The sequence below is a fragment of the Lutjanus erythropterus genome, chromosome 7 (genome assembly GCF_056507025.1).
Source record: "Lutjanus erythropterus isolate fLutEry1 chromosome 7, fLutEry1.hap2, whole genome shotgun sequence".
Taxonomy (NCBI): Eukaryota; Metazoa; Chordata; class Actinopteri; order Lutjaniformes; family Lutjanidae; genus Lutjanus; species Lutjanus erythropterus.
This window is the reverse complement of record NC_139323.1, coordinates 23,317,606-23,461,784: the sequence shown is the minus strand read 5'-3', so window position 1 is coordinate 23,461,784 and position 144,179 is coordinate 23,317,606. Positions and strand designations below refer to the sequence as shown.

The 144,179-nt window shown below is 38.6% G+C and overlaps 4 protein-coding genes across 6 annotated transcripts; 2 read left to right on the top strand and 2 right to left on the bottom strand.

Moving 5' to 3' along the window:
- Positions 1 to 64,721: 64,721 nt before the first annotated feature.
- Positions 64,722 to 74,539, bottom strand: mfsd8l1 (major facilitator superfamily domain containing 8-like 1). Of its 3 annotated transcripts, XM_084723245.1 has the most exons (12): positions 74,134 to 74,534; positions 70,894 to 71,079; positions 70,697 to 70,759; positions 69,672 to 69,791; positions 69,358 to 69,437; positions 68,924 to 69,278; positions 68,544 to 68,617; positions 68,163 to 68,376; positions 67,746 to 67,868; positions 67,462 to 67,592; positions 65,776 to 65,889; positions 64,722 to 65,031 (listed from the first exon to the last, which is right to left on the bottom strand). In XM_084723245.1, the coding sequence occupies exons 1-11, from the start codon at positions 74,207 to 74,209 to the stop codon at positions 65,809 to 65,811; spliced, it is 1,503 nt and encodes a 500-aa protein (XP_084579371.1). In that variant the 5' UTR covers positions 74,210 to 74,534; the 3' UTR covers positions 64,722 to 65,031; positions 65,776 to 65,808. The 3 variants fall into 3 exon arrangements, with proteins under 3 accessions (XP_084579371.1, XP_084579372.1, XP_084579373.1); XM_084723246.1 differs by lacking the exon at positions 69,672 to 69,791; XM_084723247.1 differs by lacking the exons at positions 64,722 to 65,031; positions 65,776 to 65,889 and having other exon boundaries at positions 67,746 to 67,818; positions 74,134 to 74,539.
- Positions 74,540 to 77,724: 3,185 nt separating this feature from the next.
- Positions 77,725 to 81,439, bottom strand: polr2h (RNA polymerase II, I and III subunit H). The gene is made up of 6 exons (XM_084722241.1): positions 81,236 to 81,439; positions 80,217 to 80,309; positions 79,788 to 79,871; positions 79,368 to 79,461; positions 79,140 to 79,223; positions 77,725 to 77,872 (listed from the first exon to the last, which is right to left on the bottom strand). Exons 2-6 carry the CDS (start codon positions 80,287 to 80,289, stop codon positions 77,755 to 77,757), a joined length of 453 nt encoding a protein of 150 aa, XP_084578367.1. The 5' UTR covers positions 80,290 to 80,309; positions 81,236 to 81,439; the 3' UTR covers positions 77,725 to 77,754.
- Positions 81,440 to 82,224: 785 nt separating this feature from the next.
- On the top strand, positions 82,225 to 121,149 carry armc9 (armadillo repeat containing 9). Its single transcript, XM_084723243.1, has 25 exons — positions 82,225 to 82,404; positions 83,266 to 83,391; positions 83,893 to 84,063; positions 84,871 to 85,026; positions 85,157 to 85,249; positions 86,591 to 86,615; positions 87,992 to 88,149; positions 88,488 to 88,586; positions 90,352 to 90,387; positions 94,316 to 94,350; positions 94,450 to 94,561; positions 95,233 to 95,325; positions 98,333 to 98,423; positions 99,099 to 99,222; positions 99,418 to 99,557; positions 100,897 to 100,973; positions 102,374 to 102,448; positions 102,863 to 102,953; positions 103,297 to 103,349; positions 105,797 to 105,895; positions 108,265 to 108,377; positions 109,225 to 109,394; positions 110,799 to 110,904; positions 114,938 to 115,128; positions 119,902 to 121,149. The coding sequence occupies exons 1-25, from the start codon at positions 82,330 to 82,332 to the stop codon at positions 119,922 to 119,924; spliced, it is 2,532 nt and encodes an 843-aa protein (XP_084579369.1). The 5' UTR covers positions 82,225 to 82,329; the 3' UTR covers positions 119,925 to 121,149.
- Positions 121,150 to 133,906: 12,757 nt separating this feature from the next.
- On the top strand, positions 133,907 to 137,921 carry b3gnt7 (UDP-GlcNAc:betaGal beta-1,3-N-acetylglucosaminyltransferase 7). The gene has a single exon (XM_084723242.1). It carries the CDS (start codon positions 134,050 to 134,052, stop codon positions 135,298 to 135,300), a length of 1,251 nt encoding a protein of 416 aa, XP_084579368.1. The 5' UTR covers positions 133,907 to 134,049; the 3' UTR covers positions 135,301 to 137,921.
- The last annotated feature ends 6,258 nt before the right edge of the window (positions 137,922 to 144,179 follow it).

Below are 144,179 nucleotides of genomic sequence, written 5' to 3'. Positions count from 1 at the left end.
CACACATTTCTGTGGTCTGTGGTACCTGTGTAACTCAGTCAGAGGTGGCAAAAGTGAACACATTCTTTACTCAAGTAGAAGTACAGACACTTGTGTAAAAAAAAATAATAATAAAGACTGATAAAAGTAGAAGTACTGATTCATCCTCTTTACTCAAGTAAAAGTGAAAAAAAAAAAAAATACAGGCTCTGAAACACAAAGTATGAACTAAAAATATGAAGTTTAAAAGTCACCTTCTTTGTCTTTGTCTTTTTTTTATCTTGTTACATTGTTTTTCATCTTGTTATGCGTTTTTCATTTTTTACATAACTTTTCATCTTGTTACGTCTTTTTTCCTCATTCTGTTTTTTTTTTTTTTTTTTACATCTTTTATGTCTTACATAACATTACATTTTTTGTCTCATTATGTGTTTTATGTCTTGTTAGGTCTTTTTTTGTCTTGGTACATCTTCTGCATCTTGTTAGTTATTTTACATCTTGCTACCTCTCTTAGATCAAATTTAAACTTTTTACATAATTTTTGTCGTTACATCTTTTTCATCTTGTTTAGCCTTTTAAGACCTTTTTCTTCTTGTTATGTATTTTACATCTTTTATATTTTGTTACATCTTTTATATCTTGTTGCCTCTTTTACATTGATTTTCATCTTCGTTCATCTCTTTTGTCGTTACCTTTGTCATGCGTGATATGCATTGATGGATCCACCAAGTAGCCATCTTTTCTATGTGTTATTTTCCATTCCATTTAGGTTGAAGTCAGTCTTGATTTGGGAAAGCAGCACGCAATGATGTGAAGTACAGTTACCTGAAAAATCTGTTTAATACAGTGAGGAAGTCTTTATACTTTGTTAGTTCCCATCTCGCATGGCGCTATCACATCCAATCCTCCCACTACAGAGCCACAGTTGTAAATTGTCCAATAAAAGTCATGTGTTATTGTCTTTTTCCACATTATCCAAACTCTACCATGCTGTACTGAAACAAAGTGCCTGTGTGCATTTCTAAAATGTCACATGCAGATTGCTAAATTGAGCAAATAAAGTCCTCGATTCAATCTATGCCAACCATATCAAGAGGAAAGATGGATTTGGAAAGTAAACAGGGGCATATGGTATGACTTTAGAGAGATTAAGCTTTCTTATGTGGTGTAGGTGTGGGGAAAGAGAGAGACAGAGTGTCGGAAAATCAAATTAACCAGGATCTGAATTCAGAAAAGGGGGGAAAACATTAATACACACAGCTTTACCAATGAAGTCTTCCAGTACAATTTGTGAGTCTATTTTAAAATCAAATTATTTCTGACAGTCACAAAAATTAATGTAGCGTAACTCTGCATGATATTCTACAAATTGAGTGAAACAGGAGGCAGAGCTGTGCTATAACTCAAACAGGCAGTTTGGCACTGGACAATGATTTGGTCCAGTAGGAAGCAGCAGGCATATGTTAAATTTACCAAGACCTCCCCAAACACACATAAAATATAGCTCTTTTCATTATTACGGCTAGGTGCATGTTTGTAGGATAGATTAATCTGTAGAATAAGTAAGGGATAATGTACAGTGAGCAAATCATAAAACCTGACAGGGTGATGCAGATCTTAAATCACCCTGAAGAGGTTTATTTCGCCATAATGACCTGCTCACTGCACATTATCCTGCCTTTCAAAGGGCTACTTAGTTAAAAAAAAAAAAAAATCTATAACTTGACACAAAATCTTAATTTCAAAATGACTTTATGGATTTAAAAAATGTTTTTTGCTCCTTATGAGTCTATGATCTGAACTGTGTCCACTCTGCAATGGTCCATTCTTCATAGCAGCAGTCTGCTATTCACCAATAACAGACATTAGAATGACCAATCAGAATCGAGTCTTTAAGAAAGCCGTGCAAAAACATATATTATAATAATAATTCAGTAATGTGATACTACAGATACTGAGGGCAAAAACAGTCCTTCATTTTCTGAAATTGTGTTAAAATGTGTTTTCTGTTTTATTCCAAGTAGAGCTAAGGTAATAAAATTTAGTCTAAAGAAATAAAATATGAAGTTCACGTTTTCCTCTGAATTTAGCACACAGTGTTTACCTCACCAAAGAGGGACACATTTATCCAGGTACAAAGCTGGGTCCAGACGTAAAAATGGATGCCAAGAGCAGGAAACCAGAATGAATGCAGGGAATTCACCTCTTCAGTATTGACACACAAAATCATCAGCTGAAATTTTCCTATGGGTCGTTCAGCTTGGCAAACTGATGTAGAAGAAAAAACACACACAAAAAGAAGTTTCCTTTCAAAGGACCGCACAGGGGCTGGTCTTTATTTTTGGATTTCTTTCAGTATCATGACCTTAATAGATGAGAGCAGCGTGAATCATGCTCCCTCAGTTGAAACAGGTTTGGTCCACATTCAGTGAAGTGGAAGCATATGTAAACATCATGGCTGAGGTAAGTGGACTTTAAAAATGAAAGGATTCGTGTTTGTCTTCTCAGGAGAGATGGGAAAAATACTGAAGAACTGAAGAAGCCTGAGAGGCGAAACATCTTCAAGAATCTAAACAAGTCCAGTTGCCTACGATAACCTTTAACGAATACTGTTACCTGGATGACTAAGATCTTCGCAGACGTACTTCCAACAGTTCATCGTTCACTATCTTCACAGTTCACTCTATGAGGGTGTCAGGATTTGAATGGCCTACAACTTTCTAATATCAAACAGTTTGTGTGACACACAGATGAAGAAGTTGACTTCAACTTTTTTTTAAGAAAATGTATTTTTCAGATACATTCTTTGGCTGTTGTACCTGGCGCAGTCAGAGAGCCATTTTTAACACGTGATAAATGTCCTGAAACAACTTTTTAACACACGATTAGTGCAGTGAAACGGCTGTTCTGGCAATAAAACAACTTGGTTAGGTTTAGGCACTAAAACTACCTAACTATTGAGGATAAAGCCATGTTTGCGGTTACCATGACTACAAAAGTCACTCACCTGTGTGAGTCGTAGACAGCAGTTACATTTTGTTGGTATCTGACAAGTTGGGAGTGACGCCAGGCTGGAGGAGGCGTTAGCAATTTGCTAGCTAACTGCCAGATGCCACTAAATAATGGTCATTTAAAAGTGCAGGGAAAACGATGTGACAACATCTGAAATGTTTGTTTATTTATTTGTTTGTTTGTTTATCTATTTATACTTTATTCTTCTTTAGTCTATTCTTTTTTTTGTCGTTGTTTCGAATCAAACCAATCAATCAAATAAATGTTTGATTTATCAGTGTGGTTGGTCAGGTGCAAAGTTTAAAACTCTTGAGGAATTTGTCCAGAACATCTGCCCAGACATGTATTATACATAAAATATAATGGAATGTACTGAAACACCACTCAAACCATCAGTAACTGTCTTCTCTCTGCCATGTTGATTACTTTTATTGAGTTGCACCTGTCAGGTTCTAACTGCATCACTGAATAATAACATTTATTGCACATAAACAAATGTTACACTTACAAATGTATGAATTCATTATTTAATTGTAGCTTTATCTCCAGCTGGAGCTCCTAAAGTAGCCTGCTGTTTGAAGACTGCAGCCAAGCTGGGAAACTGCCACGTAAAGCTCCAGCTTTAAAAAAAAAAAATTAACTTTAGCAGTTCAACAATATCACTTTTTTTGACATTGTTGAAACGAAAGCTAAAATAAAAGCCGCTAAGATTAACTGAGGTTGATTAGAGCTGCTCACTTGTCTTATCAGCTTAAATCACAACGTAGGGCTGAAGAGAGATGAGCTTCTCCTGACCCTCGTTTGATTAGCTCCTCTTTGCTCAAATGAAGTTCTGATATTAAGTACGCTCACAGGTATGAAATCTTCTTTGCAAAATTCAACTTATGCTCTAAAAAGGGCCCCTGGGCTTGTCAACATAGAAAGCTGAATTCATACATAATATTTTGTGGCATTTTGCTGTCCTTTGAAATTTAAGAATCCAGCTAGTCGGTGATGTTTTATATCAGACTGAAGAGTGCAGATCCCTGCCAGGCAACAAATGGTGAAGCACCTACGGCAATGCCAACCCAACAGCCAGATGCAACCATCAGAGATTTGCAAAAATTAATGGCTTGCAGTTGTTTGCCTCCACCATCGAGTCAAATTGCAGTTTAAATCAGTATCTGTGCAAACTCATATATAGTGAAGACTCTGAAGGAATTTAATATGGAACTTGCCACTATTAATTTGTAAGTAACTGTGTGAATGTGATCAGGGCGTTCCTGTAAAACAGAGTTCATTCTCAGTGAATTCTCCCTGAATAAATAAAGGTTTATATAAAGGAAGGAAGTTATGACAAAACACGTATGATTCCAGTGAATAATTTCCAGTGAGAAACATGCTGATTACTTTTACAGACAACTGATAGAGACCCGAACATTGTGATATCACGGTGAAGTTGACCTTTGAGCTTTTGGATAACAAAGATCATCATTTCATCATTGTATACCATAAGACATTTGTGTGAAATTTGTTGTAATGATTGTATGAATTCTTGCGTCATGGCCAAAAATGTGTTTAGTAAGGTCACCAAAACCTTGACCTTTGACCTCTGAAATTAGTCAGTCAATCAAATTTAATCGGTTCATCCTTGAGTCCAAATGAATATTTGTGCCAAGTTTGAAGAAATTCCCTCGACATGTTCTTGAGCTGCACGTGTTCACAAGAAGGGGATGACACGAAAACATAATGCCTCTCACAGGTTTGTCAAGGTTTTTCCAAAACTTTGAATCACAGAGGTCCTTTATACAGTCATGAACGTGCACAAGAAAACTTAGGCTGATCGGTCCAGTATTATACAAGACTAGCTGCAGAAAAGCTTTTGGTCCCATTGATCACGCACACATGCACACATGGAAGTGATTGTATAATTAAGTGAAAGTTACATGTTAATGCAATCAGATCTTCATTAAACTGATATTTTCCTCTTTCATACATAACAAACATTACTGGTACTAATCAAATAAACTGTATGTCTCCAATTGATACAGTATGTGAGGAAACTTCATTCTAAATTAGTGGGTTTCATGTGGCCACTGAAGGACTTAATGTGGTTGTTGAAAGAGAAGCTATTATGATTAACAGTGTTTTATTTGTTTGCCTTTCACTTTAAAACAATAGCTAATATTTTCTGCACCACCACAAACTCCAAACACACATTCAACCCATCCATCCTCTTAAACTCCATCCATCACTGTTGTTTACTGACAGTTCATTTTTGGCTTTTAAAATCGTTTGTTCCAACTTGGCAGTGACAGCTGTACGGCTTGTCGAAGACTGGGAAACAAACGCATGCTGTCATCTGTGTGCCTGTCTGTCTGTCTGTCTGTCTGTCTGCCTGCCTGCCTGCCTGCCTGCCTGGACTGTGAGGTTCCTCACAAGTGACAGGTTTCCATTCAGCAATCTGCCTCATCTGCTGATTTGAATCGGGTTGTTGTGTATGTGTGTGAGACCAAATGTGCAAACACTGCAAGTTTGTGTGTGCGTGCGTGGATGTGCCAATTTGTGTGCATGTTTACGTGGAATGCGTGTGTGTGCGCATATGTCCAGCAGATTGAGTTGTAGTTAAACATTTTCAGATGCTGGCAACAGAAATAAGAACGTGGCTTTTGTAGCCAGAAATAACACAACTTAGCTAGCTTAAAAAAAATGTGAGCGGCAGAGAAGAAACTATTTTACGGGCAGAAAGGAAGACATCACCTCCAATTATTTCATATACCCTAAATCATTTGTCCCCCTCAATTAAATCTACTACAAGTCAATGATACATTCAACTCTCCTTAACTCTTCAACCAGAGAGAGACTCTGCTGTCAGTTCACACATCATGTTTGTTCACACTTTTGACAAACACACAGCAAACAAGTCTGTTCACTGTGGCGACATTTTCACTCAGCTTGTCAGTCATCTCACTTGCTGAGGTCAGCTGATACTCATGATGCGTTGCTACTTAAACAGCTAATGTTAGCTGCAGTAGTGCATTTTGTCAAGTACTGTTCTTAAAGGTCCACTCGCCAAGCCAGGAATTCTATCATATCAGAGACCAAATACCAAGTCAGCAATGCTGTCATGTAAAACAATGATTTTAAGTCTGCAGAAATCATGTAATGAATACTGCGTGTGTAAATTATGTGCAATACAACTCAACATAACTTATATCTTAACAGAATGAGAAACTTTCTCAACACAGTCAATGAATAAAAATGAGACTTGCTCATTATTTTGAGACACTAACTCAAGATAAGTCATTTTGTTGAGATACTAACTCATTATTTGGAGATAATAAGTCATTATTGAGAAAACTAGTCATTATAATGACTTACAGTAATGGAGTTCATAGGTAACGACAGCCCATCCAGCAGTGCAGTTACGAGGAGGCAAGCATCTATAATGTGATCCAGCATGTATTTGTTAGTGATAAAAGCATAATAATAATAATATTCTATAATAATACAACACATTGAAGGAAGTCATTCATTATATCTGATGCTTTAAGTATATTTTTGTGATGATACATCTGTGCTTTTACTCAAGAACCACTTTTATTGTCATGGAATATTTTTAGACTTTTGCATTTGTACTTTTTACGCTTACAGCAAACGTCAATTTCAGTGTGCTAACTTGCTAATGTTTTTGTTCTTCTGTAACAGAACTGATAGTTGACTCTCTACTAATGAGTTTTATTACAATGGACAGGATGAAATGCAAAACATGCCCTTTTTTCAACTGTTCAGGAGCCACAGGGTTATGCGGTGTATTGCACAAAGAAGCTTGTCCCATTAAGAACACTCGGTAAAGACTTGGTGAGGACAATTGTTGTAGTTTGAGGAGTTCAGCCAAAGGTGTAATGAAAATCACATCCTTGTCACAGATATAGGCAAAAACGACGAAAAAAAAAGACACTTTAAAAACACTTTTGCTCTTGTAGGTTAATTAAACACCACCAATTTACTGTGAAGTTTAAATCTTACTTTAGGCAATTTTGGGCGATGGCCCAGAAATAAATGCACTTGCCCACATGATAAAGGAAATCTCTCCTGACTTCACTCCCTGCAGTTTTTTCTTCATTGCATTCACTTAACTGAGTTCCTCAGTGCATACCAGCAGTGAATAATAATAAAAGGTGCAGACACTGGGTAAGTGGGAGGAGGCTCAGGGAGGAGAACTACAGTGATTTTATTGAAAGTCAAAGTCAGTCAAGCACCCATTTTAATATATGAATCAGTATAAATACCAGGAACAATACATTTATGATGTGTATCTAGAAATCTTACGTGTCATAATGTATATCTAGAAACAGCAATGCCAGTTGTGTTGGCCTGAATTCATTGGATTTCATTTGATTTAGCACAAAAATGTGCATTAAATCTGAACAGTATAAACTTGAAAAAGACAGAGACAGATGGTCCATATTGTCCTGTTGTGATGGCTGTGTTTTCTCCACCCTATACTATTCTTCTGTCCTGCTGCTATTACTCTACCACATGACTATGTTGTTAGCCTACAGCTAGACAAAAAAAGCAAGACAATGTCAAGACACATTCTGCATGTTTTTCAGCTTCATAGTTAAAGAGTTTGGGTACTAGACTGGCCTGTGTGCAAAAGGCCAAGACCCATCTCCCATTGAAAATGTGTGGTGCATTATCAAGCAAGCATGAGAAACAATTTCAATCTCAAAACCTCGGTAATTGGTGTCAGTGCTTCTGAGTATTGTTGAAAGAAAAGGTGATGTATCATGGCGGTAAACATGCCTCTGTCCATGCTTGTGAAAGACTGAGCCTTTCGAGGCTACCCAATCATTATTCTGTCACCTGTGACCAATAAAGGTGTTTACCTTTTCTGTGTGTTTTTTGAGCATTCAGCAAATTTCCCAGTCTGTTGTTGCCCCTTTTCCAACTTTTTTGGAACATGTTGCAGGCATCAAATTTTTTTACAGAAAACAATAAAGTTAATCAATTGAACATTAAAGATATAGTCTTTGCACTGTATTCAATTGGATATAAGTTGAAAAGTTTTCGCAAATCATTTGGTTCTGGTTTTATTTCAGGAATGTAAATTATGAAGTAACAATCATTAAAGCCATTAGTAACAACTTTAATTTTATCTAACTGAACATAATGGTCCAGTGAGCAACTCAACAATCATTCCACAGTACTGTAAATGAACTGTAAACATGTTCATTTACATCCTGATGATACAACTGTTAAAAGAGCTTTGACATCTGCTTGTAGTCACAGCCAGAGAATATCTTGCTCTGTGGTTCTGTCCACTGAGGTTTGAGTCAACCTGTGAGATTATTTTGTTCCTTCAGAGCAAAGTGTGTGTGAGGGTGTGTATACATCCATGGGTGTCGAGAGAGAGTCATCCGTAGGAAGTGAAGATGCTGAATAATGATCACAGCTCAGAAATGACAACTGCTGCAAAGAGGAATCCGTGACCTTTCCGACTTTTCTATATCAAAAATGTTTAGGAGGAGAGCAGCTGTCTCTTCCTATCCCACTCCCCAAATATGAATAAAAAACAATATGGATCCCCAGTGTCAGCTTTGCTGGGAATGGTGTGTAGCAGGGCGGTGGCAGTTTGGCGGTGTAGTCCTTCATCATTTTGAGTTTTCTTGTTTTCCTTCTTCCCCAGACAAAACAATTGAAGGGCTGTTTTCATCGCCACATATTCTTTGCATTATGGGTAAGGCGATACACGCTGCAAACGGTTCAAAACCAGGAGGTGCTGCATGGGCGCTGTCATCTGAAACTAAATGAAACATTTAGCCAAGGGACATGGACTCCTATAAGGCAGCAAAAACAGACAGTATATGAAATGCTGCTGAGGGGAAGGAGGGAGGTGGAAAAAAGCACTCAAACATTTTATATAGTAAGTGGTGCCATCTTCTATGGCCAAACAACTCAATCTGCAATCTGTTGGGACATTTAGAAAATGGGATTCTCCTCCAGTGATGACTGCAGGCATTCCCCTCCTCGGTGATGGAGTGATATCAGCCAATCCTCTGCTTTTATTTACCTTCAGCACGCCATTTCAAATTTAATATTACAGCATGTATTTCCACATCTGCCCCGGCTGGTTTTTTATCAGAGGTCAGAGTGCTGTCATTAGAAGTCTATCATGGAAGAAACATTAAATAAAAACATTTTGTCTGTGCTGCGTTGGTGCTGCAGCCTCTGTCGCTGAGGAGCCTATGGACTGTAAATGGGTGCAGTGCACTGTGGGAGCTGCTGCCACACAGATAGATTACTCTTGTCACTGCTGATCTACGTGGAATGGCTGGCCATTACCAGAATGATCTCAGGCCGCATACAAATGCACATTATATAAGCGGAGCACAGGTGGACAATCGGCATGAGATAGATATTTGATGGAGACAAGCAGTGTGTATTGTAGCTGTGTGGCGAAAGACAGATGGCAACATGAACTGCAGTAAAGTGCCTGCGAATACACATGCACACACGCACACTCACGAACTGAGACACATGCAGGACACGCCCATGTGCATCCGCTCACACACACGGTACACACATGGAGTCCCAAAGCAGATAAAGCCATCAGTGGAATTAATATCTGTGTGCTGTAGTGCATTGGGCCAAAGCCTTAACCGTAAACACATCACTCACAGCGTAGCCAACCGGCCAAGGGATCAACTCAAGGGTTGGGAAGGAGGGGAAACGATTTAAGTGTGCGCTGCAGCTGAGCAGCACTAAAACACTAAGACAGAAAGCTTAGAGATACATATGGTGAATGTTCTCCTTTTTTGGTTGTAACAGATTTTTTTTTAATGACTCGATTATTGAACAAGTTTGGTGACATTCTAGATTTGTTTGTACTGACAGAAAAAATCCAATCAAAAGACCAAAACTAACAGTTAATTGATCCTACTAACTATTTGTCCGAGTTAAGAGTGCCATATTCCTTCACAGCATGGCACGGCTGTTTTTTTGTTTTTTTTTCTATTTGAGTCAATCCCACACTGATCATTCTGCTGCCTGGAATACCAAATGTGAACTAATCCACAGCTGAAAATAGTCCCCCCCCAAAGGATGCCATTTACTATTGTAAATGTAGTGTTTTCTTAAAACTACAACCCCAATTCCAAAAAAGATGGGATGCTTTTTAAAAGGTAAATAAAAATACAAATCAATAATATGCAAATCCTTTTCAACCTTTATCCAAGGTATTTGATACTTAAACTAATAAACTTAACAGTTTTTTTTCGTAAATATACACTCATTCCGAATTCGATGGCTGCAACAAGTTCTACTATACAAAGTGAATCACAACATCATCCAAACACTGTCTTCTCCGAGGTTGTGTGCTCTGGACTAAAGGACCATCCAGAGTGTTACCAGTGCACAGCTCAAAACCTAACATGTGTGATGGTGTGGGTTTGTGTTAGGGCCCATGTCATCGTGGATAATTTTCACATCTGTGAAGACACCATTAATGCTGAAAGGTACATACAGGTTTTGGAGCAACATATGCTGCCATCCAGACAGCGAGTTTTCCAAGGATGTCCGTGCTTATTTCAGAAAGACAATGCCAAGACACATTCTGCATGCGTTACAAAGGAGTTTTTTCATTGTAAAAGGAGTTTGGGTAATAGACTGGCCTGCCTGCAATCCAGACATGTCTCCCCTTGAAAATGTGTGGTGCACTATGAAGAACTGCTTAGTACGTGAAATTGTATATCAAGCAAGAATGATAAAGAATCTCGCTTTCAGAAATTTAACTGTCCTCAGTTCCCAAATGCTTACTGAGCATTAACAGAGTGATAAAAGAAAAGGTCACATAACACAGTGGTACACATGCCCCATGCCAAACTTTTTTGGAACATGTTGCAGGCAAATTCAGAATGAGTGTATATATATATACACACAAAAAACAGTACAGTTTACATTTGAATATTAAATATCTTGTCCTTGTGCTGAAATTAATTGAATATAGGTGAAAAAGAATTTGCATGTTACTGCATTCTGTTATTTACATTTACATTTGTTTATCCAGCTTTTTTTTAAGAATTCATGATGCATTTTTAAAGTTTTACATCTTTAGGACATACGAATTAAGACTTATTTGCATACTATATTTGTGATAATTGTGGGCGTCATCCGTGATCTCACTGAATCTCAATCCTGTGTGAATCTGTCATGTCTCCAATTTGTTGAGCAAAAATTCGCAAATTGTACCATATTTCACAGAAGTCGTATGATAATATTATTCCCATGAGAATCAGCCTCTCAGTGATTGGAGGTCGTAATATTTTTTTTTTCACAAAAAGTATGAAATTTGACCATAGCTCATAATATGTTAAACAGCAATCAACAGCTGTTCTGTGAGATGACACTGACTGTATTGATAATTATATGAGTAATGATGATAAAGATGGTTAGTTGCAAATGTCTATTATTGTAACACATGCAGAAAGCTGGCAAAACAACTCTAAACCATATTATTAATGTGGCTGTTAATGAAAGGTGCTCTGCTGTGTTTCACAGAGCCTTAACATCATATCTGGGGTACGATGTCAGTAAATTCATGCAAAACCCCATGTGAAAGCACCATATGAAACACAGACGTAGGCGGTTAAACCACACGAGGTTCCCTGGTAATACTAGTCCTGCTTTAACCACTAAAAGGCCAAAGAGGGCAGAGAGAGTGGTTTCTGTCTGTTCAAAGGATTTCTTGACAATAACAAAAAAAAAACACAGCATATCATCAGCCTTATCCTTGAACACTACAATGAAATGAATAGTTTTCATGCACTGGGCTCTCACATTGTACTACCACAAAGATGTCCGTCTTCAGATCTTTTTACTCTTCTCCATACAATTCAACTTCTTTTAAGTCTTGGTGCAAGATTAAACTGCCTTTGTGCGATGGAAGATTGCTTATTTGATTACAACACATATGAAATATCTGTATCCAGAGAGAGGTTATCATGTTGAGTTGATAAGACAGCAGACATGTTTGATGATACCTCTTCAAAGAAACTAGGCTTTTTTTCCCCCTTATGGTTGAAGAGCCTGTCCCATAACTGCAACTTTAAAGGATTTTTTGAGAAATTTCAATGAGTCGGAAGATATTATTGAGTCGCCATTGATTAATCTTATCAACCTCCTACAGATGGTGGTCAGCTGTTAAAGAAAGGACAGAGGCTGGGAAAGACAGCAAGGTGGATTGTGGGAAGGAAAGGATGCACAGAGGATGCAGGCAGGACCAGAGAGAAGTTGACTGAGGATTGTACACTCCTAAAAATGAAGGTGCTAAGTAGAGTCATATAGTGTTCCTCAGCTTGTCTCCATCAGAGAACCCTTTATGGTTCCTGGTAGATTCTACTACAAACCTTTTCTCTTGGAGTTCTATTCAGAGCTTTTCCATCTTTTAAGGGCGTGAACAGGTTCACGACCAGGGGAACAATTTTGTTTTCCAAGGGTTTCATCACCCAGAAGGTTCTACTGAAAACCTTTTTATATTCCGAGGGTTTCATCTAGAACCCACCCAGGGGGTTCTGCCATCTGTCTTCTGAGAATTCTTCTATATTCCGAGGGTTTCATCAAAGACTTACCCAGGGAGTTCTACTGAGAACCCTTATTCCAAAGGTTTAATCTAGAACCCATCCAGGCAGGTCTACAGAGAACCCTTTTATATTACAAGGGTTTCTTCTAGAACCCAGGCACATCTACAAAAAAGCCTGTTTATAAGGGTTTCACCCATAACCCTCCAGTATTCTGAGGGTTCTACAAAGAACCATATTGTATTCAACAGATGAATTCTTCCTTCCAAAAAGAGTTCTTAATGGAACTCTGAGTCTTACAAAGAACACGTGATGAACTGTTTCTTCAAAATAGGGTTCTTCAGAGGTGACTGGTTGTGGGAGGACCCTCAGCTCTTCAGGGAGAACCATTTTAGAACTCCATATTTCTGCGAGTGTGCGGGAAGTTCGAGCAGTCGGTGTCAATCACACAGGCCTGGGCCGTGGCTGAGTGGGAGGTGGTGATGGACCAGCGCCGGCTCCCGTTATCAAGAAAAAGGGCACAGAGGGGACAAGCTTAGACGGGCGGGTGATGAGTGAACCTCTGCTGGACTGAAATAGATAAATAATTCGGGTGGATTTTTTTTTTAGGGGGAATAAAGAGAGGGACAGAAAAGGAGAGGGGGCTTCACTGTTCGGGGTCCGACATCAAACAGGACCTGGGCTGAGGAGACCTATTGTGTGCGCGAGAGAGAAAGAGCAGGAATGAAAGAGAGGCCGCGAACGTGAGAGAGATTGTGGGTTTAGTGCGGAGAGCAGGGGAGATGGAGGATATCACAAGCGTTTTAGGGGATACACTGAGACAAGACGGGGGTGAAAGATAATTGAATAGAACAGGGACAGCCTTTGTTGTCTCATTCTTCACGGCAGCTTTGTAAGCTTGATTACTCAATCTCTGCAACCAAAGGGAATGAGTTTATCGGGCCCTCTGCAGAGCTAAGTACACACAGGTCTGCCATATGTCTTAAAGTAATATAGAAAGCCAGGATCAAGGCACAATATAAGTGAGACAGAAGACACATTTTACAGCTAATACATGGATCGAATCTAAGTCTCACAGAAAAAAAAAAAAAGATCAATGAAGTGATTTGAGGCTGAACTGTAGCTCAATATCATCCAACTTTTATTAGGAACAAGGAGCAAAGAAAATCAGGAAAGGCATTTCATCCCTTTGAGCGTTCAGGGCTTTAAGCTGCACGTTGAATCAGAGGTGACCCACCTGCAGTCTCCTCTGGCAGCCATTTTGAAACAACAAGAGGGAAAGGGAGGACTTAGTGTAGGTCGATACGAAACGATACCGAAATAAACAAAGAATATAAGCTACTGAAAAAAAATTGTTGAAATATTTTCTGACACCGTATCATGAGTAGGCTTAATTTTGTGGATCTGGTTTCCTTGTTATAATGCTAATTGTTTTTATAGTGTCTTTGGTCCAACTATTGTTTATGGAATATTTTTCTGATTTTTAGTGTTTTTTATTCAATTTGTTGCCCAATACTGTTTTCACATATAAAGGTCCCTTGGAAATGTATCAAAAATTCTAACTGAATTTCTATAAAAATAGCTGCAAATTAATTTGCATTTCCATCCCCTACTGTTATGTGAATATTTAGAGTTTGGCATGTTGAGATAAACAGTTGTTGGTGCTAGATCTCCAGCATGCCAAAATCGTTTGTGGAAGAAGGCATGAGATCAAGAATGAGGTAATTAAAAGACCACAAGTCAACCTGAAACAATGAAGAAAGCTTGTGGAAAACACGACGGAAATATGGCATTTATGTTTGTTTTATGTGTTCAGGAGGAGCATTAAAGCCTTCTCATCAGTCCTCACTGATCTGATCGTCTGCCACAATTTCTCCTCTCTTCAGTCTTGGCACATGCTCTATGTACGTCATGATTTATTCATTGTATCCGTTTTCATCACGTTATATTTGTTTCTATACGTGCTTTATAGCCAAGCGTAAAAAACTTTTTTTGCAGTATTTTCAGAGACAAACAGATATAAACACTTGTTCGTTCCTTCAGTCATCACCCTCTTAGTCCTTGGTAGAATTGTAGAATGATATTCTGTTTTAATGCTGCTGTCAAAGGACGGCTGTTGATGTATTGAAATGCTATGCTGGTCATATTTTATTTAGAGGGATGTGCTCATTGTAGTTGCTCTTTGATGATTATGCTGTTCACTGATGCAGTGCAGAGTGTGTCTGGCCCCCTTCTTTTTACCATTTCATGTGTTAATCTTACTTTTCCTATTGATATCCAGGCGTGTTTCTTATGTGGCAATTCATGCTGCAAGATCAGTTGCCCATCAGAGACAAATAAAGTAGAACCTTAAAGGGACAGTTCACCCCAAAATTAAAAATACGTATTTTTTCCCTGTAGTGTTATTTATCCATTTAGATAGTTTAGGTGTAAGTTGCAGAGTTTTGGAGACATCAGATGTAGAGATGCCTGCCTCCTCTCACTATAATGGAACTAGATGGCACTCACCAGTGTCTCTTTCCAAAAATCCTGACCAAGTTGCTCAAGATAATCCGCAGATCTTGTGAGAAGTTTCACGTAGCAACTGCTTTCTTTCTGCAGTACAAACTGTCAAAATTAAAAAAAAAATTAGAATCTAATGGAACTACTTTCCTTCTACAAGAAATAAAAGTAGTTCCTACATTATCTTGAGTAACCGGGTCATTATTTTAAGGAAGAGACATTGGTTTTGTTTTTTTAAATATTTTTTGGTGCACTTCAAGCTGTGTGCCATTTAGTCACATATATTGGAGAGCAGGCAGACATCTCTGCAGCTGATCTCCAAAAGTTTGCAACTCATGCTAAAAGAATCTAGATGGATAAACAACAAACCACCTTTGGCGTCATCGGTGTACCAACTACTGTACTAGCATTGTTCTTCTCTGTTTCTGCAAGTTTGGAGTGCCACTGCTAAAAGTGAACAAAGCCAACCCAGACAAAATTAAAGCATCTGTACAAGCACCGACATATGGGGAAGTGTCATGTGTGGGCTGACGATTGACTCAGAAATACACAGCGGTGCTTGAGAACTGCAGAGAGAGAGAGGAAACACGAGTTAATTATACACAGGAACAGTTGAAGAAGGAAAAAAAAAAAAGTAGAGTTTGATGGAGAATTGCCTTTGAATCAGCTCCTAGTGAAACCAAAAAACATGGAAGCACAGTATTTTCTTGTCAAACAATAAAAGATCTTCAGCGTGTTAAAGCATGACAAGTTTCTGGCGCTGGCCACCCACTTACTCGCCTCCTGAAAAATGTGTGAACTCCACTGAATCACACAGAAAAAGTATGTGAAAGTCTAAATCACAATCCATGCACGCACACAACCTGCCAGAGTAGCCGAAACAGCGTTGAGCAGCACATACACAATCCATGCACGCACCATCGGCACTGCCAAGACAGCGTCGTGCAGCGCATGCACGTGTCCAGAAACATAAAAAGTGACGCATTTTAATGTCTTTCATATCTAATCTGGGAAATGTTCTACAGAGACGGGCTATCACTTCAACTTTCCTGGCAGTGCTGGATAAAAACTGACGATAGCAGGTCTGCACAGTGTTCCAACTGCTGCCTCCTGACACTCATCTGTAAACACACACACACTTTAGGCTGCCTCACACACACCCACTCATACTAAAACAAACTCACCATACATGTCCACACTTAAAGACTCCAGAGAAATCTGGCTTGAAATGGTGAAAATCAAAGTTAAGTGTCTCATTAAGCATCCGCAAAAATCTGAGTGAAAATAAACATTCTCAAGTGTTACAAAACCTCGTTCAAAAACAGCTCACTTTGCTGTTAAAACCAATTTGAAAGAGACTGTGTAGGCAATTTGATTGACATCTCTCTCAGGAGCACCTTAAAAAAAAAAAATCAATAGTAGTTTAAGAGTATGCTATATTTAGAATATTTTCACTGCTTTATTTCGGCATCAGACAGCCTTCTCTGACAGGGAAGCTGTCATCTCTTCAAAACCACCAGACTTCTTTGACAAAATCAGCAATTTTACCTTACAGAACGCGGGAGTTGCTGGATTACCACTGCATCAATTGGTCAGTTTGTGTCGTGTTGTCTGTGTATGAGCACAGAGTTTTATTTCACTACTGGCAAGTGACTTATTGTGTGACTTTGGTGTCTTAACACATTAGTTTCTGAACTAACATTATTGCTGCGACAAACCAGCAGCTCCTGTGGTCTGCAAGATAAAATTAGTGTTTTCGTCAAAGGAGTTGGCTCAGACTTGAAAAGACAGATAAACAGGAGCACAGAGCTTTTGTTCTGCCCATTTGGATTAGACAACTAACGTTGCTTTTCTGCAGTTGGGTCTTTCAGAATTTTCATAATAAATGTCCGAGCATAAGCACATCAAATCCTAACCCAATATCAGGATAGTGGATTAAAAGTATAATTAATTTCTGGCCTCCTTGTCCCTTCCTCCCAACCAACAACTTGATGTCAAAAATACAATATAATCCAGCATGCAATTTTATTTTTTTCTACTTGTTTCATATCATTTTAAACTACCCTTCAATTGAAGACAATCGAAATAAAAACACCATTATATTTAAAAGAAAAATATTGTATGTATGTATTTCTGAAGGTTTGGATGTTGCAATTCACTGATATTCTATGTACAGAAAAGAAAAGCTTGTTTTACAGTTTTTCCTCGGCAAACAGTGTCAGAGCGGATCGCAAAGTCAAGTGTCATTTTTTATCATTTCCACAACAAAGATTGATTTTTCACCACCTACTCTGAGGCATTAATGAGTGTATTAATGACCAACATGAAGTGACACTGCTGAGTTGCTGTGTCTTACCCACAACTGAATAATGTATATAAAAATGCATAGAAACTGCTGTTTGCATTTTTCAAGTATAGCAAAAATATGTTAGTAATGAAAACTAAAATGAAATTTTCAGAAATATTACACTTTCTTGCAGTGCTTCAATGTTAAAGTGCCCCCATAGCATCAGTGGCCCCAAGCCAATTTGAGGTAGAGGCCCCTGATTTAGATGCTTACTAATATGTATATAGGACCCTAAATTACAGACCATTACAGGCTATTGTGGGTTTGGGTTTCCAGTGGCTTTAAGTAACAAAACCATTCCCATTGAAATGCATACACACTACAAAAACCCCACACTTAACGCACACTCTCCATCCCTCAATCTCTCCCCTGTCTCTCCCTCTTCTTGTCTCACCCTCTTTCTCATGCTTCACCCAGGACGTCCGGATGAGCCTCTCCACTCCTCAATACAGAAATGTCCCCCTCTTGCTTCACTTCTTTTCATGTCTCTGTTTGCCTGCTGCAGTGGGGTGGGAGCTGACAGCCAATAAAAGAGCAGCCTGTTTCTAGTTCCACAAAAATAAAAAAAAAGGGGGAACGATCCATTCTGTGTTGAGTGGTTTGTTTTTCCTCCTCTCTGTGTACTTTTCTCCAGATTTTGGCCTCTTTTAATGTGGTCTTAATAAGAGAGAGGGAATGATTTAATGGAATTCATTAACCCGAGCTGCCAGTTGCAGCTCGGGCCGTCCGGCCAGGACTTTTTTTTTTTTGCGCACACAGCAGCGGGATGTTGAAGTCTATAAAAGTCTATAAAAGCCTAAACAGAGATATAGTGTGGAGGGGTTTTAATGACTATAGTCAAGTCAACATGTTCATTCAATTAGAAAGATTAATTTTCTCCAGCACACAGCCGACAGCCTTGATTTGCAGTGTTGATTCGAACAAGCATGGGCAAAAGATAGCAGCGGTCAGAGATGGGAACGAACGCACCGACATCTAGACCACTGAAAAATCCAGATACTCCCTGAATATTTTATTGGGGAAAAAAAAAAAGCTGTCTTTCTTTTTCTATCTTTTTTGAAAAAGTACATCAAGGATCATTTTTTGGCACCTGTAAACACAAAATACAAAACACACTGAAGTACTTAAATTTATACATGGGGAAAAACGGCCATCTGTGCATCTGTTCTTGGAATCAAAACACTATGGGATAACTCAACCTCCAAATCTGCATGTTGTTACACTGAAGACTCTCCTTCCACCAAACGCTGAACTCCTTAAAGTTCTGTGAATATTTGATAGGCGCAGGAGGCTCTCTTTGAACCACCAGCACGTCATTTCATTGTTAAATCTTTCAATATAGCCTATATAAATATTTATTTTCACTATATTGGGCTCATGAATAATTCAGATAGGATAGCACAAGGCTCTCAGGGGCTGTAGTTGTTGTTATTGTTACTCTTTTGTTTGCCGTTATGGCACTCTTCGTGGCCCCGAGCTATACCCCCCTCTCTTACAGCAGTCCACTTCTTAACTGGCTTGTTTTGTTCAGAGGAAATCACTGTAGGCCCTTTTGTTTTCTAGTGATGCGTTTGTGTTCATTTTGTGTGTATGTGCGTGTGTGCGTGTGTGTGTGTGTGCATGCAGAGACCAGTGGAGACTGCAGAGAAAACAGAACAGCAGCGATAGTTGGTTGCAAACATCCATACATGGAGGTTTCCAAGGTGTGTGATGTTGTTCAGATGTTCAAACAGCCTTTTTTATTGTGCTTTTATTGTCTATTGTGTTGTAGCGCTGTTTTTCTGAATTCAAACTGTGCTATTTCACAAAGGGTTGGTAAGGTCTGGTAAACAAGATTTAAAGTCTACTTGCAGCTCTGTGAGTCTCTATTGATAATAGATATTGCTGCAGGAATGAGACCTAAAACCAGAAAATAAGCTTTTACATTAGCATTTCCGGTTCCTTTGTCTGAAGTCTGTTTTTTTTCTCAATGAATTCTTGGTTGGAAACTTGAGATTTTTATGTTTTGTTCTACCACATTAAATACATCAATAAATACCACACTCGTGAATGTTAATGCTTTGATATGTCTTTAAAAAGGTGGTTGCTAAGAAGTGGCTAAGTGAGACTACAGAGTTTGTCACAGACAGTAAAGGTCACCACGCCAAAGACAAGTCACTTAGTGGGGCTGATGCTGAGTCACGTTACTGTGGTGTAGTTTGCTTGTAGCCTTATATTGTTATCTATTTACTTCAGTTACAATTGCGCTTCAAAAAACATAAAGGTGGTGTTCATTTGTGAAGATTATCTTGATGAGAAAAAAAAAAAACATGTCAGAGTCATGAAGTTTTGTCAGCCACAAAGACTGTTTTCCACACTAATCCAAAATTTAACAGAAAAATCCCATTGGCTATTAGTGGAGGGAACCAGAGCCATGCTGGTTTTGGCCCTCAGAAATACAGTACATCATCCCTGCAGCACTCTACAGGAGCAGTGGTGCTTTGAGTTGAATCCTTACATAAGCAGATGTTCAACAGGTAATATCAACCACATTAGTTTAGCATATTAGCATGCTAACATTTTCTAATTAGCAGTAAACACAAAGTAGAGCAGAGGCAGACATGTCATTATTTTTGCAGGAATTTGACAGTTACAACAGCAATTAAGCCCCCCTACTCATCGCTCTCCATTGTTTAAAGGTGCCTCCCTGTTATTTCCATCTGCTAGCAAACAACAGAAAAATGCCTAAAAGCAGCTGTGTAGTGGGATGCACTACCAACAAGGTAAAGAACCCAGAACTAAGTTTTTAAGCTCCCAAACTGAGGAAGCTGAGCCTCTAAGAAGACAAAAGCATTTGTTTGTTCAGCCCTTGGTTGCATAATTCTGGTGCCAATTGTTTTCCCCTCTGGTGGGCATTGTTTTCAGAGTATGATACACTGAGTTTTGTCTCTATTAAACAAATTCAGATTTTGACCTGACATCTCTGATGAAAGGTTCCTCAGATCTAGAAGTAATTATAATGCATCCTGAGGTGAGCTAGCATGCCAGCACCAACAATCATAACTGTCATGCTCATGGTGGTGTTAGTGATACATAATCTGGGATGTCTATACCAAACCATGTGCCTATACATCAAGAAGATTCATCATTTGTGATCAAATCAAATTTCATGGTAATGCATCCAGTATTTATTAAGCTATTTTAGTCTGAGACAAAGCGGTGGACCGGCCTACCCATAACTTTTCCATACATAGAGCCAGGCCACATGAGAGGCTAATAATGTACTCACAAGGATTTTTTATTTTACTCTACCAGTTTTCATTTAGTGTTTTACAGTGTTTACTAAATCAGGAGGATAAATAAAGGAAAACATACTGGCTCTGCAACGCCATAAAAGGCCTGCTTAACCCAGAGGGAAACACTTCCAAATAAGCCATTTTAAATTCATTACACTCTGCTGATCACAGGTTTCTATTTGCAATTCAGACTGGGCTTATGAGTTTGACCCTCCAGCCTTCCATCACGCCACGAAGGGCTCGAACAATTGGCTAGATAAGCAATGAAACAAATATACAATAGCAGTAAAAAGCTGTCTAAGGAAAACCTCTATCAGATTAAGGTTAAGACGTCAGAGTTTCCCCCTGCCTGCTGTCCTTGGCCTCTCACAGCTCAAATACAGGTGGTGGGGAGACAGCGGGGCTGCTGGGTCAGCAATCGGCACTCGCTGGTAAACAAACTCAGGAGGGGGAGAGGAAAAGAGACAGAGTGCTGATGGTGAGAGGAGAGAGGGGAGGAAGGCAAAAGTACATTTTGAGAATTCAAGAGTGAGTGGTGTGGAGGAGGAGAAGGGCAGGAGAGGTGGGAAACGCAGTGGGAGAGATGGTGAACTCAAGGAAGGGGGAGCAGAGGGGGTGAGCTGAGTGGCTAATGAGTCAGCGTTTATTTATCAATTGTATTAGGGGAGTTTGAGGGCTTTACAGAATATAGACATGTGGATGTGAAACAACTGTTTAATCCCTGAAAAAGTCCTTGCTCGGGAAGTAGTACTTCCAAAAAATACAGGAATTTTGGGGGCTTTTTCATTGGTACTTTTGGCTAGGTGAACTGTGAGAGTGAACTCATGTCTGTGCAGGAGAGCAGAGAGACAGAAGTTTTTGAAAGGCTTTGTGTGTTCAGCTGTAAGTACTTTTGTGGCTTATAACTGAATCTCTCTGGTTCGAAGTTTGGTTTCTATCCTGTGTTGCTGTTTTTACATTCAGGTGTTTGCTTTATTTTACTGTTCCAGGTTTGCTTCCAGCTGTAAAAGAATCAGGTTAAGTTACTGTTGATGAAAACCCAATATTTCCTGATTTTCTTCATAATAAAAGGGTTTGAATAAAAAAATAACAGGATTTTATTGTGAAGAATTAATAGGAAGCAAAGTGTTTATTCACCATTTTACAGCCACTTCACTCACACTTAACTATTTTTCGTTAAAGACACTTAGTTCTAATGGAGATGCAATTCCTGCCATGCTGGGCTGACATGCCAAGTCAAACCGAAACAAACCAGGGCATTAGATGAGTATGGAAAAGTGATATTTGAGCACTGAACATTTCTGAGTGCTTGCAGTGTTTTACTTTGGGACAGCGATGACAGACGGATGCACCAAGCAGCCACAGGGACAGACAGGCAGAAACCAGGAATGCAGGGACAGAACTCATGGTCAGGGACAGGAGGCTGAAGTGAACATCCAGAACCAGGAAAAACAGGAGACTCAGATGGGCAGGGTAGGCAAACAAGAAAACAATGCAGGAAAAAGGGCTGGAGAGTCTTTCAGGGAATTCTGAAGAACAGTCCAGCCAGGAGTGAGAGTGCTGGAGAGGCTTTATACTGGGCTGATTGGGGATGAGCTGCAGCTGAGCTTGCAGGTGGGTAGAGTTGGGCTGATGAGGTGGGAGTGGCTGACAGGTAGAGTGGAGCAGAGGCAGGGGAGAGTGGAAAATTACTGAGGCAGAGTGAAAGGAGGGAAACTGGGAGAATGGGGAACAGGTCAAGGGAAACTGGGCCTGCAGAACTGTGACAAAAAGAGTGAATGATCAAAGCTGATGTATGGATAAATGTAGGATGGGTCATAAAATGCCACTAATGCAACATAACAATGGAGATGTGTGAAGTTGATATCATACTGAGGTTTGAAACTTTTCCATCCCCATTTTTATCCTTAAAATAAAACTTTAACAGTCTACATCAAAAGAAAAGTCTGCGAGCCATAGCCAGAAGAAACAGTCAAGTCCTGCAGCTAAAGGTAAGTATAACCTATTTTCCCTCAGGCCAGAGAAACAGAAAGCAAGCACAGGGTACAAACAAGAACATCTTGACGTCAAACTTGTACCACACAAGGCCAAGCTTTCAGGACTTGGACACGTTTGGAGGCTGTGTTACTTTTTATGATTTCCATCAGCAGCCTAAAGTTTTTCTACACAACATTTTTTTTTAAAAAGCAGAAACATTACATCAAGTCAAGCTTTACAAGTCAGACACACTAACAGGTGATGTGTGTTTGCTTTGTTTTCAGATTTGAGTTTTAGTTATACTAAAATTTCTCATTGAATAAAGAATTGTCCTCAGCTGAGTTGAACTGAAAGGATCCAAAGGAAAAGGATCACTTTTTCTCCATGTAAGTTTTGATGAAATCCAGCTCAGCAAACATGAGACGTCTGCCAGACGTGCAGATCATGTTGCGTTGGTCGGCCCAGGACTATCTGTATGTCTGCACAACATGTAAATCAGGTTCAATATCTGGACATCAGACTACAAACCCTTTTGGACATGGACATGCCATTAAAAATCTCAATGTGTGAATAGGGGATTTTTGTGGACATGTAAGAACAGTGCAGAAAATTGACATGTGATTAATGAATTATTTTCTATTGTGATTAAACAAATAATTAATACATTCATATACATATTATTTCTGTTACCAGATAGAGACAGCGATAGAGAGAGTTATGTGTTAAATTAGCACTGATATTGGATGTCAACACTAGACATTCAGAAAACATAGAAGGATATCATAAAAACTTTAATTTCAGCTCCGCAGGATGTCTTTTCAATGCTCAACGAGACATTCAAAAGATGTCTTTTGGACATATGTTTGCTAAATGTGAGAGAAAAAAACATAGAGGTGCTAAGATTCAAAAGCCTAACACTCATTGTTACCTGGAACAGCACAGTCAAGGTCATCTAATGATACTTAGCGAGGTAGATCATGTTTCTAATGCTCTGTTAAATGTAGTAGCCTCTAGCTGTTCTCTAGCTGTCTGCGTTCAGCGTCGACTAAACACATCAATAATTTGAGTTATCAGTCAGTTAGATCCACACTGAGTCGACCTGCATTTTGTCAGTTGAATCTTCGCTGTGGTTTTAAAAATGATTACTAAAATGACCACGAATCATGAAAATAACTGGTTGATGAAGCAGCTAAAGGTGATGGAAACAGAGGGCAGCGTGAAGCGGGACAGTGCGGCATGGCAGCAGCTGCTCTGAAGCTCTCTGCTCTGATGATAACTGTCAATGAAATCAGCTAAGCAACTTTTTTAACCTAACGGTGATACAGCTACCTCTACTGCAATCCACTGTGATTCACTCTTTGGCTGACAGCGCCGCATCAGTCAGGCAGGAGAAACGCTGGGATTTTATAATTGAACTATGAGGAGGGTGTGCACTTTTACTTTCTCTGTCTGTGTAGAAATCTGACATTTTCACATCACAGATGACGAAGAAAGACATTAAACTGTGCGGCAGGCTAAAACTCAGGGACTCGCATAGACTGATCTAGGGGTTTAGTGTGGGAGTGAATTGAAAAAAAAGAACAAATAATTGAATCCTCATATTGAACAGCCAAATCCGATTAGACTGACTAAATTCTGAGTCGGGTACAGCCCTACTAAATGCCTAACCCTGTCACTGTATTGGCAGTGGAAAATCCAGTTTGTTTCCACTGGCCTGCCCTCTATTGGCCCCTCTGTCTGCACAGAGAGAGTAAAAGCCTCAGGGAAAGGAAGGTGTGTTCACCTGACAGTCAACATCAAAAGTATAGATCCTCATGTCTTAGATTTTCCCACATGCACCAGCAGTGGCAAACATGGCCGGCCATTTCATTCCTCAAACGTCTGTCAGTGAATCCATACAACTTAGTTTCATCCCTCGCTGCTTACTGGCTCTATTCTTTAACTTCACTATCAACTAAAGAAGAAGAATCTACTCTTAGAACAAAACTGATTCATCATGACAGGTGCCAGAAGGAGCTCACCTTAAAAAACTGATTGCAGATGTGCATGCATCAAAGTGATATGATGGCCAGATAAATCACATTAGAAAAGTCTCGTGTCTACATTCAAGTTTCAATCAATCCTTAGGTGAAAATCTGTTAATTCTGGCAAAAAAAAGGTAACCTGAATCCCTATAGATTTGATTGTAGACAGTTTATCTAAAAAAAGAACCTGCACAGACTCCGTGTCAATTCATTTTGTACTGTCAAAGACCCACACTGCTGTGGAATAATCAATAATATGAACAAAGCTCCGACTGTGCAGGCGTTTTTCTACTTGGAAGAAGAGTCAGCGTTCCTCACTGTCTGTGAGGCCAGACCACCTAGAGCTGACCCACCCTGAATGCAGACAACTTTAATCTTTTACTACTACCGACACATAAAGATAAGGAATCTGCAGTCTAAAATGGAGTGTTCAGGATGGAGGATTTAAGGTGTTTTAGCCTCCCTGCCGAGCCTCAGAGTCAAATGTCTGCTTCCTTGATCTCCTTCAACTGGTTTATAGGCCTCTTTTTATTGCTTCCGCAAATTGTTTCCCCATAGGTTTTTCTGGTCAAAGATGTTCATGCATAAAACCATCCCCTCTTCATCTTTATTCATTGGCTGTTTCACTATTTGGTTGCCTTCTGAAGGCAGTAAATGCCTCCTGAAAGAAGTCATATTTTCTTTAAAGAAGATTCCGCCTAAATTTGGGCTTCAAAGAAACAAGGTTTTCACTGAAAGAGATGTCAGATCCTATCCCAGAGAAAATTTGGGAGGGGAATGTAAGACAAAAACTAAACTCTCTGACAAGAAGAACTACCGATGCAGACTCTTTATGCAATGCAGTTAAAGCAAAATGTATCTTAGCCACCTAAAAAAAACAGACCTAAAAGAATCAATATCAGTTTAGGTGTATGCTATATTTAGAATATTTCCACCACTTTACTTTGCCATCAGACTTTGCCTTTTCAGACAGGAAATCTCCATCATATAATCCAAATATTGCCCCTCCCCAAATCAACCAGATACCACTGACAAAATTAGCAGTTTTTCTTCACTGAGTGCAGGAGTTTCTGATCTATCGCTACCTCAGTCTGTTAGTTTGTTTGTGTTATTTTGTGACTTTGGTGTTTTCAAAGGTTACTTTGGATTCACCGAAGTCACACAGTAACACAAATAAACTAACAGATCGAGGGAAGGGTGACCAGCACAGCAGTTTTATCCTTTTATCCCACACACATATTGAGACCATGTCCCACATTTTGACTGACAAAGTCAAACCACTGCAAGACAGACGGTTTTATAAAGTCTGGCCTTTATCCAATAGCTGTAAAGAAAGTAGAGAAAGCTGTCATCACAGGGCTGTGTTTGATGTCAGTCAAACTGCGCACACATGGGTCAAGTGCAGGTTAACCTGTCAACATCTTTGCTGCCCTTCGCCCAACTGGAAAAATTGTGGCTCACAAGTGATACGGATTTCAGGGAATATTATGGAAACAACCAAAAAGACTAAGAAATTCAGCTATAACAAAGACTGGGAAACTACTTATCTACATGTGGTGTCTGCTACTGAATGAGCCAGAGGGCAAAGTATGCAAGATGTTACAAAATAAAGGGCAGAATAGAAATGTTTCTTTTTTTTAATCTCAAAATTTTAGACGACCTCTCAGCATTGGTAGTATGTGAAAAAAAAAAATTCTTCATCCCACATTTGGGTTATTAGGATCTGGTCACTTTAGGCAGTGGTGGAACCAGAAACTCCCATGTTCTGCAGGTAAATGTAATATTTTTGCAAAAGGAGTCTGGTTGAGTGAGAGAGAGCAATATTTTGCTTATGTAACAACAACTTCCCATCAGAGAAAGCTGTCTGACAGCAAAGTAAAGCGGTGAAAATATTCTAAATACAGTGTACACTTAAACCGATATTGATTTTTTTTAGGGGGACCCTTATTTAAGTGGCTAAAACATGTTTTGCTAAACCTGTCCACAGCTGTACATTGCTTGGCGTCCATGTTGGTGCTCCTCTCTGCTTCTTTAAATTGGGTGCATGTCGACTGCCATCTCCTGCAGATAATACACTGACTATTGGTAAAGTACCTTATACAACCTAAATTCAAATAATCTGAACTATCCCTTTAAGCAGATCCTCCCTTACCTAAGCAAATAAACCTATTCATAATCCCTTTATTCTGCCATGTACTTGGCTGTCTGCCCTTTTGCCCCAGAGGTGGAGACCAAAGAGCAAGAAATGGCTCAAAGATTAATCAAAAAATCAAATGTGGTCAACTCACAGACTCTTGTTCTCTCCGTTTCTGTGTCATTTCCGCTTAAACACACACACTCATACACACACAGTGTATACTCACTTACAAAATAGGCTCCATTCATCTAAGTCCCAAATCCCAGCCTGCATAGAGGTCACCACCCAAACAACAAGTCATGTTGAGGAATTAAAGGTCGGAGGCCGGAGCCACTTCCAAGTTGGCCTATAAAAGCTGCGGTCACTTCCTGAGAGGAAAGCTTTGAGCGTTTTCTTGTGTTTTTTTAGCTCACCAGAGACTAACAGGAATACACTCCACATAGATCTCATAGATCTCATTCAGCCGTCAAACTACTGTCTCCTGGCTGTATTTACGCTTGTGTAATTACCACAGCCAGATGACAAGTCGCTGACAGATGGCAGATAGATGTGCTGTGCCCTTGAGTTTGGACTGCGCCCGCATGGTCTGTTCATCAAAACCATAATAATATTGGAGGTGGATAGTGCCGAGTCACACATAAGGATTCCAAACCCAAGGACACAGGAGTGCTGGAGGTCTCCTCAGACACGGGATGACTATTACACACTCCGCACTAAAGAAAAATGCAAGTTTGAATGTTCAAACTATTTCCTTCCCCAGGAGAAATATACTGCCATAAGTGCCATAAATATATTGGCACATAAGTATCTTTGACAGCGAGTTCTCTCTGCTGGGAGCAGTTCAGTTAATGCTTGTTGGGCGAGAAAATGGAGGATTTTTCAGATGTTGCTGCCATCAATCTGCAGCATAGTTTTCATCTGAGAGAAGAGATGGAGGCAGACATAACGTTATGTCATCTGTCAATAAAATACTTTCTTGCTCCCACAGCTACCATGCAGCGCCATCCGGTTTTGAGCAGATTGAAACGTGTATCGTCTTACCCATAATACAATGAGTATGTGGTGATAAATATGCCTCTTCAGCTGTTTTAAGTGAAACAAAAGATAGCATCCAACATCACATGTACGTGTAACAATTTTGCCATATCACACTGTAAAAAAAACTAAATTTCAAAACAACTGTCTTGCCTTTCTTTTGGAAATAACGACAAATTGGGTTCAAAGCTATTGAGTTTATTTAAAAAAAATAAAGTAAATTATATCAACAAATGATTATAGGTGGGCAAAACTTTTTTGAGTTTATTTCAAAAGGAAGTGTTTGATTCAAAACTCAACAAATTTCCATTCATTGTCTCTGGTCATGTGTAAAGCTGCTCAGTGGATGAATTGTGTGTTATTTTTGGTGTTCCAGTAAAGCTGGATACCACGTGTTTCCTTCTTGGTCTAACAGATGGTCATATTGTAAATGTCAAACACAAGAGACTATAATCAGTTTACTGACTTATGCTGCTAGGAAGAATAATTTTCTCTTTTGGATCAAGGACACTGCTCCAAACAAAAAGTCATGGCACAGTCTTATAAAGGATTATATGCTCAATTAATACATTTCAGGTATGCTACAGTCTGTGGTCACTTTCTATAAAGTTTGGGATTCTTAAAACACATCAGACCTACATTATCATCCTCCTTACTACAAGAACTTATCAAACTGGCCGAACTCTGTACCTTCTCTCTACTCCTGTCAACCGTCAGATCTGTGTAATCTTAGTTTCATTATTTCACATATTTATTTATTTCATCACGGTGTCGTTCTGTGGGAGGAGTTGGATTTATTGCGCTTTCATTTTTATTCAGTCTCACCCATTCCATTTTTCTTACTTGTCATGTCATCTCTGAGCTGTTTTGTTCTGTGTTTCAAGTGAAAAATGTAATAAAGATGTTATGCAAAAATAAAAGGTAAGACAGTTGCCTTGGATTTTCCCTTGAGTTTTTATCAACTTCTATGTGCATATACAGTAAATACATGCAGAGATTAGTTATATATCAGATTTTTTCTTCTAGGATGAAAAGCGAATTCAAAACTCTGCCTCCGATTGTCTGATCTTGATATTCTTACCCAAACTCTAACTGGTCAACACTAAACCTAACCTCCTCATCATAGACATGTATACATAGATGTGGCAAGTGCTTTTTTCATGCCTTTAACATCCTATGGGGAAAAAAAAGGCTTGCAGAACACTACAGAATGATCACAACACTGTAAAAAAAATAATCTATTAGAAGAGAATACATAGAGTGTATCTTCACGTGGATAAAACCCATCTGATAATAAAGTAACATTTAAAAAAAAAAAAATCTAGGTAAATACCACATATTAAAAGAAGTGCAGCAGTGCGTAAGTGCAAAGCAAAAAAAGTTTTAACTTAGAAAAGTTAGTGTCGGGCGCCCCTATAGCTCAGTCGGTAGGGCGTGCACACCATGTATTGAGGCTGTTAGTCCTCTGCAGCGGCCGCTGGTTCAAATCCCGCCTGCGGCTCATTTACTGCATGTCATCCCCTGTCTCTTCACCCCCCTTTCCTGTCATACCTTCAGCTGTCACTATCAATAAAGGCAAAAATGCCAAAAAAAAATAACCTTTAAAAAAAAAAAAAAAAGAAAAGTTAGTGTCCAGGCTGCCTTAAATTTTTAAGTTGACCTAAATTAAAAGGACAAGTTGATGTATTTGTAATGATTCAAAACAAATAAACTTTTCTAGTCAGATAAACTTGATTAAATTAATCAGTCATACTCGAGAAAACATGCTCAATAAGCTAGATATTAAGTTAAAAGAACAACACTTGATTTACAACAGTCACCTTAAATAAATATAACCTATGTATTTATGTTAACTTAATGAGAAAAAGATTGGTTGATTCCACTAAATTCCTGTAATATTTTTACAGTGCATGAGCAAATAGTTAATTTTTAGGCACACATTGCAATCATGTAGTCAGATTTGACTCAAATAGCCCTCCTGCCCCATTTCACTGCAGGAACTAGGTCATAAACCCTTCATAATTCTGTCAGTGCAGTATTATTACAGCTGCTACGGCCACTCGCAGCAGAGCCAGGAAGACAGTTGATGTCGGCGTTCAAGAACAACAAAAGAGCGCATCAAAAATTGTGAAGCGCCGTGCCAAAACGCTTCACCATCTCATCACCATCTGTTTTTGCCTCTGCATAACTTTCATTCTCAGAGCCCGGAGAGTGGAGGCTTTCACTCGAGGTTGCTTAGCTGTTGCTGCTTTGTGATGCGACAAGCAAAAAAACAAAGTATCCTCTAAAATATGCCCGTAACTCATCAGCAGCTGCCAACACTTTGTCAACAGCCAGTGCACAAATCGCAACACAGCAACTGGGCAATTTAAAGTATTCAACCACCCAAATCACCTGACAATACTTCTGCCACACTGGCCCTTAGCTTTCAAGCTTTCAAATTGCTTTCTCCACATGTAGCTATAATGCAATTTATAGAAAGAGGCTGGAAAAAATATACAGAAATGGCTTTAATTATTGTCAGTATATCATTAACTGGGGGATAGAAGAGATCCATCAAGCATGGCAACACACAACACTGAGCAACTAATTCATGATTTGTTATATTACACAGATAAAAACTAAATCAGCCATTTGGTTATATTACCCCTGTAGGCCATGGCAATGAAATATTTACGAGCACACATTATTTTGTCCCTCATTATTTGCAGGCAATCACAACAAAATATTTACTGGTGGGCTTTTAATTTCCTGCATGGTTTCAGAAACAGTCGACAAAAAGTTTAAACATTCTAATTTGTTATTCGCTATTAATCAGGGCTGAGAGATGTTAAAGTATTTCTGTTCACAGAGACACACAATGTTGTATATTATGAGCTGAGATGTCGGACTGACAGGTTATTCATCTTATGAGGAAAAGTTGTGTCTTCTTGCAGATCTGTCACAAGATCTCAGCAAAGAACACTGAGTTTCATCATGTAGAGATAGTTAGCATAGGACATGCCGTCATTCATTCTGTGTTTGTGTGAGGAGCTGGGTGTGTGTGTGTGTGCGTGTGTGTTCAGTGCAGGCCTCTATACCCGTCATCCTGTCTCCAGAAGGATTTAATCTAGTCCCTCAGGCCTTGTGCTCAAAGGCAGTGACTGACAACTGGCAGGGGGTGTGAGAGATATGCATGATACGGTGTACTGTAAATGTGTGTGTGTGCGTGTGTGTGTGTGTGTGTGTGCACATGAGTGTGTTGCTGCCTGAATATATCGACTCCACAACTGTGTGGTTTCTGTGTGGTTTTAAACACTACCTGATTTATTATGCCTGTGTACTGTGTCATTGTGTTTGTGGGTTAGTACTTTATGAATGAACTTGAATGTAGGTTACACATACACATGTACAGTGTTGGTGTGTGTGTGTGTGTGTGTGGCATCCAGCAGCAGTGCATTTTCTCTTCACTTATTTTCAGTGTGCCTGCATAGCCATACTATTACTCTTGAGTGCAACTCCTCCCTGGTGTACGCCATGTGTGTTTTACAACTGTGAATGTGTGTGTGTGTGTGTGTGTGTGCAGGAAGAGATGCCTGGAAATTCATCTCACATGGAAGTGCAGTTTCACACAGAGTATTTTTGTTTCATTTAGAGTTATCCATTTGGATTCTTTATACATTTCTATACATTATTCACATTAAACATTTGACGTTGATTTATGCTGAGTGTAAAAGTTCATTCAGCTTGGAAACAGTGACCTGGGAACCAGATGAATCTGCAAGCTCATGTTTCATTTGCTCTGGCAGGGGACAGATTTCCACCTGTCCTTGATCTCTCTGGACCAGTCACAACTGTTAAACTAATATGGGACAGGTTTGATTCAATGACTGTACAAAGTGCCAAATTATTGGCCACTGAAGCATTTTCATAAACAACCAAGATGGCTGCTGCTTGTATGGAAATGTTCCTGTTGAATCTACTGTCCTGTCACTGTTAAACAAACTGAATGGTACATTGAACGACTGGTACTGGTTCATCCAGCAACAACGCTATAGTCAGTACGTTATCCTCTTTAATTTATGTGAATATGAATGTTTGCTGAAATAGCGTGATTTGTAAGATATCGTTAATAATCTTTAAGAAGGCGCAGATGTTTATGATGGTTAAACTTAGCGATATGTTAATATAGTCTGGCAGGAAGTGAGACAGACAGTCACCAAACACAAACTCCAGAGTGCATATTTTCAGAGCAGAGTGCTTTTGTTTTCAGGATAACGGGCTTAACATTACAGCGACAAACAACAGACTGTCATCTGCAAACAGCTGATCAGCTTACAATGTAGGACTCGTTGTTGCCCGTCACTGTCCAATTACAATGTTGCGCTCGTCTTGCACTGCTGCAGCGTTCCTGCAACCTGCCTGAGCTTTGAGTCTGGGGAGGAGGAGCAGGAAGGAAACAGCTCACTTCAACCATAGACTGTATATTAAATAAGTTTCCAACTTATTTAATATATGGTCTATGGCTCTATCTTGACAAATCATGTGTATACTATTTTAAGATAGTAATTTACAGTAATTTGCTGTCTTATGTCAAAACCTCATGTATGATTTCACAAAATGTGCAAATATGTCAATTTAAAGTGTAAGATTTGTAAGATCTTCAAGCATGGCTGCCACACACTGTGCTCAGACAGGTTCTACATAACAAGTTATTCCCTTCATCCAACATATGCCACATCCCAGTTTACATTAGCTGGATATGCTTGTCGCTAAAAGCCTGAATAAAGATTGACATTTCATGTAAAGGCCTCACTGTTAATTATAACAGTGCACAGCTGCAGGTTAGTGTTGGCTAAAAGTGAGTTATCAGGCTCAGAGGCTGTGAATGGTCGCACTGTGTGAACAGCGGTCTCGTATGTCAATCTACAGGGGGGCTACTGTTGCACCGCTAAGCCTTGTCATTGTTACAGTTGCTACTGTTGGATAGAGGGGACACACTTACACTGCTGGGAGCTGCTGTGTGTGTATGTGTGTGAGAGGCTGTGTGTGTGCAGTGTGGCATGTCTCCTAATTTGTTACAGGTTGAGCTATTTGTGTATTTGTGTGTGTATGAGCTCAAGTGCGTCGCACAGCATGCATGTGTCAGCACAGGCACATGGACACAAGCGTGTCTGTCTTTACCTTGTGCATGTGTTGTATCAGTGTCCTCAGTCATCTGTGCGCTCTCTATTGTAAGAGTGTGTCAGTGTGTTTTGGCAGAATTTCAGATCCAGCGCCGACAACAACAGGACCCCCAGTTTCAGTGCCAAGTCACACAGTGCCCCTTAATTCCCCATAATCCACCCTGTCTCCAGGCAGGTGATCCTTGTGTGTCCTTGTGTGTGTGTATGTCTTTGTGCCAAGCCCTGCGCTGGTGACATCAGCAAACTGCAGTGACTCTGACAATGATTTGGAAACTCATTTTCCCATCAGCCTGTCACTCCTTGCAGTAACCAGTAAGCTAAGCCTGTCACAGCCTCAGTTAAGCCTTATCATGTGCTGTGTCTCTCACTGGGGGGTACAAGGCTATTAAATATCAAAACAGAAAGACCACTTTAGTGGTGCCATCGGTCATTGTGTCAGCTACTCATGTATTACTAGTGTAGCATTTTCCAGCGGCACTACAAATCTACTACCAACTGTTGCTGCCTGGTTACCACAGCGTCTAAATTCATAGTATGTTCTTCAAAATGTAGCCCTCTTTGTCCTAGCTGAGTCATAGCTGAACTGACAGGTAGCTTTTAGCATTAGAGATTCATGCATACTGGCTGGCAAAATTTGCAATGCAACAATGTAGTATTGTCAAATGCCAGAAATGTTTGAAGCGATATTCAGACCACTGTGTCCACAAATGCAGCTTCTTCATTTATGTCAGTTAGTCAACTGCATCGCCACAACAGGAGTCCTGATGCAGAGCGCTCTGGCAGAAAAAACAAAAAAACTGAGGGTCATCCAGCATATATATTCAACCTAGCTAAACCTTTTCCTGCATTGCAATAAAATGTCGTCCAAAGAATTATGTTAGCTGTCCAAATAGGTGGACATATTCCTTGTAGATTATTGTGTTATTATAGACATCAGTGCAGTGTTTTGGTATCTGATAAGCCTTCAAATGTATGGATATATTACTCAAACAGTGCTTGGATCACCTTGTACCAACACACCCACACCAACACTTGTGATTTTTTTTTTTTTTTTTTTTTTTTTGACACATTACTATTTTTGCAAAAAGAGGGTCAGCCCTGCAAAGGTGGTTGTCCATGAGTAGCTGACTGAGTAGCTGAGGGATGAAGTTTGGTAAAAGCCAAAAATACTCCTCAAACTGAGATGAGTACAGTTTATCTAGTAAATGTTGACGCCAAATTGAAAAGAAGATTATTGATATATGATGCAGTTTATCTTGTTTTTTAAAGAGTTATGTGTTTTTGCAGCTACACCAAGAATTGTTAAAATGTCACATTTCTTAAAGGGAGGTGATGTAATATTTTCACCAGAGAGAGCAGGGAGCTTTAGTTTAATTCAAACTGCTAATGCTTATATTTCTAAACATTTTGTCATGATTACAGAAACACTAGATAACTGCTGACTGCTGCTAGTCACTGTCTTGATTAAAGATCTTCTAATTCAGTACAGTTTAACCACAAATATTGCAAGGACCACTCCAGATATTCAGGCATTCACATTATAGACAAAACTGCTAACTACATTTGTAACATATTTGCCATGTTTTTGCACATTGACCATACACAGTCCAGCCATATACATTTTTGGTCTGAATGCTACTCAGGCCAGCTTACTATCAAGCTAACAATGGAAAAAACACTGATTAGGCTGAATAAACTAATGTGATATAATGTGATAGCCAGCAAACCATCTCCTTGCTCTAGTTTGATTTTTAGCATACAGACAGCCTCTGAGCAAGTAAGCCGAACAACAAATTTCCCAAAACGTTGCAATTCTGCTAATAAATACACCAAAACCATATCCTATTCTGTTAAGATGGACAGCCAGCATTCAGTTGGGGTATTCTGTCAAGCAAAACTCCAATATGGCTGCCAGAGGATGTGTTACATTACCTGAAAGTTCCTTCTTGCAAAAACAATTCCAGATGTGTATGTGGGGGAAGCTGAACCTCATGGAAGCACACATTCATGAATGCGCCCAGACAAATACATGCACTCAAACATATGTTCATACCCCAGAAAGCCGACATAGACATCTGTTCGGATACACACTCTTACACACACACACAAACGCGGACATCATCACCACCACAGACTTTAACATCCCCACTGCATTTGTCAATCATCCAGTCAGTTATACCAGATGTCAATCATCCTTCTCGCTGACCAGCCATCACGGTGTGCAGTCAGAGCAAACACCAGCCCCCCTGCTGCTCTCCAGCGTGAACTCCTCACCCCGACCATAATGCACTTGGCCTGCCTCCAACCTTCCTTCAGCCTCCCAGCTTTTACCTTTCTCCCTCTATTCACAACACCCGCATTTATGGACTCAAACAGATCCATCACTCAGAGTACTCTGTGTACCCTCCACCCCCCCCCCATCCTTGTTTAGGCTCTTATCCAACTATTCCTGGTATTTAGCCTGAGTGACAGTGTTTAATAATGTGTTCAAGAATAAAAGGGCATTATTAAAAGGGTGGAGGGGGAGGGAGGACACTAAAAGGCCAGCTTTTAGGGCGGCCAGGTGAGGAAGCGTGTTTGCATGGTGGGCGCTCATTCGCAAATGGTTCGTGTTGGTGGTAACGTATGCTGACATGGATATATAATTAAAAAGCGGGGACTACAGGAAGATGTAATAGCTTGTCCAATCATTAGACAACAATTATCTAAACAAATGCCTCCCAGCATAGTCTGACGAGTTCGACACTGATAATGCACAGAGTAATGAGCGTTCTCTGACGGTAATTTGGTGTGTAATTCTATGTGAAGTTAGCATTAACTGAACATCACAAAAGGCATTACCGGCATGTCTAGGAATGTGTGCTGCGCAGCCGATGCTGGCCAATGATAAGGCACCATCTGTTACCCATGAGTGGAACTGGTGGGCTGTCCACGCACACAGATGCATACACACACCAGTCTTGTCACTTATTCCAAAAGCCTCCCTCCGTAGCTGAGATTATGGAGGGGTTTTGGTGTTATAGGTCGGTTGGTTTTCTTTCTGTTATTGTAACGTCTTTGGGCGACAGACGCTGCCCTTTCTTCCTCTCTTCGGTTTCTACCATGGATTACGAGAAGCAAAAGGGGTGAAGGGGCGGTTATAAACTCCCGTCTCCGGTCTCTTTCTTCCAAGGGGACGCACACAGGGCCCCATAACTGCAGTTCCCTCACCCTCCATCCACTTTTAATTTGATTGGATGTGCCAGCAGGGGAGAGAGAGAGCATTACAATGGGAAAGACGAGGGGACAAGTGAAAAAAAAAAGAGTGATCACGTTGTATCAGTTTTTCCTCGTGCTGTGTACAGTCCCTGGTTGTTGTGTTTGGAAGAGGTTCAGAGTGTGAGAGGGCTGCCATGGGGCACAGAGTAAGGATAAGGTGACTCCAGCTTAGTGTAAATGGTCACAGGATTGTGTTTCCACAAAAAGCTTTTAAAAAGTGGCATACCAATCTTTCTGACCTCACTATGGTTTAATTAAAGAGCGGGCAAGATGAATGTCAGTCAAAACAAATGGAAATGATACGTTTTGAAAGTCATTTTTTCCCTTTCCCCAATATCACATGAAAGCGCAGCAGGGAAATTGTCCCCTCCAATCAAAGCTGCTGATTTGTATTGTTGTGTTATCTGATGGAGGGTCAGAATGAAAGGCTGTCTACAAATAGCTCGCCAACACCGGTCTGGGGCAAGTCACTGCTGGAAGTAACCATATGCCTCATATCTGTACTTGCTGGTGCTATTGTAGGCTCTTTGCTTGCCAAATATGAGCATGGAAATGAAATATGAAAACAAATTAGGCTCCTTTTCCTCAGCAAGAGTTTTTCTCTATGCAATCACTTGTAGGAAGTGATATGAAGTGCTGTGCAGATATTTTGCTCTCTTGACTAGTTGATATTCCATCACTGAAAGGCCCGGTTAAACAAGTAAACCAACAGTCCAATCATTTTTGTTCTGTCTTCAACTTTCATACAATAGTAAATGAGTTTTTTCTGAAGGCAGAGCGCTGTACTGATAGATCCCAATAACGTGGGAGAGCAGACAGCGGCAGACTCAGGCTATCTGAGGGGCAGAAGTCAAAAGAATAAAAGGGCATCAGCTGAATGCGGTTGGATACCAGTGATGCACTTTATCACATATTGTCCATTCAAAAGGGCACTTTCTCATGTTTTGTCCACTGAAATGGCACCCTAGAGGACACTTTATCATGTTGTCTTGTACAGTTGACCACACTAGGAACCATTGAGGGCACTTATCTTTTTTTCCAGAACATTTTTCCTTGACTAGTACCAAGGATAAGTAGGCTATGTAATTAAATGGTTTGTTTGCACATGTTTTATTTTGAAAATTGACCAAATTCTCAACGCTGTTCATGTTTTCCGACCTCCTGCCAGGCTCGATCTGCTCTGTGCAACTTGTCACAGTGTCTGTCACTTGCACTTTTCCTCTGCAGAGCAGAGAAGAGAGCTGCATCTGCATCACTTCTGGTAGAATCACAGGTGTTGTCTACTATCTCCACGGTCAGCTCCGGCAATCAAGCAATTAGACTGATTTCAGCCTTTGGTTTGAATCACTGATGTGTGCAACTCTGTTTGTCCAAAAACTTTTCTGCTCATGAGATTTTACATCACCCCAGCTCACCTGAAAGTCACTTCCACGTCTTCTCCCATTATATTGAACTTCACATTCTTCAGCTTCTACTCCCCAAGGTGGTTGCCGCCATCACCTAGTGACAGTGGAACGATAAGTAGGCGGTGCAGGAGCAACAGGAAGCTGTCTGAAAAACGTGTCAGGAGGTTGGTGGAGAAGCAGCAGGAGGGTGACACAGACAGTACCACTGGGGAAACTGAAGTGAAGAGCCAGAGAAGCAGGAAGAAGTCTGCAGGATTGTGGGAAAATTCCAGGAGCGCACCAGCAGGGGGTGTAACGAGAGAAGTGTGAGATGAGTTAGATAGTGGGTTCATAACTGCACAGTTGTCACTTCTACTCATCCAACAACTCGAAAGATCTGCGGAATGAATAAGTAAAGCAGTCTGCTCTCATGAATGAATCTTGAGTTATTCATGATTGTTATAAACCATGAATTGAAACAGTTGTGGAACTTTTCATGACATGCATAGGTCTCTTAGCCTCCCCTTTCACCTTGAATTAGTAGTTTTAGACTGTTATTTCACGGCAACACAGTAGACTCGCAGTTTAACAACAAATTTGAAGAAATATCTGTTAATTAGTATGAGATCAAAGTTACTGCTTATTGTCCCTGAAATGTCTTGTTGCGCTGGTCATGGACCAATGCAGCATCTTTGAGTCACAAATTTGAACACCTGATTAGTAATTCTAAATATTTATCAGTGCTATATCGATTATAAACCATTATAACAAATGCGTGATGGCAGGGGGTGGCCAAACTTTTCTGACAGTGGACCATGTCCTACACAGAAAAACATAAGGAGTCACAGACAAAACAATAATAAATGTGTAGTTTTCAACCAGTTACACTGCAGGAAGCTAAATGTTTCTAGACTAGAAATCCCCATGTGTCTCAATAAATATTACAATTGTTTATTAGCGTGCCCACATATTACAAAAAGTATTTCTGTATCTGATGCTCCTAAATTTAATTTAAAGTAATTAAATGCTGTCAAACTCTAAAGCAGTGCATGGCATAAGTACCCACTTAGTATATGATTTTCCTTCATGTACTTCATACAGTTTTTGTCAGTGTGGACATGAAATAGGTCTCATTTTGTATTCATGATTGTCTTAAGACGGTCTTGAAAAGTCTTAAATTTAACTTGTTCAAACCTGCAGAAATCCTGATCATATATATTCTATCATGTTTTGAATTGTCACCTGGTGCCTGAATTTTCTGCATTACATAAATAAAGACATTTCCACTATACATTGATGCATAAAAGGCACAAATTGATGCATTAAAAAAAAAACAGCAGAATGCTGGAAATTTAGTGTTTGATGTTTAAAATTTCCTCATATAATATATGCTGTATATAGCCTATGCCTCTGGCCATTTTTAATCAAATAAATGTTTTCATGAAATGATTATCATTGTAGGTCAAAGTTGTTCAAGATGACAGCAACATCCAATATTTGAAATAGAGTGTACGATGTAAATACAGTGCATTTTATTAGCAATATGCCCAAACCATATTCTAGTTTATTTTCCGCATTTACCACCATTGCAGTTGTCCCACAGGCCATAGTTTGGCCACCCACATTTTCTGGTCACGGAGGAATCTTGAGCGAAGGGACTGGATCTGCTTGTGCTCAGTGGTCAGGATTTTTTTTTTTTTTAACATTTGGTGGTACTGTGACTCTCAAAGGTAGGACAGTGTAGTCACATATCCAGCTTCCCCCCCAAAGCCCTTGTGGTAAACAAACATGTTCTTACTGATCTTGTCAGGTTAAATAAGGGGTTAAGCAAAAGAGGGGTGATGCTGAAGCTGCCAAGCGTTTGACGTTGGAGAACTGTCGGACTATTGGCAGGAAAGCCCTTGTGGCTGCTGTCTCATATCCAGTGGCAGCCTCCCAAATGTTTGCTGCTGGCAAAGTATGTGTACTGTGGTAGGCATGCTAGCGCTTCACTACCTTAAAACCATCCTTTCACCGCTGACAACCTGCTAGGTACTTGTTTTCTGGGTCAAAGATGTCCCCTGGGAATGGAGGACATGTTATGTGGGTATGCAGGTGTCCCCACACTTTTCTGGTTCTGTATTTGTTTTCCTCCTTTTTTTTCCCGTTTTGTTTCCCTTGTTACTGCCATCATCTGTACACAACACTGCGGTCCACTCAACCCCCACCCACACTCTGCCAACTCATGTCACTGCGATAAAGTCGAAACAAACCGTGATGGCTTGCCAAGACAAATTCAGAGGCATAGCCAATCATAAAATTCCTCCTTCATTAAACAAAAACCCACAGAGAACACGTTGCTCTCACTGGTTGAGTGTATTAGCAGTTACAAGTGTATCTGTATTTTTTTCGGGTTATATTTTTTGCATGAGTCCGTGCATGAGAGTTCCTGTGTGTAGGGGCCACAAAGGCAGAAAATATGGCAGGCAGATCCCATTCCCTAATCCCCTTGTCTGCCCTGCCTTCCTTTAACCTCAGCCTCCTCTCCACGCTGGTCGGTTCTCCGTCTCCGTCACACTGCAGACGTCTCAGCTGTCCAGCTTCTTCACTGTCAAGGTGCTAACAAACCATGAAAGGTGTCAATATGGAGGTCCTCTGATCAGAGTTTGGCTCGCACATGAAAGCTGTCATACATGTGTGTGCTTGGAGCTCGTCTGGCCCCGGAGCGCCGTGCGTGATGGCAGGAGGAGAACCTGATGGTGGGCCAAACAGCTCGACACACTCGGGTTCTCAGCGACCCACTCTCTCTATACAGATGTGAGCAATGCTTTGGCTCCAGCCAGCACGGTGCTGATCCAAACCTGTGAATCTGATACCAATTAGTGGCAGCCTAATCATGTGCCTCCCGGTCCTGGCTTTTGTTAGGAAACGAAATAAAGAGATGGAGAAAAGTGAAGGAGAGAGCCAAAAAAGAGAGAGGGGGGTGGGGGGTTGGGGGTTAAAAAAAAAAAAAGTCCAGAGTGGAGCAAGAAAATAGGGGCCAAGGGATTGTTTAGAGAAGTGATCTGGCAGCAAAAGGCTTAAAACGTCTCAATTCAATCTGTGGGGGAAATGTTTGCTGGGTTTCATTTGTAAGAATGAGCAAAGAATAAGGACCTGTTCAGACCTGATGTTAGCATGCATCCTTGATGATCACAGCTCCGAGTCAGTCAGTTCACACCTGGCATTACAATGTGTCAAGATCTGGCTGTTTATTTGTCCTATTTGTCTATTTATTTTTTTAGATCAGCACCATCTTAAACTCCTCTATCAACCCATAACGAGTCTCATGTTTTACCTGTGCCTCAGCAGCCCAAACGGAGAGCTCTGTGGTGCGCTGGGCTTTTATAAATGAACAGACCATAACCAAGAATTTAGAAATACTGAGGTTATGAGTCCAAGCCCCACTAGGGAGGTCTGGGAAGATTTCCCACCATGAATATTTTTGTCACTGAACATGTCAGAGCAGAAACCCGTGATTGAGTTTGTGCTCAAAACTTCGGACAAGTCACGTTTTGAAAGCATAGAGGTTTGTGCACTTGGAGTTTGAACACAGTTGCTGCTTCTATGCCTGTGGTGTAACTCATAATTATTGACTGTGAGTATGTAGGTCAGGTGAGATACAGTCTATTGAAGGCTATAGCTAGGCCTGTTATTTGAGGCATTGACCAATCAGAGCATCCCTATTTATTATTACTAGCATTCTGTATTGTTCTTAAATTGTGTAAAAAGTTTCAGTAATTTGACATTTTAATTTAACATTTTAAGAAATTATATTAAGATATTAAAAAAAAATTAAATACCCCAGCAAAGATATTGATACTCGGTGCCCTCTATGGGTCTGCTCACTGATGATAAAGAAAGGCGTTAATGCAAGAGTCACGTGTGCATCCCAGCGCACCATGGAGCATCTCCCCTTTTTTTTCTTCTCAGCAACACAATGTGTTTTTTATAAAAAAAAAAAAGAAAAAGAAAAAAGAAACACTTTATGTATTGCATTTAATGCAAAAATTACAAGGAGGCACAACTGACTGAAAATTCACCATAGCTGTTTTACTTTGCCTGTGGGACAAATGGACACAGTGTTTTTTTTCTACAAAAAAAACGGCTGAAAGAAATAAGAATTTCACAAAGTTTGTAACACTCTTTTTCTCAAGTATTTTGCACTGCAGTGAAATAAATGATGTACTTTCAGGACATTAGTGAGCAGGAGGTTTTCGGTGCGGCCCAGGACACACTGCATACAAACCGCTAAAAGAATGACCCAGACCACCTCCGAATGTGGTCTGAGTGATTGGAACTCAAATGCATCCTAAGTACGTTGTTCACTTGTGATCAGATCACCCAGGACGCATGTTAATACCAGGTCTAAACAGGACAGGATGATGCATTGGACAAACCCGAAACATGGGTTGTACAAGACCTTGCTGCACTGCACGCCACATGTTAGCGTGATTAAGCACACCCCAAACTCACCAAATGCTCGCTTACAGACAAATGCAAATACAAACACATAGACAAAGACAAAGCTGCTCACAGATGCATTACTGTCACAGTTCTCCTCTCCAGGTGGAGCGTTGGCATTTAACCAGTCAGCAATGCCCCGCTGAGCTCCCAGCAGATTTGCAGTTCATCACAGGGTCATATCTCTCTCACTCCTTCTCTCTATTCATTCATTACTCTGTTCTTAACAGCAGCATCTCCCCAAAACAAGGTAATATACTGCCCCCTAGTGGAGCATGTCTGTCACATAACTAATAGCCCCAGTCGGCCCTGCAGATCTTTCAGCTAATTTGAACCAATAACCTCTGTGTGAACCCTGTGTCATGCAGAGTTCATGGTGTCTGAGTTAACAGCTAAGCTTCTTTTTATTCTCTAATAATAAAGCTTAAACACATGTCTGATACACTGCATGAGTTGTGAGCTTTTGTTTGTTAGTTTGGAGCATCCTATCCTTTGCTGATGATGTCAGTGAAAAGTGCTTTCAGACTCAGCTGTGAAAGAAACTGTCCATTGTATGGAACACGAGCGTGAGAAAGAAAAGGCTATTATATAAATTCTGGATATTTTTATTTCTCTAATGGCATAATGCTTAGATTTTTCCCCTAAACTCACTCCATATAATTTATAATTGTCTCAAGTAGCACATCTGAATTTTTTTAGTTATTTGTACTCCCTTAAAGGAATTATGAAGTTACATTACAAGGAGACATGCCCTTAAGTTTCACTTCTATTCAGAACCAAAAACTGTTTAATGCCAAGTACATTTTCACATACAGGAATTTTTGCTTTGATATATTGGTGTATATCATACATTTAGGAGTATTTATAAAAGAAATTGAAAATTGAAAATAACATGAAAAAATATTATAAAAACAAAAACTATATACTGTATATTATTCAAATGAAAGAGTTGTACAGTTTTTGCAGGGATGGTGATGATGCTCAGTATTGACCAGGGAATGTGGAACAAATCACAGAATTCAGTTTAAAGTTTATGTGCAAGTTAGAAATGAAGAAATGTGTGATAAAATGCATTGATTAAGGTGTGTATAACCACTAAATGTAGTATTATTAAATGCATTTATGTATGTGGGTATTTATGTATGCAGTATATATATGTAATGCAGAGACTGGAATAGTATATCTTGTACATATCCCTTTTTGTATGAATGGCACAGTGTATTTTGTTTTAGTATTTAGTATATTTTATTTTATCAATGCACATTTTATTATATTACTGCATATATTTATCCTAAATATTATTTTTCTGTCTTTTATCACTTAATTTACTTGTTATTTTTATTACTTACTTACTTTCTGTTATTTTTGTAATGGAGCATCTCAGCCAAAGTTATTCACTTGACTGTATTTGTATAACCGGTGTCACAGTAAACATCTTGAATCTTGAATTTTGATCTGTTTTGTTTGCATCAGTCAGTAAGACAGAGGCATTTTCTAAAGCATCAGTCATTCACAATATAATTATTAACTGCCATTTACAGTTTATTTGGCCTTTTTTCAGCTTGTTACCACTGAATAGGTTGTTTGAGTTATTTATTATGAGTTATTTCCTTTAAAAAAATATTTACTGTAACGTTTAACTGGAACGGTGTAGGTGCACAGAATTTTAAAGTTGCGTATTAGAGATAAAGAAATAAAAAATAAAGAACAGAGAGAAACACCAGTGTGATTAATACAAAACAGACTTTAAATAGACCTTTACAAAAAAATTAAAAATGTTTAATTTAGTTTTGTTTAGTTTTAAAATTTATATTTAGAAGAAGTATGTAGAAAATGTGTCACCACTGCTTTTGAATTCCTCAAAGGCTCATTGTGTCAAAGTGTATTTGTCAGTTCGTACCAGAACAAAGAGTGAACATGCTCCTAAAAGAAACAACATACAATTTCAGACAACACACATTTATACTGAACGCAGGCTGATTTCAAACAAGTGTCTTTAGGGATGTGACATTTGAGGATCTTCGGTCATGTTTATGTACTATAAGTTTTATTTATTTATTTATTTTATTATTACGAAAGATACATGAGCCTAGTACTCTTTTAAACACTAAGAAGGAAACAGTGTTTTTAATAAGAAGATTTTATTTAATATTGATTAATATCTGAAATCTTGAATGTTTAAATAAATAAATAAAATAAATTTCCACGTAAATGTTTTGTGAGGTTTGTCAATGTTTTTTGGATTTTGGTTTTGCTCTTCTATTATTTTTTATTTATTATTTTTGTTAGTTATAATCTCATGTCACTTGTTGCTGTATGCAGTTCAATGCAAACACTTTGCCTGTAATGAAATGTGGTGTATGAATCAAATTTCCTTGGCTTTCCTTAAATGTACTGTGATATATTTGGATTATACATTGACAAGACAATGTCATGATTAAAATGAGTCCCATTCAGCTTTCTGTTTTAGTGATGGCAGTTTATTTTTGTGGAATATAAAATTTGAAATTACATCCTGTACCCTTGAGCTGGTATTCTTGTTTCACCTTAGATAGATTTCTCCAGGTTGCATTAATGCAAACTGTTGATTTGAAAGCAATCAGGTTACTAAGTACATCTGACTTAAAGAAAATATGTTCGAGTAATGGTCATCTGGTCACCTGGTAATGCACATGTAGTAACGTTGTAACTGTGTTCAACATGAATAAATTTCAGAGGGAAATGCAGAAACATCAAATAAAAATAAAACCACTTTTTTATTGTGTTTTACATAAGGTTTGCAGGTGTACATGAATAAATAAACTATTTAGGCACTAAAGAAGAGGGGAACAATACATTGGAAAATTATAAAACAAATTAATACAAAATAATATATAATACAAAAGTACTTTTCCCCTTCTCTTAAAAAATTCATCGAGTTACATTTAATCATATTATAGTCCAACTGATAACAATTCGGGATTCAGTTACAGCGACTCCAAGAACAACATTTTTCCCTGATCATTGTTTTCTTTTTTCATTAAATACTATTGTGTCAGCTTAATTTATGGGCTGAAATATGAATATAATAATAATTCGATTTTAGTGGTTTTATAAATATGTTAGAAAAAGAATCATATGCTTTTAATTTGAAATGAGAAACTGCAGACACTAAAAATAGTAAAATAACAGGAGAACAAAAGTTAGTTTGCTTTGTTGATGTTTACAAGTTAGCCTAATTATGATCTGGAACATTTTGACTGATATTGTTGTCATGGGTGAGCTGACCTGGAAAACAAAAATTGTGTTTTTATTTTTGAATTTGCAGGAAAAAAGTGTTTTTCTGGAATAGTTTGCTACCCAGCTCCTCTGTATTACTTCTGCTCTGCGGCACATTAGCAAAACAGCCGGGCCTATTTGTCAATGTTTATCATTGTTTTTCCACTCCTGACATACACACATGACTGCCAGCAACGTGGACGTGATGGAGGAGAGAGATGCTGACGGGCGTGCTCAGTGCTAGCTAAAACATACGAAGCACTGCTGGAAAGACACACAGCTATTTAGAGAGAGAAAAAAAAAGAAAATGGGCCATTGCCTCTCGGCGGCCTCCCTGACAGCGTAACATAACAACTGGTCTGCTTTTGTGGACACTCTTATCTTAATGAGGCCCAATCCTTTGTTTAGCCCACAGTGGATCCACAGATAGGATTGTTTTTAAATAGGTCCCACCCCCCCTCCCTCAACCCGATCCCCCGCACCCCTCATGCTCCTCGTGCACCTCTGTTGGCTAGCTGCCCGCGCTGCATCAAGCCAAGCCAGACCGCCCTCCATGTCTGAACTACTGAGACATGATACATCAGTGTCAAAGTTGTCATCTATTCTGGGACTAAGAGCCCGTTAGAAGGGATCTCTCTCTACTGTTCTTGAGGGATTGACAAAGAGATTTGGCATAACTGTCCCCCTCAGCCATCCTGATACATATTCAGGAAAAGGAGGCAAGACAGTACGCCGAACATGCCGCGAAACCCCATCGAGACGACTCTTGGGGCCGTTTGTGATGCTACACATAAAGAGGAGTTTGTCAAGTGTCTGTTTTTCTGGGTTGGAAAAAATCAGCGACAGCATGGCTGAGGATCAAGAGCTCAGTGAACAGAGCGCAGAATGGCAGAGGTCAACAAAAGGTCACGGCGGCTCAGTTGACTTTTATTGTAATTCAGAAGGCCTGGAGGACTTCCACAGTGGACGCGCAAAGACACATGTCCAATGTTACTACACTCTGACAAATAAAGAGGCTAACTCGAACCATAAATGGTTCTTCAGGTTGCCCCAGTAAGAGAACACTTTTTCGGTCCTGGTAGAACCTTTTATAAAAATTTCAAGTGGAATCCTTTCAGAGAATTCTAACTAGAACACAGCATGAAGGGTTACACCTAGAACCATCTGTGAAAGGTTACACTCAGAACCCCCTGTAAGAGGTTCTAAAGAGAACCACTGCACCAAAGAACTCAGCCAGGAGGTTCTACCAATAACATTTTTATATTCCAAGTGTTTTATCTAGAGCCCACCTGCAGGGTTCCTCTTGGAACCCTTTCAGAGAGTTCTGCCTTGATCTCATCATAAATTGCTTCCATGGTGTAATGGCTCCACCCAGGGCCTTTTTATGGGTTCTATCAAGAACCTTTCAACTTGTCTCAGGTACTAACAAGAAGTCAGCCTCAGGATTGTACCAAGAACCCTTTTATTTTCCATTTTATTTTATCAAGAACCCATCTAGAGGTTGTACCAAGAGCCATTTTTTTAATATGATACAAAGAACCCCTTGACGAACCCTTTATTCAAAAAAGACTTCTTCAAAAGCAAATGGGTCTGGGTAGAACCTCACCCATTCAGGAAGAACCCTTTTATTTTCCAAGGGTTTTATCAAGAACCCATAGGGGTTGTACCAAAAGCCATTTTTTGGGTCAGGGTAGAACCTCACCCATTCAAGAAGAACCCTTTTGCAGCCTTTATCGCTAAGAGCATAGGGCATCAAGACATCTATTAAAGACAGATCAGGCTCGGTCTCTGTTCCTTTTGCATACAGGGAGTCACCACATTCACTTTGACCCCGCTGCCCAGTGATCCCAGACCGCCGCTGACCGCCTTTGTCTCGGCTCTGATAGCTGGCGGCCATTTGTAGATGACAGTCTATACTGGCGGCAAAAACACAGGGTGAAGAGTTCATTCTGATGTGCGGCACTTGAGGTCTTTTCTCCCCGTGCGTCTACTAACACTTTGTGAAGGCAGGCAGCCCACTCCTCCTTCTGCACTAAGTGAAATGTTAACTCCGAGGCACATCATGTGTAAAAAACCACCATGTAAAAACCCCGACAAACACCTTCCCTCATAGTATCGCGAGTGAACACAGAAATAACTTGACGTGAGAGCATGTAGAGACAGAAATGTGTGAAAAGTCTCTCAAACACTTTTCAGGCGCCCAGTGAGACGATGGTGGAGACAGACTGTCCTGTTCAGGGCTGTTGGACTCCGGGTGGGAACGCTTGACTTTCTGTCTGCAGAAATTAGTTTTCAAAACTTCACAGTTAAATGGTCAGGAGCTACATTATGTCTCAGAATCAGCACGGTACTTTAGTCTGAACTGTTCCTAGTTTGTTTTTAAAATGTTTGAGTCACTCAGAGACAAATTCCGTTACAGTAACGCCACATTATTTAAAGCATGGTGGAGCATTACATCTAATACATTCACTGCCACTGTGGGAGATTGAATTATCTTTAGATTTATAAAACAGTTTATAAATTATAGGCGAGGAGATGTGCTCTTCAGACAGTTTATATAACTTTATTTAACTAAAAATAAAAAGCAAGAGAGAGATGAAAAGTTCAGTAGGACGCTGTGAAAATATATTTCATAATTAATATTATGCCAGTGTTAAGTCATTTTGTTGCATTATGGGTGCAACTATTGCATTGCTAATAATATTAGCATTGTTCTATCATTTGTCTTTGCCCACTTGGTCGTTATATCCACATTACTGAGGATTATTTATCCAAAATGTCTTTGTGTTAATATTTTGTGAAAGCACAAAGTCATGCCTACAATATTGTCCCAGTATTGATAAACATCATTATCGAAGCATCTGGACAAAATTATTTATGTATATTTATATATCCATATGTGATTTTGCCCATATTGCCAAGTAGTAGTGTGGATAACTGGGTAATGCGTCACATTCTATAAGATCATCATATGTTTACACTATATGAGAATTTGCAGTAGTTATTTTAGAGAAAATGTGTATGTCAAGATGTGTTTTGTATACAACAGCATAGCCTTTTCAAGCCATATTGTTCAGCCCCATTATAAATGTTAGAAAATTAAAAGTTTAATTTTGTAGCTATAATGGCAATTATATGTATGTTGATTATTAGTATTATATTTTTACAGTATTATTTCGAACCATGTGTGAGACGATTGCTTTCTGCAGCAATGTTTTTTTTTAAATTAAGATTTTATTTCAATAACAACTGCTAAGAAAATCACAATCAGATCCCAGAGAGAGCAACTTTATGACAAACAGAAAAGTCACAGAACACAACATAAGGTAAACTCAAACTTATCTGCAGAAAATGTGCAATAAATATATTTGCAATTTGTAAATATGTCGAAGCACGAAAAGCAAATACAATAAAGCACTGAAGAAATCACATTAACTGAAATGTTATTTTAAAATAAAAATGCAACAAGCACAGCAAAATTAAATAGTTTTATGCAGGTGCCTCAGAAAGTCAGAAAAAATCCCATTAATAGCCCAAAGGTAGTTACGTTTTTATTGAAAAAAAAAAAAAACCCAGGAAAATATGAAATTAGACCTTTCACTGTCAGTTAACATCCATGAAGAGAAACTAAAACCTTAAGTTTTAAATCATTTTTCTGTGACTCCTATGAGAGAAACATTTCTGCCTGCAGTAATTCAGTCTTAAGGGAAACATAACCAAAGCAGTTCTGCAGGCCATAAAAACTAATTTAACCCAATGATTTTAAAGATATAAAAGCCTCTATAATCGGCATACAGACTCAGAAGGAACCAGTAAATGTCTTCACGAAGTACAGACAAGATGATACAAGAGAGCACACTGTTAAACAGTGACTGTTTAACAGTCTGTGATAAACACACTGCCATACATGAGTAAAACTAAGACATTATAAGGAATACCAAGATCAGAATGCAGATAACAAACCACAGTACACTAAATACGAAAGAAAATAAAGCTAAATTAAAACCATAGAGAGTCCAGATGGCCTGCATTCAAAGTTTACATAATGTACATTTGAAACTTATTATGTAAAACTAATATTGTGTGCAAAATGACTTAGCATATTTGATGCTATATTTGAGGCCTATGCATAATTATATATATGCATGTATAATTAATAAATACATAATTCCATAAACATTATATAAAGTAAACAGTGAAGTGTAAAGGAGTTTTAAAGAATAATGACAAGCTTGATGAGTAAAATGTGCTGCAATAACTGTGTTTGCTTCACAGATAAATGCAGCTTGCTTTGGTTGTGAAACCAGAAACATGTTGACAGTTAATTAAGTGCCTCACCTCACTGAGTCTGTGCTCTCCCTCCGTGTAGTTGACATAAAAAATCTGACAAAATTTGCCATTAAATATTTACAGAAGTGCTCAAGAAGAAAGTGTTATGTGTACGGTCTCAGACAGTAATGGGTTTTTCCAGGAGTGTGTCAGAGTCGTATTAAAAATGCATTCTTAATTAAAGCGGCTCTTCAGAGGAGAAGGTTACCACACAGAACGGCACAACAGAGTCAGAGGTGCTCCTCATGGTTCCACCCATGGCCCTTTGCACTTATGAAAGAGTCAAACTTTAGCTTTGTAAAGATTATAGTCAACATGCTGAAAGCTGACATACTGTATGGTGTCACAACAGGAAATCGTGGACACAATGTAAACCTTGCTATCACTAAATAGTCTACATGCAATAATACAGTTACAAGGGTTAAAGGTCACAGAACAGGGAGGCAGTAAGAAGTGTCACCCAACAAATCATTTGTCCCCCTTAACTACCTCTATCATGGATCCTGGGCAATTTCGATAATCTCCCAGAGAAACAGATATAGAGAAAGAGAGAAACAGAAAGATTCTACACTGTAAAAAAAAAAAAAAAAAAAGTTGAGAAAACTCATCATTTTGTCTTTTTTTGAGTTTTGAATCCATATCAAACTTTTTTTTTTAAGTAAATTTTAAAAAGTTTCCCAAACAATCTTTTGTTATAATGTTAAAATTATTTACTTTTCTTCTTCAAATTCAAAAAAAATTTTGAGCAAATTTATTAAAGTGAAAGTGAACAGTGCTTAATAATATTGTCATATGCAACCATTTAATTGTCAAGCATTCAAATCATGACAAAACAGGAACACAGCTCACTGTGAACAAAGTTTGAAATACAGATTTTTTGGGGTTTCAAAAACTCAAAGATTCAAGTTCATCTGATGGTGATATTTGACAAACAACCAAACAGCAGACTAGTAAATTAATCAGAGAGAGAGAAGTGTAATTTATAGATAGCTAAGTTTAGTAAACTGGAAGTCAGATCACCTCATGAAATGTTACATATTTTAAATGAAAGGGTCAATATAATTATTTCTGAGTTGAATAAGTACATGTAGTGTAGTGTGTTGATTGATTAGCTATTTCAACATTTCAAAAATACAAATATGCACATTTATCTACTTCTTTCTTTATCTACTGTTTTTTGGAAACATTCTACTAAAGATACTGTCCAGAGTATTTTGTTACTCTTAATTTGATCTGATGAACAGTTTATATATTTTCTAGACCGGTGAAACTGAAATTTTGACATTTTTAGTGCAATGAATATTTAGAAATACATAGATAAACTGATAAATTCAGAAACCTTGTATATGTCTAAAAATTACTTTCATGACATGGAAAAAAATGTGTTTCTGAAATAATTTAACGCTGACGTCAAAGTTGGTAGCTCTTTTTAACACTTTACATTGGTTAAATACTTTGAAAAACCCACAGACAGATGTAAAGGGTGACCACTAGCATTGATTTATGAAAAATAAAAAATGACAAGATATGGAGACACGAGGTTTTTTGCCCGATAGTGACGAAATACAACCATTTAAAAAATGTTCCCACAAGAATTTAGCAGGAATGGTTAATACATTTTAAGACCATCGTGTAGAGAAAATATGGGACATATAACAGATTTTACACAGGTTATACAAATCATTTATAGCGGTATAGCTGAATCACTCAAAAGCATTTCTAGATTACTAGAAATGTTTATGTAATTTTTAGGGCTCTTAGAAAATATATTAAAAAATATCTGCTGGACTCACATGGCCTCAGTGTTTTTTTTAATCCTGATTATGGTGCTGGTAAAACCAGATTTTAGCAAATAATCCACATATAGTTAACAGCCAAAATGAATTGTCCAGTCCATTATAATTTATTAATAACCTGATTGTTCCAGCTGCACATTCAGAATAACAAACTTTCCTGAACATGGCAGATGTCGGTTTGAAGTCAAAGGCCTTGTACTTTCTGTAAAACCATGTTACACCAAATTATTTGTTTGCAACAACATATCTTTTTAATACTTGAACAGTTGTTAAATCAGTTATATAAGCAGGCCCACTTACACAGAAAGTATTTTTCATGTTGAGGTTTCATAAATGGGGTAAAATACCTTTGACAAAAGGGCAGAGACTTTAAATTAGAAAGGACAGAAGACACAGAGACATGATGCATGAATCACAGATAAGGGACAAACAGTGGAGCAAGAGTTGGAGGAACAATGTGCGTTAGAGCAGCAGTGTTGTGACAGTCTGGGACTTAAACAAGAATGAACTCACATATCACCGAACCAAATGAGACTTCAAGAGAAGAATGACTAAGTTGTCAAAGTCTCTCGTAATCCGTCCTTGTTTGTTTGCGCCTCGAACCACTTGCAGTCAATTTCTGAGACAACAACGGTATAAACCATGAAAACTGGAGAAAAAGATTAAGTTGGGAAGAAAGTGAAATGGAGAGTCGGGGACATTGTGGATGGATTATTAAATCCAGGAGGGTTAGGGCATTTGTCCATGGTGAATGTTTTTGTGAGAGTGAAGGGAGAGGTTACGGAGAGGCCACAGCGGGGTGGTGTTATGCTGTGTAATTGCGTGGCATTTGTCTTGGCACCGCTCTGGTGTGACTGCAGTGTCTCTGCACCACATGAGAGCAACACTCAGGCCGTAGTTTTCTGTAATTTGATGAGACATTAATTGGCTTGACAGTAGATTTTGCATGTAAGGCCGGTCCCGTTTGATTGCGCTGCTCTTTGACACGTCAGCTGCGTCACAGGATGTCCAGCACCTTCACACCACGCCGTAGCCACACAAAGACGGAGAGGTCGCAGGTGAGAGCTGTGAGTGGGCAGCCGAGAAAGAACAAGGGGAGGAGAAGGGTGCAAAGGAGTGAAAAAGTGGGGAGTCCCATGGCTAGGTCAGGAGTTCAGAGTTGGAGTTTTGTCACCTGCTCGGCTTGGCACGCAATCTTCCTCAGGAGCAGCAAGACTAAAGCTCTGACGCCCCCTACTCACCCGGCGTTCTGTCTCCCTCTGCCTCCCCCTAATTGGATTTAATGAGCGATTTAACAACACAGCTCTGCCCGATCAAATCAAACTGCTACTGTCCACCGCACTTAATCCTGGGTCACTGCTCTGTAATGCTAGTATGTCTCAGGACCCTCCTTTCTGCAAGATTCCTCCTCCAGCCTCCTTGCTGGCTCCTGCCTCACACATTCTCCCCCCTCCTTCTCTCCCTCCGCCACCCTCCTGTCTGTTTCTCTTAATGTCCACCCCGTCTAACCCAGAACAGGCTGAGAAATCCCCTGTCCAAAAACTGCAAAGACAAAGCACTCACAAGACATTTGGAGGAGGATGTCCTTGACTGTTTGTTGTTGAGCACAGGGTGTGATCACACCTACAGGTCAAAAGGAATCTGATCTCTGGGCCTGCAACGTCTGCTAAAAAAAGAACAAATGAAGTTGGAGGAATACCCCAGATTGAGGATTTCATTGTTTAATTGTGCTATTCCAGTCTATCAGAGCAAGATCAACAAACCTTTTCATGTCGAGGACCCTTATAATAGATGAACATTAGACCACAGACCCCAAGTTTGAGAGGTTTTGTCTGAGTTATTTTTAGGTTTGAAGATAATAAAGGCTTCAACCAATGATCAAATTAGGATGACTAAAGTAAGGCTTGATTTTGACTATGAAAGGTTACACAACTTAAAGAGGGTTCAGCTGATTGTTTTGTGTATGGAACTGAGTGGAGACCAATGGCTTCCTAAGGCAAAAATCAGAAACACGGAAAAGTTTGCAAAATGATAAGTCGTCATAAGAGGTATATTTGATCTGAAACAAAAACTCACAAACTCACATTATTCACACTATGGATGGTGTGAAGTTCAAACGTGTCAACACATGGTTACAGTACGTCTTCCCCACACTTTTGTCTGTCTAACTCCAGTTTTAATGACTTTCTGCACAGGCTCCTGACCGTCACTCACACGTGGTCAAAGCTGCAGTTTTTTACTCATTAAAATTTCCCACATTCATGCGACTGAATCAAAGAGGTCAGCTTAGGAAACATGCTCAGCGTTTGGCTGTTTATGATTACTGGCTGAGCAGGATTACTTTCTCAGTGGGATGATAAAAGATTTTGGAGTTTAACGAGCTCAGAAGCACCCACGCACTGTGAGTAAGACAGAGGCGACCTCCACAAAGCAGTGGTTCAGTTGAGAGAGATTTGTCACTGCAGGTTGGTAAAGCTGCTTCTTAACTTAAAATGCCAAAAGCAGCTTAATTATTAGGTCAAAGGAGAAATGACCAGAAGCTGAGGGAGGGAGGGGCCTGTCGGGGTTGTTGGTTCAACATGTTATTATCTCTGCGTTTGTTTCAGGTGTCACTGCGGCTGAAAGGCACAAGGGTATTATTTTCTTAAAGCATCCTAATACATAACAACATCCCCGCCCCTCAGATGTCTGATTCAACAGAGGAATTCTTTACACCCCTGCAAAAAAGGTTTCAGTATATCTAAATAAGAGGATTTTAAAGCAGATTTTTAGTTGTTTTCTTTTTACACCAGTGTTAATTTCTTTGACAAATAACTTTTTCGAGACAAAAACTGAATAAAAAGTATTTCATTACAAAAACTATGATGAAATCAGGACCAGTCTCTTTGTGTGTTAGGGAGGTTAGCTGCACACAGTTTGCACCTGCTGCATGTCTCATAAACTGTATAGAAATTCATCTACTGTAGCTTCAGTCGACTATAATCTTGTATTTTGTCAACTAAAACTGGACTAAAACATTTCAGATGTCTAGAATATGACTACAATTAAATTAATTCATTAAATTAATTCATTAATTAGCCAAACGACTAGGATTAAACTAAATCAAAATTTGCTTTATTATTCATAGAGTTTGTGTAAATATTTTTACTTCTTTTTGCATATTTAAATTTTCTGAAAACAGTACAAATGCAACATGATTCAATCTAATACAGCTTCATGTTGAAACTTTGTGTGCCTATATTGCAAACAAATCAAGGATGAAAAATTCTCATTTGTGTTTAATTGAAAAATATAAACCGCATTCATCAAAATTGGGCATTTAATTTGAAATAAGAAGGGACTAAAAAGAAATCCTTAGCTTTAGGGCCTGAGGGCTGATGCCAATTTTAGGGAGATTTTTATTTATTTTTTTTTTTAACATATTCTTTATACAGAATATAATATAATGATATATACAGTATATAAATACATAACCATTTTTGCAATGATTCCTTACATGTGATTATCAAACACTTGTGAGAAAGATACTATGTAATAGCAGCAGGATATTTTACAGTTTAACAATAATATTAATTGTCCAAAATGACATCAGGGTACTGAAAAAGTAATTTCTATATTTTAATAAACATAAATATTTTAAATTTAAAAAATCACAAATACAACAAAATATTAAACTTGAATCAATAAAAAAAAATAATAATATACATACACTGCTGCCTATAAATAAATAAAACATCTGCATCATGTTCTGGAGCATATCTGACAACATGTGTGCTGATACAGACAGATACCAGTATAGCTGTGAAAGGCCAGTATCAGGCTGGTTATACTGGTCTGCTGATGTATCAGTCAGGCTCTGCTTAGCTTGTTAGCTAATATACTGCCTGAACACAGCTTTTTCACAGTGGCAATATTAATATGAAATATTAGGATAGACACAGGTGTTACAAATGATAAGGTCTAGTTGTATTTAGTGTAAAACCTGTTTCCCTTAATATCTCATGTCAAAATGGCTACAATGAAAAAGGTTTATTCATTGCTGCAGTTCTGTGGTGAGAACAGCAGACATGTCACCCCCAATAATTTTCCATAAAATGTTATTAAATTTGTCGGTTACAATCTAACCCTTTTTTTTCGAGAGGTTAAGGTATAACAACGGATATGGATGGAGAACAAACCGCTGCAGTTTGCGGTCACGTTCGTTCGCGCGTCACGTTCGTGCACACTTTTGACAAACACAGCTGCACAGAGCAGCTGAGGGTTAATCAGGGAGAAAATGTCACTGGGTCACTCAGTCGTCTAACTTCATGTGACTGCGGACATGGCGTACTGAAAGCACGCGGCTGCGTTCGGCACATTTGTATCCATTATATATTTATTATTCTTCCATTTAAATAGAGTGAGCGGTGTGATCGCTCTGCCAAACTTGAAATTAAAACTTCATTCATGTCCTTACACCTTTATGATTTTTAACACATATTAAATAACTAACTACTAACTAATATTCATTAGAAATGCAATTGTTATGCCTACAAAGCCTAAAAATAAAACTGTCAGAAGCCCACCACCACCTTCCCTTTAAGTAGGGGACATTGCAAAATCAGAAACTGAAAAAAAATGTAAATTGAAAGATTTATAAAGATTTAAAGATTTATATGTTTTACATTGTAAACAGAAACTCTACAGTAAGGATTTACAAGTGTATAAAAATATCCTTCATTTGAAAGGAATCATCTTGGTGCATTAAATCAGTGATTGATGAAGGTAGATGCAACCCAGGTCATCTTGGAGCTGACATCTTCTGAATAATAATAAGCAACTTCGGACAGAGAAAATATCTGTTTCCACTGCATTGTATGTGTTTTCCCAAATAACTCAAGAGGATTTGGTTGCATCCCCAATAAAAAAAAAACATTTACTCATTCAAGTGCAACAGAGCTCCTAGATTAAACACCATTATGTTACAACACACTGGCCAATATTCTATTTTCAGCATTTTTACATAAAGCTGGAATTCAAACAGACAAAATGAAATCCTGCCAGGCAACACGCCTGATGGTTTCCTGCCAGCTGGGTCCAGCAATATGTCATAACCAAAATATCAAAGCTGGCATCGCTGTTGACATATGGTCTAACTTGACCTTTAAAACTGAGTCATTGGCAGTGATGCATTTCTACGTACAGAACTGGACTTGTAAATGCATCGTTATGTGCAAACAGTCGTCATTTCACCCTCATCTCTGAGGACTCAGCAATTATTTCATAAAGAGGGTTTAAGTCCATGCTGGTATAAACAGTTCAAATGTCATCTGACAAGGAATTTCATTGTATTTAATTATTTAATGCTGCATATGGAAATATGCCATAATAATTGTGAGATACATCTGTGATACATTGTGACTACATCTGTGTACACATTTCCATATTTCCCATCTTTAAACTACGCTCCAGTTCATGCTTTGCAGCAAACATCTACTCTGTCTTCTGTGTGCAATGATAACCTCACTGTAGTGGTTATAACTGAATCTTTAATGGCCTCTGTTCTTGTACGGCTCTACAGAAGCCCATCACAGTGGCACTGAGAGTCACACCAATTTATGTTTTATTGCTGGAGCCCATATCGTAACTGACACCCTGTTTTCACTGCTCTGAAACAGAATATTTATGTGCCTATATCTGTTCCTCCTGTGCAATCTTCGGTAGAAGCTTCAAGCCGCCTTAATCTCTCTGCCACCACTGTGTCTCTCTTTTTATTCCGTTTCCACTCCTGTCTCTTTTTTTTTCCCTGGCTCCTGTTCTCATCCACCCTCCCCGAGTTTGCCCAATTCCCCCTGGTTCAGCGGCAGGGCACTGGGTCACGGCACTGGCTTGATTTTCACACTGCTCCCTCTACTGAACGCCACATCAAGTTAATCAGGGTTAACAATTGCGGCGGTGCCTTGCTGAGCAGGGCTCCCATCGGCTTAGCGTGGCCTGGCTCTGGTGATACAGATGGGCTTGTAATCTCTGATCTGCGAACAGAGGGGACGGATGAGGGTGGAGGTACATCGCGGGCGGCTGCTTGGGGTGGGTGATGGTGATGCTCAGAACACAATTAAAGCAGTGACACAAGACTAAAGTTTGTGGTAGAAACGGAGAGAAGAGAGTCCTGAAAGTTCTTGAAAGCAGAGCTGCAGGAACAGAGAAATAAACTTAAACTTGAAAAGAAGGTAACCACTGTTTTTCAAGAAAAATGTAAGCTAGATTCCTACATTTGAATGAGAACAAAATGACGCAATTTTTTGGGGGTATTTTTTCTAATGCTCTCGCTTTCTGGTAGCTCCTCTCACCTTTCTTTCTTTTCTACTAACAACTCGCACAGTGTAGTGTGGTGTATATTCATTTTATGAGTAACTTTAACTTTGTAATGTTTTATCCTTTAGATAGGTTTCTTTAGAAAGGTTTCTTATTTTTTTCATAGTTAGCTTAGTAAATATTGTTAGTATTTGCTGTTTGTTTTGTATATAATCACCTCAGTGTCTTAAGTAACTGTTCACAACATTAGCTAGCTAGTTAGCATTGTTATCTTCATTCAAACTCGAGAGAAACAAAATAAAACACACCAAAATATCTGGGCTCGTCTTTCCACTGCTTCAAAAATAACAAACTCTAGTTTTGTCAAAATAAATCCTTAATTTAGTAAGTTAGTAGTTAGTTACTACACTTTCCAGTTAGCTTGGTGCCTACTGTCAATAGTATTTACTGTTTGTTTTGTGTGTGGGGTTTCTGAGCATTTTGACAATCACCTGAGTTTCTTAGATAATCACTAGCAATGTTAGCTAGCTAGCTAGCATCATCATCACCATTCAAACTTGAGAGACACAAAATAATATTTACAAGAACATTTTTTTGCTGTTCTGTTCTGTAAAGAGAGGCTTATTCACTGCAAAAATTAAAAAGCCAAGAAAACTCATTTCAAATTTCAAGTCCACTCACTGCAATAGACTTTTCAAGTTTAGACTCTAAAACTCTAATCTAACTAAAAGTTTTGGAAAAGTTTTACCACCTACTTATCTTTTCTTTACATAAAAGCGACTAATGGTTAACATTTTCAATTTAGTTTTCAGGCACCCAAATGATGACGAATAAGGTTGACTGCACTTTTTTTGGTATCTAAAACTCAAAGATATAAATTTATCTAAAGAAGAAAAGGAAATTATCTCAACTAAAGATTTTAGGTTGGCGAAACTGTTCTTTAGTTAATTTCAAACCTTAAGAGTTTGAGTTGAGCTCAAAACTTGATGATCTATTGCAGTAAGTTGCCTTGAAATTTTGAATTTTCTTAAATAGTGTTAATGTGCCTTCAGAGAAAGACATATTTACAAAACATATGTAAATAAATTTTTATGCATGCATCAGAGAATTGACAAAAGGGAGAATGGTGCTTAATGACAGAAGGCATTTAGTATTTATTTTCACTGAGTTTGAAAACCAGCCAAATGAAAGCATCTGAAAAGGTGTAAAATGTGACAGAAGCATCCTTAACCCTCAAGACTTGGAACAGAACTAGCTGCAATGTCAGAGGTCAAAAAGACCATCAGAATGACAAACCCAGAGTAAGTGTATGATGTTTCAGGATCAAAGAGAGGGGGAAGAACGCTGTTCGAAGAAAACCTCCAGCGCCGAAGATGACTGAAGTGTGACCCATTTGGCCAAAACAGAAGTGTCTGTGCAATAGCATCTGGCTAGCTTGCACAACACAGCCCAGGGAGTCCCAGCTATAGGCTGCCCGGACTTAATTATTCATTCAGTCAGAAGAAGTGTTACACAACCAGAATAGGGCCAATGAAGAAGAAGAAAATCCCTCTGCATGTCACACAGCCTTGGGTGACAAAAATGAAGCTCAGTTTTCCATAGGAGTGCCATTTCTTACAGCAACCAAACAAAACTCTCCAGATGACCTTTTCAACTAAAGAAACTAGGCTAAAGTCTAACTTTGGCATGACCCCGTCTTGTATTTTAGCCTTTATTATGGCAGACTTTTTGTCGCAGTGCATCTTCTCTTATACCACAACTCAAGCACTCTGCTTTTTTCCCCCATAACTTGTCTTGCTTCCCCAGATGTCGCACCTCTTCGGAGTGACACATGTATTATTAACACAACATCCAAGTGCTATTCATGCAGGGACACTCACAGACTTTCACAGGTTCCTGTCGATGCCACCATTTTGATTTGACTGTGGCTCAAGCAGGTTTTCGCAAAAACATTAAGAATCCGTGACACCAGTGCACAAACTAAATATTTCATGTGCTTGGCAGCTCAAAAGCTCCAAAGTTCAGGCCTGAGTGCACTTCTATCCATTTATTACCCATCTCAACTAGCTTCATGAAAGTCTTATAATGACCAAGTTGAGGGTATTATTCTTGAACTTCAAAGTTGTCCCACGGACAGGGAAAGGGTCTTTTAAAGTGTAAGTGAAAGGTCAAGAAAAATGTGGGAAAAGTGGTGCTGATGCGGCAGTGTGGCTTTGTCCAAACTTCCATGTGTAAAATACAGGGGTGGCAAAAATATACAAATTCTGTGGTAAAGGTAGAAGTACTGATTGAATGTCTTTACTCAAGTAAAAGTGATAAGTACAGGCTCTGAAATATACTCTCAATATGAGAGTAAGAAGTATCTCTGTTTCTCTGCATTCTGTTTCTTCTTCTTGTACCTTTTACGTGGTTTTTTATCTTATGTCTTTTTCGTCTTGTATATGAATTTTCTTTTCATGTCTTTTGCTTATCTTTTCATGTCTTTTCGATCACTTTTCATCTTGTTATGTCTTTCAAGTTTTTTTACGTCTTTTTGTCTTTTGCATTGTTTTGGTCGTGTTGTGTCTTTTACGTAATTTTTCTTCTTATTATGTCTTTTATATCAATTTTTGTCTTAGGTCTTTTAGGTCTTGTCATGTCCTATTTGTCTTTTACAGAATTTTTCATCTTGTTATGCCTTTTTTCATCATGTGACTCCTTTTCATTATATCTTTTTTTGCACTTCTTATTATTCTTGTTAAATCTTTGTTTTCTTGTTACATCTATTTCATCTTGTTACATCTTTTTTCATCTTTTTCACCATTTTTCAGTCTTTTTAGTCTCGTCTTTTTTGCGTTTTACGTCATTTTGGTCTTTTACATCGTTTTTCATCTTGTTACGTTGATTTTGTCTTGTTAAGTCTGTCATGTTCAATATGCACTAATAGATACGTCACGGAAATGTGTTATTTTCTCATCCATTTAGGTTGAAATCAGTCTTGATGTTTGAAAGATGGGCAATGATGCAAAGTTTTTAGCTTAACTTAAGAGTTTTAGTTTTTAAAATGTAAGGATTAGAAAGTACAGATATTTGTGTCAAAATGTAGGCAATAAAACATTGTCAGGAAATAAATACTCAAGTACATCAAATATGTATGGGTAAGTTGCAATGTCCCATAAGCCCCAGCATCGCAGTGCATCTCCCAGTTTCAGCCATACAGCGTCTAGTGTAGGGAGATTCACTAGTTTGTGGGTAAACCAGTGATCAAGCCTGAGGAATGAGATTGAAAAAATAAAAAAACAATTAAGTAAGACCCACTGAACTCCACCTGCCCTCGCTGCCCTCTCTAGTTGAGGAAAAACAGAGTTCACCAAAAGTTCACGTCCATTATCATCGTCGAATTTGGCCGATATGCCTCAGAACCAATCCCTGTGATTGGAAGGAGGAGGAGGAGTTACCAAACTTACCCCGACAACCACTGTTAATATGACACACGACGTGTTCTACACTTCTGACCCTGATACGCAGGGTCACTGTTCGGTCAGACTGCCGCTGCAGGCTCTCGATGTGTGTGTGTGTGTGAGAGAGAGATGGGTAGGTGGGGGACGATCAAGTTACAAAAAAAAAATGCATAACCCCAAAATATCTCTGTTACTTGGCCTGTGTCATAACATTTCTGAGCATACCCCGCCCAACATCGAAACGGGTTCATCTAGAGTTCACATCCGTGGCCACGCCCCCTCGCCACCACGTCACCAGGCAGACGACATGTCGTCACCAGCGAGAAAACCCTCAACAGCGCCCTACTTTCTGGTTCTGTCGGTGAGGTCGCAGCGACCCCCAGCGGAGCCATCTCCATTTTAACCCTTATCAGGTTAAGAGTACCAGGTGCAGAAATGAGCTGGTTTTTATGTGTGAGGTCTATAATCATCTGCAAACTAAAAATTTATATCTCAGATTCCTTTGTAAACAACATTTTTTTTTCTATACTTTAATCTTAGAAATTATGTTTATGTGCTTGCTTATTTATTTTTATTTGTATTGATCACTAACTACACATTAAATAAAATTAATAAATGTGTTGTATTTTTAAAAAATGTTGCAGGATACTGTTTTGAAATATCCATACAAAAAAACATACAGAGGCAATAAATCAATCTGCATGAAATTATGCAATCATGAAACATATTTTAATTTATTCAGAATAACAGATTCTATATTACTGAATTGTGATATGAAGAACATTTTTTTAACATTGAGTTCATAATTTTCATCCTTGCTTTATTTTCTTTAATAAATATATTTGCTATTAGAATTTATAAATCATAAAATTTCTACACTACTATATATATATATATATATATATATAAGTTGGTTTTACTCACATTACATATTATACATGTATATCTTAAATATCCATATTAAATTAGTAAAAATGAATCTACACTGGTAAAATTATTCTACGCATTTGTACGTTAAATGTTGTGGTACAATGTCACGTATGAGCGAAACAAACCCTCAGAAACTGCATTGTCCTATCATCCTGTGTTTGATTCCTTTCATTTTAAACTAAATTGAAATGTAAATGTAATGTAAAAATGCAAAATTATATAATTCCAATATAATGTATTATTATTACTATATAATCGCCACCACTAATAATTTCCACATTATAGATGATATTTTATGAGAAAATATTAACATAATAAATTGTGAATGCAGATTAATATAAGCTCTGACCTAACCCTGTGATGCAATTTATTAAATAACACTGATGTTTAGTATTTGTCTATGGTTCCTTAAAAATGTAAGTAAGAATACATGAGATTAATTTATTAGATGACATATTATAGTGAATTTTAGTACCAAGTAAATAAAAATAGTAAAAAAAAAAATAAAATAATATTTCTATCTATATATTTCATATCAATTTTATGAATCATTTAAATGATACAATAATTTTGTAAGATATTTATATTTATTTCTAAGGCATTTCAACAAAAAAGAAAGTGAATGTGTGAGGGAAAAGAGATTAATTCATAGTATATTTATATTTCACACATACCACACTTTAATGGTGCCATGGAAAGAGGGAAAAAAAATCTTATTTTTACTAATTATAATATAAATAATATTTAAAATATATTTTAACTAATTAGTAATATTAATTTAGCTATTGTGTTAATGCACTCTGAATTTGTGGGCCTCTAACAACATGAAACCAATTAAAAAGGGATGTAACAAATATGAAAAATAAAGTACATATTTTTTCCTTAGAATTATAATTGCAGTATTATAGCAGCAGTATTTTTGATCTCATTACTGTGCACAGTTTTTCTAGAAAATAATGAAACACAAGCCAGTGAAGAACGGTGGAAGTTTATCTTTTCTGTACAGAGACATGGAATACAAAAAAAATGAATGTACATGTTATGTGCCCAAAAGGATTTAATAAATAAATGCATAATAAATAAGAAATAAATATTCTTATAGTTCATGACGTATTTTTTGTATTCATGAGACTGAAACCTGAACAAGTAATATTTAGATGTACAAAACAAAATCTAAAGCCTCTGGGGAAAAATGTTCTTTGATTCATCGGTGTGTGTCTCTAATGCTATCCAACATCCAATAAACTATCCAATAAAGCTGTTTTCCCTAAATGTGTATTTGTAATAAAGCGTGTGACCTTATAGAAATCTGACTGAGAGCTCACACACCAGACATGAGGCTCGGCAGTAATGACGAGGATATCCTTCATTAGGAAGAGTAGGAGCGCCCACCAGTGTTGAAAACGTACACTACATCGGCATCAAACAATTAGAAATTTGTATGGGTCTCCTCTTTTTTTAAGCAAGAACTTTATTTTATAATTTGCCAGACTTAGGCCAGTACATTTTAATATTTTGATTTATCCAATATTTGTAGATTAAATTTACTGATAGATCATTTATGACTGATGTTGAGTATTTAATGTTTCCCTGAGAACTGCATTACTCTGAAGTTTTAAATGCATATGAAACAGCATTTTCATCACCATGGGATGACAAACACTCAGGCTTTACATTTACAGTTAAAACTCACATTAATTAATTCAGTTCTTTTGTGTTAGTGTTAGTAGTTCTTTTACAGACATTCATTTCATGGTGGAGGTCAGAGTCAAAATATTAATCAACAAAGCACATAATTTAACATTTTAATGAATAAATACAACTTGCAAAGAAAATAAAAAACACAGTTTTTGCAAATATTTGCTGTGTTCTAGGGAAAAAAAAACCTTTTTTTTAAATCAATGTGAAGAGGTGGAATTAAATATTTAATCAATGTCAAAATCTTTCTGATGTGTCACCAAAGTGAAATTCTGGTTTAAACTATGTGAGGAGAAGGAAGGACACATTGTCTTCTGAAGTAAAATGCTCAGATAAAACTATTGCTTTTGGGAATTTCACCAACCCGGTTCTCTATAGTTAGCTGACAAATATTTTCAACGCCTGTATTTCCAAAAGATGAGGTACTAAAGGACCAGTGTGTCAGTTTTAGTGACATCTAGCTGTGAGGTTTGCAGACTCGCCTCACCCTCCCCTTCCAAGTACGTCGGTGGCCGTGAAACTCAGAAAACGTGAAAGGCCCTCTCTAGGACCAGTGTTTAGTTTGTCTATTCTGGACAGAAACATGGAAGAGGGTCTGCTCCCTCCAAAAACGTAAAAGGATTCATTCTAAGGTAACAAAAACACAATGATTCTTATTTTCAGGTCAATATACACTTATGAAGACTCTATTAAATTTCTGCCATATTCTGCCGACAAATCCCTGTAAATATTGCATACTGGTACATTTAGTATCACAAAGACAGGTCAGCTATATCCTCAACCATTTGTCATGTTCATTAACTGAACAATTAATGTTATATTGCATGTGCTGAATTACAGGCAGACTGTGTGATGCACCTACTTCAGCTGGTAGTAAGTGCAGAGAGGAAAAGGACGGAGTGGATTTTCATCCAAAGCTTGCACATGCTGTGTCGGAAGGATTTTATATTTCCATAGGAAATATAAATATACACCGTATCAGTGATTTGATCAGCCTCTGCACAGAAACAAAGTCCATGCTTTAGGTCAGCACTCGGGAGGTGGTGAAGTGTGGAGTGTGTTTTATCACCCTGTGCGCTGGTCCCAATGCAGAGAGTGAGACTGTGGAGGGACTGCCAGGTGCAGGACAGGGAACCTCCCACTGTGCACTGGCAGAAAGGGAAAAAATACAGGATGAGACGCATTAAAGTGGAAGACAAGATTGCTATTTACAGTCTGGAGGGTTTCTGATAATGCAAACCATTAAAACTAATTAGGAATCCATTTTATATGGGAATACATCAACCTCCCAGTATGCCAGAGGTCATTTTGATTGTTACTGGCTCATATTATCATCATCATATAGCCATAATAATAATAACTTTATTTATAGCACCTTTAAAAACTGAGTTTACAAAGTGCTTTGACAGACAAAGCAAAAGAGCAGGATACTGCAGAGGCAAAGTAACATCAGAAGGCCAAACAGGAGAAATACAAAATTCAGGGAACACTGTACAATTATATGTAACTACAAAAACAAGCCAAAGTCAAATAATGTTCCTGATACACTGAATTTAGATTTGTAAAATACTGAAAGTAACAAACACAAAATGTACCATAAAGAAATCTGTAAAACAGAAGTTAAAGCAAAATTAGGTAACGTTAATTTTAAAATTGTACTCAGTTCGTTTAATTTAAGTAACTAATAAGGCCGGGTATTGTTTGAAATTTTACAGTATTGTTCCCATCACAATACCTGAGTTTGAGTATTTTTTCTCAAGATAACAAAACAACTAATGTGATTATTTAATGGCATTAGAAAAGAAATAATTGCAAGCAACGCTGTTTTCGACTTCCATGGAAATATCATATAATGACACCTTTTACTAAATATGATATTTATAAAACACTACCTTCCACTTTTATTGCATTGACCATCTGCTGGTTTAAGCACAGTTGTCCGAATCGTCCACCTCCTCCTCTGTAGCAGGAGCAAGCAGCCGGTCATATGAGAAAGCCAGCATCATCTGCAATAAACAATATTAGATTAGTATTAATACAGAAAAGACAAGAAGAAGCACGGAAGCTGTGAGAGGCAACACAAATAAAGTGTCCTCTGTTATATTTCAATTATTTATCTGAACCCAGTTTTGACATAAAATCGCATAAAAATCTGGTTGTTGGTATCATCAGTCAACCCAGAAAACTGACCTTTTCTTTTAAATATATTTTAGCAGAACCAAACTGATGTTCGCTCAAAGCACTTTTCATGACTCAGCCGCAAAGAGACTCCTGAAAACTGACCGGTGTTTTAAAGTTTTAAAACTCGATGCTGTGAATCTGTCTTCAGAGCTGTCAGCGTGTCATTTGCAATGAAAATAATGAAAGACTCAAAAGACAAGACTGTGGACAGAGGCTCCTGGTGGACCCAATTTAGACGAAAGAAGTGCAAGGTGGACTTCATTTCACCTGCTTGGAAGTGCACACACTCACTCCTCCTGACACAGAAACACACTCGAGTTTTGTTTTCTTCTTTCCCAGTGACGGTGGAAACATTTGGTTTCTGGGTTGTGGTTTGCACACACTTCATTACAGGCATTACAAGGTTTTTTGTTATGCTTGTTTGTTCCCTAATGTAAGAGGCGCTGCTGGCATTAAGATGTCAAGATGCATCTCTTATTCTTAACTTTGAACTCTTTACTGCGGTTTGTTTGTTTCTTAGTGGTTCTAATTACATTCTCACTGCCACAAAACCACTCATTGTAATTTCAGCTTCAAACAGAAATGAGACCCACATTTACACAGATCATGGATTTTTCAACATTGTAAGTCATGTGTCTTATGCACAAAGATTATAAGGGTAAATCAAAGAGTAGTTGTTGTTTTTATTCATACAAGCATATGACAAGAGGGCATGGTGATTAATCATTAGGCTTGTGCCTCGCCTTGAAAATGGATGAGATTGGGCGGCGGCAGCATTCAGGGAATATACAGGAAGTCACAGAAAGTTTGTGGTCAAAACTAAAATTCAATCAGCTCTTTGATCAGGCAACAACCAAGCGTTTCCTGTCCTGCACTGGGTCTTGCAATCGGTGGAAGGCAACCGCAGTGGCTCTAATAACTTCAGCCACCTTGATCTTGTGAGGTTATTTATTGGTCACGTGTGCATGACATCAGAGGAGGCTGGGATCAAGTCACCAATATAACCAGTATACATGTGATCCCATTGTTAGTCATATATTCTACGCAGGCGCGGCTCATTTCAAACATGTCTATCACTTTTCAGCCATTCACATGATTACTCATGCCTAACAAATGAAGATTTGTAACCTACTGGCGGGTAGAAATTAGCATAAAACTTAAAGTAATACTAACAAACTCAAAATGTACCATGAAGAAATTTGTGAAAGATATGTACAAGTAAAATAATGTCACATTCATTTTAAAATAGTGCTTACTAAAAAGTGACTAAAAATGGACTGTGTTTCGATACCCAGCTTTGGTGGTTAAAATGGTTCTACTGGAGGAGAAATAGTCTGTTTTAGCAACTCAATGGTCACATAAAATGGACATACGCAATTTTATTTCCTTTTGCATACCGTTAGCAGTGCCAGCAGTGCCATCATCACCCCCATCATGATGTACATGTTGTCTGTCAGGCCACCAGCCCACAGAGGGCCCAGGATGGTTGCAAGACCTCCCACTGAGCGACGCACTCCCTGGCTGAAACCTGCGATACAATGCAAGACAAAAAGACAAGTTTCATGCCTAGAATGTGCAGTCCCACACTAATATTTTTAATACAGCCTGAAGGAGCTATGGGGGGGGATACCACCAAACATGCAATGATTTCTCCTTTCCACTAGATGGTGCAGCTTCTCACCTTGTGTTTTCTCAGCTGTAACTTTGGAGAAGAGGGAAACCTGAGCCACAGCTACAAATGGCAAACCCAGAACCTGCAGAAACACCCCAATGATGAACTCAGTCAGCTGCCAGTGGAAACCACCTACAGAAAACACCAAAATACTGAATGAATAAGCATGATACAGCAAAGGCTTTGATTGTGAGGGTGCCCATACTCTTTGGCTTGCTTATCATAGACTTAAGATCTGCTGCAGTTATGAGTTTGTTTGCCAAATTACTCAGCATACTTAGCCTCATCAGTAAAAAAAAATGCACCTTCTGAAATTAAACTGACTGTTAGTGGGAGATCAGGTGTTTCTTGTCAGCACCATTTACAGCCAATAAAGATCTGTGTGTACAATAACAAAATTGAGGACTTTCTTCAGTGTAGTCTGACCTAGCGGTTTTGCCAGGAAGATGAGGCACCAGATGCCAGAGATGTTGCAGATGGTCAGACCGACGGCCAGGACCACCCGCTCAGCAACACGCCGACTCAGCCAGCGCACAAACAGGAAGCCAGCAATCACCTCCACACCACAGAGACAGTACATGATGCTGTTCTCCAGCTCCCCGTAGTTGAAATACTTCTGGGTCAGCGGGGTCACCATGGTCTGGGGAGGAAAAGGAGCGTCATTAACAAGTCCTGAAAATATATCAGTAACATGCCATAACCCCTACCTCCTAACTAAAGACATATAAAGAAAATGTTAGGTCTTTTTCAGTTTTATTCAATCATATCTATGTGCATGAGTGCATATTTTTTCTGTCTTTACTGTACCTCCAGTGCCGTCTGATTGAAGAGTGTGATGAACTGAGCAGCCAGCAGCACAACCACCTCTTCTCTCAGGAACTCTACAGGGACAAAGAGACAGTCAGAGACAGACAGACTTCACGGTGCATACATCGCAACAGAGTCACATAATTTCTCATATTGTTACCTCGGCCCAGTTTAAAAGGTGAAATAAGAAAACAAAGCCTGCAAAACTTAATGCCAGTTGAAGTCTAGAACTCAAAACAGGCAAGAGGATTAAAAGAAATGAAAAACTGAAGTGAGCAGATCGGATACAATAGAAAAAAACAATAGTGTGCATATTTTACTATCAAGCCTGTAGCAGACATTTAAGACATTTAGACTGACAGGCACTGTCAACCACCCACCTTGCGATATGCTGAAATTCTTAAAGGGGCTCGAGGACTCATGGGAGTCTGGTGGCGTGGGAGAGGGAGGTGGAGAGATGTGATGGAGCGTAGAATTTGCTGCAGCCGTGGTGTGGTTTGTGGGTGGCTTGGAGGTCACCACTGAGCCGTAGGACCCCATCAGCTCCTGGGAACCCATTAAAGGCTTTTCCTCTTCGTTGTCCTCTTCCTTAAGTCCCTGCTCGTTCTCCTCACCCTCCGCCCTGCTCTGGATTGGTGAACTCTCCTTGGACTTCCCCCTCTCTAGAGGTGGCAGGTCCCAGTACATACAGACCACCGCCAGTTGAAGGAGAATCCACAGCAGGCACATGAACAACTACAAGAGGTAGAAGACGAGTGTTAGAGCTTTTCTTTGGTGAAAAACGACTTAATGTGCACCATATTTTGATCCTTACCCCTGGTGCAGTATATTTGTTGACCATAAAAGGACCCAGGTGGAAATCACACAGCCTCAGGAAGATGTTGAAGGCTGGACCTGTGAAAATATGCCTTTTAACCATTTGTCAACCCCAAACCTTGGTTATTAACTCCGTAAAGAGAAAATCAATTTCATGATACAAGCTATTTCATTTTGACTAATAATTGCCCATGCACTGTTATCTAATATTTGAACGTGTGCATTCACTGGGTGAGAGATATATCAGGGAGCTAGATGATCTGCAATCTCCACCCACTCAAATCTCAAAGGCCTTGGTAATCTTGCACTAACCAATCAGAAGGCCAGCTTGTCGACATGCCATGACCGCGGCAAAGACAGTGGCACGGTCCTCAGGCGCAGTGCTTCTGGTCAGGAAGCCAAAGATAGATGAGCCAGCACCAGTGCCAATGCCTGAGGAAAGTACATATTTCATGAGTAAACTACAGCACACACTGAGGTTTTAACCTGAAGATCTGGAGGGGATGTGCATCGTTGTTGTACTGTGCCATCATCATTTCTCATCATATTCCTGTAACACACAAGGTCAGAGTTTGACTGATACACTGTATCACCATGGATAAAAGGAATTTTGGGGATTTATGGCTGGTATTTGGTACAAATTTATATGTCTTATAAGTCTGTCAGTTAAGTGTACCTTTGCATAATGGTCCTGCCAGTTGCATAAAACCACTTAGGCTAAGGATACCCTTAAATTTTCATATAAGTATGCCTTAGAAAAAATGAGTTGCATAAATTTTTTTGAGTTGTTGCAGGGAAAATCCATTTATTTCAAAGTGTTTGCCCCTAGCTAATTAAGTATTCCCTTTGCTTAGAGGCCCTTAGTAACCACTTTCTTCTTCTAACTTGTGGAACACAAAACAACGTCTGAATTTAACATGATGAAGATATCAAGATGCATTTTTCAGGACAAGGAAATCTCTCCTCTTCTGTCCAGTTTGGCTTTCTCTTTCTTATTGTATTCTCTTTGCTGTCCATTTTGGAGAAGCTGGCTGACACTGACAATAATGCTGTCTAAGATGTGAGTGAAGTGTTACCATGGTAACTGAGGTGCACATACTGCACTGTATTACGATTATACCATTGAAGCTTTAATTCTAACACTTCATGCAATGCCCCTAAATGAATCCCTCAGCAAAGGGAAGTATTTATCATGTGGGACTCAAGTTTGAAATTGAAGGTAGTTTCTGCAACTGTGCACTGCCGAGCTTTACTGATGTGTCAGGTGTATTCTACTGGCTTGCCATCTGCCAAATGATTAATACAGTAAGTCACAGTGTCACTTTGTGCAGACTCACCTGCCACCAGTCTGCTTGACAGTAGGAGCCACTTGGAGAAGCCCATAAAATACATAAAATTACCTGGAAGGTAAAAGAGGAGTAAAAAAAAATACAGTCAAACATATACTGACACTCAAATACAACAACAAAGGTGTTTCTGACATGAGAGGATGAGTATATAATATTATCAAGGCTTAAAATATGAGTGAACTCACCAATTATCTCAAACATGTTGGCAAACAAGATGATCTTCTTGGTGGTCCTTGTTCTGTCTGACCAGTGGCCAAACAGCGGTCCTGACAGGAGGCCAGTCAGGCTGAATGCTGACAGGGACAAACCCAGGAAGTAAGGTGCTGCATCTAAAGTCTGCAAGTACCTCCATATTGTGGGTAATATCACAGCTGGGGACACAGAAATAAGCAGATATTAGTTTTTATACAACTGTTGGAGAACTTAGTGTACATAAGGCTAAATCCCCATGGCATCTCACCAATGTTTTTTTGAAACCCTGTGAGCCCCATTAGTGACATTTATTAGAGGCAAAGTTAACATGGTGCAATATCACTGTGGTCGATAATAGAGGAATATTTATTTATAAGTGTATTGAATAGTAGACCCAGGATAAAAACATTCCAATAGTGGGGCAAATAATATCAGGCAGTTAAAAGTTAAATGAGGATCAATAGTAATAATAAAAAAATGGTGTGCTGGCATTAACAAAAGGCTTTAAAAAATAAGTTTTGAGAAGTGTTACTGATTCAGTTCCCCTCAGATGCTCAGGCAGGGAATTCCAGAGCTGAGGGGCCTTGCATGCAAAAGGCTGGTCACCTTTAGTCCTGAGCTGGGACTCAGGAACAGCCAGCAGAACCATGCCTGAAGATCTGAAGCTGCGTCGCAGCAATTCAGGAATGTAACTGGGAGCTAAACCATGAAGGTGATCAGTAAAATCTTAAAATCAGTTCTAACACTACGAGAGGCAACAACAGGGCTGATATGATCTTGTCTTCTCATGTTAGTTAAAAGCCGCTGCTCAGCTGTGTTTTCTATCAGCTGAAGACATGAGATAGTTTCCTGGCTCGACCCTGCCGTAAATGTTTAACTATTACTGCAATATCACTCACTCTGTATGCTTGATGAAGATCTAGAAATGAGGTGAGGTGAGGTGAGGCCAAAACAAGAGCTTAGATGATGTCTGCATGTTTTAACTCTAGGTGCAACTTTGAAGCTTTTCCATGTTAGTGATAGTAAGAGCTCCCTGTCACACACTGAAGTGTAACTTTGGCAGCAGTCGTGCCTCCAGCCTCATTATCATGTGGGCAAAGAGTCGTGCTGACCCAACAATACAGTCCTAATTCAATTCTGGGGTCCGAAGACACACAATAAAGTTGTTCTCAGAAATTCCAGACAGGAAATGATTGCTCAAATTTTCTTCCCTCTGAGGAAGTTGACATAGTTTCATCACCCTGACAGCAACATGTGTATGTGGGACGGAACTATAAATCTGTTATTAAATTGAATCTTGCTTATTTGTCTCAGCTTTTACACCTACAGTGAGCAATGGTGGAAGAAAAATAAAAATACCACAGTCCAGTACTCCACTACAAGTAAAAGTTCTGCATTCAAAAACTTAAGTAAGTCAGCAAAAAGCAATTAAAGTATCAAAAGTAAAACTACTCAAATGGTCCGTGTCAGTGTTTTTTACTATCAGATATGATGTTTTTGGACCAATGTTACTGCTGTTTTAATGTGTATATTGCATTTTACTGCTGTAGTTGTTCAAGATTGTGGTAATTGTAACTACTTTATATGTTTGCATACTAATCAATAGCAATGCATCATATTCTATAAGATCATCATAAGTCCTGTGAGAATCACGCATTTCTAGTGTCAACTTTTCATCTTTTCAGCTTTGTGACAATGCATTTTCCAAGTAATCCATGAGGGTTTAAAATAGATTATTTGTCTTAATAAATGGGGAAAATCGTCTCAACCTAGTTTAGTTTAACAGAAAAATTCCAAATCTGTCAAATTTTGGAAATTCATGGTTTTCACTGCACAGAAAGGGTTTGAAATAGGGCTGATGGACAATATCATCGATGGCTGACAGTTATGGACCACTGTGCCCTCTGTGATTTAAAAGCCTTCTGTAACTGAGGTAGTGTGTCCTCTCAGAGTTGCCATAGAGTTGTTGCCTAAGTTCTGCTTTTAACATGTGGAAGAGAAAATAAAAAGAAGCTGTTACTGCTCTTCATTGCACTATGTCCCCATGTTTCTTTTTAAACATAAGTTAGACATGTGGTGCCAAGATGAAACCCTAGCAACCGTCTCGTTGTCCATCGTGATGTTTTACTGTGGACATAATCGTATGCCAGTTTAGTAAACCTTGCCCGGTCTAGAATGAAAGACTAAAATAAAAAGAAAGTACAACATCTGTCTTGGATATGAAGTGGAGTATAAGTATAAAGTTGTATAAATTGGAAATAAGTACAAGCACCTTGAATTTGCACTTGCATAAACATAGTGCTGGAGTAAACATACAACATTCATCCAATGACAGTGAGTGTCAAAGAAAAAAAACAGTCAAATACAACAGACCTATAATGAATACTGTCTTTCTGGATCTTAATGATAGTCCAGGAGAAGTGTTGATATAGCTCTTCATAAAATGTTAAGGAATGTAGTTAGTGGTGTTTTTCTTTTGAATAGAGTTGTACTGTAAGGCGTTTCCGGTATGTGTCCATCTGTGTAAAATAACATGGATAATAAGAACAGACACACCTTTAAAGTTCTTGTCTCAACAAAAAAACAAATATTTCAGCTATAAGTAGTGCATTATTTGCAGGTTTATTTTGTCAGTGACATGTAAGAAAAAACTTTTAAAAACACACTTGTAAAACTTTGTTGCCATCATGACTCAGGTATCCTAAAACATCCTAAAATATGTCAGGCTTTCAGTTAAATATGAACTCCTCTGCAGAACATTAAGGCCATATCCTTGGTAATGTTTTGAGGTATTTCTAACTGAGGCAGTCTGGTATTTATTAAACTTTTTAGTCAATAAATAACTAACCAAATATGTTAATATCTAGGTTAGGGACAAAATCATCTGTCCTTAGTTTATCTGCGATCCTGACTACAGTCCTGGACAAAAAAAAATTTTCCCAGACAGGTTCAAGTACTGCTTGTTAAAACAGTAACTTCCAGTACATTTTGTTCCATTGGATCTAAAACACTTGAGTGTTACGATGTAAACACAGCGCGAACCATCGCCCTGTTTTCATCTAGAATAGCTTGACATGGACTAAATTAAAAGAAATGTTCTTACCACAGGAATAAAAAAATGGAGGCGTTTAAGAGTACACGATTAATTTATCATACGGACATTTTTTTTGTATCCCATTTTAATAGAGGAACAAAAATATGCAGTTTCGGAGTAACCTCCGAACAGCTCTTACCATATTCCACACCACTGAGAAGAAACAGAAGCCCGATGGTGAAGAATGTCAGCTTCCTTTTCCGTCGATTATCCATCGGGTTTGGCTCCTATAATCTCCTTTCTATACTTTGACTTGTCTCCTTCATTATTCTTCGAGATGCGAGTTTATTCTAGTGGAGAAAGCACAGCTGACATAATCCCGAGTGCAGTGCTTCTAATTAAAACCCAGTGCAGGGACATGTTACCAGTTCAGTTCAGAGAATACTTTGAGTAGTAATGCATGTTGTTCTTCAGCTCTGCATATCTCTAAAAGGAGTGCGCACCGAGCCGGTTAACAACCGTGAAACTCCCCGGGCAGGTCATGCTTAAGGCACCAGCGTCGACCTGCAAACATTGCACAAGCAGATATTCTGGATGCTCCTGCGCAGTTTAATCCTGCTACATCACTTCCGGCGGACACCTTGGCGCAGACCCAAACGCTGAACCCTTATGCGTTCACATGCGTGAACATGATAATGTCATTTTGACAAGAAGAATGGGAATCTGATGAATCATTTTGAGGAAGTTCGCTTTGATTTTCACTGTGAAATCACTGACAAAGCAGAGAAGAGTAACTGTAAAATATAAAACTAAGCTTTAGGAAATGTTCAGCAGCATGGTAAACTTAAATTGTAGAAATATAATAATAATACTATTATGTTAAGTCAATAATAAGCATATCTTTGTTTCTTATATATTGTTATAACCTGGGGATGTTACAATATATCGAATACTGCAGTAAAACGTGTCTCAGTACCATACAGGTTTTTGTTGTGCAGCTGCACATAGGTTACAGAACTCATACCAATTTTTTTTGCACATGCTGAAGTCATGGCAGGCTACTTCTATTTTTATTTTATTTTATTAAAAAACTAATTTTATGGGAACAGAAATGCTGTATATGTCAGATTTATTATTTAATAAATAACGTAATATTCAGATACAATAAATTGTGAAAAATATTTCCACATCCTCGTACTGTAATATTTCTTTTCATTTTCAGCTAAGTTTGATGAATTGTCTGAAGCCCACCATCACCTTCCCTCAACTGGGGTATGCTGAAAAAACAGAAACAGAAAAAAAAATGTTTTCTAAATTGAAAGTTTGAAATAGAAACTCTACAGTAAAGATATATAAGTGTGCAAATATCCTTCAGTTAAAGGGAATAATCTCCAGTGATGATTAAGGTAGATGCAACCTTTTAAAACTATACTGAAGTAATTGTGGGGCTAACTTTTTCCAAATAATGATGAGCAACTTCTGATAGAAGCAATACTTATACACTATATATCTAATGATAGCTTGAAGCGGTATAAATTCTTAAACTTCTTTTCCTAAGGCTACAGGCTTGTCCTACAGCATCACTACATTCAACTGTATTTAAGGGTTTCCATGCACATATCAGGAGTCTGTCTGAGTCATCTGAGTTCCTCTCCATCCTGTGACATCCATTACCACTAACACTGAGAAGCATGTGTTGCATACAAAAGCTGCCTCTTCACCCATAATTCAATTTTCTGTCTCCTGAGTGTCCACATTTTAGTTTGTTGCCATCCAAGCAAGTATAGAAACATGCAGGGTAAAAAAAAAAGTCTCATCTGTGAACTGGGAGAAAAAGATGTCAATTTCCAAAAAAATATCTGCCAGAGCATTGTGTCAGTATCTCAGCCTCAAATGTTATGAGTACATTGAGACTTTAATTTGGGATTTGTTCATGTATGAAAATTAGGGGGGGGACATGGTGTAGATGAAAAACAGTGTAGCGTGTAAGGTCAAATAAGGTAGCAGCTACTATTACTCACACAAAGATAATTGTGTTAGAATATTGATATCAAAGCTGATTTTAATCAAAAGCTTTTCTTCACTCTCTGATTTGAGCTGATGGAGTTTTCACTGGAACTGTGTTGTACCTATAGTAACTAACTAAGACCATGTTTCATAAGAAGAAGTTTGCAACTGTTCCATTTTTTAAAAAAGTAACATTTCAAAGTTGTGTTTAGTCAGTCCTTCTGTATTGTATATTACAGACTGGCCAGTGCTTTATTTATTGAGTGTAGAAATAAACGCCTTGCACCCAAACATCCGTGTGGTGCAGTGTCACGTATTTTGGATGCCGCAGGGAAGAGTGTCACTTCCTGTCTCCACTAGGTGACGCTACAGAACAGCCACTAATTATACAGGGTGTCCACAAAGTCTCCTTGCAATTTAAAAAAATTATTACAAAAGCAACTGATGAGATATGTTAATCAGATTTGTTCTATGTACTCAGTGGTTATCAAAGTTTTTAAACACATTCATGCTTCACACATGAAGCAAAAGATCACTGATGTCATTGCCTCCATTGATGAGGCGATGCTACAGCGAACATGGCAAGAAATCGAGTACCATCTTGATGTGCTTCATGCAACTAGTGGTGCCCATATAGAGGTGTATTAAATGAGGCAAAAAAACTTCAATATCTACTTTTCATTTTGTAATAATTTCCACAGATTTGTCTATTCATTTGCTTTTGTAATAAATTTAAGTTGTAAAGAGACTTGATGGACACCCTGTATGTTATGATTCAGTATATTAAGTGGAGACCGCACTGTAAAAAGTTAAAAAAAAAAAAAAAAAAAGTAAAAAAGGCTTACTTCCTGTTGCCAATATGTGGCACAATGAATATAACTCCTGATTGGCATATAGATGTGATCAGGAAGGGACTATGATTGGCTCATTTATACTCAAATTACAGCAACTTCCTGTTTCGTGGCGAGACATCAATGTTCAACATTACTCCACAGTAGCTAAATCTTTCAATAATTTTTGATCACAAACTAGTCTACATGGCACACACAAATTCTGAAGTCAATCTGATTAATTCTGTAGAAGTTCATGAAAATACAACACATGGAAACTTTCACACATGTTGGTAAAACATACCGGTGGGGCTACTTGGTTGAAATTTTGTAAGGAGGGCTATCGAGCCCTTTAGCCCTTTAGCCATGCCCATGCAAAAGACCCACAAAATAAGTAATTTGTCACCATGACTGATGCATGTACCACATTTCATATGCTGTCGAGCATGTTTAGGCCTCCCACAATGTGATTCACTTGGACAAAGAAATAAAGAAAAATAGTAATTCCTTCAGATACAATAGGGTCCTAGCTCCACTTGGTGCTTGGACCATAATAAAGCCTAATTCCACGTTTGAAAGAGCACATGTGCTGTTGCTGCTGTACAGTTTATGGTTGGAAGAAAAATAATTTATTCTTTTAAAGTATGATCCAAGGACACTGACTCAATTTGTATAAAAAGAAATCTTTATTTACAGATCGCCAGCAGGAGGAGGTTGCAACAGTTCTTGAGTGTCACAGTCTTTAGTCTGTAGTCCATATCCTTAATGGAAATATTTTGCAACTACCAGAATAAAAGAAAAACTGAATGTTTTCTTCTGCATCCATGTGCTATTCTGCCTGTGAGCTGCTCCTGGAGATGGTCATATGCTCCAGACTTGGGAACATGAATGTTTTCAGTATGCAGTTCAGCATGACTGTGACAGTGGAAGAACCAGGTTATGTGAGGGGGGGGGGGGGGGGGGGGGGGGGGCAGAGTTGGGTTTTAGAAGGCCAGTTTCTTCATGAGGAGGTAAACCCTGGAGTCCACCTCAAAGCCGTGAAGGTTGTTGGCATCTCCCTGCAGCCTCATGAGGAGGCCACCGTAAGACACATAGGCAGAGCTGCAAGAAGAAGCACATACATGCTTTTACTAAAGCTGACAAATGAGAGGGACTACAAAGTTTGTACAAATTAATGTCATTTTGATAATGACATTACCTACTTATCTCAAGCACACAAAAACTTTGTTGAGCTGACTTTTCATTCATTAAGACCATCATCATATTTTGCAGAGAGTAGTCTACTAATCATAATCAACTTCGTATTTTATTGTAAATTTTCTATTCATGCTACTTGACTTGCAGTAGTTGCATTTGATGTTTAATATTTACTATGTTTATTGTTATGTACCTAAACATAAAGGCAAATTTCACCTATGTGAAAACCTATTTGGCAGTAAACCTGATTGTGATTCTTATGAACTACCTTCAGTGTATTCACAACATGAGTTACTGACTTTTGTTACACAAAAATGTTGGCTGTAATTGTGAACAATTTAAATTGATCAGCAATGCAAATGTTCAATCAAATATCAATTCAATGCTGTTTCTGTGGTCATTTTATGTTGTTACTGGCCATTGCTGTACTCACAGCTGCACAACTGCAATGCTACTTCTTATTATACTTATTTGGCCAATTAAATTAAAAACAACTTTTTTAATCACACAAGGAGCAATTTGTTAGAGCAGCTTATTATACATAGAAATCAATGAGTAACATAGAAACAAATAAATCATGATATCAGTGAACTAAATGTGGAATAGAATCTAAAAATAATATTGATATATAATCTTGCTAAAACACAATAAAAGGATCAGATTAATGATGACAATGGTTCATTTAGTAGCGCATTTAGTAGATGGATTGCAGACGGAATAAACGACTTTACAGGCAGGTAAAACATAACAATGCCATGAGAGCAACAGAGAAAATTAACTAGCAAGAACCTGTCTGCAAGAAGCCAGGATACCTGCTGCTTTCCAGGGAATTGGTTGGTTACAAAAAGAACTAAGATCTTATTGATTCAATCTGATGATCTGAGCACAGATTTTAACAACACTGTTCAGCCTGTTTCTGTATTTTATTGTGAGGCTGTGAAACCAGTAGACAAAAGAAAAACTCATGAAACTGTCAAGAAAAGACTGATAAAAACAGCAAAGGATGACGGGACTGACAGAAAAAGAACCTGGTGTACTGAGAAGGGAATTCTGTTACCCCCTCTTCATTCAATAATATAAGTTAAGGGATTATATTAACATAAAATGAGGCCTTACAATTAAACAAAGACTTAACTCCAAAGCTTCATTTAAACCAAGCAACATCACTCACAGGCGTGTGGCTGCTTCTGTTGACGTCTCATCGCCCTCAATCTTGTAAACCTTCCCGTACATCACATAATCAAACTGGTCCGCTCTGGAAATGTAAACAAAGTTAAATAAGAGCACAAGTCTAAGCCAGAAAACATACTGCATACCAAAGAGGACAGCGTACCAAATCGCATTCAGAGGAAGTATGGTAATATTACATAGATTAATATATGAAGAGAAAATGTCTTACCTAGATGGCCGGTCATCCTGAGGATTGTACTCTCCATCATCTGGTGTTCCGTCTTCATACAACGTGCTGGCAATGACCAGTCTGAACTTGTCACCTTAATAGAATGGACACATTGGCAAACAAAGTGGGTTTAATTGTGTCAATGATTTATATCAGTGATTTTATCTTTACCTTTATCTAACAGTGCAAGCGAGTATGCCCAAACAATTAATCTGACCCCCTTATAAAAAAGTAGAACAAATGTTTCACATTTGAGAGGTGCAAATTAACTCTGATGACACAGGAAATGTAACTGATTTATCAGACCATATTGTATATAAACTGAATTTAGATCATGACTGTGTTCAACAGAAACATCCATTAAATGACTTAAACTTAAGAAAATAAATATACACAAAGAAACAAAAGACCCCTTCTTACCAAGATCAACTGGATAGATCTGAATGTTCACATCCAAGATGAGGTCCATCTTAAAAGACTCACTTTCACAATGTAGACGAGATACTGCAACAAATAATCAGTCACCATAGAGTCTGGATTAGTCAATTTGCAGTTTTAAAACAAAGGACACTGAGTGAAAACCACACTGGATACATGATAGCTGGAACATATGCATAAAGAGCAAGAAAAAGGGGAAAATATTTGGGTTTTTAGCTTGGTAGAAGCTAGCCTTTATGGTTTTTAGATCATGACATTTTCTTTAAACAATAAGGTTGTTGATTACCCGCAGAAAGTACTAGTATAATAGTAAAGACCAGAGACTATAACAATATATAAACATTTGCCCATCAGCTGGTGTTATAACTTCTCACTTCCCACCATATTGTTTCATAAAGACATTTTACACACCTCTGTCAAACTTCTTGCCATCAGGATCAATGTCCTTTACATCAAAGATATCCTCAAACAGAATTCCAGCCATCTTTGTCCTGATCTGTGAACCTGGAAAGGAAAAAGACAAAGGATATCATTAGGACAGTTTTCGTTTAATAAGTAAGTAAATACACAAAAACAACTAACATTGTCTAGGAAGCTTTTGACTTCAATGACAAGTGTTCATATTTTATCCAGTGATAGGGAAAGTATGCTTTTACACCAAGGTGTCTACAGGTTTCATAAAGTCAAACATGTTTAAAGCTGTTTTAATCTCCAGGGTAAAAGATATCTAACACTGGTCATATCAATCGATATATGTTATGATTTTTAAAAAATGCAAATGGTAATACAAATATACATTTATAAAGTATATCCTTAGCTTGTATTATTGTCTGTATTACCATAACTGACAACAAACAAGAGGAAGACTCTGATAAAGCTGCACACTGATAAATACACATTCATCATCAAAACAGAGGGAGAGTCAACAGAAAAAGCTCATATTTAAGTGTCATGAAAAAGTTATGTTTTATGGGGTTTATGATTTAAAGCATTGTCGCATATGTTGAGAACACAATCTGTCGAAAACAGCCTATTGCCAGTTACATCAAACTAGAGGCTGCTGAAATAAAGCTTATACCACGATTTGCTTGTTCAAAGTTCATACCTATGTCTGGAGGTTCAAACAATATGGCAACAATGACCACTAACTTGAGTTTTCACGGAAACGGTGCTTCATCTAAAATAAATTATAGACCTTATGGTGAAATGCTCACAGTTTTTCATATCTCGCACAATGTACAACTCAGTTTGCTGGTTACTATAACACTGTAAACCATTGTTATTTTACTAACGTGGCCGCAGCCATAACTTCAAATGAACATTAGCCAAACTTATGAGCTCCTGTCATGTTAACTACAACTTCAACAGTGTTGCGAATCCAGGCTAGCTGTTAGCTTTAGCATGCTGTGCAAACAATTCGCCAAGCTTACCTCAAGATGAAGTATTTATATTGTACTGTGCACAGAATGACGTCGCAGTCACCGTTTCTCTCTGTGTTAATGTGTGTTTAAAGTGTTCGCTAAAGACAGATATCTTTTTTAGAACAAAACTTCATTCATTACGATATGAGACAGACAGATGTGCCGCGGAGGAACAATGTGCTCAACCTTTGACACGCAAACTGCTTCCGCTCGTCGAAAAGACAAACTCTTTCCTGGTTATACTAGCAATGTTGATATTGAAAATAGTTTGAAAATAGTTATTTTATGTGTGTCTTTATCTGACAATGTAAACAATATTGCTTTAAAAAAAAACAACGTTAATTATATATCTGTCGTTACTGTTATGTTCAAGACATTTACGACATTTGCCTCCACTTTCCAGCCTGCATTTCCCAGTCTTTTGGTTGCTAGGTGTTTTGTGTACGGTTGCTAGCTAATGGCTAGCTAACTAATGTCAGTGTATGTGAAGCCTATACGCCTTGCCGAAAATGCATTATATAAGATTAAATAGTGGATGAATACGTTGAAATCGATATAAGCCTTTAATCACAAAGCAAGTGATGTGCGAATAAGGTGAGAATTATGTTTATGTCCTATTAACGTCAGGTAACGTTGACTAATTAGCCTGTCAGCTAGTTAGCTAGCTGTTAGTACTAGCTTATTTTTGCTAAAGTTGATGTTGTCGCTGAAGTTGAAAATTGAAGATTACCTTAGCATTCAAAAGCAGAGACAGTCTGATGTCTGTGTTTATGCTGTGGTTTTACTGTTTTAAAATGTTGGAACATCTGTATTACATCATTAAGAATATTGCCATTAGTAACATTAACACCTTTGCATTGCAGCTTTACCTAAACTTTAGCGTCTGAAACTCAAAAAATAGTTAAAAATCAGTTGCGCCTTTGTGAAACCAAAGCACATTACAATTAAGTTATCTCGGTGCTGCACTTTCTAACATGACTGTTGACAGTGCCATGTTCTGTCCTATCCTTGTAGGCTCGGCAGAATGCTTCCTGGACATACAAACGTTATTTAATGAGAGCAGAAGTCTGTTAGTAGGTCTTTTAAAGGTTTTGAACACTCCCATGAGTTCCAGGGAGGCAGTCAAGATGGGGGACATCTTGGCAACTGAAGCCGATCTTCTTGGGATGATCAAGGAGGTAACAAATTTAAAATTTGAATATGGACACCGAATCAGGGTTGCCAGGTCTGTGTGACTAATAAAGCAGCCAAACGGCAGGTCAAAACCAGCCCAACAGCCAATTAGACTGGCCCATACACTCGCACAATACCAGCACTCAAAACATGCCTCTGCTAAACCATATACACTGCTTTTAAAGAATTGCTATCATTGCTAAGTGTATTGCAATTTCCACAGAACAGAGAGAATCACCGTAAATGTTTAGCATGTCAGCACTGAAGACAGTTTTACCTACACACTTTTTTCATCTAGATTCTATAATCCCCTTCTGTTATTAGATACAGTGTGTTAAGTAAAAGTAAAGTAGAGCTCTGTGAACATGTGCTGATTCACAAACTTACCTGTTGCTTTGTCTTTTTGCTTTCTCTACCCATTTTCCACCCATCTTCCTCCCTGCCTGAGCATGGCATGTTATATTTTTATAGGGTTTTTGTATAAATAAATAATTTCAATTAAAATATGGATTTATACATATAAAGGACATACAGATATAATGCATGTTATTTGCATACAAAATAGGTCCATCTAGCTAGCAGACAAAAGAAGTAGCCCAATTCTACAGAAAAAATGCAGACTTGGCAACTCTGCACAGATAAATATCTAAAACCACAATAAGCATCAGGACACTTAAATTAATAAAGATCCCCAACTTTTATTCAATAAACTATGCTTGATCATGTATGATATTATAGAGAGATTTGTCAAGACAAGAGATGTGCAATTTAAGTTTAAATTAGATTACTTAAAACACAAGTCCGTTCTGTTCTGCACTAGTTAAGATGGAGTTTGTGACATTTGTGCTTGTTTGTGCTTTTTGTAGTACCTCAAGTTTGAAGACTTTGAAGAGACTGTTCACAGTTTTGACAAAGAGTGCAAAAACAAAGGCAAGCTTGTCTCAAAGCCTCAAGGAAGTACTCTCAGAGACTCAAAGACTCGTGTCATACAGGTAAATGATACAGTTCATACAACCCGTCTTTTCAGCAGATTTGTTGATTATTTCTATAGGTGACAACTAGGGATGGACAGGAAAAGTGATGAAAGGATAGGCTATTTGCCTAAACATAGCTAATTATTACCATGCATTTGTGACAACCTAAGAAATATTAGCCTATATTTTCTGTGTTAGTATTACAGAACTATGGTGCAGTCCAAAAGCAACTGTCTTGAATGGTCCATGGCACAATCGAGACTTGCAAACTCAGTTCTTTTAAAACATTTTTTTCTAATGTTAAGCTTTTTGTAATTTGATTTTTTATTGATCCTGTCTCTAAACAGTGTCATTTTTTTTAAATGCATCTTATCGTGTATCAATTATCACTGTGTGATTAAGTAATAAAATGCTGATAAAAACTTGCAAATTGTTCTTTCTGATGGATGATATCTTTCATATCTTTCCAGAATTATTGACGTCCCCTAACCCACTCTTCTTTAACTCTGACTTTTCCAGAAAGACCTCCTTAGCTCTTTTGATGATGGAGACCACAAAGTGTTCTTTGAACTGTGGACAGACAATATTCCCTCTGAGATTAAAGACACTGATGCTGAGGCCCAGAGCTTGGAGTTCTACCTTCACATCCACTTCACCATCTACCCACTGAGGAAGCACCCTGGTAGACACGTATGTAGATCCAAGTTTGTATGTTTTTTTTTGTTTTCTTGTTTTAATTTACTTTTACCAGGTGTTTTACTTTTTTTTGTATTGTCTGCAAACAAAATCCATCTATGTCATGCAACCCTAGTGTTCCCTGAAGCTGAATATCATGCTGTTTTTCCAAGTGTCCACTAAGCTGTGCTACAGGCTTTTTCTTAGTAGGCTGTCTATGCTGATGTTGCGCTATACAAGCAATCATTTCTCGATGACAGAGCTGCAACAATTATCAACTACCATTAACTGTTAACTATTAAATGAATCCCCAACTATTTTGATAATCATTTCATCGGTTTGACAGTTTTTTTTTTTTTTTTTACAACTTCTTAAATGTAGACATTTTCTGGTTTCTTGACTTCCCTATGAAAGTAAACTGAATATCTTTGGGGTGTGGCAAGAAAAGACATTTGAAAATGTAATTTCGGACTTTGGGAAACACTGATCAACATTTTTAATAATTGTCTTACATTTTATAGACAAAACAGCGAATCGATTCATCAAGAAAATAATCAACAAATTAATTGACAGTGCAGATAATCCTTAGTTGCAGCCCTTCTCGATATGAGCTAATATACATTTCACTGTGTAGGTTATTGTAGTTTGAGTTTATATATGTGCATGGATGTGAAGTTATTTAGTTTTCAGTGGTGGTGACAGGTTAAGAGACAAACTCATATAATTTGAAAGAATGTATGTACGCAACAGAAAAAGTGTTTGAAATAACTTAATGGGTTTAACTGACATTTTGTTGTTAAAAAAACCCAAATCTGTCTCTAGGATCGAGCTGAGTTTGAGGACAGGATTTCCCACTTCAAGCAGTACCTGGAGACTCGGGGAGCAGCACTGAGCCAGACGACAAAGTTTTTGCCTTACTATGCCTTGCCTTTCGTTCCCAACCCCACGGTCCACCCCTCCTTCAAAGATCTATTCCAGGTACTCTGCTAATTATGGAAAATTACCTACTTGATTATTGCCAACTAGTAATTACACGATACAGCTGTACCTACTGCAACCATCAGAATCAACATAACCATATTTTTTTCAAACTACTTAATATACTTAGGATTCCTGGATACCACAGTTGAAGGATAAGCTGGAGCAGTTTCTGTCAGTGACACTGAAGCCATCCAACACCCCGAGGCTGCTGAATTTATATGTATCCTTTATTGTGACTTCCTCACTGAGAAAACCATCAGAGTACAGATGCATGACTATATTTGTGTCTCACTGACTTTAAAGTTCTTAGTGGCGTGATATGAATAACAAATCAAAAAACAGGTTTTATGCAAACATAAAACAGTGTTTCTGTATGACACACACTACCTCCACAGCTAAATAGTTGTTGTAGAAAAATAACTTTTTTTTAATGAAATGTTAATTTAACTTCTTACACCACCATTGAACTGGATATTTGGGAGTGGTATCCTACTAAACTGCCAGTGGTTAACTGTGTATATACAGAACCTGACTGCTCTCACAGAAGTGGCTTACAAAACTGTATTTAGCAAAACATTAAGTAAAAGTTTTGTAGACTCATTAAAGGACACAAGTGTCTCTGGGAATTGGCTTCAGAATAATAAGTCAGCTAGTGGAGAAAAACACAACTAAATCTAGACAAAAACAACTCAGGGATTTAACACAAGCCAAGTACAGAGTGATTTCCATTCTGTCTTCTTGCTGAGCTGCACATTTAAGTCTCAAATAAAAAGCCTTTCTGAAGGTCACTAAAGAATTCATTAACAGCCCAACTGTTGCCCAGGCCTAGTCGTTTCATATCCTGCAAACAAATTCTGTCTTGATTTGCATATATAAATGGCTGGGTCTGAATATGGCAAGACCTAATCTGACACTAACTCACCCTAGCCCCTTCAAAGGAGAAGGGCAAGTGAAGGATGACGCGCTTTGTTGTTTTTACTGGAAACCCAGTGAATTGACTTTCCTCCCTGTACATTCATGAAACTAAACCCTAACCCTGGCAGATAATCAAAGCATACAGATTGACATGGCAACTGTCACCTCAAGGGCTGACCAGAGAAAAAGGAGAGCGATTATCTAACATATCTAATAATATCATATGCAAACACTTCAATGGACTGCATGTTTGGCAGCTGAGACAACATGCATGAAAACACATATTCATTTGGTGTAGTGGCTTTGCTACACGAGTGTATGTGACACTGAGTGATAGCTGTGCTTGCACCACAACAGGGTTTTATGAAATAGATCTACTCCTCCTTTTTCAAAACAAACTAATATTGATTCTGTATCAACACTTAAATCTCTTCATACAGTAAAATAGATCATCTTAATCAAAAGCAAATGTTTCTGTGACAATTTCTTCTTCAACCAGGATGTATAACACACTGTCTTTTTGTCTTAATCAAGGCATTATATATGTGATCTGGATAAGAAAGATGGATTAGAAAACAAACACAGTAGAAATGTTTGATAAGTGTTTAGTTGAGCACAAGTGTATTCTTTAACAGGTGTCATGTAGAAGGAGGGAGGAAAGAATACGAAAGGTAAATATTCCTCTCAAATAATCTGCCTTTTGCGGTGTATTGCAGTTATTATATCTGTGTCAGTTATTCAGTGATTTCTTGAGTAGATGCCGTAATATTTTAGCTTTCATTTAAATCTTGAATCCATATCCTGGAAAGGAGTACGAGATACCTACACACTGAAATCTTAAGACCACACCTGCATATTGCTTAACAGTGGTAGAAAAAACATTCACGGCAAAGGTTACAAAACTCTTTCTCCAGTCATAAACACAAATGAGTCTTACTATGCAACTTTCATCATAAATATCCCTAAGATAATGATTAATCACATGTGTTGACTCATTTGTACTGTTGTGATGTAGTTCTGTCAGTGTTGCAATTGTATAGAATTGGCATTTGAAATACGGACTTGCAGATCTCAAAGGAGAGTGCAGGTTATATGAGGTACTTTTTCATAGTTATTGTATTAGTATCAGTAGATGCTGGTTGGCACACCCCCAATTTGGAGAAACAGCAGGAGTATTGGTGTAAGAAGCTAAGCAATGTAAGGCTGTGGACAGGGTCAGCAGCAAAACTTATTTTAGCCACCTAGAAAAATCAATATCATTTTAAGTGTACACTGTATTTAGAATTTTTTCATCACTTAAGCTTGGTATCTGACAGCCATTTCTAATGGGAAACCATCGTTAGGTAAGTAAATATTGCTGTCTTCAAAGCCACCAGACTCCTTAAGAAAAATTACCTTGCAGAACCATTTTTCAATCCTAGTGCTGCCTTGATCTGTTACATTGTTTGTGTTGTGTGTATTCAGTGTTTTAAAGGGTTAGGTCTGATTCACCAAAGACACACAATACACAAACAGACTGTTTGATTGAGGCACTGGCAGACCAGCAACTCCTGACTTCTACCAATTAAAATAATTGTTTTTGCCAAAGAAGTCTGGTTGCTTTGGAGAAACCAATATTTGGCTTATGTAATGGCAGTGTCCCATCGGAAAAGGGTGTCTGACGACTAGGTACAGCAGTGAAAGCATTCTGTAGCATATATTTAAACTCATATTGACTGTTATAGGTGTCTTAATATGTTTTACTGCTGACCCTGTCCACAGCAGTGCATTTCTTAGTTTCTGCACTGATGCTCCTGCCGCTCCAAACTCCAAAGGGAGCATGCCAACCGTCATCTACTGTAGGTAATACACTGACTAGGGATAAGTAACTCATACAACCCCATTCAAAAAATCTGATGTGTAAAATTTCTTTTAAAATTTTCCATTTTCAAATTATGATAATCACTTTCATTGCAGAGAGGAAACACAGAGGTTGTCACTCTTGATACAAATGTTTTTTGTTTGTCTATTTTCTGCAAAATTTGTCTTTCTTTATGTGACTGCACAGAGGCCATACAGCAGTTACAGCTCCAGCTGGTTGAATCAGATCGGCGCATTGGTAGCTGCATGCGAAAGTTCAACAAGATGCAGGCCGACTACCACAATCTGATTGGAATCGCAGCTGAGCTGGTCGACTCATTGGAGGCCACCGTCAGCGGAAAAATGGTGAGTTGAATTGATTGTGGCGCAAACAAACACACATTCTAACGCACAGACTACAGACACAAACTACGCAGAAAGAGACACTCACAAGCTGACACATATGAGCTAATGTGTAGCTTAATTAGCTTGTTACTAACATGTGTAAAGTTCACAGTTGTATATGCAAACAAAAACTGGTTTTATACACATGTAGTTTTAAAACAGTATTTTTAATATGCACATGTGTGCTCCTGGGTAGCACTGCTCTTAAAAACAGGGGCACAAAACTGGTGACCCTGCTCTTCCTCCCCCTGCCCACACTCAGTATCTTAAAGCTCATGGGGCCTGTCGTGTTTTTGCAGATCTCCCCTGAGTACCTGCAGAGTGTGTGTGTTCGCCTGTTAAGCAGCCAGATGAGGCAGAGCGTGGTGCAGAGCACTGACTTCACCAGACCTGGCACTGTGAGTGAGAGCACACAGACCTCTCTGTTGTCCCACTTTCCCCTTCACACCTCACTGGTAGAAGAATAACAAATCAGAAGGCCTCAAGGTAAAGATGACTTTAGGACAGGCATGGAAAATGTCAAGTGGGGGGGACTGTTGATGGAAGCCGCAGCTTTACACCTGAATACTGTCAGAGAAAACAGCTTTTGAGGCTTGTGTGACGTTGCACATGTTGGTCAAGTTGACACTGTGTTTGAAAAGGAGTTTTAAATGATGTTTGAAAAAGGAAGGTTTTTCTGTCCTTTGTTCTCGGCATCCTGGACATTGTGAAGCTGACTTACAGCTGTGTAGTAATCCTGGAAGACGGCGACTGGATCCTGGTGTTGCATTAATGTACACACATGTGGAAAGCTTGTTGAAAAGATAACTACACATTAGGGATGCACCTATAGATCATTTTAGTAATTTAGTATTCTGACAATTATTCCATCAAATCATCACATAAAAAGTACTTTTGTTTTATTAAGGAGCAATAGTAAATATACAAAAGAGAAAATAAGACAAGTATCTTAAACTAAGCAGCTAATTGGTTTTCCTTTTAGAAAAAAAAAATATGTTACAATACTACACAGTTTACTACTAATACTATGCTCTATGGTATTATAGGGCTAATGTTCAATGAGCTGGACATGCTGCAAAATCATCCCAACAGAGTGGTGCAGGACTTGAATCACCCTGAAAGGCACAAAATATTAATTTAAAATAATTTTATTGATATTAAAATTATTTTGTTGCTCTTCCAGTGTCTATGATCAGAACTGCTTCCAGAGCAATGATCTTTTATTTATAGCATAATGGTCTGCTGTACAGAAATAGAAGACCTTAGAATGCCATATTGACCAATCAGAATTGAGTATTTAACAAAACTTCATAATTATATACTACAATAAATATAACTGATTATACACTATACAGTGTATTAATACTTCTCTCTGTAGTCTTGCTCAATGTCCCGCCCACAGCACTATCTGAGTGGTTACACTTCACAAGTAATGGCCACTCAATACTGAAGGCTGCATTACGGACAGGCACGGGTATGCTTTGTTTTGAAAGAAAGCAGCAGATATCGCAGAAGTTACAATAAACATCACAATCTTATGATCTATGTCTATGATGACAAGCATGCCCAGTTTCCCAGTTCCACCACTGAAAATGTCACAGTGGCAGTAAAACTTTATTTCACGTTAAATTTGGTCCACAGTGACACACTAACTGTGTTCAGTTGCTCCACCACTTTGCTGTATGGATTAAACAAAGCTTCAATGCCAGGAATTTGCATCATTGATTAGTTTTTAAGTAACTTTAATATACATTACACAACTCTAAGCAATAAGTAGGAAATAAACAATTTCAAACACCAGTCACAGTAGCTCACAAAATTTAAAATGTATTAATCACTTTTGAAATTTCTATTTATACGTTGGTTAAAATAAAAATGATGTTTACGGTTGATTGCATGCAAGAGGAGCTGGTAGAAATATTCAAATTAAACAGCAAATAGCTGGTGAAAATTTTCATACCCTTGCTGCCACTGTTTGGTAGTTGTTACAGTGTGACTAAACTGAAACTGTCCACTCGAAAATCTCGACAATCATGCTTGCTGTCATTGGCCTCCATTGTGGCGTTGAACTCTGGTTTGTGAAATCTTGCTTCTTTCTGTTTTCAACTGATCAACTTCTTTCTGTGTGTTTGTGTTTTGCGTGTGATGCTTTTGTCCACAAAGGGATATTACTCTATGAGTCCCTATGATGATGGCTATGTAAGTTTCATATGTTTTCATCTTTACTCTCTGTCATCGCTCAGGTCCCCACTTGTCATCCTGCTTGTGCCTCACCGTGTCTTTTCTTCCTCCTTCTCCTCTTCTTAACTTTCCCTCTACTTCCCCCTCCTTTACTATAGATATACATTTCTTGGCCTGCCTTTGTACTCACTATATTCCTTGTCATTTTCCTCTGTGTTCCTACTAGATCGTCCTAGTTTAAAGGGATGTTTGGCCTCGTTTGTTGTAAGAGTGACCTCTTTTGTCAGACCCCTTGTTAAGCCAAACAAGAGCGTCTCTTTTAGGGTGTACCTCTTCATTAAAATCATTTGTTCTTAAAGATCGCAGGCATTGTTCCTCCTCTCAAAACTCTTGTCTGTCTTCTTTGTTTAAGGTAAATGCTGTCGGGTCATTTTTCTCCCCTTACAGTTTCTTTAACAGTACGGTTTTTGAAAGAATTTGGACATGGTGACAGGACAAGAATGGCCAACACAGGGCGCTTAGATGTAAAAGCAAACCTCCCACGCTCAGGTTGTCAAACAGGTTAGGTTAAATTACAGCAGTTTGAAAAGAGTCAACCAGAACACTTTATATAATCGTTACAGTTCTTAACATGATTAATAGCAGGAACTCAAGTTATGATATAACATATTAAGTAATAATGCAGATTTATATATATTTATTTCCATAATATGTCAGGTCAAGCCTTTAACTGCTGGGTGAAGTAAAAATGAAAACAGCCCCAGCCTAAATCTGCCAGCATTTGGCTGGTGGGTAAAATGATAGTTCAGATTATTTGAAGTGGGATTGTATGAGGTACTTATGGATAGTCTGCGTATTACCTACAGTAGATGGTGGTCAGCACGCCTCCAGTTTGGGGAAACAAAATGTGTTTTAAGCACGTTCTGCAAGGAAAAATTACTGATTTAAACAATGGAGTCTGGTGGGTTTGAAGAGTGATATTTGTCTCACAGAAAAGTGATTCCCCATCGGAAAAGCCTGTCTGACAGCAAGGTAAATCAATGAAAATATTCAAAATATGGTGTACAATTAAAGCATCAGTAGACAACATTGTTTTAATATAATTGAGAAATAATTTCATAAAAAAAAACTTTAAGCATATTGTAAATCACTTGTTCTGAGAGAGAACTAGACTTCTGCACCTCCTCTATGGCTCTGTTTTCAGAATTTAGACAATCTGCCCCGTGACGGTAGACTTTAACCAATTACAGGTCTTTTAGGACCTGGGGGACTCCTCCTACTAGTGCAGCAGCACGTGCACGTTCCTTCTGTGAGACCCTGAGTCAATGACGGAAACTACTGCAGGAAAAGTTGCTATAAAACGGCATTATAATAAACAGAAAAGAGCCTAATGAGCAACATGAAAAACAGAATACGAAACGTAACTCAGATGAGACTCCAAAATCAACCGTTTTCAGGCTTTCTACCTACTGCAGCTTTAAACTGATATGAATATGAATATTTTTAGGTGGGCCTTTTTTAAATGGTCGAAAATAGATTTTGTTGCAGACTAGGGGTGCCAACCATCATCTGTTGTAGATAAAACAAAGACTATTAATACGTATCTTATACAACCCTGCTTCACATAATCTGAACTGTCCATTTTGTTAACTTCCCATTCAGATGGCCAAAAGACGATGGACAATAATAAGCGTTGCTGATAATCTGGATAAAATCTCAGTCTCAGTCTCAGCTGTAACAGAGACCTGAGATCATATTTCTCCTTGCATAAACAAGCAGCTGTTCCACATCTTGTAACATAAATCCGTAATTGACCATAATTATCAGACTCTTTGAGATGGCTCTCACAGATTTCTTTTTGCTACACCACTGTGATTTAGCTTGCTGCAGGAAAAAAACCTGGATGAGACCAGGGAGCAGAACCGTCTGCTTAGACAATAACATCAACAATAGGTGGCCTTCAGATTTTGTCCCCACGGTCATAAAACAGTAAATGGTGAGAAGACACACTAAAGAGGTGAATAGAGTAAAGGCTTCTCTTATGTAAACTGAGCATTGTCAGAGAATTCAGGTCAAGCTTTTGCTTTGTGTACCTGAAATCTGAGATAACTGTACCCTTAAAATCAAGTTTTATTAAAAATCTAGAAACAAAAAAGTTCCAAAAAAGTTGTGATGCTGTGTAAAATGTCATAAATACATAATGCAATGATTTGCAAATATTTTTAGACCTATATTCAATTCCGTACAGTACAAGGACAAGATATTTAATCTTCAAACTAATTAACTTAATTGTTTTTGTAATTATACACATACATTATAATCAGAATTTGATGCTTGCAACGCATTCCAAAGAAGAGTTGTTGAAGCACCTCATAATGCCCAGAGACAGACTTGTCTAGTAGCCAAACTGTTTTACTACAAAGCCACACTGTTGTAACACGTGCAGAATACATTTTAGCATTGTCATGCTGAAATTAGCAGAAATGTCTCTGAAAAAGATGTTATCTGGATGCAGCTTATGTTGCTCCAAAACCTATTTGTGTGTGAAATCCTGAAATTCCTAGCAGAGAAACATTATTCTTAAACTGTTGGACTATTTGCCCTTGTAGTTTTTCACAAAGTGGCGAACCTCGCCTCCTTGAAAGTGAACAACTGAGCCTTTCAAGGCCAATCATGATACTATCACCTGTTTACCTGCTTAATGGTCCAAACAGGTATTTTTGAGCATTCAACAACTTTCCCAATCAGGCATCAAATTCAGTATGAGTGTATATAAGTAAGATAAATACATAAATAAATCAATAATCAGGTTGAACATTAAATATCTTGTCTTTGTACTCTCAAGCAAAGATTAAATCAAAGGCAACTGGACTTGTTCATAAAGCTTGTTTATAAATCTTGATAAAAATCTTTAATCTTTGCTTGAGATTACAATGACCTGGATGAATGAGAACATTCACGGACTTGTCTTTGTGCTGTATTGAATTGAATACAAGTCAAAAAAAGATTTGCAAATCATTGCATTCTGTTTTATTTAGGTTTTACACAGCGTCCCAACTTTTTTGGAATTGGGATTTGCAGAAATTACTTGATGTAGTTTTTCCTCCTCCAGTTGTTGCAGTCTTGGACGTCTCTATTAATCAGGACTCCCAGAGTAAAGGTTCCCCAGTGTCAAATGTCTCAGGGAAACATGCCCCCTTGCCCTTGAGCATTCTTCGGGGGAACTGCAATGTTTATAAAGAAAGGAATTTGGGAAGGAATCCAAGTATCAATGTTCTCCTCCGCTTCCGTATTATCTACTGCACACCAAAGCAAAAATGTGTCCAGACCACCTGATACCTCAGACAACATGGATCACTCCCCTGTTCCTGCTGTGGCCCTAACCACCCAGGTTTCAGATTGGATTTCAGAGGTTTAAAAAATCCTTTTAAGAGTAGAAAACACTGATAATTAGTTCTTTCACCGTTCCTTCACACACCTACACCACCACAACAATGACATAATTATTACTCTGTTCAGAAGCCTTCATTTCCTTTTGTCCAAAACAACAATATGTAAGCCTGTGGTACAAGTACACTGAGGTTAAACAAATAAAGGGATGGCTATTTCACACTAACCTGCTCACTCTGGTACTTTTTAATTGCTGAATTATTTTACCCTACTTGTCACTGACTGCATGGGGAATGTTGTCAAACAGTATGATGCTGTATGTCTTGGGGTTCAGCATGTAGCACAAGCATGATGTATGCATGTCCAAGAAACTACTAATGACTTATTTAGACAACATCTAACCAGGTAGTAAGGATGATAAAAGATGAGCAGTCGCATGTGTTATGTTTCCCCACTTTAGACTAAGAAAATGATAAATGTAGTCTGAAATACTGAAATCCTGAAATACACTCTGCTCCTCTTTGTCCTCTTTTCTCAATTCTGCTCCCTCTTACAGGCCTCCTCCATGCTGCGAGCATCCATTGCACCACAGTAAGTTTTACATTTGGAGGAATTTTCTGTTAAACTGTACATCTTGACAAGTGCCATGATAAAACATAGCTGGCATGTCTCTTTTTTATTTATCTTCAGGAGATCCAAGGAGGTGCCAATGCTGCCCTCACTGGACTATGACAAGCTAAAGAAAGACTTGGTTGAAGGTCCAGAAAGACTCAGGTCCCTGCTGCTTCAGGCACTGCGCTGGGTGAGAATTCATATTCTGAAGCAGTATTTTTATCTCCTGTCTCTCTTGTTTTGTCATACTCTGCTGATTCTTTTTGTCCACTCCTTTAAGGCTGTAACCCACACTTTTCACATACCTTAATCCTCACGTGTGCTCTACTTTACTTTTGTTACTCGCTGTTTTACTGTTGTCTTCCACTCAGAGCTGATTAAAGTTTGGTCTAAAGTTTGTAGCAAAATGTCAGAGTATCAGTCTTCTGGAACATGTAACACAAAGTTTCTTATGGCAAAAAATTGGGAAGAAAGTGCTAACTAGCTGGTACACATAAAAAACACAGCAACATAAACCTGGCCCTACGCCGTGATTCCAAATTACTTACACAATTTTTGGACCCTCTAAACAAAATGACATCTATTAGGATTAGTTGTGATATTAGCCTCCATTAGCATTTTACAGAAAGGCCAGTGAGGTGGTCTGTAATAGTTATTTTTATGATTCTTTTAAGAAAGGTAAACAAAGTGATGCAAGTTAAACTGAGCAAATGTAGCACTTCTGTGATCTGCAGGTTTTATGGTGAATTAGCTTACAGCAGGTTGTGAGCATGAATGAGAGGAGAGTATCATTCATATCACTTTGTGTGTCTGTTCTTTTGAGTGTTCACTGGTGGGTCTTTTTCTCACGTGTTCTTTTAGAGACTCACTCGCTCACTCCCAGGTGAACAGAGGGACACAGTGCTTCAGGCCTATATCAGTAACGATCTGCTGGAGCGCTACAGCACTAAACAGGTGAGACCAGAGGACTACGGCTTTTCATGTAATCATACCATGTTATGTTTTAACACTATAAAGCCATTACTTTGGTGGATTTCTTCCAACATGGCTACTGATACAGACAGAAATAACTGCGATTTTCTTTTTCTCCCAACGTATATTTTATGCAACCACGAGAGTCAAAGAAACAAATAACTTCTTGTCTATTGGCCTCACTGCCTAATTAATCCCCAGGCTCTAATTTCAGGCAGGCCTGAGCTGCTGAACTGGCACCTTTGCTGGGTGCACACAGGTCTGTTCCTCACCTGCCATTGACTTAATGCTGCGCAGTGTACCAATCGTATGCTTCTGAGATATTTGTTTTTATGAATGATAAGTTGTCCCTTTGCATCCCCTGTAGATGGTAAGAAGAATCCATTTCCTTCAAAAACAAAAACATGTCTGCCACAAAGAATTTCATCAACTACAGATACAGTATTTTTATTATTTAAAAAAAACTCTCAAAATGATGATTGATAGTTATCAGAGGTGAACACTGAAACAATCGTATTCAAAATGTAATAGTATATGTAAAATATTTTGGATGCTAACAATGTCTTGATAGTTAAGGCATATATAGTTAGACACATATTGGCCCATAATATTATCTATGTAACTTTGTACTTTTATTATTATAGAATTATTTTTAACAATTTTATTCTGACTGGAGACTTCTTTAGGACATGTTCCCAGCCGTAGATTGAGTTGCAGTTTCTTTAGCAATTTATTTAACAAAGGATCTGTCAAGGAAACACAGATTATATTCCAAATTTAAGCCAATCAAAAGGCTTTCAGAAGCCTAACTGCCACATGTCGTTGTGTTGCTTTATTGTTTGCGCTCTTCTTTTCTTTTCTTCTATTATTGTCTTTTCACATTCCTTTCACCTAGTCTTTAGCTGTAGGGCGCCATGTTAAAGAAAATCCCTTTACAGAAGAGAAAATGATCCTCACCTCACACCTGAGTTCTTTGTTTTTGTACTCACAGTGGTGCTCCAAGCCACCTCTAAATGACACCATTCACTGTAGAGAGCCGCAATAATAGAAGAAGAGTGTCATTTTCTTGCAGTCAAATCACAGACATAAATGTTCTGTGTTTGGCAAAAGCCTAAAAAGGTGGTGGTGGTTCTAGCAGTGCTGATAGGGGAGCATGATATCATTCTGTTTTCTGATTAGGGACAGTTCCATAAAGCTTACTTATCTTTGTCCCAATGCCAACTGTTAGACTTTCTGCCTTTCTTGCCTGACTTAAATGCAAAAATTGTACTGACAAATCAACATCATGCTGCCTCCTTGACCTTCACTAAGCTTGTGGTGCACAATGATGCAGTGAGCCAGTTAAGCTATGCAGTTAAACACTTCCAATAAAGGCTGAAGAGAAGAGCTGACTGGATGCAAATGTGAAACTGTGAAAACAGTATTGGACAACAAATGAAATGATAGGGATTAGAAATCAGAAAACTACGAGAGGCCATAGACAATAGTAACAAAGTTCTCTAAAATGAGTTAGCTATTATATTAATAAAGACACTGGGTTTACAAAAGTATAGACCAACTAGTTGCAGTTGCAGTAATTAATCTAGTAAACACTGAATGTTCTCATTAAGTCCACAAGACTAAAAGTAAAAAGAGTAAAACAACAGTTTGATGTCTGTCAATATTTGCCTTTGCACTCTATAATTGCCATATAACTATATATGTTAAGGAGGAACTACTATAGAACTGTGCCAGTAGTTCTACAGTAGTTGCTGCAAGCTTACAAGCAACAAATTGTCCAACTGAAACCAACTGCTGATGCAAAATACCACTGTGGGACAAAACCCACAAGGAAATGTGGAGCATGTGAAAATGAGGGGATGAGTGATATAGTGAGTAATGAGGTTAAAAACAAAAACAACTAAAGCAGCTCTCACAGTAAGGCAACACATCATGACAACATTTGAGTAAAGCTACCCCTATCAAAGTTTCTGAAATTTACACGCGGAAATTACCACGAGGTACAAACTGGGTCAGATGAGATGATGCCACACTATTTGAACTAGAAGTAAAATCCAAATGTAGCATGTTTCATCTATAGGTATCACTTGATAATAACTATCATTAATAAATGGGAAGTTGACAGTTAATTAAACTAATTAAACTTAATACTTATGTGACTGTTAACATCAAATGTTTACATATGATTAATCAGTACATCAGTTGCAACTTTATAATGACCAAAATACAGTCAATATAGATAAACTACACACTATTCATTAACTATGTACAACATATTTTAAACATCACTTGCAATGTTACAATAATTATACATTACACATCATAATACATGCCCAAAAAACTGCTTGGGTAGGTTTAGGCAACCAAACCACTTGGATGAGGTGATGAAAAGGACATAATGTAATGTAACATATGTAAGTATGTGATGATAACAACTATTAACTTAAGTTTAATTAATTATCAATTTAGCATGTATTAATGATGGTTATTATAAAGTGTCACCCATCTATGTGTTTTTATTCCTGTATAACGAGACAAATGGTAGCAAAGGCACAATAAGGGCACTGCTAGTTGTTCATAAAATACCAATGCAGTGTAATGCAGTGGTAAGATGTTCTCTAAATGTGCTTTATAAAAAGCGTTGGTTATGTGGGTGGTATTAGCTACAGTGCAGGTTGCTTACCGTAATTCCAGTTCATCTGCACCTGCAGCTACATCAGTTTTGATCATTTCTCACATTCCAGATTTCTCTCCACCTGTTAAATGATGCTCTGTCCACATTTAAAAAAATAAACCAAATGCAAAACATGCTGTGGGTAGTTTCAGGAAGTCTGGGAGATTGGAGTGCTTTAAAAAACAAAAGAAACCCAGGGTTGACTGCACCTTTTTTCAAAAAAGCTCATAGCTTATGGAAATTTGCAAGTAAAATGTTACTGATTGTACCTGAAGATAGATATTTAAAACTGCCCTACATTTTATGTTTTCATAGAAAACCGTGCTTCATTTAATGAGAGAGAAGAACGAGATTATCCGCCAGTACATGGCTCGTCTTATCAATGCATTCGCTTCCCTTGCAGAAGGTAAGTGCTCTGGCATTATGTTTGGTTATTTTTGCATGATGACTGGATGCATTTGGAGATATAGATTCATGGAAACCTTTTATCATAACTTTCCATTCAGGTTTGAAACCTCTAATGATCTTTTGCAGCAGCATGCCAGTAACTATGAAGGAGTTTTTGTAAAGACAAATATCATTTGTGCTCACATGTATTACTTTCTGTTATGTAGAAAGTGGTTGTGGTAAGATTATTATTACGACAGCTTTCATTCTGAATGGTGAAAAGGGTTAGGGTTAGGGTTAGGGTTACTCAGGTAACATGTAATGTGACACCAGAAAATTTGAATTCCTTGGAACTACATTTCTTCACAGTAACAGGAATGGGTTAAGATGGAAGAAATATAATGTGGATCAGGTTTACCCAACATTGTTGAGCTTAGTTTGCTTTGCTTCTGTTTAGGAGATAATACGTTTAGGAGATAATTAGGAGTTGTATTGTTGTTTTGTCCTCACAAGTCTTCACTGTTGTACATACAAATTAATTGGCACATTTATGGCTTTTTCACATCCATCTTAATAAAAAAGATGGATAAAAAGATACTTTGCCCAGTGAGGCTCTAAAATATCAATAAGTCCTTTACAACAGGCTTATTTCTTGTCTTTTGATGTTAATTCCATGTTGTGTTAACACTCACAGGTCGGGTTTACCTCTCCCAAATCCCCATTCTTCTGAAACTTCTGACAGAGACACTTAGGACGGAGGAAAAAGACACCCTGACTAGAGAGAATGTGCTAGTTGCCCTGCAGAAACTCAGCCTCAGGTACATTTCGAAATGACCACTGTTCTTATAACCCTTTATTTTTCCAGTTTCCTCCATGGATATCACCCAGAATTCCTGTCCTGTTATTGCCTGGCACTGCCAGTCTTCAGAGCAACTGAAAACATGAGTCTGGCAGACTCATCTGCACAGATATTTAAGATGAGTTTATTTTAATCTGTCACTATGTCTTGGTAGGAGGAGCCAGCAGACCGCCATGATAGCAGATGATCTGATTGGCTGGCTGGTGGATGAGCTTCAGGACTCAGACTGCCTGAGTGACTACATTCTGGAGTACTCTGCCGCTCTGCTCATGAACCTGTGTCTGCGAACAAAAGGTAAAGACAAGGCACGGGAAGATACAGAGCAGAAACACAGTTTGTAGAATTAACCCAACCCTTTTGTGATTTGACTGGACATTTTCCTTGAAAGACGCTTTGCTTATTCATTTCAGTTGATAATGTCCAAAATAGTATACAGTGTTAGGGTAAGGTTTATCATTTGTTCAACATATTTCAAATTTAGACAACACAGACTTACAGCAATGATTCCAAAGAGCTGAGTGAAGTAATGTGCTTTAAAAATTACCCATAAACCATGATTTGTTTTAAGCTAAAATTTACAGTATGAAAGCATTCATGTACAACAGTATTGCAGAGACAGACATGCTTCTACCTTTGTGACATGAATAGGCTTCTGGAGACATTTAGCTGCAATTAAGGAGGTGGATAACAGTGAGATACGCTGCTGCCACTGCCACTGCCACTGCCCTGTGCTCTTGTTTCAATTTAATTGAACGTGCTTGTTAAAATCACTGCTTATACTGTGAGTTATAAATTGTAACTTCCTGATGGAAGCTGGAATTCTGAAAAAAAAAATCTTGGTTTACCATTAATCCTCTCACTCATATTTAGCAATTTGTAATTTTGGACTATTTATTTTATTTTTACTGCAGTTTCACATAAGAGACATTTCCATAGGTTACCAAATGCACAGTACATAAAAACAACACAAGGGGAATTGTTAAGCCCATGCTGGCGATAACTATATGACATCTCACCACAGTTCTAGGACTGTGTAAAGCAGCAGCATGTCTCCTTCAGAGCAGTTTGTAAAAGACCTTTAAAGTTATTCAAAGATTGGAGTGTTTCTAAAGAAGCTTTAGTAAGCTCTGAGTGCACCCTGGGGACATTCAAAAGAATCCATCTTGTAAATCCGGTGCTATAGTTGCTGGAATGATCGGATAAAAGGTTGCATATGAAGCCTAACCCTGTCTTGACACTAAACAGTGACATGTGTGCTTTTCTCCTCGGATATAAGTGATACACTTACTACCATACACTTATTTCCTTTTATATCATCTTTGTTGATGTCACTTGTCACACACCATGAAAAGAGATACTCTCCCTTTTATTCAGTTCTTCCTTCAGTTTTATCTCAGTTAGAGTCGGAGTAAAATACTGTTCTGCATTTGATTTATTAGTGGGTTTATTATCTTAAATGTGGAGAAAAATAAATCCTAGACTAGAGGGAATCATTAATTATTAATCTGAGTGAGAGGTCATTCTATCTTAAAATGGATAAAAAGTCACTTTGTAGGTTTTGAACTCAAGCATGTGCGTATGTTTGTGTCTGTGTGTGTGTGTGTGCGCGCGTTGGATTGTTGTCTTTGTACAGGAAAAAGGAAGTGTGCAGAGAACGCTAAGCATGTCCTGAAGGTTCTAACTGACCTCCTTGGACATGAGAACCATGAGGTGATATACACACATCCATCAACACTTGCACACAGATGTTATGTGCACAATGTGTATAATGTCCACCCAGAACACATTCATAGAGGCTGAAAAACATGGATGCAGCATAACTTTCTCACACATGCAGTATAGGGACATACTGACACAGTCAGGAAACAACAAGTGCAAACTTTGCACTGTAAACGAGAGTTGGCAACATTTGGCAGACCTAGAGTAAAACTGTAATCCAAACGCCATAGTGGACACCACCTCATTTGATAACAGCATTCACATTAGGGCTCCACGATATAGTAAAAAAAAATGGTGTTATGATTCATGATTTATGTGAATTATCATTTTTACATCACAATTTTTGTTCTCAAAATTAAAATCAAGATAAAGTGGCATTTGTTGGAGTCTATACCAAACAAACATGTTTTCTTACGTCTGAAGCGCAAGATTTATTGGCCAAGGCATCTTCAGCACTACTTCATTTAGAGATGAAACAGTATGAAAATTTCTATGAGTCTATTTACTATTATGGTGACCAAAATGATCATAGTTATTATCGCTATATTGTTTAAATGTGCTGAAAATATTCTAAAAGCACCGATACACAAGCTGAAATCATTTCACCAAGCTTTATATTGAAAATCTAAAAAATTTGGAATGACATCACTGACACTAAAGAAACCCTCATTGCTGTCTGGGAGACTGTTGGTAACATTGATTGATCCTGCACAGTTTTTACTGACTGTTTTTCAGAGCACGGTGATTAAACATGGTTATCATGATAATTTAAATTTTAAATGTTAATACTAATCGTCTGGATTTTTATCACAGTTTATCATGAAACCAATTAGCGTTTCATCCCTAATTGAATTCTAATGCTGTTTTGTCACACATTTTTCCTTTATCACAAAATTGCAGCTTCAGTGATTTTGGATATTGCACCATACTGCGATTTTCATATTACAGTATTTCGATTAATTCTGCAGCTCTGTTGATGTCAATACCACTGTAACTCAAGTGGACATATACAGGCTTGCCATAGTGTTTATGATTCTTTCCAGAATGTTTGGACGTCTTGATAGAAATGAGTTATGCCTTTCAGAACAACTGTAAAGCATAAATACAGTAGCCTCATTCAAATTTAGAAAGGTTGTCAGTTTGAAGGGCCAATAACTCAGGCTGTTGTAAGCTCACAACTGCTAAGATTTTTTGGTTTATTACCTACTCTGATAACCTGTACGTCTATGAAAAAATATACTGTATTTGGATCCATGGATCCAAGAATTCTTTCTTTCTTGTATCCATATTTCCTTACTGTTGCATTTCCATATGTTCTATTTCCGTTTGCTCTGAGATCATGAAGATAGAGGCTGTGTGTGTTTGTGTGTGTGTCACTTTGCTTTCCTCAGATTCGGCCATATGTGAATGGAGCCCTGTACAGTATCCTGTGTATTCCCTCTGTGAGACAGGAAGCCAAAGAGATGGTGAGATAGTGGAAATGGCTTCACCTGCTTGGAGGAAACGGACACAGTTTGTGTTTTTGCTCTGCATTTGTCTCTTTATGTCACCACACAGACAGTGTTTGGAAGGAAAACAACAGGTGTTCACTGTCATATGACACACTAATCATTGAACCCAGAGCTGGTGGGCTGTGATGGAAATGTAATCGTTCTTCTTATATTGAAATTTGAAGTATGGATGAGACTGGTTTGATCCTGTCTGACAAATATCATATTGAAGCAGGTACCTTAGGCATCAGTGATCATTATAAACACAATTACAATAGTCATGTCAAACCTTTGAATGTTGAGTCACTGGTTTTGATTCTGAAGCTAAATTTCTGCTGTAAAATTAAGTGCACATTGTAGTGTTACATGCTTTTCCCTTCACGTGTGTAGAGTGTGGAGGAGATTCTGCGCTGCTACAGCAAGGAGGAGAATCCAGACCTCAACAGACAGTTTGAGTTCATCATTAAACAGCTGAATTCAGGTGAGTGAGTTCAAATTTAATTTTACTATTCATGTTTTGTACTTTGTAATTGTGTATTCATTCAGGATGTGCTGTCAGTTTATATATTTATAAGAATAAAATACTGTTTAACAATTTGAAGTGAAATCATGCTAAGCTTTATGGCTTTTGGAAATGTTTTCTCAAGTATTAAATAATAACAATTATCTGTTTTTAGGTATTTGAAGAGTTTTTTTAAGTCAAAGTCCTGCATTTTTATATTCTAGAATTTAAACCAAATGTGGCTTCATAATTAAGCGTGAGTGATGCATGTATTTTGGAAAATGTACTGACTTGTTTAATTCTTGTATTGTGCTCCCTGCAGCTGAAGAAGAGGCGCCAGAGTCAGATGATGAAGAGGAAGAGGATGACAATGATGTAAGTCTTCCCCTTAAACTGTGCTCATTAAGTCAACACAGTTATATAAGTTCAGTCACCTGCCAAATGTTGGTAAAATATGCAAGTGGCTCTTAGATTTGCTTCCCTCATGAGCCAAAAAAAACAATGATATGTATTGAGTGGCTGGTAAAATGTAAAGATTTACTAGCCATTTGGCTCATGGATAAAAAAGTTAATTTTGTGCCCTATCTATAGGAATATATGAACGAAAACAGATCAAATCAACAAACCTGAGAAATGAAAAATGAGGGTGAGAGGAAGCACGACTAGAAAAGAATACCTCATATTTGACACCTTTCCCAAACCTGTAGATGGCAATCTCAGCATGACACAGATATTGGGTGTCTCCCACCTGTGTGTTTGTGCATGTGCATATGTGTATAGGTGGGTTGATGGGCCTGGCAGATTGAATTCTGTTGGAAAGTGGGTTATCAAGATAACGTATATGGTGGTATTTAAAGTGGCTCAAGTCTCCAAGATGTGCGTGTGTGTTTATATGTATGTGTACGGTATATGTGTCCCCCTGTTCCCCTTGTGGTTGTGTAAAAAATTCTTGAGAGTGAGTGCCCTTATTCTATTGCCTCTGATCTCAGATGTGGTGTCTTTTTATAGCTGCTATCCATTTACCATGGCTATAAGGGTGAACTGATACACAATATGTAGACCAGTGTCGACTACACTGGTCTCTTGTTGTACCACGTGATGTGGTGCCTGTATTACTGTTTAACTTAGTTCATAGACTCACATCAATGTTATTACGAAGAAGTTCATTAGGCACCAGCAAAAAATCCAACACACCATCACTCTCTGTCACGTGCTTAACCACACTGCACCACGCAGTGGAAATGTAGCTCATATAGTCTCAGTAATCAACACACCTCACAGGCTCTTATATAACGCTGTTGTGCATTGTGTGAGATCTCATTGTCAGATGAGTTTAACACTGCTATGCTCACTTTGATCTCCTCAACAAAGAGACAGCTGTAAAGTCTACTCTGCCTCCAGAGGACCAATTACTTTCAGTATACAAGGTTAGAGGGTTCATTTACTTATCATTTTACAATGAAATGCAAGTCATAGTCTCCTTTATTATGGTACTCACAGGAACAAAATTTATGTATTAAAAATATTCAGTAAATGGGTGATTAAGTACTAAGTTTTAAAAATAAAACTATTTTTCATGGTGCAGTGCTGAAGATGAATTTAGGAGTCTCACAGTCTGAGGGAATATGCTGTGCTGGGGGCTAGTGGTACAGCTGATGTGAGAAAAATCCTGCTGAGAGTGAATATGAGTAAAGCTGCTGGTCCTGATAACATCCCTGGCCGTGTACTCTGAACATGTGCCAACCAACAAGTTGATGTCACTGCTGACATCGTTTAAAATGTCACTGTCACAGGTGAGTGTGTGGCTTCAAGACAGCCACCTATCATCTAAATAACTACCACCCTGTGGCACTCAATCCCGCTCTGATCAAGTGCTTTGAGACAGTGGTTCTCCAGCACATAAACAATCACATCCCAGTCACCTTGGACCATCACCACAGTGGATGCCATCTCCACTGTCCTCTTCGCTCACCTACATCAGAGTGCTTTTTGTTGATTTCCGCTCAGCATTCAACACACATATCCCCTAAGAAGCTGATTGGCAAACTAAACACTCTGGGCGAGAGTATCACACTCTGCAACTGGATATTGGACTTCTTCACAAACAGACGACAGACAGTTCAGATTGGTGGTCTTAAAATTTCCTTGCAAAGGTCTTTGTAAGTTCTCGAACAATAGAAAGAATCCTGACTGGAAATTTTACAAACTGGCATGGGATATGTACAGCTCAGGACAGGAGGGGTCTGCAGTGAGTGATTAAAACCATCCAGAACATCACCGGTATCATCTACTGAGCATCAGTGATGTAGAGTGCTTGTGCAGAGCCCAAAGGATCCTAAAATACCCAACAAACCCACAACCTGATCACTCTGCTGCCATCTGGAAAGAGATACAGAAGTATCTGCAACTCATCTACCGCCATAAATAAATTAGCCTCACACTGTCATTGCACCTACTGTACATGGTCTACATAGTCATGTATCGGTGTTTAGGTGTCTATGTGGTGTTTGTTTTTTTATTTTTTATTTGAACACCTGTATGCTCTATGTGTGTGTAGCATGAAGAGGCTACATTTTATGTTTCAGTGCATAACTTTGTGTTTTAAAATGACAATGAATGAACCTTGATACCTAGATTAATGGTGGGTGACATCTTGTAAAAGTTGCAGAAACAAGGCAGAGGCCTCATGACAAGTTACTGACACTGTATACTCAGGCACTTTTTTGTAACCATTAGATGTTTCTGAAATATCCTATATGTCCAACACAAATGATGGAATTATAATTGGATGTAACTGATTTACTGTCATTGTCTTGTAACAGGAGGATTTAATGGAGGCAGACCTTGATACAGAGGAAGTACTCCAACCACAGCCCAGGGAACTGTCCGGGGAGAGTCTGCTCACCACTGAGTACCTGGGAGTAAGTGCATAATACACTCACTACATTTCTCATTGCACTAGTTAAATAAACATGTTGTTGTTCCTTAGCAGGCATAAACTGCTCACAAAAATGATTCCACTTTCTTAATAAGTAATGTCAGTCTCTGGCTGAGCCAGCTGCACATCCGGAATAGCTGAGGTTTGGTGGTTGTGTGTTCTTCTCGGAGCCAACTAGTTCAAGCTGTGGCAGCTAAAGGAAATGATACCCACAACAAGAGGAACTGATAATGCTTGTACTACCACATGAACACGCGAAGGAGGCATTAGACACGGAACCCTTATGAATTTTAAGATTTTATGTCATTGTGCTACTAAAGGCTAGATTGCTACAGAGACTACAGAAGACAGAGCATGTATCTGTGACATGCAAAAGTATCCATATTAAAGAGGCACGTAAGCAGGGACTCACATTAAAGCTGCAGTAGGTAGAAAGCCTAAAAACAGTTGATTGTTGAGTCTCATCTGAGTTGGGTTTCGTTTTCTCAGTCCTGAGCCCCTCTTACCAGACAAGCAGCATGCCCTTTATGCATGCATGCAACAGTTTACTGAGGCAGTCATCAGCAAGCTCAGGCCAACAGACATCAACTGTGTATAGTCGATCAGACACCTGACAGTAAAACACAGACAGAGAAGAGAAACTACATTTATGAACATAAAGATGCAATGTGGAGCTACAGAAGTACTGAGAGCTGAATATAAAGAGACTTTTAAAAATGTCTTTCTCTCTGCTGTCCTGCACACACACAAGCTCAGTATCACTACACTTGCTTGTGTGAGAAGGGAGAAAGGAGGCTCATCACAGTTTGGCCGTGGTTGGTGAGACTTTGCCCCAGCCCGCTTGGAGGTGAGACGGGCAGGCTTTGTTCCCGTTCCAGAGTGGGTCTATCTCAGGCATGGCTCAACACGGTAAAAGCAGTTATGGAAATGCAAATCACCACAACACGGTTTGACTCGGCGGGGCCAAAAATGTCAGTCCAGAAGCACCATGTGTGTATTTGTGTGTCAGGACAGACTACTCACCAGTCAAAGAAGTTGATTCTTTCCTTTACATCCCTCCTTTCTTTACTCTCACTCTGTGGCTTTCAAATACATTTCTCCCCCTGTCAGCAGTCAACATGGACAGAGAGACTAATTATCTTACTGTGAACAGCGCGGTCGGCTCCTCCGTGGTCCCTGCTGTACACAGGTTTACAAGCAAATGTGAAGATAAAGCCACTTTTTAATCCCAAAAGTTTAAAAAACAAAAGCTGAGCTCTCGTCTGGCTGGTCAGCAGCCTGGCGATTTCTTCATTGCTGCTGCAGAGGTCTGAGAAGCACGAGTGAAAATAAATCCACGTTTTCATCCCAAAAGTTTGAAACATACATTCTGAGCTCCCATCCTGCTACTTTGGCATCAGAGCAACTCCAGTGTTTCTTCCTCCAGTCTGCCACCGGCCGTCTCATCCAGAGCTCCCCAGCTCTAAGCAGCTGTCTGTCGGCTCTGTGCCTCAGTTCGACCCAGTCCTCCCGACCCTCAGCAAAGCTCTGCAGTACACAGAGCTTTGCTCCACTGCTTCGAATTATTTGTTTCGTGCGTGTGTTATGGTCTAACTTTGGTGAATCTGAACTAACCTTTTAAAAAACTAAAGTCATGCAGTAACAGAAAGAAACTAATTGATCAAGGCAGTAAACCAGCAATTCTGCAAAGTAAAATTACTGATTTCACCAAAGGAGTTTGGTTGGTTTGGAGGAACTGATGAAAATATTTTCTAATATAGTGTGGACTTCATCTGATATGGATATTTTATTTATTTTGTTGCTGACTCTGTTCAGTCCAGTGCATTGCTTAGCTTCCATGCTGATGCCTCTCTGTCACTCTTCTAACTGTGCCATGCCAGCCAGCATCTACTGAAGGTAATACACTGACTGTGGATAAGTGCTTCATACGACTCAACATCAAATAATCTGAACTATCCTTTTAAGATAGATGCGCTCTTAGTACTTCTGTTTGAATGAATTTAAGATCTCCAACTGTGAATCAGAAAAGGTGAAAACAGGACATGTTATACACCTCATTATGCCTCTTTGGATAATTACTGTAATTATCTTATCAGGTGCCAACCACATTTCACAAGTTTGTGAATGATCTCAAGTTTGGTTGTGTACATGGGGCCCTGAACAAGCTGCTACCTGACAGCAGACAACATGGCTACATGTAGAAAGCTTGGAGTGAAAATGGGTACTAGTGTCCCAGAGATTCACTGTATATGGACACACTTCTCACTTTGTTTTGACATTTTTGAAGATGGCAATGAATTTAAAAATGAACACAGATATGTAAATTGAATATAAATTCTTTCAATTCTCTAGATTATGACCAACATGGCAAAGCTGAAGAGGAAGTCAACCCCTCTGCAACAAAGTGTCGATGAGCCCCTACAAAGGCCAGTCACACCAAGTTCTCATCGTAATGTCAACGCAGTGTAAGTTAAATACACACAGACAATGTCAGACAGTCCTCACTGGAGTTCACTTTTAAGATGACACACTCATTCATGGTCTGTTGCTGTTTGAGTGGCAGGACATGTGCAGAATAAGATTTAGTTTCTTGCTCAATGCTACTTTAGTTTTACATTGTACAGGTGCAGTGGACAGTTAATGGAGTGAAGTACAAGGGAATTATACTTTAAAATCCAGACATCTGATGTCTGGTCTCTTTTACCTTAAGGCGGAACAGTTTACAATAGCACAGATAACTTGTAGTCTGACCTACAGGTCATTTTGACAATGATAGCGCCCCCTTTGTTCAACCACAAGTTTCCACAGACATTCAAACTAGTGTAGTAGGTCAAAGAAAGAATGGGCTCAGATACACTTTGCCATTAATCATGGCAAAGCCTGACTGAATGAGTCAGCAGGAGGAGACTGGAACTGGAACCGCTTAGTACTGAAAGGCAGATCATTGTCAATACAGACTGTAAGTTAGACCGCAGGGATACAAGAAAGAGTATTATTTTAGAGTAATGGATATGACAGCTATGAGGGGCTGGTGTCCGACACATGACCTGGCCCCAAAGATAACTCACAGCAAGCAACTGATACACCGGTTTTTATAACTTACTAATTATAGCCTATACTAACGATCATCTTCATTTAAGTATCACATTTAGATTTTCTGTTTGAGTGTTGCACTGATGGAAATCATTAAACCATTAACATAAAGATTTTGTTATGCACTATACAAAAATGACACTGTCTACCAAAATGAGCATCCTGATGTAAGTTCTTACAAAACCTGAGCTGTATTGTTTGTGTTTATGTCATGTGTAGGGAGTATCGGTCTGGCAGTCAGGGGGGTGATGGTAACAGGGACAGGGAATATCCCACGAGCAGGCCAAAGAGCGAGCAAGGAAGCCTGCCTCCTTCCCGACACAACTCCCGACCTCCCACACGCTCTGGCAGTCGCCCCAGCACTGCTGACTCCCTGTGTCACAGCATCGGTGGGTGGATATTATCTTCAAAACGTAATTTACCAGAACATAAATACATTTGATAGCAGTTATATTTCATAAAAGGAAAATAATACATCTTTGATCATGTCAGAATACTGTGGTTGTGGCAGATGTTTGCAGTCAGATTACTCATACTTAATACACTTTGTGGGCACTGAAGATCAGCTGCATACTTGTGGGACAATTTAATTTCCCTTCCACCTGCTACTCTTTATTTGGTTTACATTAGATTCATTTGATGTGCTGCCAAGTGTCCACTAGGCAAGAAAGCTCCTGCCACTTCCTCAGAAAGCATAAGGGATAATGACTTAGCCAAGTGGGAACCAAATGACTATTGACCTATTTTGGCTGTCAGTGCGGCATCAGGTTAGCCAGATAGCTTGATATAATTCCAAAAGTGGTGTGATGAAGCTCCAACTCAAGGGCTGAAAATATCCTTGAGAAACTCAGTTAACTCTGTTTTTTATTCTATGTGGATTATACACCCTAAAATGACTCACTGAAATCAGTCAACATTACATTATAGTACTTTTAATTAGAGCCACAAAGATTAATCGATTCAAGTCGATTATTAAATTAATCATCAGTTATTTTGATAATGGAGTAATTTTTTAAGAAAAAAAGTCATCAGCGAGCACAGGCACAGTTTTTTGTTTCTTTACTCCTTTATGACAGTAAACTGAATATCTTTGAGCTGTGAGTAAAACACAACATTTGAGGACATCATCTTAGGCTTTGGGATTTCTATTTTTCACAATTTTCTGACATTTTATAGACCAAACAACTGTTAATCAAGAACATAATCGGCCAGTTAATCAACTATAAAAGTAATCGTTCGTTGCAGCCCTAATTCTTATCCCGAAAAAAGGTTTTCTCATATTTATTTACAGGACAGTCTTGCCTGGTACAATATGTTGTTGACGTTGACATGCTATCTATAGGCCAATGCAGCTTTTACATATATATGCCTGCGTCTCTTTGTCTGTAACACAGCATTTACTTTCAATTATTTATTACTCATGAAGTGCAACCAATCAGATAGTGATGTAGACAGGACACTGAGTGAGACAGACAGAGTGTAGTATTATTAAAGTGTACAGTGTATAATTATCTATTACAGTACACTATAATACAGAGTATTAGTAGTATAGTATAGTATTATAAAAATGTTGATTTTTGTAAAAAGCCAATCACTAATTTTTTAAGAGACTTGTCTTATTTTCTCTTTTGTATATTTAGTATTGCTCTTTAATAAAGCAAAAATATTTTTATCTGATTATGTAATTAATTGATGGAATAATCTGTAAAATACTCAATAACTAAAATAATCAATAGCTGCAGCCCTATCTAATACTTCCTTCATCTCTATCACCTATAAACACACACACTCAGACTCAGAGTGTGGACGGTTGTCTCAGGAGTCAGAGTTGGATGGGACATATGAAGGGCAAGCCAGAAAAGGACGTTCCCAGGAGGAACACAATGGACACTCTGCCAGGTACCTGACACACAGATGTTAACTGCACACACACACACATAAAACAAGGTGGGTTTTAATGAATCTTGCTTCAATTTAAGGGCTGAAACATCGAGTTTCTTGATGAACTCAGCAAGTTGCTACATTTGATTCTGTTGATTTTAGATTGGTTTGAGACCCTACACACAAAAACAGGGCGGTATCACTGAAACTAATGAGACAGTTGAAATGTGCCTGAATACAGAAAAATATATATATGTATGCATGATCTTAGTCCTAAATGCATGTTGTACAATAGCCCTTATTATACACAGAATGACTACATGCCAGATGACTACATCATCTTTGATTGTCTTCCAGAGCAACTAGACTGTTCTTCCAACAGTCAGCAATGGGCAGACAGCTGGAGAAATCCATCACCCAATGGTTACCTAGCACTCTGGTGAAAACACAGTGGTTAGAAACTGTAAAACTCTGATGGCTCCTGGTGCGCTTTTTAGTCAACATTCAAAACTTGAACAAGAACTGAGTGCTCAAGCTCCCATAAAGATGCCTTGAAGTTCAGGTGAAGGGCCAGGCAGGGGTACGGGAAGATTTCTGCCTATTTGGAATTTTTTTCTGCAGAAATACTGGCACATGAATTATGAAAGAGCCACATCCTGGCGATCCTTGTCAGTTGGTGAGAGCAGACTGTGTGACTGCTGTGTGGTCTGCTTTTGCCACAGTCTTTCACCGTCATCGCCAACAGCAATGAGATCATAAAATCGTGCATAACATGAAATATAAAATACGTTTATGGACAGGCGTTGCAAATCATCATCACCCTGAGGACCTGTCTTGACCATAGGCGGGTTCAGTTGCTGAAAGAAGGTGGCTGAAGAGTTACGGTACAGTGGTCATATATACAGCTCCTCCTGAAAGGGGCCTGTTGTAATTGCAAATTCTCAGTTCACTGCTCAACAGAAGCGAGTGGACATGCCTGTAAATGGTTAGACGATGAGGCCGGTGTGAAATCAGTCTGAGCCATTCCAGTGCAGTGCCATATTTTTCTTCTCTGTCTGCTACAGACTGGCTGTCATTCTCGCCAAACCACTGAATTAAGTCAGGGTGAGCAGTGGGTCCTGAAAATAAGAGATTAAAAATGAAGAATACAACATAACAAACTTCTATAGGTTTCAAGGTTTTGAATGCAACAATAACAAAATAAATCTTCAGCATTTAAATAATGAGTTTTTAGCTTGTAGGTGTTTTTAGTCAGCTGTTTGGTAACTGTCTCATAAAATGGGTCAAACCAGGGTAAGGCAGTTAGGAAATGATGCAAATAAAAATAAACGGTGTAAGTCAGCTGAGGTGAAACCCTGAGATGTGTGTCAGTGTATTTGTGTGCCCGTGTGGAGAGATTTGGCAAGAGTGCTGATCTACACCGATCGGTGACTCAGCACTGCCAAGCTGGTCTGTGAGACTGTGACATGCGTTTAAACGAGCAGCGCCCACAAAGAGACCCATTCAATCAAAGCTCCCCTGCTTCTTCTCTCCTTTAAATCCCAGAGGAACTTGACTCCTGAATCCGGCCAAGAGTAATGAGTCCCAGGAAACCGCCTCAGTTATCCGTGCTCCCTTCTCCTTAGGACGTAAAACACCTCTCCAAAACTGACTTCAGTGGCCTCATTTTGCACCAGTTTGGAGACGAGACTTTTATCGTGAGAGGAGGTGAATAGAAGCTTAGCAACCCTGCAATTTGGCAAATATCAAATGAGAAGATAAATATTTTGCCTTTGTTTTTAGGTTAATGAACGCACTTTGTCTTTTTTAAAGCAAAGATCTGTTTTAAACTTTTCCATTCAGACATCAAAGTTAAAGGGTAACTGTGGTATTTTTCAACCTGGACTCCTTTTTTCCCATGTTTTTGTGGCTAAGTGACTAATGGGGACAACAGTTTTTGAAATTGTCTCTGTATTGATGGAGAGCTCTGTCAGGAGCAGAAACTAAGCTGCAAAACATAATCCTCATTGGCATCTGCGCACCGTCATTAAAAGTGCTTGTTTATGCCACTGAAAGGCTCAGATAGTTAATATAAGTGTCTGACAACATTACAGAAAGGATTGCAACACAGATGGACCTTGTTTAAAGAGTAAGGTTTTGTTTAACCAGCAATCATTGTCATTATCATTGTGATCTTCATCCAGACTCAACAGAAACAAAATAAAACTCATCAAAAATGAAGCCTTTTACCCACAGCATCAGGTGTGAAATTATCAAGAGAAGAGCAAGAGGGACGTGGTACATCAGAGAAGCAGCAGCCAGAATATTATCACATCTATCTCAGTGAATTAAGGGTTTATTTCCAAACAACCAGAGATAGTGTTTATTGGAACAGTGGAAAGATGACCCAAGATGGTTTTGGTGAGTTTTAGTGAAGCTGAAAAGTGTTTTATGATGATAAAATTATTGTTTCTGTAAAGGAAGTTTGGATGAGTTCGGCAAGAGCAATAAAACAGCTGTTTCTGGTTAAACAAATTGTATCTTACTTTTTAAAAAGGTGTATCTCCTGAAAGAAATCTTTCCATAATGTTGTCAGACACTTAGAATAACAATATGAGCCAACAGTGGCAAAAACAAGCGCTTTTAATGGACGTCCACAGTATGTAGTTGCCCAAAAGGATCACGTTGTGAATTACACAAGAAAAGAGAAAATTGGGTCCAGGTTGAAACTCAGACATTGTCTTTAAAGACTGAGGTCTTGCCATCGTGGTCCTGCTTGAGTTGCTGCTGTCTTTGTGGGAAGGATTTCGGTAGCTGACGGCCACGACACTGACAACACTTTTCTGCAAGTTTATAGAACCTGTCATCTTTTTGTGTTCATAGATTGACAAACGGTTTGTTAGCACTCACTTATACCAGATGATATCAGGGATGTTGGAGCCAATGTGACTGCTGTAAGTAGAAACAAGACTGAGTCGACTGAAATCCATCCATCTATTATGGTATAGGATTGCTCCGCAGGATGTAGGTCATTTGGCTCCTGTCCTGCATGTTGGCAGAGTTTCTGTGTGTCTGGAGGCAGAGGAGCCATGTGATCTCAGTGTGATCTCAGACACACAGAGACATGATTACAAATTACTATCATTGTTTTCCGCAACACAATGAGACCTTTTTCCAGTGCTTTCTATTAATAAGACAAAGTAAATTAGTTGCAAAATATAGCGCAGTACTCAATGAAGGCGAGGAAGAAACACACATGGAAACATCCCTGTATGATGTTTTTGATTATTCATTAGTATGTACCTTGCCCCTTAAAACTAAGGACAGGCTGCTTCTCATTTTAAACATCTTACAATAGTAATTGTGTTTTATAGTTTCAAAAACTGCAGATTTTTGGTCAACAGTGACTTGAAATCACAAAAGCATAATATGCATATGTAGTCAGCACCCTAAGAGTCTGGATGCTATTGATAGCTGTCCCTACCCTGTACCCTGGAAGTATTGATAAAATAGTCTGGCACACTGTCAGACATGGAGACTATCGATTGAATCAAGTGAAATAGATCCTACCAAGTGTCAAGGGCAAGAGACCTGTGCAAGGTTAGTGTTGTACTCAAGACAGCCGAGATTTCTGTGAAACCTTCTATGAAATGAGATCTGTTCATAGCTGTAGTGTCTCACAGCTACTGAGCAGCTCATCAGATAAAAAGGACGACTTCTCTGAATGGTCCTTCTGACCTTCTAACCGTAAGCGAGTCAGAGTAGCTGTGAGAAAAAGAAAATACAAAATAATTAATAAAGGAGACTTTTCATCTTGTCTCAAAGGCTGCCTTGGTCATTGTAGTCTTAATATATATTCTGTAGATGTTCTATGCTCAGTTTTGACTTGCATGTGTTATTTTTTATAAGCCAATGTTTGTTTGTCTGTTTCAGCAGCACCTTTCCTTTGTATCACGGTGTTTCCTAGGATTAGTGATGTAATGTTGGTGGTTTTTGTTCATTATAATTTTTAACTCCTACAAACCAAAACTCAGAATTTATTCATTCTTCCTCTTCTTCTCCCTGTCATCAGTGGTGACTACATCCCTGCCTTTGCAAGCCAGCCCAAGATTCCCCGGACACCTGACACGGCAGTCAGCCAGAACAGCGCTCAACGGGGTCAAGGCCTCACTCTGGCACCCCAGTTTTCCCAGTCAGAGCCACAGCAGAGCAGCCGGCCGGGTTCAGCCAGCTCCACAGCAGGAGGGGGACGACAAAGTGGAAGTAAGCATCTGACCTACCAGCCAGTGTTGGCAAATTCTTGACTCTGGCTGGTTACCTTGTCAATGATACCATACAATTTTAAAGGTCTGATGCTTTTCAGAAAATCAAGTTGACTTAGAAACACGTCATATTCTACAGACTACGTCTTTGTTTGGTACAGATCCCTGCAAAACTCACACCATAATCATTTTAATGTATTTTCCAGTGAAAGTAAAAATAATGATGTGAAAATTACCATTTTGATATCGCAAATTATATCACAATTGCAATATTGGTCAAAATAATTGCAATTGAATAATTTTTCAAAATCGTGATGCCCTGCTCTTAATTGCAATTCAAGTTTACCTGAGCAGTAGGCATTAGTAACTTTTCTGGCACTGTTTATGTCAGTCTTTGTCTCATTTTCCAGCGCATATTTTGACCTTGTCAAGCATCAGCAGATGTGGGTAAGATGGATAAAATCTTAGTTAGAAGTTATGCATTCGCATGAGGCTTCATGACATTATTCTGTTTTTCTCCCTCTCTCTGTCACTCACCTGTTTTATATCCAACAAATATCGTCATTGTCATTCTCCTTACAAACTGGTTTTACCAGAACTGTCCACTCTAGTTGTCCTGGAACAACAGCAGACTTATAATAACTTGGGCAAAAAAACAAAAGTGGAGTTTTCGGTAAGATGACTAATCATGCTCCAGTTTCTCTTGAGCTCACATCTTGAGTTACACAAACTGTAATTCTGTCACGAAATCTGCCAATAGTTACTATAGTAACTGTCCATGCAGTTGCCAGTGTTTTGCCAGTAATGACAAAAAGTAGTTTAGGCACGTCAGACTCACATATTCATTCATTCATTTAGAGTTTTCATAGGTTTGACACTGAAGGCTCTGAATTGTTTTAAAGCATTGAAAGCTGAGATTTTCAGATTCAGACAACTTTGTTCATCCCAAGAAGGGCAAATCATTTTCAGCTTACCCAGTCCATACAAACAACTCCACAACTCACAGGCAAACGCAAAATAGCTGTTGTCAGATGCAACAGATCAACGTACATGGGGGCAATACATGGAAACAGCAAGCAGCACTATGTATAGAAAACAGAATTGATAGAAAAAAGGTATTTTGTTATAGTGTAAAAGAATGTAACAGTCATGTAAAATGACTAAATGTGTTTAGTAGCCTGATAGCAGAGGGAATGAAGGATGTAAACCAATGACTTGTTCATCTAAGAGCCATATTGTAACACTGGCCTGAGGGCATTACAGTGAATTCACTCAATAGATCATGGTCAGACTGGCTGATAATTCCTTTTTGCTTTCTGGGAACTCTTTGCTGGACCCCAATTATCTTGGAGATTTTTGACGTCTGCCATATTTCAACATTCAACGTTGCATTTTAAACCTTGACTTTCTGATTTGCTTCTTAACAATTCTACAAAAATACAAGATGTACCATGAGTCATGAGAGCATGACTATATTGCTTCTTCCTTTTTTTCCCTTGTAGCAAAAAATGGGTCACAAAAACAGACCAGGGCCACATGTTAGCTCTCACAAACACAAGACTGGTTGAGTTCCCTTCAGATGGATGAGTAGACAGTTTTGTGTCTGGCAAGCAGGTGTCTGATATGAGTGTTTAGGACACTGGACTGTCAGACATATTTAAACCTTGTTTAATCTAAGGAAACCAAAGGATGAAGTTATATAGCAAACATGCCAAGTTACAGTGTGGATTTTTTTTTTTTTTTGGCAGAATGCACAGTGTATGGCTTTTAGAACAAATAAAAGTATGACACGTTTTTTTATGGCAGGTTCACACCAGCCTTGTCTAGTTCAGTTGAACCAAACACTGGGGTGTTTACCTCCTTGGTCTAGTTAATTTTAGTTGACGTGAACACCAGACGTAAAATGTACCAGAAAGGACTCACAAGACATTCAGTGTTTCCCCCACCATACCATCACTCTTCACTGTAACACAAATTTATCAAAAATTACCTTTCACAATGAATTTCAAAAACTACTTATTTATTTTTGACCAGCAGTGACATAGTCCCTCACCCACTGCCTCCCAAAGCTAAATATTTATTTATCTGTCAACTTCACATCTTACAGATAGAACTTGAGTCACTCCAGGGAAGATGGCCTGATCAGCTGCTCTGCTGCTCTTAGTTTGGTGATAATATCTGTCCATGCTTTCATGCATCTTAATTGCATTTGAAAAGAGATTACCTCCGGCTCTTACACCCAGTGCCCTTACCATAAAGTCTGTAAAAGGGCCTAATGGTTAGTCTGAGCCACCACATCCGCCTGTGTGTGTATGTGTGTGTGTGTGTGTGTGTGTGTGTGTTATACTGTTTGGGGTCTGGCAAGTGTCAGACATCTATCAACTCAAAAGGAAGTCAGTTAAACGCAGTTCCGCTTAAAAGGCGATAAGCCGGCGCACATGGCAAATAAAATAAGTACACTTTTACTGTGATCACTGTGGTCATCATTTAGCTATTTTTTTTGTTTTTTGGTTTTTTGTTTTCTTAAGTTATTATCTTTTGAATTTATTTTCCCAGGAATGCAGCTTTTGCTGACTGACAAGCGTTATTATGCCTAATATTTGCTGATCAGTTGAGTCTGGCTGTGAGGAAGGAACACCAACCTTACACACCGAGACAGGATCGCCTTTAGGCCCACTTTTGGTAAACACATCGGTTGTGACTGACAGAGACACTGCTGTGGCTGAGGAAAGACAGAGGAGCTGTTTTTGTAGCTGACCACCCACTCAGCCAAACAAGAAGGGAATCGCCGCTGCCGCGCCATGTTGAGAAGATGGAAAAAACTGCATTATCCTAGTGGAATCTATGTCGACAAGACTGACTTCACATGATGAAAGATCCCTGTTATGTTGCCATGCAGCATGAGAAAGTGAAAAAGGTGCAGGAGAAGCTCTTAGGATTGTCACTGTGGGCCTGAAAGAAAATAGATGGATGAGGAAATTAGATGTTTTTTTTTTTCTCACAAAGAGGAAGGAAAGAATACGACAGAATCAAAATCCTTTTCAGAAGTACATACTTGAAAGTTCTAAAAAGATTATCACGAACTTTATATTTTTCTCGCGTAAAGTTAAATGCACATATGTTAACATGTCTCACCTAAAGTTAAGACATGTTCAAATGTCTTGACATCTAAAATGTGAGGAACATATGGTAGTTTTGGGGGTAAACCTTCCTGCCACAATATTAAAAAAGCGTGTTTTTACAGTCTGTTTATGCCACTTGTAATGATAGCCACTATATCTTTAAATTCCACTGCATTTTACTTATTGTAACTTCACTTAAGTGTTTCAGGGGCCTGTTAAGACAATCTCTAGCACATGTCTAAAGTGCATAGTACAAGTGCATTATGGACGTGTCCAACTCCAATTTTGTCTGAATGGTGGATAATCTCGGTAAAGAGTAAAGTGCAAGAAGCAAAGGGGTTATATCTAGTCTCTTAATTAATCATATATGTGTTTTGGGTGTAACATGAATTAAACCATTCAGAGTGTCATCTCTTATTCCCGTTAAAAGGCAAGTGTGCTTGCATTGCTATTTGAATAGCGAATTCTGTAAGTTGGAGCCTGAAATGAACCTCTTTCTAGCGATGCAGGCACTTCAGTTAATCCGCAGGTCAGACCAGCTTAGTCATAAATTAATATTCTGATTTGTAACGGATGGAATGAAGGTAAGTGAAATAAAAATATAACAGTAATGTCACTGCAGCAAATTTTGTTAATATTTAAGCAGCAAAACTAAAAACTTTACTCCAAGCAATGTGACTCTGTGAACTTTATATATGAGACCTTTTAGATGTGCAAAAGAATGCAGAATGTTAATATTGGATCTGACCGAAGGTATCAGCTGTCAGGAGGTTTTAAACAGTTGATGAAGTTAGGTTGCTGTGCCTTGTGTGTAAATGTGCACTAATGGGGAGAAAATTCCTCCTTTTTTACTCACCTGCACCCCATCTGATCAATCAAAATATTAATTATTATCATTTTGGTGACCTGCTGATTAACTGGAGTTCTTGCGTTTTTCACTGTGGACTGTGGACTTTCTCTGTGCATCTCTGTTTTTGTATGTAGGCACATTTTACTGTCTGAATAATACCCTTTTTAAATAGCAGGAAAATATTGTGCCATTGACTTTAGATCAGGTTTTTGTTGGTCAATGGCACCGTTGTTTTCCACTGCCTCAAACTGCATCAGTCAGAAACTAGCAATGACAGTTGCACTGTGCTGTGCGTTGCTCTGTGCCGGGCGTAAGATAGGGCCCTAACCGTCACTACGCAGAATGATGTATGTGCAAAGTTTGACACTAGAAGGCAGATTTAACATTCGTTTGCTGAAGGGGGTAAAGTTTCTGTGTGCTCACCTTGAATCTCAGTTTAACGTGTGCATGTTCGACCTTAATTTTGTGGCATAACAACTGCTGGAGTCTGGAGGCCTGTCCAGGTCTAATATGTAACTTCTGTAAGTGTGATGTGGAATTTTGAAGCCTCAACAACACATATTCACTGAAAATGGTAGTTTTGGTGAAGCAGTAGACTTTTGAAGTTAGTTAGCAATTTTTGCATATTCATAGATTCAGAAGAGGAATAGAAGTATTTAAAAACATGTCAGGAAGACATCTTTATTTTTTCTTATTATTAATAAATTAAACCCTGATTGTTCTCTTACTCTCCCCTTTATTTCCTCACCTACCCCACATCCCTCCCTTCCTCTTCTCTCTCTCTCTCTCTCTCCTCCTTCAGGCAGCCAGTCAAAGAGGAGGTGAGGAGGGGGCTGTCACCATGGAGTAGCTCTATCTCCCCGGGAGCATCAGGCTTCCTGTAACATCATCCTCGCAGGTTGTGATCAGGGTCAGGGCAACAGAGATGGTCGAGGATCGGCAGCAGGAGGAGGAGGAGGAGGGGCCTGAACAATGTGAAGGATTGTGGCTCTGCATTTTTCACCCCTCTTCTGCTTGAGCACAAACTATTTCTGTAACGTGATACGAGGGCAGACAATAATCACAACCCCCGGGTGATAGTTTCAGGCACACCTACATATATGCAACATCCTCCGGTCCTGTCCCATGACAAAATTCATGTGTAACAAGATAGGGGTATGCTAATTAAGAAACATAGCTTTGACACAACAGAAAACATTTGATCACTTTCTGTTTACTGTTTTTCTGACATAACCACATTCCTTTCCATTTTCTTCACATCAACAGGGATAAACAGAGTCAAAGAGCTGCCTGTTTTTATTGATAAATCGTCAATATCTACACTTAAAGTCTGAGTATGAGCTGAAGTGTTTAGACTTGAGCACAGTATGATTTTATGTGGTTTTTAACTACATGTAAATGGATAAATGGGTTAGGAAAACTGGCATGACGAGGTACAGAGATAAAATGTTTAATAATCTTTTTGTGATGATCAGAAAGTTTTATTTATTGAATATGAGGGATGGCAAAGACTTTTTTCTTTGAATTGATTGTACAGGCTTTTAAAAAGTAGTGCTACACAAGCTCATTTGCAGAGTTGTCATCCTCATTCTACAAATCTGTAATCTTATGAATTTCATTATGTCCTGTATATATTGATTTCTGACCTGGGTGGAAAATATCCGTCCTCATAAATAAATAATTATTCCAGCTTAACTTCAGATACAAAACATTATCTCATATCTGAGTAGCTGCTCTTGTTTAATTTATGTTCCAGGAAATGTTTACAAGCAAGACACAGGTCTTGACGTAAGTTATCAGCCTATAGTGCATGTTTTAAAAAACATATTAAGAACTGCTTTTGGACGTTAACATACACTACCATCCATACAACTTGAATTTGTGTGAATGTCTTAAAACCAGCATTGGTTGCATTGTACATTTGTTTTCCATGTGTTGTAATGTACAATATATTTATGTGAACTGCTACATTTTTGTTGTAATGCAATTTGATAGTAAGTGATTTTGATACTTTTTAAGTGATTTTAAATAAATGTATGATGTCACCTGTTTTCTGGTCTTTGAAATGTATATTCCTTGCCACATTAACTTGTATACAGTTACTTAATTTCTCACTTTGAAGGATTTTTAGCTCTATGCTACATCCCAGTTGGCTCCGTCTCGATTCATAAATCACCTCCCCTTACATAATTACTGGTAGCAAGTAGTTGGGATATTGTGCCCACACAGTGTTGTGTGCTCGCCTCTGTGCAAAGAAAACACTCTTTGTGTTCAACTCATCAAGATGTCACACAGCAGGAGGATTTCTGCTCCCTTATCGTGTTCTAAACTGAAAGCTATGACACACTCGCCAACTCGTCTAACAATACATCCTTACTAAAGTTCTGGGGACATTAAGTCCTCATTAAAATCCCCACAAATAATAATCATTCGCATTCGAGACAAATTTTAAGACCTGTTTTCACTCATTACTACTGGATAATTAGTCCAGTACAACATTGTGTTAATTCTGTTGGCTGCTTTGACAGAAACTTGGCACTGGTTTTGTCATCATTCATCATGGATGGATAGACTGGGTGGATGGATGGAGTTTTATACAGAGCTTCCTCAGACTGGTATCTTTTACTAATCTACATTAAATACATAGCTAATCCAACTCATCTGTTACCAGTTTCCATCCTGACAATTTTACCTTTTTTTTAATTTTTGTTTTAACATCTTTTAAGTTGATATAGCAAACTTGTTACCAAAGAGTTGCTTCTTCATATATCCAGCAGTTATGGAGAAACTTATTCATTTTAGGTCCTGTTTGGGACACCTGGCAAAAATAAGAGCGATAGTCACTCTCTTTTAGCTCTTTAGCTGCCAAAATGCTCCACTTTATTCAGTCACTAACTGTATCCATCTGCTGTTCGGTGTTGAGCAGGCAGTGTACACTTGGTGTTTAGTGCTTTGGTTTTTTTTCTGAAAATAGCCACATGCTGCAACCAAAAATGATGAGGAGATTAGGAGTGGTAAGTGTGAACCAAAACTGTCAAGTTACTGCTGTTGCATAAACAAACTACAACAGTAAAACTGAGGGAAGCAAAAGATTCACATGATATTTCTCTGAAGGTTCATCACTTCAAGCACCCTTTTCAAATTGTCATATTGTCTTTTGTTACATTAACTGCCGACATATAGATCTAATCACTTAAACATTTATGTGCATTAACAGACTCCTGCAGACTTGCAGCAGCATCAGTTGAAGCTAACATGGATCCTTTTAACAACAAAGAGTTACACTCCTTAAAATTATTACCAAATGCTCAATCTTGCATGTAAATTTCTCAAGTCAGCTTTTTTTTATGTAGCTGGGAAGCAGATTTCTTGCTGAGCTCCAGGTTAATGAAGCATTACCTGAACTCAGAGAAGTGGCCGTTGAAGCTATTTGGAAAACGTTAAATGGAAATGAAGTCTTGCCTGTGCCTGTCGTGCGTGCTAAAAGTTTGACATTGGGATTGGGCAGGGTTGGGGGAGGGTAGGTTTGAGATATCCTCATATGAGGCTGCTACCCCTCTTCCCTCAAAGTAGGCAGTTCAGGTTTTACTGGTAGAAGGGAGGGTGTTTGGCAAAGTTCCAAACCTTTTACACTGTCTAAATCAATAAATCTCACAACCTTGGCGGGTACAGCTCAACATCTTGACTGTTGCTCTCCTGGGGGTGTCCCCCAAGTGTGTTGCATCAGACCCGACCCTGTGGGTGACATCAGTGCTGACCCTCCAGTAAGCCTCTTTCATGGCTGACATTTTAACAGGTCACACAGCACAGGTGTAAATAATGCAATTAATAATGACAGCTAAACTTAGGTGCTTCAGTTTCGGGTCATATTCTCCTGGTAATGTGCATGTTGGTGTTAGTAATACCTTTACTTTTCCAACTATGACAAGTCAACATCTGCTGTAAAACAAAAAAAAGGAGAGGGGGGGGGGCTTATTTCTCCCTATATATACCCCAATTTACCACACTGAACAACTTATACTGCATAACACAAGTTAAGTGCCTGTAATTACCATGTGAGCATCCAAAAATACTCTTCAGGACATGACTTCATAATACACAGATGGTCAGTTAACTTCCCTCTGATATACGAAGGCTACAGTCTGATACAGCTAGTTTTTAGTTTTCAGGCAAGTCTTACTAACTCACATGTGGTCCTCCAGGGGATGACATATTCAGCCATTAATATTGTGAACGCTGCCAGTGAGCGAGCAGCACAATGCGAGGAAACAGGCCGCACATGACAGACTGACGCACTTTCAGCCAGGTGGCCGTATAACCCTGAGCTCCAGCCACGCTGGTAAGATCCAGCTGTGTCGGCGACAGAGAGGAAGCTGCTGCTTTCTATCAAAACAAAAGTGTGGATAAAGACTGGAGAATGGGCTTCACAGATATGGAAAAATATCAAACGGCCATGTATGACTTTTTATCACACTGAAGGGCTTCAGACTTGTTTCGTGACTCTCTGGGCCTTTACAACACCGTTTCACACACGAACAAACAAAGTGGAATTATCAATCAGACAATGTGGGTCAACAAAAGCTCTGAAAGCTCCCAGGGCTGATTTAATTAAATGTTAGCATGATACCAGCCTTTAGGTGGGTCCTCACTCATTACATCATTTTGAAGCCCTGTTTGAAGAGGATCCCGTCAAAATCTTTTTTCAAGACCTACACTGGTCCACTTTTGTGCTCATATGTTGCATATTCCCATATTAATATCTTGAATTCAATTAATGGTGCAGTAAGCAATTCTGGAGAAAGATAGTTGATCTCATTCCCAGGTCATCAAATTGCAGACGCTTTGGATTGGTGGCTCAAAGATGGTTGAGTTTTTAGTTTTATTCCAAGGTTGTCAAATACTGCTGTTTAAACAAACTGCCCCAGCTTTAATCTGCAACAAATGTATTCTAGTCTGGAAAAACTACAGAAATTGTAAAAAGAGTGGGAGGAACAGTGGTTTAACAGCTGTGATTAGCATCTTCCAGGTTAATCCAGCCATGGTTATCCAGGAACTCAGTGAAGTCGTTTGATTCCTTAAAAATAATTCTGCTTTTTAAAATCTGGTTCTTTGTAGATTTCGGCCATCAGCCCCATTAATCATCATACCAATTTACTAACTTATTTCACTGTTTAAATCTGAGCAATCAAATCTCTGCAACACAACTTGACATTAGAGTTCATAAGAATGACCATCATGCACAATCAGACTGGACTGAAACAAATCGCAGTTTTACCCATGTTACATTTGGAACCATAAACATGCATTTGCAGCAAAGTTGGGTGGTAGCCCGTGTTTGCATCAGTTTTCTCCAGGTGCTCCAGCTCCCCCCACCCTACAATCCAAAACCATGCAGGTTAGGTTAATTGTTGACTCTAAATTGCCCATAGGTGTGACTGGGCACGTTGTTTGTCTCTTGTCTGTCCTTTGTTGAAATGGCGACCTGCCCAGGGTGTACCATGGTCTCACCCAGTGTCAGCTGGGATAGGCTCCAGCCCCCGCGACCCCTCAAGGACAAGCATTTATAGATAATGATTCAAAGGCAAAGTTGAACTAGGAAACAACTTTTAACATTTTCAACAACAACTTTATATTATAAGTGAACATTCGCCTTTCATTTTACTTGTGAAAAGTGGTTTAGTTAATATAGTTAAACAGGAGAGTAATTTATGACTGTCATATCCACATCCTTGTATCTCTACATTGTATAATCTGGTGAGAAAATGTCACCATAACAGTGGTTATAATGTCCAGAATTACAAAAGTAAGACCTAGTTTTTCTTTTGTTTTTTTCCCCTGAAGACACTCAAATTTCCAACAACAGGAGCATCCTCTACTGGAGACTGTCATCAGGATCACTGGCACGCCTTTCACATGTGTTTATCAGTAGACAGCCATGTGCTCGACTGATAAAAGGTGACGCCAACCAAGAAGACACAGCATTTCAGTGTCTCCTGAACCTCCTGTTTCCTCCTGGCTGGTCCTTTTGAACAGACAGATAGAAGTGACCCACACAACTGGCCTTTTGTTGCAAACACTTGAAGCTGTGTGCCTTTCCTTTAAGGCCATGTTTGGTAATTTGGTAGGTGCACCAAACTAAGGAAAACACTCATTAAAAAACATCTTTACATATTGACTGAGGCATTCCTGTCAGAGCTTTGGACATGTTCATAAACATGGCATTGTTGAAGGTTTAAGAGGCCACTCATCAAACAGACCAAAGACTAAAAGCTCATTTGGAATTCACTTTTTACATTTCTGACCTTCTCAGGAATGTCCTCACAAACTATCCATTAACCTTTAGCGTGAATGCACCTTCACTTTTTCTGTGTGCACATGAGAGCAAATCCAAACTGTGGTTAAGCATGTGGTGTGACTTGGTAAATGCCAGTCTGTTGATGCAAGGCTGTTGATTTCTGAGCAGGAAGGGGATAAAAGATTAATCACCGCCACAGATGACAGCTGCATCAGTTTAACAGCACCGCGCTTTCCTCTGGGCTTTTCTGCACGCATCAAAGGTGATCCATCTGTGGACGACAATCAGGGTTCCTGGAACTGGCGGTTAATTATTAAAATTGACAGCAGTTAATAATCTCAACTCAAGGGCCACTTATTTGCTTGTTCTGGAGCTTTTGACCATAAAACATGATCTTCACCAGCAGACAGAGTGTGAGCAGTTGTCAGAATGGATGAGGTGGTTAAACTCTTTATTATTCTGAGCACTTGTAGGACTTCTATGTTGGCCCGGAACTCAGTTAGTCTCGCTCCTTGAAGTCTTTTCACTTGTAAAACTGAAAAATATCTTTTAAAAACACTTCCACATAGAAGGGCATTCGCAGAGCGCCGCCAAGGCCAAATACCCTATCTGGCAATGTTAACAATAGTGACAAGTAATTCCTGTATATGCCTGTGATTCAGATCTGCTCCAAAATTTTATGGGTTCTTCCTTGGCCTGTGCATGAGTTAAATTGTTTTATTCCCATTCAAGTTTGCAGAGGGCTAAACCAGAAGTTGGTCGCTTGGCCGGTGGAAGTCTCTTGTGCATGTTTTCTATGGACCACACAGTGCAGAAGCACATATGGAAGATCCAGCATGGAAGTTGGTTTCATATACCACTAAGCAGAAAAATAACATCCATACTTTATACTTGACTTTGTAAACAGGAAAAACTTTTGCCAAAGTTAAGAATACAGTATCATGTCAATCATTAATGTCATTCTTGTGACTTTGTCTATGGGTCACTTCTGACGGCTGAAATCAGTGATGTATTTGAAACTTAACAGGAAGGTGTGTCAGCACTACCAAAGCCGTATCGGAAACTTTAGTCTGCAAAATCACCAAAGCATGAAGCAATAAGATTTTTGAGTGCTAAAGGGCATTTCAGATTGTCCTTTGTAGCTGGGTGCTGGTGACCTAAAGGTGTGTTTACTAAACCCTCAGGGGCCTCTGCGTGGTTACCTATAGCCACAGCTGACAGGGGCATTCATAACATAACACAGCTTGATCACATCGCCTTTGTTCTAGCAGCGTTGTCAGAGAGAAACATCCTCAGTTGACGTCTGAGTGGAAAAGAAAGAGGAGGAAGAAAAAGATCCCCTCAAGCCACCTTCTTCTTCTTCAGTAAATTCCTTCATGGTGACTGAGGAGTTAGCAGCCAGGGCCCCTCACTTATCCAGACGAGGAGGGACGTATGAATTTTTTTGAGGGTGGTTCATTCCAGTCAGACAGTTGACAGGAGTCGAGACAGACTAAAGGTAATCCTCACCCAAGTCCCTCAGGTGTGTTTAAAACCCAACAAGGGATTAGCAGACTTCCCAGGAGCCAAAGGTAACAGGAAAGCTATTCATTTCTTATTTTTCTTACTACACCAACCCAGCACACTTTGACTTCCTCATTCTCACATAAACTGGAACAAAAGCTGAAAACGAGCTGCTGAATAAAAAATGATGACAACTAGAGTGACAGCGGGGAGGACAGGTGTGTCCAGGGTGCATCCAATTGTTTCATTTCACCTGTTGAGAGTAACAATTGCACAACTCAACTTTCACAACCATTTCCCAGCATGCAGGAGCTCAGTTATCATCCCGTAAGACTGAATGTTTTCTCAGAAAGGAAACAGTGTTGTAGACTTATGTAATTATTAACCTTTAAATATCTTGGTTTAGATCTTCAGACTTTTGTTATTCTAGAATAATATTTTTTTTCCTATGATGAAAATCAGTACATTTCAGCATGACTGGCTGTTTTAGGTAGTTAAGTGGTCTCTATTGTAATCTTTAGTTCACATCAAATATGTGGATACTACTCACAGAATGTCAAATATGCCTACAGTACTTGTGTATGTGGGTATAAGGACTTTCATTATTTTGAAAAGCTTATAGGTGAGCAGAAGTCATCTAATTCAGAGGTTTTCAGAGTGGGAAGGACTTACCAATGGAGGCTCCAAAGAGTTTTAGGGAAGGGTCCTTGAATGGATGTGAAAAAACACAACATTAGTTATTACATTAGTTGCAATTGGGGATTTTTTATGTTTTTCCCACTTTCCCAGAGTCAAAAACTAAGAGCCTTTTGACAGAACTTTTTTAATGTATTTGAAGTAGTCTAGTTATGTAAAACAGCAATGATAGACTATATTGGCTCCACTGATGAATAAAGTTGAAGTTGTTAAACAAGCAAACAGGTGCCTATTTTGACATCAAACAGATACAGAGTAACATAAACATTCACACAGAATCACATGTCAGGCCGTCTGATCAGTTTAAATGCAATATTCACTTTTCTTTTAGCTTCACAAACTCTTGCAGGAAATATCTCACAGAGTCCTTTAAGCTCACAAACACCAGCTGATTCCTTCTGCGCGGGGATTCCAGGGAAGTGACTTTAGGCAGTGGCACTTTCTCTCAATTATTTGGAAAAATCCTTCCTGTCTGATTTCTATTATATTTTTTATTGGGTAATTTATCAGGACAAAATCTTCAAGTCTGTGCTGTGACTGCCGAGAGCTTCATCACGTCATCTGGTCACATGTCCTGGATCAGTGCCACATGTCTAATTAATACAAAGGCCACTTATCTTAACCAGCAGATAAGCTGCACACTGACGTTGCACTGCAGCCACCCCAACACCACACTATATACCAGATAATGCCACCGCAGTGGTCAACTGTGTTGACACAACACAGTTGACCAAATGGAGTAAGACGAAGAGGAAAAAATTTATTTAATTGATAATCATGCACTAAACAATTAAACATAAGTATACAAGTGATAAATCTTCCAAAGAACAAAGAAGAAAGTAACTTAATACTTGTGAATAGTCCATATGATACCATACGATTTCTAGAAACTAGAAAGAAAAAAGAAACACTGCTTGTGGTGTCAGGGGAAAACCAGTAGTGCTTCTAATGTCTTAAATGGACACCTTAAGTTCACTCTCAGCTGAGGCAAGCCAAGCCAGTTCCAGGGCAACAACAAGAACAAAACAGTAATGACAGTAGCGTAGAGACGAAGAGATGTAAAAGCAACACATATGGAGACAAAACAATGCCTCATTAACTGCTTTGACACATTGCTGCGATACGTCAATGATGCCACCTCGCTGGTCTGGTCAAGACCGGCCTGTGAACAAACACACACGTAAAAGGGGGAGCTACCATTTTTCTGCATAAAAAGCATCATAACGTTTACATTTATCAACTGAATTTCAATTAGTCATGTTATATTCAAGGGTCTACGATCTGACATATAGATCATGAACCCTTGAATAAAAAAAATGGCTAATTGAAATTGATTGAGAAATGTTAACTTTTTAGTGCTTTTTATCCAGGAATAATGCAGCTCCCCCATTTTCTTGCATTTATTTAGAGGCCAGTCTTGATGGCATCAAAGTTGAGTATAGTTGAGCTAAGTATCTACGTCTGTGCATTCAACTTGCTGCACAATGTGGCCTACAAGGACCTGCAAAGTGCATGAAAACACTAAAATTACCAATTTGGAATTACATTTGAATTCACAGTGATGTAAATCAGATGCAAACAATTTATACAACAGAGAAGAGGCGCAAGATCACAGATAGTGGGAGAGTGAGAGTTTACTTGATAGATAGTATTAATGTTGCTGTTGAGAACAGTAATTTCAAGTGTATTTTTCAGGAAGCTGGTAGGTTAAGCATGAAAATCAACAAAGTTGCAGTTGCATGGTCATATCCTGACACATGAGTCACCGCGCTCACAGGGCTCAGATTTCCGTATTGACTTATTCCTCTGGCCAACATCAGCGACAAACGCTGCCTTTTTTTTCAGCTAGGGGAAAGATGAGGGACTGTGGCGTCCATCACCACCACGCTCCTCTACAGCACTTGCAGAGCCTGAATCCACAAAGAGGAAAAAAAAATCTAAACGGGAAAAAACACGCCAGCAGGCAACAGGATGCACATGGCCCTGATGGCTGGTTGGATCCAGGAAATGGAGAGAGAGAAGGAGAGGAAGTAGAGATTTTGGATCACAGCTGTGTTCGGACTGAAAAAAAAATCCTGTTTTGAGGCACAGGGAACCATTTTGTTGTTCTTTCCCCTGACCATAAAGAGGTGGAAGAGCTGTTTGCTCCAGAAAGGGTTAAGTGCGGTTGTGGTGGTGACAGTTGTACAATCAGCATTGTAGCCAGCACCAGTCCTCTTTTTTTTTTCATGCCTGAAGAGTGAAAATCAACTCACAGTCTTCTTGTCAATACAATGTGTTTTATCCCCATACCTCATCCTTATTTTGTCTGGAATTTTTCTGTATCACTTCAGAGAAAACAAAACTGACTGGCTGTCTTTTGATTTCCACAAAGTGTAGTTAACATTTATGGCCACTGTCTTCACACTCACCATAAAAGTGTCCATAAGTCAATAAAAGTGACACATCAATGCTACTTTTATCGGTCACACAATAGCTGTGAAGGGACAGGGAGATGATAAATAACCTTGTGGTTGCTTTGTGACCACTCATTTAAACCGCGACCTCTTGCTGACGTTAGTAACACGCCAGAAAGTCCACCGTGTGGTCTGATGACTAATGGTTAAACAAATCATTGTTGCTCTGCCAATAATTTGGGGTATTCTGAGATGCATTACAAGCAAAATATGAACTTTCCGTTGTGCAAATATTAACACTTAAAATTTTGACACCACTACTTCACTTCTTCACTAATTCTTTTTTTAATATTTGCTTTAATGTGATGCTCCTGATGTGATGAATTCTGAGGTTTGAGGTGGTTGTGTCACTTACTTACTCATAGAATCTGAATTAATTTACTCAGGTACTGTACTTAAGTTATGCTTTGGTACTTGAATTTTCTCATTTTCTGCCAGTGCACCGAATTTCTGGAAGGAAAAATTTACTTTTTACTCCACATCATTTTTCAGTTACTTTTACATGCAAAACACATAATGACAAAAATCACATTAATGTCACCAATCCAATAATAAAGTGCATATAATATACCAGAAAAGGTCAGTCTTGAATAACAAATTTTTGCTTTGATTCCGTAACTACATTTTCTCCTATAATAATTCTGTACTTGTAATGGAGTATTCACTTTATTTTATTTCACTCAGTTTACACAATAACAGAAAACAGCTAACCCAGGCAGGGAAGAGCAGCATAGCACTAAATGAAACGATGGAGAATCATTTGGATTTGCAAAAGACATTTTCATAGCAGCCATATTGATATGAAATAGTGTAAACACAGGTGTTGCCAGTCAAACTAATCAAGGTCCATTTTACATATTAGAGGTTTTCCAGTGAGCTAATATGCGCAATAGCAACACCCTGACTCTGTCTGACCTGAATGTGAAGAAACTTAATTATTATCTGTGTTTACTCTTTACCTGTGTTTACTCTCCTATTTCATGTCAGACTGGCTGTTTTCAAAAAGGTCTATGCTGAGATGAAAGCACAAATGTTGACAATGGGGTCAGTATTGGTTTGGGAATTTGAAGACTTAATGATCTCAGGAGGAGTTTGCATTCTACAGATAGCCAGCACAAGCAGGACTTTTTAGAGTTAGAATTCTTACATCCATTTTTGTTTCATGTCATTTAGACAACTATGTAGGCAGATTAAACATACAGAATGTGTTGTGTCAGGAAAATTTGATGAAAAGAGCATTTTATTTTATGGTGGGATGAGCGGCCCTATTCAATTAGCAGCTCGTGGGCTGACTCTGTTTTTTTTTTTTTTAACAACCTAAGTCTGGCCCTTTGATCATTTATGAATATGAAAAAAAAAGTATGAATAAATAATTTCTTCAAATAAGAGGTTATGTCTGTTGTTGAGCACAGAGACATGAATTTGGCAATTTTTAACTCAGGCTGTTTAAGCAGAGTCAAACTAAATGAAAAAAAGTGCTGAATGCAACGTTATGTTTATTAAAAGAACAACCTAACTTCAAAATACAAATATTTCCCCTGTATTTTTGTACAAATGTTTATTTTCCCATTGCAAAAGAAATGATGAAGTCGAATACTTTTACACATTTAAATTGTAGATCTGGCCCCTTTAAAAATGAAACAAACAACATGTAATTTCTGAAGTAGCGTAGGAGTTTCATGTGTTATCACAGTATCATCAGTATCAGTATCAAAGTTTTAACAGTTTTATTTAAGTTATTTTTAGTCACGCTCAGCAACTTTTTTTTTCATCACTAGGTATCAAACTTCACGGAAGTTATAGCAAAAAAAAAAAAAACCGCACCGTTACCTTGAATAAATACGGATGTGTCTGCGTTTGAACATTGCTGGAAACATTTGCGATATACGCAACTCAGGAAATAGCCCATTATTATTATTATTATGTATTTATTAATTTTAATAGCTCAGTATAACTTAAACGGTTTAGAGCTTTCGGAAGACGAAAGATTTACGAGTTGAGGTGGAAATGTAAATATGTCAGATGGGATTATTAATGTCAGTCAAACTTCATCCCGCATTGGACGAAACCAATTGAAATCCAATGTTTAGTTTGTCGAAAAGGTCTTATTGTTAACGTGTATGATTATGCATTAGTGTTTGGACACCACGGGCGGACTCTTTTCTCCGTGTTCATTCATCATCTAAGTCCTCTGTGTGTGTGTGTGTGTGTGTGCGTGTGTGCGTGTGTGTGCGGTCTACGTAACTGCAGCCGAGCCTTTAAAAGCGGCTCTCAGTGAGAGACGCAGTTCAGTCCTCAGCAGCCGCAGATCACACAGCGCACATCTGCATGTACAGCAGAAAGAACATCCTCAAACACTGTCTGCCCGTTTCTTACAACATAACTGACATGACTGTGTCAATGGTCAGGATTATTTTATCATTTTTGTCCTAAAGCTGAAGAGACTTCAATTCAAGACAGTCCACTTTTTTTTCGGCTTGATAATCTACATTTTTTTTATTGGTTTATTGTCTCCATAAAACCATCGCAGATCGTCGAGCATGTAAGTGGCATCTTTTTTGTAACATTTTTTAACTGTGGGATAGATTATCAGTATTACACCATACTTTTCTCTCTTGTCCTGTTTTGACTAAACCTTTGCACTTTACAACCCAAGATGTTAAAACTCTTGCAAGTTACTCGTCTCATTATAACTTAAGAAAATACTAAATGCTGAAACCATCATCACAGTTAAGGAGCTCGTTTAGAGAAAAAGTAATAATAAAGATGAGAATAAAGAGCAGTTTAAGCATGTGAGAGATGTCTGATCTTCAACCAAACTTTTCCAGGGGACGCCGTGGATCTTATGATGGTATTTTAACAGTAGGACGCGGTAAAACATGTATAAGTCTTTGTGTTTTTTAAATGTGTCACTCCAGACAACTCGCGTGTGAATTTTCATTATCAAACAAATGCTGAATTAGGGGTGAATTTTAGTCAAGATCACTAAGTTTTTAAACGGTGTCTTGGCTGCATATGGGAGTGTCTCAAGGGTCTTGGATGTAACGAGCCCTGGCATGACGAGTACCAGGGGTCTTACTTCACTTTCCAAGTACATTCCACGTTCCTCCAGAAGTGACACAGCCTAAAACTTAAAGCGTTATTTAGGTCGACCTATTTGTTAAAAACTAAAGCGACAACACTGAAGCAACACAGGAAATAAATCTGTCTTAGATTGCTATCTGTTAAAAAAAAAAAAAAAAAAAAGATTGCTATTTGTGTTGTGTAACACATTGTATGCTGTGTGCGCACAAATTATGTGTACTGAGAAAGCACACAGCGACCATAGTATAATGCCAGCCATCCCTAAGGCTATTCTTTGCCTTGCTGGCTGTACATTTAAGATTAAATATAGCTATGGAGATCATGTTAACATGTGGGAACCTGTTATGGTGACAGTCTGTCGTTCTTTGCTTTATTGGCTGTACATGAAACAGCAAATGTTCTGATTATAATGTGAATATGTGGGTAAACCTCTTAGGGGTATCGTTTATTAAATGTTGTGTGTTTTTGCTCATATTTTTATTGTATATTCCTTTATTTTTATTTGTCTCATTGCAGGCCTGAAATGTTTTATTCCTGGTTCAACCATGTATAGCAGTTTGTAACCACAATATGTTTTTAAAAGTGCTTTATAAATCAAGGTTATTATTACTATTATCGTTACATTTTCATACCAGGTTTTTTTTATATTGTTTTAAACAGATTATATATTTGCAAATCTTAGAAAACTGATTCATTACTATTGACATACTTGAGAAAGTTTTCTGGTGTGTTATTCTTACTCCTTGACCCATCATAGTTAAATTTCAGGTTAAAAACTGAAAAAGGTGTAAAAGAAAAATGTCCAACTTTTTAATGACAAAACAAACACAAAAAGCTATCAGAAAATACTTGAGTTACTGTAGATAACTCTTCACCTGTCTCTAACTGGCATCTCCGATCTTTCTCTTCACCCAGAATGAATAACCGAGATCGCTGGAGGGTGTACAAGAGGGTGAGTGTCATGTTTTTCCTGGCTGCGGTGGCGCTGACTGTCGTCCAGAGAGGAAGCATCAATGTCGGGGCTCCCTTCGAACTTGAGAGGCAGGCTCGCATGGATGGCTCTCAGGACCCTGGAGCTGCTCTGGAAGAGAAGCCTGAGTCATACCTGGGGATAAAAAGCTTCTGGAAAAGCTCTGGCAAACACCGGCTGGTGCCTAAAGTTGTGGCCACGACACAGGAGCCCCGAGTCACTGAGGACAGCAGTCCTAGAATCTGGGATGTAACCAGCTCTAACTGTACCGCCAACCTCAACCTCTCAAGTCAAGACTGGTTCATGAGCCTGGAGCAAAATTTCAAGCAGTTCATGCTTTATCGACACTGCCGTTACTTCCCCATGGTCTTCAATCATCCAGAGAAGTGCACAGGGGACATATATTTGCTCATAGTGATCAAATCTGTGGCCACACAGCATGATCGCAGGGAAGTCATCCGAAAAACCTGGGGCAAAGAGCAGGTGGTTGATGGCAAGAAGGTTAAGACTCTTTTCCTTCTTGGCAAACCCTCCAATGAGGCGGAGAGAGCAAACCATCAGAAGCTGGTGGAGTACGAGGACCGCATCTTCGGGGATATCCTCCAGTGGGACTTCTTGGACAGCTTCTTCAACCTCACGCTTAAAGAGACTCACTTCCTCAAGTGGTTCCACACGTACTGCCCTGGAGTACGCTACATCTTCAAAGGGGATGATGATGTCTTTGTCAGTGTGGAGAACATCTTTGAGTTTCTAGAAAGCAGCAAGCATGCAAAACACCTGATAGTGGGTGATGTGATTTTTAAGGCTAAGCCCATTCGTAAAAAGGACAACAAATACTACGTCCCCCATGCTCTGTATAATAAGACACACTACCCTCCATACGCAGGTGGAGGGGGTTTTCTGATGGATGGGACCCTGGCAAGGAGGCTTCACTGGGTGACTGACAGCGTGGAGCTCTACCCCATTGATGATGTCTTCTTGGGCATGTGTCTGGAGGTGCTTCAGGTCACTCCTATAAAACACAACGCCTTTAAGACGTTTGGCTTGGTGAAAAATAAAAACAGTAAGATGAACAGAGAACCCTGTTTCTTTAGAAGCATGATTGTGGTGCACAAGCTGCTTCCGTTGGACCTCATGCACATGTGGAATCTGGTCAACAGTGACCTGGTCTGCTCGCAGAAAGTGGAGATCCTATAGCTTTGATGGGTAACACCGGGTAAGGACAGCACAAACGAGTTGAGCTGCACCACGGTGGATACTAGTATGAAGCATGAGAGTCGAAGGCAAACTTCCCAGTAAACTCTCCTTTATGTGGAGAGGGACTGACGGAAATATTTGAATTTGCTGCTTCTATGCAGTAATGCTAATTTTGGAGGAGCTTCCTCAAAAGTAAAGTAATTTATATAGAGCTTTTAAAGGTTGCTTTAGAATTTTGTATTTATATTGGCATTGTGAAGGAATCACACTGTCAGCATGCAGATTCAGAGAAAACAACCAAAGTGGAGCTTCATTGATGAAGATCAGTGGACACACTAAGGCCACACTGAGACAGAATCAGGCACTGTGGCAAAAGTCCAAGTCTACTCAATAATTTTGAAAAGGGGTAGTCTGTTTGGGCTGCAGTGATGGGAGCTGAAGGGGATTACCCTGGATAAAAAACAAATCACAGGAAAACTTTTATTGAAAAACAGCCCAGTGTCACTCTGCTGTGGGCAACCATGAGCCAGTGATCAGACTTTCTCTACAGTCAGCTTGAAATATCTCTGAAAACAGGTGCTATCCAGGTGGAGTTACATGTGATTAGACTCAGACAAGTGATACAGTTGCTTGATTCATCTTGTATACCCAGGTACAACGTCTTGGTCTAGCTTGCAGACTGCAAAATAGTGGCTTGGTTTATATCCACGTGTTTGAGAGAGAGTACACAACTGTTACAATCAAGTTACTGACTGAATGGGGAGAGAGAGCAGTGATATCAAGCAAGTGAGTCAGAGAAATTTCTGATTATGTCAAAGCACTTATGTTCACAGCACAAATACCCCACCATACAACCCCGTGGCTAAATGCTGCAACACCTGATTCTGTCTGAATGTGGCATAAGGAGGGCCACTCCCCACCCTCGTTATCTGTTCTTTCTTTCAGTTTGACTGGGCGGTTTTTCACTGGCCAGGATCCAAGGAGCCTTGTGGCAGTGAGCTGGAACCAAACCACCAATGATAGCAAACCCATTAATGTGAATACACTTCAAAAATTTAAGTGATTGTAAGGACAAGTGGTAAACAAATACATGAATATGTTTAATTTGCTGTAACAGATTGCGCTTTCAAATAAGGGAAATAATGTTTGGCTTTATTTGATCTTGAAAATATAAGGGCAGTGAATATCATGTGTGAATAGGGTGTACCCTGGTCACTTGGGTTTCAAAAGCCGTGCATCATGTTCCTCTGACGTCATGCTCTTGGTGGGAAACTCAAATGCTGTTATCTGAAGGACAATGTCAAACTGCCATTTTTCAAATTGCAAGGAAATAGATGTAGGTATTCTGACAAATTGTTACCATTTTACCACTTCCTATTTAATCAGTTACTGAAAAGACATTTGAAGACAGTGAAAATCTGGGGGACAAAATTCAAGGTAAAACAATTTGATAAGCCATTAGCTACTGTATGACAATGCTAATGTTAGCTGGTAGCTAATGGATTATCAAATTGGCCTGTGTTGTTTTGCTTTGAAATATGACCTAATATTGCTCCATATTAGAAATCAACCACTTAGTAGCTAACACTACCATTTGACAGGGTCACACGATAAGAGAGGAAAGGTGTGAACTGTTTAGCTAACAAGTGGATGAATGCTAACGTTAGCTGTTGTTTAACAGTAGCTAATTGTTTATCAATATGTTGTTTTACCTTGAAATATGGCCCAATGTCCCTTCATATTTTTGCTATCTATTGTTTTTTCTGTTGCTGATGTTTCAATAAGGGACGATCACATATTATATGGAATGACAGATGGCAACCGTGAAGTACATTATCCGTTTGATAACAGCATTTGAGCTTCTCACCCTGAGCGTGAGGTTAGAGGAAAATGGCAGCGGTGTGAATATGGTGAATTGCACATGCTTTGCAGCCTGTAGTTATGCTATTTTTTGGGGTTCGTACTGAGTGTTTCACATTGCCTTCACTGGGACCAGTATGGTGTGCTGTAATGGCTTCAAATGTCTTCAAGTAAGAGAAAGAAACAACTCTTTCTACCTCAGTGATTTGGTCCAAAAAACTTAATGTTTTATCATTGGTCACCTTTTCTACTGTAAGTCTAACTATGATACCAATATGTTCATATGCATTACCTGTTCCTAAATAAGATCTGAATCACTTTTTGTATGGTAGAAGTCCTTGCACTCAATTTCTTTTGGAATGTGACTGACTTGATCTGGACGTCTACTACTCCTATACTACTGGAAAAACTTTAAAAGAAAATGTCTAAACTTGTGATGTGTATGCTGTCTGTGAATTTGAATGTGCTGATATACTTGACATGAAATTGGTAGAGGGTTTACAATGACACTGTGAACTAAAAATATTGCTGGTACGAGCACCTGACATGTTAATTTAATCGTCCCCCAATAAAAGGGGACAAATATGGGTTTCTTTTATTTTATTTAAAGCATCAGATGAGGCTATTAATGGAATGTTTAATGATTATAAAGCTGAATGTTGTGGGTGTAGTGGGTGATTATTAATGTCTAGTTGATGTAAATATGTGTAAAAATCAAAATGTACATAGATTGTCATTTGTAAATAAACATCTTGACAATACGGTTGTCTTTGAAAATCTGTCCTAGATTGACTGCTTTTGTGTTTGGTCTTATCAGCATCGAACATCTATGTGAAAATCCATATAAGTCACCCAACAATAGTGTCCGGTGTTGACATGAGGGTATCACTTACACGGCTAAACAGGATAGAAAACATATGTGCTCAAACAGCCATGAAAGTAATGATGGTGAACTCATTTTATCAACGTTGAGCAGCTTAACCAATGAGTGTGTTACTCTGTATAATATTTTCAGTGTCAGCCTGTGAAAACATGTTGAAGAACTTGCATTATTTGTAAAAATATATCTATTTAAAATTAAAATAATAGATATATAGAAAATACAGAGTATCCACGTTGTCATAAGACCTAATGTTAAAAGAAAACTTTCTCTAATAATCTTTTGTTAATTGGTATAGGAAATATATGGTATAGACTATTTTGTATTCGCTTTCAAAATCCTACACTCCTGACTTGGTGTGACATTTCACACTGTTTATGTTAAGTGTCCCTGTCAAATATTGTGTGTCTTTTCACTTGCTGAGACCGATACTGCCAGTGCACAGTGAAGATATTGTGTAGAGCTTTAAGTTGGCCCAAAAAGACAAAGAGGGCATCGCGAAACAAAACAAATACCTTCCTGTTGTTCTTCACAGTCTCTTTCAGGACAAAGACAAAAAAAGCCATACAGAAACTGGATCTTCTCTATATTGTGTTTCACGAGGGGCACACTTGCCAATACAGAAGCATAGCTTAAGAGGATTTATCTCTTTCAACTGCCTTCTTTGTTAAGCACAATGTACTGTGATATGGAATAAAGAAAATGAGATGAATTATCCCTTTACATCCACTGTGACCCAACAATTTATTATCTGTGATAAAGCTTCTATTGAGGTCTAACATTGCAAACAGCAGAGCAAGAGAAAGAAGCAATAAGTAATTTTACTTTATGTATAGATGTTTTATTAGCAGCTGTAAGCCTATTGATCAAATTTCCTCTGTTGTTTGGAGTCCTGGATCCAGATACCAGCAGCATGGGGCTGTGAATGTGGGGTAATCTACGTATTACCCCGGATACTTTAAACCCTGGCTGATTTAATGTAATATATTGGTGACTAATTTTTTAAAGAGTGACAAGTTATTCAAGGTTGCTCCTGAGTGAGAAGAACATAAGTTTTATTTTCATTTTAAAATTTGATTGCACCACGGGGCAACTAGAGAAATGGCAGAGTGAGTGGAAAGGACATCCTCTCCAAGTCATCAGTGAGCACAGCCACACTCATAGTGGTAGAAGCAGCCACTTTTCTTCTTATTTTCTGTGTTCTGATCTTAGTGAGATTCTGTGGTGAAACAAAGATTTTACAGTTTATCCTCTTTTTCATGACATGATTGTGATTTTTGGTTCTGAGTGAAATAGCTGAACAACTATTGGATGGATTTCCATAAATTGAATTTAAACAACTTTGGTTATGATCCCTAGACTTTTCGCCTAGCTCCATAGTCAGGTCAAAATTTGAGTTAGTCCAGTACTTTGATATATACTATACTTAAAAATTAATGACATTCTCATCTTCCTCTGTATCTGCTGTAGTCCATTTTCACAGCAGCCATTTTGACATGAGCTAGTAGACTAAAAACAGTTGTTACCAGTGATACTAACTGACAAAGCCCTGGACTTTTTTTGCTCTGTGCTTCAATAACAGTTGAGTAAACTTGGTGCTGGCAGAACTTTGACCAACGTTTTCCTTTCCTGTTTTCTTTATGCTATATGCTAAGCTTCTATATTGAAAAGGAAACATCCTTAGTGAGCTAATGTTAGCAAAATGCTAGCTAATTAACTAGCTAAAATTTGATGTGGATTCCAGCTAGCCAGCTAATGTTTTGCTAACATCCATCAGATTAATGATTAATTTACATTAGCTAACTATTTAGGTAGCATTTTTCTAACAATAGCAGATGTAATTTGCTAGCTAATGATTGATGTAGATTAGCCAGCTAGTTAGCTAGTGTTTTGCTAATATTAACTCAATTACTTAACTTTAGTTAACTTTATACCCTGTAAAACATAAGCCTGTAAGAACTGTCATTGTGAGCATGTTAGCATGCTAGTGTTAGCATTGAGCTCAAAACACCACTGTGCTGAAGTGCAGCTTCACTCTAAACTCTTTATCTTATTTATCATTAACAAATGACCTAACAGATACAATAAGAATATCCATATAACTGCATCATCAAAAACTTAATATGTGATTCAACAATCTTCTAAACTTTACTTGAATTATTAGCATAAACAAAAACACACAAATAAGTTTACATTTATTTGAACGCAAAAATCTTATCTCACAGATGTGGCTGTGACTTTCATTTTGAAATAACTCACTGTCTATTTAAACTCCCCTTCCTTCTCTGAGCAGCTCTGGTTAAAGTACATTAGGTTTTGTTTTAAGTTTTAGTGGTCAGTCCTCAAGTGTGTACTGAATGTGTGCACATGAAACACCAAAAGAGGTTAACAGCTAAAATATAAGAGGAAGAAGAATCTGTCTGCCACACTTCCTCAAAGCTCTGGCTTAAACACCTGCCAGTAGAGAGGAACCTCAAAACCAAAGACAGCTCAGGAAACCGGCACTTAACTGACATTAAAGGTCAGGTGATGCATTGTTGTTTGACTGACAAGTAACAGGTGAATTCTGAACTTTCAAACAAAAGTGACTGAAAAAAAAACAGGTTTTATGGCAGGAAGAATTGACTTATCAACCACCAGACAAAATTTACTATCATCTAGTGTAAATGTCCCACTCCAGTGATGATATTTGACTGTATGCGAGCACACCCAGCTCTCCGACCTGCCTGCAGACCAGGAGCCGCATATTTGTTGACACTAATTGGAGGAAGCTTTTGATGTCAGCATGGTCAATGGGTCAGCTGGAAGGGGCTGCAAGCTTTCACACTAGCCCTCTATTTTCTTCAAAGGCCTCCGGAGCACCATCATTGGCACGGCTAAAGACGGGAATGTTGTTGCTCGGGCTAAAATTAAAAAGAACATTCCTCAAGCTAGAGACAGCCTCTCAGGCATCACAGAACATCTCATACAGCATGCTTTGCCAGTTATTACAAATCACGTATACTGTAGATTACTTTACTGCTGATCTACGAAGTGTTCCAGATCATTAAATGTGGTCTTAGATCCAATAATTGCCCTGTAATATAATATAGTTTAGTGGATGGATTACAAAATTGTTCTGACAAGTTGACTTTTGTCCTGTACAGAAACAAATGATAACAAATGGCTCCCTGGAAGATAGGACGTAGCATAAACATTAATAGAAAAATGTATATGAGAAATGGGGGAACAAGAGCTGAATCAATCATTACAAGTTAAAGGAATAGTTTGACAAGGTTCCTACACCTTTTCCATTTTAAAATTTCATACTTTTCCAGACTCAAATTTCAAGACCTAACATTACATTTTTCAGATCATATTTGAAACAAGTGGAAATTCACAACACGTGCAACCAGCTATTATGATGAATGTGTGGATGCATTTACACAAGCACACACAACCTCCTTGGCCAAAATGTAAGCTGGGGGACGAAGTCACATTAAAGGTAAAGCAAACTTTCTATTAAGTCCAATGACGCCTGCTGCAGGGCTGTATGACAAATGGTTCATGATTTATAAAAGAGGGGTTGGCTGAAGCGTAGCAGCAAACCATCACTAATGAAGTGAACTCTGCTTAGTCCTATGATGAGTCCAACAAGTGCATAAAACATGCAGGTATTGAGTTATGACAGGAGCTGTGGCTAAAGAATAGTGGGTGGGGCTAAGTTGCAACTTTGAAACAGGAACTCCCTGCTCAGACTTGTGTCTCCCAAAAGAGCCTACAACAAAAATGTCACGATTTCACAAAATGAGCGTGAATAAAGTGTGAAGGAGGGTCACAGATAAAAAGGAAGTGAGTGCAGTAATGGCTTTGTTTAGAGTCTGTGACAAATGTTTCTTAAGTTTGGTCATGTGAAGTGAATGCAGTTGGAAGTTATGCGCCTTTTTGCGATAGGCCACTCACATTGCCACTCAGCCTTGCCACTCAGGACCACAATGTGTCACAATTCTAATTAGAGGTGTAATGATTCACTCATGCATCTGATGAGTTAGACTTCAATGTGTAAGATACGAGTGCATCGGTTCAGACGGCCTGTATCGGTAAAAAGCTGAACGTGAATCAGAAACAAATCGATGCAACATTAGCATTTAGCTACATCTTATTAGGACACGCATATGTCTCAATTTTGCCATCAACGAACTGCCACTGTAAGTTTCCTCTGTTTTCTCTCTCCTCCTGTCTCTGCCTGCACCACTCTCACTGGACGCCTGCTGCTGTGCTCACACAAAACAAGCGCTCCCCTCTCCCTCTCCTGTGTCTCCTCTTCATTTCATCAGAACAGACAGTGTTGAAAACAGCGACAGAGGTGACATTGTACTGCGTCGCACCACCAAACTTTCATAACGCGCAAGTATAGAATAAGTTTGGGTTTTATAAGAAAGAGGAGAATCACTGCTGCAAATCATTTATGCAAAACATGTCTGACAGCAGAGAACAAAGCCACGAGTTTAACCCACACTGTAAAAAAAGTTTGGTGGACTCAAAAAACTTATGCAAAATCATTGCCTCAAAAAACTAACAAACAACACAGAGTACATAAATCCAACCCAATAGTACAGCACAGACTGAAAGTTAAATGATAGTGAGTAAAGCTGCAGCAAATATATGTATGTTCTTGTTTTTTTAATTAATACAGTTTTAATTATTCCTGCCTTCCACAACATTATTTCATCTTTGTCTTCTATAATGACATGAAATATATCAGCTGCTATTTTTTTGAGCAGCATGTATACATTAACACATTTTTGATCCCTCAAAAGTGGTTATGACAAGTAATGGAGGCATTGTATTTTACTTTGTCCCAGATGATATCAGGGCAATAAAACCATAAACCTTAACTAGTATTTTTACTAATTACAAATAACTATGATTTGAAAATGTAAATAGAACAAAACACATGCATATAATAAACCTGAATTAAGGAATAAGGATTGACTGTACACAGAATGCATTTGAAGGTTTGAAAATAATGCCAACCACAGTAATAGTAATTATTTTCAGAATTGTTTAATAACCCTGTGTTTCATAGTATTAAAAATAGCCTACCTATGACAGCTGCTGACAAAGAGAAGAGGCCAGAGTAACTACATTTCTAATTGTAGGAAAAACTCTGTTGAATGAGGCTCTGGTCTGGGGTTACAAAATCCACCTACCGTCACATCAAAAGCTCACTAATTAACTTGATATATCGCATTTGTTTAATCCATACAAAGATGAAGAAGAAAGAAGGCTTAGTTTAACAGAGTTGCTATGTAACTGTAACTTGATATGATTCAAAATATGACCTGTTAACTTAGCCATGTAAATTTATGTTTACATATGACTTCCTCAAATTCTGTCTGTTCAGCACATGAAGTAAATACATCAGCCACAGATGAAAACTGAGCTCTTATTACTGGAGGCAACATTATGCAAATATATAGTAGAAAAATGACAGTATTAGAAGGCGATATAAAGCTCTCAAAGATCTCTTTTTCAGTTTATTTCAATTCAAATATGAGTATTTGGTCCCCGTTAGATTTCTGACACTGAAAATGATCAAAGTGTTTGTTTATGGTTGTGCCAGAGTTAAGATTTACACTGATAGATTTACATGCACTGCACTGAAGAAACCAAGCACGGTATGTTCTTCTCTATTATAGACATCCAGGAAATGTAAAGAGGAGAAATTCTTATTTGTATGCCCGCTCGAGGACAGTGTGGTCCCTGACTCTCCATGTCACGCTGGAAAAGAGGCCAAGGCAACGCGACTTCATAGTACATCTGTGCTATAGGACACCATGTACTTGACAAAGATTCATTGTGAAGAGGACTCTGAGCAGTATACTCCCCCGTTTAAAGAGGGCCCTGTTTAGACCAGCCACTAAACAAATGAGCTAAAGTATCAGCTTCTCTTCTCTGTCTTTTTCAAAATACCGTATATCTACATTAAATTGTCAGAAATGCAAAACTGGATGATAAAATCTCACCACTCCGCGTTCCACAGTTTCCTCTGTTATGGCGATAAAATCATCACATCATTGTGAAACACAGAAGCATGACAAACTGTTTTACTGCAACTTTCAATTCACTGCTATATTTCTTATTTGATCACTTAGAT

Coding starts and splice junctions, on each gene's coding strand:
- mfsd8l1 (XM_084723245.1), bottom strand. CDS start 74,209: ATGGATAATCGACGGAAAAGGAAGCTGACATTCTTCACCATCGGGCTT. Junction 68,377..68,543: donor TCAATCAGACGGCACTGGAG/GTACAGTAAAGA, acceptor TTTCCTCCCCAG/ACCATGGTGACCCCGCTGAC. Junction 65,890..67,461: donor CACTGCTGGCACTGCTAACG/GTATGCAAAAGG, acceptor TGTTTATTGCAG/ATGATGCTGGCTTTCTCATA.
- polr2h (XM_084722241.1), bottom strand. CDS start 80,289: ATGGCTGGAATTCTGTTTGAGGATATCTTTGATGTAAAGGACATTGAT. Junction 79,462..79,787: donor GATCTATCCAGTTGATCTTG/GTAAGAAGGGGT, acceptor CATTCTATTAAG/GTGACAAGTTCAGACTGGTC. Junction 79,224..79,367: donor CAGGATGACCGGCCATCTAG/GTAAGACATTTT, acceptor TTACATTTCCAG/AGCGGACCAGTTTGATTATG.
- armc9 (XM_084723243.1), top strand. CDS start 82,330: ATGAGTTCCAGGGAGGCAGTCAAGATGGGGGACATCTTGGCAACTGAA. Junction 85,027..85,156: donor CCTTCAAAGATCTATTCCAG/GTACTCTGCTAA, acceptor TAATATACTTAG/GATTCCTGGATACCACAGTT. Junction 85,250..86,590: donor CGAGGCTGCTGAATTTATAT/GTATCCTTTATT, acceptor GGTGTCATGTAG/AAGGAGGGAGGAAAGAATAC.
- b3gnt7 (XM_084723242.1), top strand. CDS start 134,050: ATGAATAACCGAGATCGCTGGAGGGTGTACAAGAGGGTGAGTGTCATG.